The 123,802-nt window shown below is 49.7% G+C and overlaps 2 protein-coding genes and 1 long non-coding RNA gene across 8 annotated transcripts; all 3 read right to left on the bottom strand.

Annotated features, from left to right (window-relative positions):
• Nucleotides 1-18,810: 18,810 nt before the first annotated feature.
• Nucleotides 18,811-80,473, bottom strand: NACC2 (NACC family member 2). Of its 4 annotated transcripts, none has more exons than XM_055720061.1 (6): nucleotides 80,364-80,473; nucleotides 38,740-39,666; nucleotides 29,741-29,908; nucleotides 26,699-26,804; nucleotides 26,313-26,410; nucleotides 18,811-23,843 (listed from the first exon to the last, which is right to left on the bottom strand). In XM_055720061.1, the coding sequence occupies exons 2-6, from the start codon at nucleotides 39,602-39,604 to the stop codon at nucleotides 23,344-23,346; spliced, it is 1,737 nt and encodes a 578-aa protein (XP_055576036.1). In that variant the 5' UTR covers nucleotides 39,605-39,666; nucleotides 80,364-80,473; the 3' UTR covers nucleotides 18,811-23,343. The 4 variants fall into 4 exon arrangements, with proteins under 4 accessions (XP_055576036.1, XP_027665306.2, XP_005442079.2 ...); XM_027809505.2 differs by lacking the exon at nucleotides 80,364-80,473 and adding an exon at nucleotides 46,495-46,549; XM_005442022.4 differs by lacking the exon at nucleotides 80,364-80,473 and adding an exon at nucleotides 41,084-41,279.
• Nucleotides 80,474-81,526: 1,053 nt separating this feature from the next.
• Nucleotides 81,527-101,674, bottom strand: LOC114016643 (uncharacterized). Of its 2 annotated transcripts, XR_003561234.2 has the most exons (5): nucleotides 92,346-101,674; nucleotides 85,200-85,289; nucleotides 84,651-84,778; nucleotides 84,279-84,553; nucleotides 81,527-82,724 (listed from the first exon to the last, which is right to left on the bottom strand). It is a non-coding gene; the product is annotated as an uncharacterized LOC114016643 (long non-coding RNA). The 2 variants fall into 2 exon arrangements; XR_008733815.1 differs by lacking the exon at nucleotides 81,527-82,724 and having other exon boundaries at nucleotides 83,600-84,778.
• Nucleotides 101,675-101,972: 298 nt separating this feature from the next.
• On the bottom strand, nucleotides 101,973-106,431 carry TMEM250 (transmembrane protein 250). Of its 2 annotated transcripts, XM_055720058.1 has the most exons (3): nucleotides 106,246-106,431; nucleotides 104,693-104,872; nucleotides 101,973-102,552 (listed from the first exon to the last, which is right to left on the bottom strand). In XM_055720058.1, the coding sequence occupies exon 3, from the start codon at nucleotides 102,417-102,419 to the stop codon at nucleotides 102,000-102,002; it is 420 nt and encodes a 139-aa protein (XP_055576033.1). In that variant the 5' UTR covers nucleotides 102,420-102,552; nucleotides 104,693-104,872; nucleotides 106,246-106,431; the 3' UTR covers nucleotides 101,973-101,999. The 2 variants fall into 2 exon arrangements, with proteins under 2 accessions (XP_055576033.1, XP_055576035.1); XM_055720060.1 differs by lacking the exon at nucleotides 104,693-104,872.
• Nucleotides 106,432-123,802: the final 17,371 nt, after the last annotated feature.

Raw genomic sequence — 123,802 nt, 5'->3', positions numbered from 1 at the left:
CCCAGTGCATTGTGGGAATCGCGGCCTCTGTCTGAGCCGTGGAGCACTGTGGGAGGTGCAGCCCCCGTCCCGGTGCATGCCGGGAGCTGTAGTGCGCGGCACTTAGGCGGCACCCGCCGGCTTGGGCCAAGCCGCTGCTGCCGGCCCGAACAGCGCTCCGGCAGCGGCCGCCCACCGGGAGGCACCGGCGGGGCCCGATGGGAACCTGCCCGCCGCGCCCGAGAGGGACGGAGCGGCTGGGGGGACGCGGCGTTCTCCCTTCTGCCGCTAGAGGGGGCCCGCGAGCTGGCTGCGGGGCTGCCGAGGCGCATCGCGGCTGGCGGGCGGGGGCTGCTTCCCCGCCGCGGGGGCCGCGGGCCCGGGGGGCAGGCGGGTGGCGGGCCCTGGGGACAGAAAGAGGCTAAATCCGCCCTCGGGATCGTACTGAGCAGGGCGGCCCCACGGTCACGGAAATGCGGCCGGTGGGTGCTGCACCGGGGCCAGGGCTGGTTGTCCGGCGCCTGGCTTGGCTGTTCAGAGCTCCCTGGCTGGGCCTGGCGTGGCCTGGCGGAGTCTGGAGTTAGCTGCCCGCCTCCCACCCTTCTCACGTGCCTGTGGGTGCTGCAGGGTGCGGTGCTTCATTTCCCAGAGAACATAGGATATTTAAGACTAATCTGTGGTAAAACGCAGGGTCACATGGTTTCTACACACTCCATAATGCTTTGGCTTGTTCTCCCTTCCCAGGTTACTGTCTGCAGCCTGCCAGGCTGTGGGATGTTTTGGTGTTAAATACATCGGTAAAGGAGCTTGAAATGAAAAAAGGGGCACTGCAGCTGTAGCTGCTGGATTTTTATGTATGCGTCAAATAGAGCTGTACTTGTCTAGAAAATGGGAGGAATATGTCATTGTTTCATCTCTGAGAGTGAATGCTATAATATTCATGTTACCCACTCAGTCTGGAGCTGGTTGAACGGCAACTCTGCAAGAAATAAATCCAGACAGAATTAGCAGACCCAGAGACAATAAAGGCAATGGAGTGTTACGCGAGAAGGAGCTGAGGGCTCTGGAGAGCCAAAATTTGATCCCATCAAAAGGCAGATTTGCTTTCAGGTTATCAAAAGCAGTAGGGACTGCTGAAGCCTGCAGCCCAAAGTGCATCTCTGGGGGTCTTTATACTTACACTGTGCCGGGCCAGCAGCTCCCAGGGGTCAGACAAGAGAATTCTTTCCTGTTTTCCAGGATGCAAAGGAATTCCATCCCTTTCTGTAACCGTTGCTGGCATGCTGGGCTCAGACAGCAGCTCCCAGAGCCCACGAGAGGGAGCAAACTCGCCCTCAGCAAACTCCCTGCCAGCAGCGGCTCCATTTGGGGACTGTCTGCGCGAGTTTCGTCCCCACAAGCGTGGCCCTGGAGCTGTGGGGTGTCTGCCGGGGCTGACACGAGGGGAAGCTGCGGGTCCCGAGGGCGGCAGTGGGGTGACCCCAAGTCCAGTCCTTGCGAAGGACCAAGTGGGAAGCCCTGACCCCAGCCAGCTGCTGCTTGAGGGGGCTAAGCACCGGCTGCTGGACATGTCCTGGCCACTAGAACCACCCTGCATGGACCTGGGTGCTGGTGCAGTGCTGGGCACCCTGCCCATGGAGAACCACACTTCTTTTCTGATTATCTGAGTTATTTGCTCGCTGCAACATTTCCTGCTTCATGGAGGGAGCTGAAAGTCTGGGCACCAACTCGGGAAGGTGACACTCAGTGACCCCAGTGGTCACTCTGTCTGTGAGGGAGAACAATAACATTTTGCTAGGAGACATTTTAAAACAGCAAAGAAATACCGGGTGATTTCCCAGCAAAATAAATTCAGTTGTGAGCTCTTGGGGGGGCGGGGGGGAGAGGGGGAATGCGTGGATGCTACACAGCCATAAAGGAGGCTCTTCGCAGTTGCTACTGCAAATAAAAGCAATATTTGGTGATGAATCTGGAACTGAGGCAGAAAAAAGGAGATTTCTTCTTGCTGACCATATCTTGCATTGAAACAGTGCTTGCCTAACACAAGTGGAATACTTTATTTTCATCCTTTGAATGCAGCTCCTGTGTGCTTGATAAAATGTACCCATAAAATTGCAAATACAAGGCAATTTGACTACTGATGGCTAATGCATCATAACGGCTAAGGAAATGTGAGCATTTAAAAATACCCCATTTAAACATTGGGCGCTACCTCCTTTACTTGCACTACAGCCAAATAAATAAACAATATGTGTGTATTATGTTAATATTGTCCAAAGCCAAAAGAATGAGTGCACAATGTGTTGCTTTTTATGACTGATCCATTATGCCCAGAGTCCAACTTGAGAATGGGAAAAGGGGGAAATTCAACAGCTCTTTCCCTTTGAGAAATGGCTCCTTTTGTTTTAGTCTCCAGGTGAATTACTTTCCGTGATTGCATCCAGCAGCAGGAACCTCCTATGTTACAGAGAGGGATACAGCGTTGGCATGAGGGCTGCCCCATGTTACTGAGGGGGGGAAGGCAGAGCAGGGAAGGGGGGACAAAGCCCCCCTACAGCCAAACACCATGCACAGCATGGGGTAGTACCTGGGGAAGCAGCACGGTGTTACTGGTGACTCCTGCAGGAACTGAAGAGGGATGTGGGAGCAGGTGCTGCTGCCTGGGGACTCCTTTGGTGCAAATTGGAGCAGTCTGGGGACTGTTCCGTCTGCAGGTTGTCTGTGGTCCTCCACGGAGGACGTGGGTCTGAGGATGACTCAGGACACACAGGGCACTGGCTGTGCCTCTCCTAAGCTGATTTCTTCTCTTGCAAGGACTCCAAGAAACTCGTTCCAGACCAGCCGGTGCTGGTGGAGCAGGGACATCTAGCTCAGGGAAATCCACACCAGCAAACCCGTAATCTCTTTTAAATTGTCTGAGAGTGGGAGGAATAAAAAAAAAAAAAAATAAAAAAAAAAAAAGGAGTAAAAATTACACACACCCCTGCCAGCTTTTCCTGGGCAATCTCAGAATTTATTGAGACAACTCCTGTGGGATGCTACATCATGTCATCCAAGACTTGTGTATCGACTCTCTTTCCCTGCTGCTGCTGAGTGAAGAAATATGATAGCGGGAGGGATAATGAAGCAGACATGTTTTCTTCAAATCAAGCCGATTCTCTCTTAAGATGGGATAAAAGGGTAAAGAACTTTCCCTTCACGATATTTTTCTCAGTAATATGTTTTGACAATTTAATTTAGAAGTCATAGAGTAGCGAAGACAAAGTCACCCGGTGGGTGGACATCGGAGAGTTCAGTTGCCTTTGTGATGAATTGGTGATAGTACAGAGATGACAAAACAACACAGGGGGACAAGAAGGAGGCTGGCAGCACTGTCTGCAACATGCACAGGATAAATTGAACACTACACTTCATCCAGGATCTTCAGCAGTCCCAGGCATCCCAATATAATTTATGAATTGCAATTAGCATTTTATTATGGCTTGTGCTCAAGGCGTGTACCTATCACTTGGGTTCAGGTTTTGCGAGAGTTGCAGAGTGAAGTTTTCGTAAGTTTGAAGTACCTATTTATTTAAATTAAAGCGATAAATATGCCCAAGGGGTTGCTTTCCTGTTTTTAAGCTGCAGAGGTTGAAAGCGTGGATTTCTTGTGGGTTCTTGAGGCACTGGCTCACCTGGCTCTCCTTGCCTGGGCATCCTGCCTGTGGCTGACAGCTTGTCACAGGAGTGCTGCAGGACCCAGAGCAGGATCACCGGCAAAGCAGCCACGGGAGGCACCAGGATCTGGCTGCGCCCACCAGCCCCACTATGGGATCTTGGCTTGTTCACCATGGCCAAGCCAGCGCTTCGGCAGACCACAGAGGAGCCCTCGCTGTCACCCTGTCTCTGAGCCCTGTGTGTGGCCCCAGCACCCCACGGGAGCCCTGTCCTGATGCTTCAAGGCCAACGGGTCCCAGATTTATGTCTCTTTTTCTGAGATATGGAAAATTCTGTCTCTTGCCCCTTAGCAGCTTCCCCAGGCAGACAGCAGAGGAGCAATCACTTCTCCTGCTCCCCTATCCATCCCAGCTAGGGGGGCAGCACCCTTCTTCCCCTTCTCTGCAAACCAGGGGATCATCTAAAAAAAAAAAAAAAAAACAACTTTCCAAAAAGAATTAAGTTGAGAGCTGGAAAAATTTGTGGGCGCTACCCACCAGGCTGTCATTGCTGGCACTGGTTCAGGACCCACAGCACCCAAGGCTGTGGAGGGTGCCCACCCAGGGCTGCCTGGCTCCCCCCTGCAGCACCCGGGACCCCCCTGCTCCAGGTAGCTTCGCCTGCAGCGGCTGTGGCTGGTAGCCCAGTGCAGAGACACGCAGATCTGTTGTACAATTTAACTCCGGAATTACTCCGAAAGACCCCTGACTGTGCTCCAAACGACTCTGTGGGTTGTTATAAATATACAAAGCTTTTTGTGGGGATATTCATGAAATTCTATCACCACTTACCCTGGCTGGTAATGGCCTTGTTTATGTATGGGCTCTATACCTGGCTTTGCAGCCTCTCCAAACACAATTCTATTACCGTGTTTAACTGCTCTATCAGTGTAGTACTTAGTGCTCTCTGCTTTCCAGCACAGCTCCATAATGGCCAGGGAAGGTATTAGGCACTGCAGTTTGTGAGTATTCAAAAGAAAGTTCAAATCTCACAATGTCTTTATTTTAAAATTCATAGAATTTCTAAGTACCAACTTCTAAGCCATGACCAAATAGTCATTTCTTTCTTAAACAGCCTTTTATTTTCCCCTCTTTCCCCCCACCAGTTAACTTGCTCTTGCCAGCTTTGCTGGACCTGCAGCTCTCCAGATGCCAGTCCCTGCTGTCCCACTGCAGGGGTCCCTGCCACCCCCCCCCACCCCCCCCCACCCCCCCCCCCGGTCCCCACCAGCCCCTTTCTGCTCAAGAACAGCCACAGCGCAGCTCTGCCCACCTTGGCCATGGGGACATTGCTATGGGGACACTGGGGGGGGGGTGTCACCTGGGGGGTTTGCAGGCAGCGTGGGGCAGGGGACCACCTGTGCCCTCCCCAAGGGGCACTGCAGTGGGCAGCAGCCAGGGGAGCAGAGATGAGGGGGAAAAGAGAATTAGAAATCAGAGGGGTATTTCAAAGGATGTGACAGTACCTGTGTGAGGTGGGCAGCAGAATCAGGCCACTGGCATTGCTGGGGGCCACCGGGGTGGAAATCATCCTTCGAGTACATCCTTATAATCAACAGGGGTGGGTTGACCCTGGCTGGACGAGAGATGCCCACCACAGCCGCTCTGTCACTCGCCTCCTCAACAGGGGAGGGGAAATATAATGAAAGGTTTATGAGATAAGGACAGGGAGATCACTCACCAGTTACTGTCACAGGCAAAACAAACTCAGGGAAATTAGTTCATTACCAATCAAATCAGGGTAGAATAATGAGAAATAAACCCAAATCTTAAAACACCTTCCTGCCACCCTCCCTTCTTCCTGGGTTCAACTTCACTCCCCATTTCTCTACCTCCTCCCACCAGCAGCATGGGGGGATGGGGAACAGGGCTGTGGTCAGTGCATCACACCTCATCTCTGCCACACCCTTCTCCGCAGGGGCAGGGCTCCCCCTCCATTGGGGGGTGCTCCCATGGGAGATGGTCCTCCATGAACTTCCCACGGGCTGCAGTTCCTCAGAAGCTTCTCCAGCGTGGGTCCCTCCCACAGGGTGCAATCCTGCAGGAACAGACTGCTCTAGCGTGGATCCCTGCAGGGTCTCCAGCCCTGCCAACAAAACTGCTCCAGCCTCGGTCCCTCTCCCCACAGGGCCACAGGTCCTGCCAGGAGCTGCTCCAGCACAGGGTCACAACCTTCTTCAGGCACTCACCTGCTCCAGCATGGGGTCTGACACAGGCTGCAGGTGGATATCTACTCCACTGTGAACCTCCATGGGCTGCAGGTGGATATCTGCTCCACCATGAACCTCCACGAGCTGCAGCTGGACAGCCTGCCTCACCATGGTCTTCACCACCTCTGCTCCAGTGCCTGGAGCACCTTCTTGCCTTCCTTCTTCACTGACCTTGGTGTCTGCAGAGTTGTTTCTCTCACATTTTCTCACTCCTCTCACCAGCTGAAGTTGTCATTACACAGATTTTCCCCTCTTAAATACTTTACCCCAAAGGTGCTACCACCAACACTGATGGGCTCAGCCTCGGCCAGCAGCCAGTCCATCTTGGAGCCAGCTGGCATTGGCTCCATCAGACATGGGGGAAGCTTCTGGCACCTTCTCATAGAAACCACCCCCGTAGTTCCCCCTGCTACCCAAACCTTGCCAGGCAAACTCAATATATCAGCATTTTCCTTTTTGGTACTGCATGGATCCAGTTCACAGATTTCTTTCCTAACTGGAGAAGAAAAACCTTTCCCACTTCCTATTTAAAGCCCCGCTTCCCACACACGCCGGCCGCTGCCTCATCCATCGGGTGATGCTTACCTGCAGCCGTCCCCACTGTGGCTGGGTGGCAGGAGGCAGCCAGGTGGATTTGCCTTCTCTTTCCAGCTGATCGAGAGCATTTTCTAGTTTCCTCGTACGTTTTGGCAGGATGTCACAATTTAATTGTTGGAAACAAGAGCAGGAAATATTAGCAGCACCAGCACAATAGGATTTTAATTTAGCTTCAGGATAGAAATGGGTCTCTAGCAGAGTGCCAGGCTTCGGGATTGCCTGAGAGTATGAGGAGCCTGGAGTTTGCCTAATAGTTTGCACAACTGGGGTAATTCTGTAGGGATGCGAAGGACTTAATTGGGCTCATGCTTAAACATCCTCGTAATGCGAGGCACACTGCATGCTCCGAGCATTATTATTAAACAGCCCATTTCACTTTTTAATGATCATCTTGGATCACCGTAACAGTGATCAGCAAATAATCCTGGACAAATAAACATCTGTCTTCAGCGTTTCCACAGCCGGGGCTGGCGCTGGGCTCCAAGCCCAGCCGGGGCAGGGCGATGCTGTGCCCCCAGCCCCATGGGAGCCCCACGTGCACTCTGCCCAGTGCCCTTCATCAGGCCGGGGAAGCTCAGAGGTCGGGGTTAGTCCTCAGCATCATGTGCCCCTGGGGACCTCAGTGTCTGCCCCAAATGCCACTGGGCTGCGCACACAGGAGGCGTGTCGCTGCCCGCCTTGACATTGAGGTAAAATATGGGGCATCACTAAATTATTCAGTTGGTGAGAGGGGCTCTCAGGATGGTGTGTTGCTCTTCTGCAGTGTAATTAATAGTCTTTAGATTAAATATGAAATCATTCCTAGTCATTAATAATTTAGCCGCAGCGTGGCGATCTTTAGAGAGCAGCAGCACTTCATATTCTTCTCAAGTATGTTGCCTGAAACGCTTTGGGGGAAGCCGGCCGCCCTTTCATCCATCTCAATTACAATTGCTGGCTGCTCATTTCCTTCTTGAACATTGTTTTGTGAAGGTGTAAAACTCTTCCGCTCCCACTTTTCCTAAGTCGGTGCTTAATAGCCTCGGCGTGTCCTGGAAACGAGGATGCTCTCCACAGCGATCTGCCGTAGGGTGGAGGTGCAGAGCTCCAGCACTTCCCAAGGTGTCTGTGCTCCAGCCCTGGCAGGTGCTGGAGGAGTTTCTGGGCTGGATTTAGCTCAAACGCATATTCCACCATCCTTACCGTGGGATGGACCCGCTGCGGGCCCCGAGAGGGTCTGAGGTGGCTGGTCCTTGCTGACATGGCAGAGGGAGCTGGAGGGATGGAGAAAAGCTTCCCGTGGCCGAGGTGCCAGCACTGCCACCCTGCCATGGCTTCTGCCGTGGTGCCGGTGACCCCTTGGCCATGGCCAAGCTGCCAGCACCAGTCCCAGCTCTGCAGCACAATAATGTGGTCCATATAATTTCCAGAAAATGGGAGCTGGCCCACCTCTCCTCCATCTCTCCCAGCCCCCAGGCCCCACTGCTGCGCTTTTTACAGGCAGGACAGAGATGACGGTTTTTGCTAATGCTGACAACTACCATAATTTAGCTTTACACCAGCACTAAAACTGGAGAAAAAATTCATGTCCTGGGACATCTGTGAAACAGTTGCAGCTGATGGTGGATTTATGTGTGGCCCCAGCGGCTCCCAGCAAGGAAAGCACCCTGGCGCATACAGAGAGTGTAACAGCCCCGCTCCTCTGCCCCTGAACTGGCTCTGACGCTGTGGGTGAAATGCATGAAAGCAGCAGTTCCCTGTGGGGACAAACCCCTGCTTCACCTTAGCCCAACGCAATCAATGGGAAAAGCCCCATCCTCATCCATCCGTGATGCTGGTGGGCTCCCACTGGTGTGCTGGACCAGGTGGGAATGCACGGCCGGGGCAGGGCTGTGAGGCTGCCCTGGAGAAAGCAGGGGTGCTCAAAAGCAGGAAAAAGCAGCAGTCTGGGCAGAAGCACGGCTAAACGCCCCTGCAGCCAGGCTGCCACCCCCTGACATGCAACCACAGCTCGGCTGCACAAGGAGGAATGTTTTGGAGCGCCAGAGCCCCAGGGTGCTGGGCTGGGGCTGTGCTGGCTGCCAGCAATGGTACCGGGAGGGACGCCGCCTTTTGCCGAGCGCCGTAATCCCTGTTTCCAAACAGCAAACAAATGTTAGACAGCTGGTGCAGTAAAATGTGAAATCAAAGCCAAGTCCCTCAGGGGTGCCAGCAGCAGCCGGGGCAAGGAGGGGCGGCGGGGCAGGATGAGACCCACCTGGGTGCAGGGCAGGGCAATGCAGCCCTGGGCTCTGGGCGCCCCAGTGAGTCCCATGACCCCGGCAAATGCAGGCTCTAAATGTCACGTCTCCCAAGGAGCCCTAAATAACCCCGCGGCTGCTGTAACCTTTACGGAGCCCTCCTGATTCACGCCTTAGCTGTTACAATAGGATAAACTTGTTTGCACACCTGGCTGTGTTTTAAATAGGTTTAATTCCTTTGTGCCTCTCTGCGGCTTCCTCCGATGACTAAATGACTTGACAGCTGTCGAATGCAGAATGCTGCTGCCTCCGACTTGCCCCCGCGCCAGGTCCCCCCACCCCACCCCCCCGGCTGGCAGCATCCCCCGGGACAGCCTGGAGCTGCTTGGGTGGGGAGGGGCTTGGCCAAAAGCGTGGTGCTGGCCCCAAAGTGCTGCTTTCCATGGGGTGGGAGGATGTAGGGTGATGGGAGCGAAGGGGCAGCAAGAGGCCAGAGACACTTGAGGGGGTCCAACAGGCTGCAGCAGAGCCCCACGGTGCTGAGCACCCTCCCAGGAGGGGCTGACCCTCAGGTCCCCCACTGGTCCCTCAGCAGAATAACGGCATCCCCACATCCTATGGGGAGAGCGGCTGGGCAGTGGGTGAAGGCGCTGCTCTGGTGCTGGCAAGGAGGGGATGATGCTGGGGCTGGATCCATCCCCAGATCCCCCTGAAGGTGCTGGTGCCCCCGCACTGCCCACCGGGGTGCGGAGTGGGGCTGGGGCTGGTGGGACCCTCGGCACCCTCCCCACCCGGCTGGTGGGTGGTAACCCAGCGGTGATTCCTAATTAAATCAGACACAAAACCAGGCAGGCGTCACAGAGCGGATTACCGAGACCTGTTTCATTTTGGGGACCAAGTTAGCGCTGGCTCTTCTTCATGGTACAGTGGGATATAAAAATAGGACCATAAGGGACCATATTAATGAATATAGAAACCTTCTTTTCTGGTATTGCGCACTCATAAATGAATCCACTTTATAGAGCCATAGCAGAGAGGAAATGACTATTCGGAGCCTGATTTATCTGCTCAAATGCTTTGTAGTACTTCAGATTAATAAAAATATTTAATAAAGAATCAAGATGGTTTATCTGTAATGCAAAGAGAATCACATCCCCTGTATTTTTATTACTGAAAAATTGGAAGCGGGAAGAAATAATGATATAAGCTACTGTATAAATGACAAAAATACCCATTCTAGTTATATGCATTGCTGTACAATCTTTTTCTATCCTATAAACATAATATATTCTTATGCCTATTTCAACTGATTCAGTAGTCATATGCTGCATTGTGCAGTTTAATACCATCCCGTCCTCAACAGCTCTGGCAAGTGATTAAATAAGAAATAAATTTTGCTGTCATTGCATTTAAAATCAAATCAAGGATCATTTGTTACCCCAAACGAACCAGTTATCCTTCTCTGCTCGTAAGTAGGCTGCTGTTTGCTGAAGCATTTAGAAATGTATATATAGTAAACTCTTTGCATAATGGCTTGTACTGTAATATGATCTTTATGAGCCTGCCGCTCCGGAGACACTCGGAAGAACCAATAAACAGTACATTGCTTTTTTAATTTAAAGTTATAGGTATGAGACATTTCATGTTCTCCTTCTATTCGTCTGAGCCTCGTTGGCCGTGCCATGGAGCTGGGGCCAAAACCTCGCTTCCCACCGGTGTTCCCTAGACCTGGCATTGCCACGGCACCATGGGGCATCACCGGGATATCCCCCTGCCCCGGTGCCAGCAGGTACCAGCCTCTTGACCATCGGGGGGCCTGGGGAGAAATACAGCAGCACTGAACCCCAACCGTCCACCAGGAGGGAGAGACAAACTGTCCCATTTGCCAAGTACATTAAATTTAATGTCACCGCCTCGTTAATGGCCCCTCACGTTATAATGTGTAATATAAACTTACAAATTAATTGCAATACCTTCTAAAGCTTCTTTAACTGCTGCTGAAATGAAACCTTGCTAATAACCATAATTTTCAAGTCCATTCTTGTTAGAAGATTGTGTCTGACCGGATTTCTTTTGTTGGCTCATTATTCTAATTTCTCTCCTCTCCCTGAGAGCTGCCATTTTTCGCCCACCTACACGCCGTCGTCGGGATTTAACGGGGAGCCGCTGGTATTTCTTATGGGCTTCCTCACTGAAGGATGAGCCTAGAAAACTCTGATGAACAAGCTGCCTCATGCTCCAGGTGTGAGAAAAAGCCTGTGATGGGAACCTCTTTTCATAGCAAGAAAAAAAATAAAATAGAATTTTAATTTTAAAAATGACCCTTGTAAGAAAAAGGAGTTACCCGGGTTGCCCCGCACAGGGTCAGGCATCGCCGCTGGCTCCCAGTTCCTTACCATCAGCCCCACGCCCACCACAGACCCCGCCAAATCCAGTGGGTAAATTATTTGTTGCAAATTATTTGCTCAGCTTTAATTATCAAGTTTTGGCACCCATTAGTTAAACCGGTTAATTTTATTACAGAGAAAACAACAAATCACAAGGCTGACAATAATGAGGATGAACAGGCATTTAATTATCCTTGTTCTAGACAGAACAATTATTAATTTTAAATTGCAAAAACTCATTTGAAAAGTTTGGAGTCTGGAGAATTATCGCGGGGAGCGTAACATTGCTGCGGGAGATCTACGGTCAGCTGTTTCATTAATACCAGTAAATCAAGCAAATCAATTCCTTCACCAGCCTCTTCCTCCCTGTTGTAAAATGCAGGAGTAAAACTAATAAACTTTGTTAAAAGGGGGCTGGTGGCCCCAGAACAGGCTGGTCTAGAGCCCCTCTCCCAGCCGCCATGCTTGGGGCTGACCCGGGGACATTTGCAGCCCCCTCTGCAAAGGCGTTTGATCCTAAATCAGGGGGAGGGACCCCCCGGCTGGGCAGTCTGGCCTCAACACATACCCATGTGTGTCCTTTGGGGTGAGCACCGGCCCCCAGCTGCAGAAATTGCTGCTCACACAGAGCACGGCATCCCCGGGTGAGGATGAGGAAGGTGCGATGCCCCTGGGTATGATGTCCCCAGGTGAGGATGAGGAAGGTGTGATGCCCCTGGGTATGTTGTCCCCCAGTGAGGATGAGGAAGGTGCAATGCCCCTGCGTATGATACCCCTGGGTGAGGATGAGGAAGGTGTGATGCCCCTAGATATGATGTCCCCAGGTGAGGATGACAAAGGTGTGATATCCCCAGATGGGATGGGAGCAGAGGGATGGTACTTGCACTCACCGGGGCATAGCACGGAGAATCCCCACAACGCTGGGACAATGCGACTTCCTCCAGGTCCTGCCCTGAGCAGCTCAGCGTTGAAGCAACTTATAGGCAAAAGGAAAAAAAAATCCCAACAAAAAAAGTTTGGAAAAAGAATCTAAAGCTTGGAGAAACAAATGAAATCTCATCATTTATCCCCAGTGGTCAGTGGCACAGATAACATTTTTCAAAGTGTAATTGCAGTCAATTGTACTTTCCCCCCAGTGCCTGTCAGCTCATCTTAGCTGGCGTGATAAATGTTAGCTTTTAAGCAAGAATGGATTGATTATTAATAGCTTAGATACCAGTTACAGGAACTGCAATAAAACTAGATTTTAATTTCCCTCTCTATTAAGGAATCTCATGTTTCATTCAGTGTAGAAAGAAAATAGGGGGTTTTGCAACGATATTGGATTTACTGCCACTATAAAAGATCATTGATGCACCGAACTCTGGGTTATATTTGACCGGTTTTTCAACAAAAGGCAGCCGGCTAGGTCGCCAAGCCTCCCCCGTGCCTGGCTCAGCCCTTGCCGTTAGAAAGGGGCTGGGAGGGGATGCTCTGACCCCTGTTAAGGTGTTAACTTTAAATACCCCAGCGCTTCAGGTGAGCAGCCCTCTCCCGTGCCGGGGCAGCTCGCTGGTGGGGTGGGGGGATGCAGCACCCTGGGGTGCCACCTGCCCATCACCTCTTCCCACCCCAGGCAGCGCTGGGGGGCCCCAAAGCTCCCCAGTACCAGTGAGCAGAGGTTCCCAGCTCTGGTGTCTTTGATGGCTCCTGATCAGCTCCAACCTCCCTCCTGTGTGCTCCTGCTCACCATTAAAAGAAAAATCCCTGCAGAAAATCACTTAATCAGGGTAGGGATGTTTTGGCTGTGATTTGTGTCTAAATCAGGAGAAAAAGCATAAAAGCTGCCTTGACTGAAGAACATAGTTGTGCATTTTAATCTCTTATAACTTACTTTTATGATGTAATTCTGAATTATGTTATTGCATTTGTATTTAGAGAGCACACCAGATGGTGCATGCAGTAACACTTTAAATTAGGGTTTCCCAAATACACATTAAATTTAGATTTAATAAGACAGTTATCACATGGGAATTAAATACCAATTGATTATTTATAAAATATCACAGCTCAGCAAAGTGTGCAACACAGCCGTCTTCTCGTACCGCAGCTGACGCAGGGGAAACGCACCTTTAGGGAGCAACTGGGGGTACTGCCCCAGCTCCTGCTGGGCACCAATGGCCACTGGCCTCCCTGGCTCCTTGCCGACCTTTTTCTGCAGTGGAGGATGGACACGGAGGGAGAGGCACTTCCATCCTCCCCATGGCCAGGCCAGCGCCCTGGCGTGCTGTTTGTCCCCAGCATCACCCACATCGGAGCAGTGACTCCCAGTCCTGTGGCCGGAGGAGGGCTGTGGCTCAGCTGGTGGTCGCCAGCATCACCCCTGGGTACACAAAATCATGCCCCTGAAGACACTTCCAGCCACATGAACCCATGCACGTCCCATCGGCCCTGCACAGCCATGCCCACCGCCTGCAGCCCCGCACCCTGCACACATCACTCTCGGGCAGGGAGATCCCCTGCAGAGGGTCCCGTTGGCACAAGGGTCTCTGGGGACATGGGGCAGCTCTGTTGGGGGTGCTGTGATGCAGGGACCCAGCCCTATCTTGTGCGGGTCAGCAACCACAGATCACTTACTGCTCAAGTGTCTCCGTTCCGTGAAAACATTTAAGATCCTTTGTTGCCACTGATTTATTTTTTTATTATTATTATTATTATTCAGAACCGCAATATGCTGCTCATATACTCTGAGTAATTTACTTTTCTAATCAAATTGATTTCCATTCAAATGAATTCTCTTGTCCATCTCTATTCCAGTAATGTTATTTTAAGCATAAGCTGTGTCTTGGTACAAATGTATAATCAAACGGGTAGATGCAGAGGGCATTGTGGTACTTTATGGTGAATCAAATAGAAGTGAAATTATAGAAGCTTTTACGTGCAATAATTTATGTATTGTAACTTCTGGTTGGGCCCAGTGAGTGAGATTACATTCCCCTCCTGGATTTATCTGTCCTCTTGGTTTGTGGCTCGGCATTTCTTCTTTTTTCTTTTTTTTTTTTCCTTTTGTCCTTGCATTGAATTAGACCAATCTAATTCCTCTCCTAGAGGGAGCACAGCCCCAGGGGGATGAGAGCTGGGTGAGGGCTGCCAGTCCCATGGGATTCTGCCCAAACCCGGCAAGGACCAGACCCCATCACCAAGGATTTGGGGTACGACTCTGCTGTCATTGCCCCCACCCCAGCCACAGCGCAGACAGCATCAGCCGGGGCCAAAAATCAAGTGCCTGGCTCACTTGGCTGCCTTCCTGCAATGCATCCCTCTGTTCGCTGCTCAGGGAGCGGCCACGCGTTAATTACCTCCATGCTGGTGGCAGCTTTCCTGCAGGAACATGTTAATTGCCGCCGCGCTGCTGCCACCGTCACTGGCTGTTGCCATCCCACCACAACCCCAAGGACGTGGCCAGCTGCCACGCATGAGCTGGCCAACCCATCCCCGCCACCTCCCACCATCCCTTCGCCACACACGGGGCGTTATCATTACTATTTTTATTCTTACTCTTTAGCTACCCTACAAGAACACTCCAAAGACCCCGCCTGCAGCCCTGCGTGGCGGGTGGTGATTTATGTGCCGGTGGCAATCTTAATTCAGCGCCGGCGTGCCCAAGTCAGCACCGCAGAGCAAGGCGGGCATGGCAGTGTGCGTCGGGAATGATGCAGTTCCTACCCTTCACCCTTTATTTGTATTTTCTGTCCTGCACGATATATATCAGCCATCGCCAGTGCTGGAGTGCTGCTCCACAGTCTATTATAAAATGGCTTGGTGCAAAAGATGCATATAAATAAGAGAAGCCGTGAAGTGTTGCTCAGCCGCTGGTGCAGGCAGCGCTTGCTGTGGTGATTTATAGCATCTGCTCGATGGGCCTCTCTGACATCAACCTCACACTTCATTCACATGTACGGAGTTAGGGAGAGGGAGCGCCCGGGGGCACGCACCCTCCCTGCTATTCCCCCCGCACCGCCCTCTGGGCTGGCAGTCTCGGGGAAAGGGAGGTGAGCCGGGATCGATCCAGCCATGCCCAGCGTTTTGGCTCTGGCCAACTGCAGCTCATGCTCTCTCCTCTTCCCCACGGGGCTGAGAGCGGAGCCGGTGCTGGGCTCACACGGGAGCTCAGTGTTGGGAGAGCAGCACGGAGCTGCAGTACTGCAGCCTCCAGTGTCTGCTGGCTGCCCTCAGGCATCCCCCGGCTGCAAAGGCAAGGGTCAACACCACCTGCAATGACCAACACCTTCTGCAATGACCAACACCTTCTGCAATGACCAAACACCTTCTGCAATGACCAACACCTTCTACAATAACCAAACACCTTCTGCAATGACCAATGCCTTCTGCAGTGGCCAATGCCTTCTGCAGTAGCCAATGCCATCTGCAATGGCCAAGGCCTTCTGCAATGGCCAGTGTCTTCCGCAATGGCCAATGCCTTCCACAACGACCAATGCCTTCTGCAATGACCGACACCTTTGTAATGGCCAATGCCTTCTGTAATGGCCAACACCATCTGCAATGACCAGTGCCATCTGCAACCGCCAACACCTTCTGCAATGGCCAATGCCATCTGCAATGTTCAACACCTTCTTGCAATGGCCAACGCCTTCTCTAATGGCCAACACGATCTGCAATGACCATCGCTGCCTTCAATGGCCAACACCTTTTGCACCAGCCAACACAGGTGTGTCTGCCTGGGGCCATGATGCTCCCTGACCCTCCTAGACATGGTCCTCGCCAGCTGCCTTCCAAGGCTTCCTGCTTTCCCCTACCTACATCTCATGTTTTGGGACTCTTCCAGGCACCTGGGAACAAATTCCTGGTCCTTTCATGTTTGCAGCCAGGCAGCCTCACCTTCTCTGCCACGGTGGGTGACGAGCTCCCCTTCACTCTCCTGGGTACATCATCAGGAGCCAGTGCAGAGCAGTGCTGGAAAAGATAAACTATAAAAAAATCAAAAAGCAGCCTAAATCTGCAGCCCAGTAGGGACTGCAGCAAGTGGAACAGCTTTCACTCAATTTGGGCTTTTTTTCCTGGAGAAGGAGGGAGCTGCTGGATGTGTTTTCCCCCTGGCCACGCAGGACAGGGTGGTATCCCTGCTGTACGCAGGCTGGTGGTCCCTGACCCCAACACCCACCTGGCTATGTCCCTGGAGGCCTATGGTGGGGACAACCTGCACCCAGGGCAGCCCTGTAACACCCCAGGGGCCAAAAATCAGCGGGGTGGAGGTGAAAAGCCAAATTCAGGGAGCCTGAGTGGGTGCAGCGCTCCGGCATCTCTCCCTCTGGAGCAGATCCTGAGAAAATCAAGACAGGTCGAGTCTTTGAAACTTTGAAAAAAAGCTGCCTCCCCGAAATCAGCTGTGAGTCAATACAGCATCAACAAATCGTCATTTTTTAACGCCCGGGGGAAGAGTGCACCCATGGGTACACCTATCACTGTGCACCCACCACCCTGCGGCTCAGCCTCCTGCCTCTCCTGCCGGACCCACCACCTCGTGCTGGGCAGAGGGAGCCCAGCTGTTTTATAATAATAGCAATAAAAATAATAACATTAATGTGAAGAGGAAACCTTTCTCCATCTGTCCCGTGTTTGCTCCACTCCCCGTGCCAGCCCTTCCCGGCTGCCGCAGTGCGAGGCACGTTACAGCGCGGTCCTGCCCCCCCTGCCCCCCTGCACACTTTCCCTCTGCACATTTCTACAGCAACGTCGTTTACTTGGTTAAATAACTCATTTATCTTTTTATACTCTCTGCAGATCATAATACACCCACTCTGACAATACCGCACACCAAAGACCTAATTTTAGAAATGGTGTTTATAAGTAATCAGTTTGAAATACTGGAGCGGTCGTATGATGGTGGTTGTTGGTTTTTTTTTTTTCTGAAATACTGACGTTTGCAAGAAAGCTGCTCATAAGGAAAATTCTGATTATAACAACTCATTTAGAATAAATCAGTTTGAAATGGTTTATATAACACAGCGGTATGTGCCGTACATGAGCATCCAAGTTTCTGTGTTTTTCCTTTCAGTAAGATGAGATTAAATGAAACCCCAAATGCAAGTGGTTTTGGGCACTTTTCTTTTTTCTTTTTTTTTTTTTTTTTTGCTAGGCAGAGGAAATGCAGCTTCTCAGCAATTTTATGGCCAATTGGGTTGGGAGAAAAAAAAAAAGACCAAAATTACGGAAAACAGAATTACCACCCTTGTAGCCCACCCTGCTCCTGCCCGCCCCAGCACCCTCAGCCCACCCATCCTGCTGGGGGGTCCCCTACCCCACCCGCCCTGCAAGGGCATCTCAGGCTCCTGGGCTTTGCAACCTTTTCGCTCCTCCTCATCCTAAAACATCAAACCCTGCAACACCCCCATCCCTGGGCACAGCCTGAGCCAGGAGGTCTAGGATAGGGCTTGGACTTGCTGGTGCTCTCCCACAGCCTCACCACCGCAGCGTCTCTCCAGCCATGCCGGTACCTCACCCACCGGTGGCAGGGATGGTGGGCGCAGCCACCAATGCTGCATCTCATGGAGCGTCCTCACCCTGCTCCAGGGCTGCTCTCCAGCCACCTACGGACCTGGCAAACCTGTCCCACGTGCCATGGGCTGGTGCTGGCTCCCCCCCAGGCAGCAGGGCACCGTCAGCAGTGCTCATCCACCAGCCCCTACGTTTGGATGTTCTCCCTTGGCGAAGAGGCAGAAAGCGCTCGGTGGAGCAGGGACACAGTGGGTTTTGGCTGATGCTGCATCCTCCGGCCTCGGCTGTGCGCTCCCCGCGTGATTCGGGGGGCTGCGAATTCACATTTCAAACATCATCATAAATAAAGCGAGAGTGGGAGGGTTGAAGCCTGTGATGTCTCCAGGAAATAAAGCTGAAAGATGCCCAAGGCAGCTCAGGAGAGGTGGGGGGAGAGCCCAGGGCAAGGCAGGGAAGCCCCAAACCCCTTGAATTTGAGCAAACCCCCTTCAGCTGGCCAAGGCTGGGGTTTGGTTCACAGCTCCAGGTGGAGCCGGGTCCCTCGGAGCAGCCCCAGGATGGGGAGCCCCTCCAGATCCTATTGAACACCACTTGTGATTAACAACAGCCACAACCCAGAAAGAAAGAAAACTGAGCAAGTGAAAGCTTTTAATTGTAATTTACTTTATTATTTTGTAAATGTGAATTTTACAAAGCGTTTTACAATTAATGATCACATTGGGTTTTTGTTTTTTTTTTTTTTTAATATGTATTTTTTTCTTCATATGAAAACAGCTATGAGCACAGTTCCAACTCGGGGGTCTTAATCTTTTCTCTTTTTTCTTAGCTACTGATATATTGTGTCAGCCATGGCTACAAAATAACAGTCTTAACTATACAGAGTAAGAGCACATAAATACTAGTGAATAATGCACGGTAAAAAAAAAAAAAAAAAAAAGAAAAAAAAAAAGAAGCTAGCATCGTTCGTGGCTGAGACAGTTGAGGAACATAATTCAGTGGTACTGTGAGATTTCCTTACAGCACAGAAAGTATTTTTAACAGTCATGAATTACAGTACTACTTAATACCCTATGAAGACGCTTTAAAAACAACCTTGTACTTTAAGTCCTTTTTTTTCCCAAACATTCTGTCCAAAGGATTAATGTTCTATTTGAATCAAGTGCCATCCAAATTTTCAAGTCAAAAATATTTATACATTTATACTCAGTTGTTTTTTATTTATTTATAATTTCTTTTTTTTTTTTTTCTTTTTTTTTTTTCTTTTTTTTCTGTCTGCTAAAAATAGTATTGCAAGTTTTGGCTTTTACCTTGACGTAAAAATCACAATTTTGTGTGCAAAATGCTTAACAGTGGAAGAAACTCATAGGAGGAGTTGAGGGGTTTCCAATGTGAGTGCGTTAGACGTCAGCCCCCCCGTGGGCCAGCGGGGCTGGGGGGACCCCCGCTCGCCTCCCACCCCCCCTCCCTGTGCTCGGGGCTCGCTTGCTCACAGCACGACCGATTCAGGGAGCAGGAGCAACATGAACAGCAGTTGAAGCCCGAGATGGCTGGGGACTGGGAATGTGGCAGTGGGGATCTACTGTCAGGCAGGGGGCCGGGGTTTGGCCCCGTTGCCCAGTGGCCCTTCCCTACTGGTGGCGAGCTATTTCCAGAAAAACAAGCGATCTGAGCAAAACCCTGGTGGCGAAGGGCTCGGTTTTTTAGGATGCTCTGCTCCCTCAAACACCGGTTCAGCCCTGGGCAATTCCAGTTTTGGGGGGCCGGGGCGGGTTGAACCCCTCGCCCAGCCAGAGGAGGGGAGCCCCAGTGTGTGCCACCCGCGGCCAGGCTCCCCACCACCGACCCTGCACCCCCCAGTCCCCCCGGGTGGGCTCTCTAGGGTGAAACCACAGTTAGAAGAATTAAACGATCAAGGTGGCAAAAAGGACCCCGCTCCCCATCTTCTGGCACCGCCGGCACCATCCCTCCTCCCAAACCCCCTCCGCGGGCAGCTCCCGCCCGCGCCGGCATCACCGCCACCGAACCAGCACGGGAACGTCACCGGGGCTTGGCTTTGGGGGGGGGCTCACCGCGACCCCTGGCCAAAGCTGGACCCGCGGCACTGGGGAGCGGCAGAAGGTCATGCAGCCCTTCTGCAAAGCAGCAGCTCTGGGGACAGCGGTGCTAATTGGTGCTAACGAGGAGGAGAGGGGCTGGCTTCTACACTATATGGCAGCTGCAGGTAACTTGTATGCTTACACTCCATTTTCTTTAAAGGTGCTTGGTATAATTTTAGATATATAATATACATGTAATATTGCTAATAGTCAAGCATAAGAATAAAGGTGCAGACATACCATAAATACTGATGCTTTGATTTTACACTGTCAGACCTAGATGAATGCAGTTTCCTATTCACATTATAAAGCAGCCCCAAATTCTATAATTTAAAATAGTGTCGTAAACAAAGAGGAGGAAGGAGTCGGTTATGATCTGATCTTCTTAATCTGTTTTCCTTGGAAAAAATGATCAAAAAATTCTAAGGCACTCAGGAAAGCCGCATACAATCGATGGACTGCTCTGTTCTCACCTTACATTCAGTATTTGAAAGGGGTTACTTTTTTTGTTGGTTTTTTTTTTTTTTTTTCCCCGGAAGAATACAATCATCACCATATAACATTTTCAAACATATCATTAATCCTCCACACACAGGAAACATTAGTGCAAAATGCTTGCCCTCATCTACCAGATAAGGAAAAACCCAACGCCCTTCACATTTTAGAAGTTTGCCTTCCTAGTAATAATAATTAATTAAACAAACAAACCCAAATAAAAAAAAAAAAAGGAAAGAAAAAAAAAAGAAAGAAAAAACCCCCAAAATATACAGGAAGTTGTGCTAGGTATAAAAATATATATTTTCACTGTGCAACTTGACTCTCTCCAGACTCTCTGTCCTAAGCCATTCAAGTACTGCTGCTGCTGCCCCCCCCGGCCTGGCAGGGCCGTCTGTCTGGGTGCGGGTTTGGTCCAAATTCATCCCTACAGCCAACATCAAATCCCGGCGGGAGGGCTCGGCACGCTCACCAAACCCCAGCAAGCGCCAAAAAGGAGGAGGAATCCTTTGTGATATCTTTTATTATATATATATACACACATACATATATATATATATAATATGCGCACAGACACACACAGAAGGGACAACTTTTGATCTCCGACACCCAGATCCGCTCCCAGCTTGCCTCAAAGTTTGGGCAACCCCAAAGTTTTGGGGAGGCAACAGGGGGCTGGGGGGGTCCTCAGCCAAAACTGACCCCCTGAGCCCCACCAATCCAGCCAAGCTGCCCAAGAGCTGGTCCCCCAGCAGCTGCTCCCAGGGGGATGGGGACAGCCCCAGGGCCAAGGAACCGGACTGCTCCTTCTCCTTGGGGGTGGCTGGGGAAGAAGCCCACCCCAAGCTCAGCCCTGTGGTCCCTGGTACATCCCCTGCTCACACTTCTCCTCTGGCCATATGCCCCCCAGCACAGCAAGCACTGCCGGGCATCACCGCACAGAAGGAGCATTCTCCCGCGGTGCTGCCGGGCTGGGAAGAAGCGGCACCAGCTCCAGGCTTCACCAAGAGCATGAGTTTTGTTTGCTGATCTGGGTAAAGTGCAAATAGAGCCGCCGGCTGCGCTCGTCCCCACTACTCCAAAGCATCGCACACCTCCGCACCAGCTCATCATGCCACCACCCACGCCAGCCCCATGCCACCGCTGCCAGCAGTGCACCCGTTCCGGGGCACCGTAGTCCGCCCAAGACAAGCTGTGCAAGATGTGAGGCAGAAACCACCCCATCATCAATTTTATTTTTTTTTCTCAGGGCAAGGAGCAGTGGAACAGGTGAAGTGCCAGGCAGCTTTGTTACTCCAATGCGAAAAACTGCTTCAAGTATCAAAGAAAACAAAACAGCCAAAAGTTGGGTTATCCTCTCCCCGCTCTCCCTTTCCCAGTGGAAATACAAAGAAGGAAGAAAACCCTGAGCAAAAAGCACTGTCTGGATTCAGGAACCAAAGCAGGAAAGAAGAGCACAGCCACAGTAGCCTTCAAAAGTGACTCTGTGCACCTTGCACTTGTTCATAGTCCCAAACGTGTTAAAGAACAAGCTGCAAATATTAAAGCAGGCCCTTCAGTCACAGTAAAATCAATAATTAAAAAAGAAAAGGAAAGAAAAAAGCCATACGCGGCTTTCACGCACTGTCCCCATCCCTTGGGGACACCCCGGCCTCAGCATCCCGGTGGGTGCCCAGCATCCCCCTGCAGCCAGGGCGAAGCTGCAGCCCAGCGCCCTGTGAGGGCCTGGTCAGCGGGAAGGATCACGGTTACGGCGGGGGATCCCTGAAAGCCAACACAGCCTGGGGACATCAGCTTTCAACAACAACAACAGACAAATAACTCAACATTGGGCTTTTCCCCAAAAGGGCCTGTCTGGAGGATGAGCAAGGGGAGAAATGCTTCCTCCTCCCCAAAACCTCTTCACAGAAGGGCACAAAACTAATATTTTTTTTTTCCTTAGTTTTTTTGCATCCAATAGACTCCAAATTAATAAAAAGTGAGAGGCTGGTTGGCCGGGGGAGGAGGGGAGGGTGCAGCAGGTGAGCCCCACGCGCTGGTGGTTGCCCCACGCTCCAGTGCGGATGCTGCTGGGAGCCACCACCAAGAGCTCCCAGTTCCATGCCCTTTGGAGCAGGAACAATGTGCTTTCCATGCTCAGATTCCTCTGCAAAGCCCTTCGCCGGCGGCTGAGGGGGGGAGGTGGCCCCAGGACTTGGCCCGCCTGCCCGCACACCCTGCTGCCGTGGGGTGCAGTGGGGTGCACGAGCCCGTTCACCCAACAAGCGGGTGACATGAAGGTGCAAGCAAGGAGAAACAAATGAAAAGGAGGAGCTGGGAGGGAGAGAGAGAGAAACCAAACCCCAAACCCAGCCGTATTGGGAAAAAACCCGACAACAACCACAACACCGGCCAGGGTCTCCACCTGCATCCCACGCAGTCCTTCCAACACGTGCAAGCCTGAACTCCCGCGGAACCATCCCTGCTCCCAGGAACTGGATAAAACTCCCCGAGACAACGGCACCAAGTCCCCGCCAGCCTCCGGCCGTGGCTGGGCACCGCAGCACCCTGCCCTGCAGCACCCTGCCCGCCAGCACCCACGGCGAGGGGCTCCCTCCGACACCAGAAGCCTTTAACGATTTCCCCCACCCTGTCCCACTTGGCTAGAGCCCTCCTGCTAGAGACAAACATCACCAGTCACAGCACTTGTACCCTAACACACCTTGCTTTCCTGTTAAGTGACGGTAAAACTTTCTTTAGAGGACAAGGTTAACGATGGCTTTAGTTCTGAGCTGAGTAATGGATGGGGTGGTGATGACGGGGGGGTGGTGGTGGTTGGGGGGGTGGCTAGCTTTTCTCCTCCCCTTCTTAAAATAAAATAAAATAAAAAAAAAGGAAAAAAGAAAGAAAAAGCTACAATCTTATAGACTAACCTCAGGAATATCAAAAAAGGAGCCCAATATTTTTTTTTAAGTAGGTCACCACAGACCTAGTCGTTTACAGTATAACGAATGCGATTATTTCCTTCATAAATTTTAAATACAAGCAGAATAAAAATCACATTTTTTTCAGGCAACAGTAGCAGTTCAGTAGGTAAGTGGCTTGATCACATTTTTTGTTTTGTATTAGTAATGCATGCAAGCAGCTTTAGTATTACAGATCCCTTATAGGTCATGAAATGTTTGCTCTCTTTATAAAGTCCCTCCGTAAGTACCATCTTGTCTTCTCACGGGAGTTTCAGGCCGGCTGGAGGAACCCGAACCTTGTTCAAAAGGTTGCGGAGTGCTTTGGGTATCCGATGCCATAGCATCTGTGGCAGCTGCCTCCTGTATCACAGAGCCAGCCCCTTCGGCATCCTCGCTCTGTTCAAAGGACTGGTTGGATCCATTGCTTAGCTCTACGTTCACCGTGTTAGTTCTCAAGGCTACTATAGTTCCTGAATCGCTCCTCCTTTCTGCATAGATTCGCTGCTCAAAGACCTGAGCAGTGTTGGGCTGGAATTCAGGATCCAGGGGGACACTGTTTGTGGTGGAGCCCATGACTGTGCGGTACATCTCCATCCCTTCTGGCAGCATGGACTTAATCTTCGGCAGCCAGCGTTTGCGGACCCGGCGGGCGTTGGTGCACATATCGGCTGCTATAACATTCATCTCGCTTTCCTTAAAGCTCGGGGCAAAATTCTGACAATACACTGCAAAGACAGGGATACACAGAGCTGAGGATTCAGAGAAAGCAATACGAAAGCAGCACAAGGTGATCAGAGCCGCTGCCCCATCCTAGAGACCTGCCACGAGGCTTACGGTGGGCAAGTGCCACGGAGCGCACGCTCACCCACGGACCAGCGCTCTCGCAAGGAGAGACTTACAGGCAAGGACTCCTCGGCTTGAAATAGAGACAATCAAGAAGGGATAAAAGCAGAAGGCATAAAAATCCGGAGTGGTGTGGGGAAGGGGGCTGGAGAAGGACCACTTGCTCCCCGGGGACCTGGTGAGTCCCAGAGGACCAGGCTCCTGCCTGCAGGATGCAGCCTCCAGCCGGAGCATGGCACCCCCGGCCGCAACATGCTGGGATGGCCAAAAGCAGAGATGGACACAGAAAAGGTCAACACAAACTCCTCAACAGTAGATCCATCAAGGGCTCTTAAAACCACGGTGGTGCAGGCACAGCTGCGGGGCTGGAAAATGTCAGAGCGGCTCCTGACCGAGCAGAGGAGACCACCCAAAGGACTGTCCCTCTGCCTGTCCCCCACCTCCTGCCGGCCACTGCAGAGCCACCCGGCGCTGCATGGACCGCTCCAGCATCCCTCCACCAGCCCAGCAGCTGGCACGTACCCTGCCGGAGCCCAGCAACACCTCGGCTGCAGCCCTGCTCCTCCGTGGGGGCCAAGCACCTGATGGTACAGAGCAACGTTCGAGGAACTGCCACGGTGAATAATGATCAACTAAAGCTTGTGGGCAGGGGGAAGGTCAGGCAGTGAGAAGTCATCTTACGCCCTGACACACGGCACCACATCGTAGGCACTGTCCCGAAACAGCGATGCCTTTCTGACCTCTGAAGGTATCTGCAAACCTTAGCAAGGACCACGGCTGGAAGGTCCAGAGCCAGGGCTCTCCAGGGCAAAGCTGCTAACAGGAAGGCTGTTTCAGGAGAGCACAGGCTATGGGTAAGCACCACCAGCACACTTCAGTGGTTTTGTCTTTCTGTATTGGACATCTGGCATCTTAGCCTTTCTCTCCACGTGCTACAGATCTCAGAGGGTGGCTGGAAGGCCCCCAGAGTTCAGCAGCGCAGCAACAATTAGGGAGAGGAAAGGTTTATCTTCCCAATCTTCAAAATAAAATAAAAATGCTTAGAGTTTCATTTCCAGCACGGTAATATTTACATAAAGATTTACTATCCCGAATCCAGTGGGGGTGAGAGAGCACATATTGCTTTTCCACTGTACATCAAGCCAATGGTAAATGGGCTTCGCTGCACTAACCCGTCAGGGTTTCCTCCACCACCCAGGTCCTCACTCTCCACCTTTTGTCTCACAACAGCTCTTCGTATTCAGGGGTGACTGCAAGAGCCAACTATTTAACTGTTTGTTTCTGCTGCCTGCTGTCAATAATTAAACTACCTTGATGGAAGTAACAACCCCCTCCTTTTCTTGCATTAACACCAGGCACCGGGTACAAAGACGCACAGTGAAGCAGGCAGCCCTGCGCATCCCAGCCCTGGCTAAAGTTAGGGCACCGTGTAACCATGCAGACACCGGGGATCTTACCTGCAGCACAGCAGAAGGGGTGTTAAACAGCTGAACCTTTCGTACCCCCAGCTCTGAGACAGAGCTCAGCAGCTCTACAGAAAGACAGACCGACTAGCCGAGCCACCTGGCACGACACAGAACTTCGCAGTTCAGATGTTGAAGCCAAAAGCTCCTGTTGCTTCATGCAACCTTTTTAAAAGGCAATTATTTGCAGCAGGACTCTCATGTGATGTATTTTTTTAAAAAGATAAGTTTACAAAATATATTCCAAGGAAGTAAGACTGTAAAACTAACCAGTGAGCCACCAGTGAGACGGAGAGCAGATAAGCCCATGCTGAGGCAGGCAGCGGTTCCCCTGATTCCTGGGGACCCCCTTATTGCTGAAGACCCAAAAATCCAGGGCACCACAAGGCACCTCCCAGCACAGTGCGGGGAGCACCCCTGCAAGATGCGTGGAGGATGCTCTGCCCCAGTAAACCCGGGGGCTGGGCAGAGCCCTGCACTCGGATGATCCGAATGCCAGCCAGGGCCTGGGGGCATAAGAGCCAACACACAGACATGACCCGTTTCAGTGGTTTCAAGCTCTGGGCATTGCCAAAAACATAATTTCAATTTCCTTCTTAGAGAACCTACCAGTAAAATAATTAACTGCAAAATCAGGGCTTTAAAATATAGCAAACCAGTCAAGTAGCAATAATGTTTTATATTAAAGATACTGTCAAAACCCACCGAAAATTAACTTGAGCCCCACAAAACGGTGCAAAATAAAAAAATAAATAGATTTTCCTATAACCTAATTTCACCATATATAGCTCCCATTATTATGCAACAGAGATGGCCTTCCCTGCTTAGGTTTCGGCTTTGCTCTCGGCATGCTGTTCCAACAGAGCAGCAGTAAATCTCTCTCCTTACATTTGACTGCATTAAGAACCCTGCTGTCCAGGGGCTTCCTGCTGGGATCGCTCGTGGAGGACCGGATTCCAGTTCCGCAGCTGTTGGCAAGTGTGTTCCTGCAAGAAAGGCAAAGGAAGATCCTTACACCAGGGACTCCAGGGCACAGCTGCTGCCTTGTCCTCTTCCCTTTAGGTTCTTACGGAGGGATCACCCCATCACGCGATTTTAAGGTATGGAATTGGAAAACCTCCTGCTCAGGTTCAAGCATCATTAAGAAAAAGCACAGAAATCATTACAGCACATACAGAGGATGAAGCACCCGTGACACTTTATCTATTCACATGGTTAAACCACCAGAAAACAACCCCAATCCCCTCGGGGGCACACAGAGCAAGGGGACATACCGATCAAAGAAGGTGGCCAGAAGACGTCTCAGAAGGACCTTGTGTTTGACACCGGCACAGAGGTGGCAATTCATCAGCTGCCCCCGGGTGATGTAAACACCTGAGCCTGGAAGGGTTGGAGAGGGAGAATTCCGAATTAAACCCTTGCCTCGCTGCCAGTATCACCTCCGAGCCACCACCAAACTGCTCCTCTGGGGCCGCTCCTGCTCGGTCCTGAGGCTGGGGCGCTGGGGTGCTACAGGAGCTCTGCGTTCCTCATATGCCGCTGCAAAAACCCGACGAGGACGGCAGGATTTTTGGAAAAGCCTAGCAAGGACTGTTACTGCACTCCCTTGGGGTCTTGGCAAGTCCCGGGTAATAATAATTCCTAATTTTATCTGTACAGAAAGGAAGCTGATGGAAATTCAGTGAAAGGACTCTCTTTCTCTTGCAAATACACACAGCGCAAGGCTTTATACTGTGGTTTTATATGTGCAGATCAGATTATTTATTCTTTCTGAAGGAAGAAAAACCCCAATCCAATTGGCCTTTTCTTTTCTCAAGTGAAAGATCGTAGAACATACAGCTAGAAAGGAAAGAAAAAACCCCGTCTAGCACAGAAAAGGTACTTGGTTACACTACAGATCTAACAGTTTCCAAAAACCTCAGCCCATCACCTCTGGATACTTCCGGCGAGCAGGGAATTTTCCTTCTAATGCTCAGGAGCTGCTGACTTTGAAACACGCTGCCTTCAAGGATGTTCTCTGGGAAAAAAAAAAAACGGAGCCCCTGCCAAAGCAGCTTTAGACGTCCAGGGGTTTGGCAGTGCTTTACAGCAGGTTACTTATCAAAAACCCTTCTACATTGCACGTAGCTCCCACAGACCAAACCGCTCCTGCCTCAGCACTGGCTTGCAGGGAGACCTCATCCTATTTTTCAAGTGTACTGTTATATGAGAGGGTTATGGGATTTCCTTTTAATTAAGATTAAATAATGGGTCGTATCTAGATCCAGAACATACTCTGTTCTCAAGATATAAAAACATCTACCGGAGAAATAAAATTACCTCCTGGATTCCCAGGGAAGCCTACAGGTGATTGTCCCTGATCTTCCAGATGAAGGCAGAGCTTCAGGGCAGCCCACGCCGGAGGGTCTGCGCCAGGGCAGGCACCCAGCAGCAACCCCAGCCCAACCCTCTGCCCAGGGATGGCTGCCTGCGCCCCCCTGGCATCGCGGGCAGCCCAGGCCACCCCTCCTGCCTGGAAAATAGCCAGCATTGCTCTGGATCCCTGAGCCACCCGGATCCCCGAGCCACCTGGATCCCCGAGCCATCCCGCTTATGCCAGGGCTTTTCCACATTCTCTTCCACGCACGGCATCCATCCATCAGACACACCACCAGGGCTGCAAGGCTGGCTGAGGACCTTCTTGTAGGCAGCTGCTGAAGTTTGCGGAATCGAATCATGGCATGAAAAACCATCAGAGGGGAAAGGAAAACACCCTGAATGGAGAGCTGGGAAAAACTGCTGCCGCGGGATCCTCCCGCGTGCTCCGGGGTCATCCCCGCTCCTGGGTCTCACCAGGTTTGAGCCAGGAATTAGCTTCCTTCAGCAGCGGTATTTTAAGAGGTAAGCCATCACGGGGAACGCCAGATGCTACCGAGGGTAACTTCACTTTAATAAATAAAAAATCACCCAGGCAGCCACGACCGGTTAGTGATATTAATCTACTTTTTTCCCCAGATTGAAAAATGTAAATCAAGCAGAGCTGCCTCAAGCCAATTTGCAGCTCTCACTGTGAAAATAACCTGCACCACTCGATGGTTTTAAGAAGTCTCACATAAAATGGAAATGGGTACAAAATGAATATTCCAGATACAAAATAAATACTTGTGGTTATACACTGTGTTGCGGCGTGTGCATTTTACTTCTGACTTCCATCAAAGCCCCATCCTCCGTCAGATGGAAACCGTTCTGGGCATCCCCTGAAATCCTGATTCCTTCTACAGACAAAAATAAAATTATGCTACCTACCAAGAGATAAAGGACCAGAAAGGACAACTGATTTGCGCTGATGGCACTGCCACACATCCTTTTTGTACCAAGGGCTTGATAGATATTAATTAAACCTCCCTGCCCAGGCTGCCGCTACGGGCTGTCGTGCAAAGATCGCTCCATCCCAACAGTGCTGCATCCCAGGGAAAACACAACAGCATGGCTGTGAGCTGAGAGACCACTGCAGCAAAGTGAAGCTGGGGGAAACTTAAAAAAGCAGAATATAATTATTGAAACTAGAATTTAACCTGGACTCTCCGGTCAAACATGCGCCTCCCGTGCAGCTCTCAGGCTACCAGGCTGCAGGCTGGCACGGCCACTGTTTCACGGCTACCAGACTGCACTCTTTATCCAGCTCTGGCACCACCAGTATCATTAAGAGCTAAACAGCACCATCTTCCCCCTCAAGTTGGCCATAAATCCTTGATAGAGAAGGAGTGAATTCTCCCATTATTATAAATTCCCCCCCCTCAAAATGGAAATGGAGATAGAAGAAAGGACCAAACCCAATTCCTTCTCTTCCTTCCCACTGCAGTGTTTGACCATTTAGTAACGCACCCAGGTTTTAAAAATCTTCTGCAGGCTTTTCAAAGCTTCTTCACTGACACAAATTTTATCTCCATTGCTTTATAAATCTTATAATGCGATAGGGTGGGGTTTTTTCCCCATTGGCTTTTTTTTTTTAGATCTGTGCATCTAAATCAAAACACAATTGCGATGCAGCCCACACCAGTCAGGAAGAACACAAGCTGGAGAATTCAATTAAAATGCTAAATTAATTCAATTGAATAAATCCTGTTAATGACACATTTTTCTATCAGCAAATTAAAGGAAACTTAGAACTTTTAAAAAGATGATTGGTGAATGAATAATCCAGAAAGGCATGGCAAGGGCACACCAGATGCATGACTCCAGCAATGGTGCAAGCAAGATGAAGAACATGTTTCAGGAAGGGAAATATCAGCGATCCCCAGGCGCTCTCAAGCAAAGCAAAGTTACCCCCTCGTTACCTGCAACAAGCTCAAGTTTCTCTCCAGGATCTCCCTCCGAGTAGAGTTTTGGGTGGCAACGGTATCCGATTTGACTGATAAGACTGGCTGGGAGAGCAACTAGATCCCGTCGTATGAGGACACAGGAACGGTTCTCCAGTGGGATCTGCTCTGGCTTCTCTTGAGCAACTTCAAAATTAAAAGGGAAAACCATTAAAACAGGTTATTATGCAGGCACAACATTAACAGAAGGTCAGATTTTGACTTTTTCACATAGATGCTGGAAATATTCCTCCCTCCAGAAGCACAACCCTTCGCTAGGGCTACGGGAATGCAGGGCAGATGCCACCTGAAAGCACGGAAAGATCCCCTGGTCTCCCCCATCATCTACCACAGCGGTCTCATATGCACATTCAGGTTCTGTGAGAGGGATTCTTAGAATCTAATTATGCTTTAACTTTTCCTAAGTTAATCATTTATGAAAATGGGCAACTCTGCACAGCTGGCATTGTTGTGCAAGTGCAGCATACGGAGCTGGCTTCCCCAAATGCTCCCAGAAGAACGGCAGGTTACTTCACCGGGGGTTTCCAAAACAGGCACTAGACTGACAAATACCTGCATCAGCACTGTAACTGCTCCCCCTGATTTTTTTCTTCCCTGCTGAAGTGAAAAACCAGACTCTGCAGAGACCCACTGCACCGAGAAAGGTCATCATAGCCTTCCCCAGGGATGGCACCCACCAGCCACCTGCTGCAAGCTCAACTCACTCTCCCAAGCGCCTTGTCCTTACTCTGCCTCTTGCAGGCTAACATGTCCTCTCTACAACGAGAGAAAGCCCAACCAACCAGTCAAAAAAATATTAGTAAGCTGCGGCTTCAAACCCAAATCACCATGTTTTGCCAGGGTGCAGCTGGGACTCGCCCCAGCGTGCCACCCCCGGAGTCCACCACTGCCCATCAGCAACCGGTAACACTGAAAAGCTGGAAGAACTCAGCTGTCCTGCCAGCACCCAGCACTTCCTAAAGCACATTTACAGTTGCAAGTCCAGAGGCTTGCTTAAAATGATGATTTTTGACAGCAAAAGAGGACTGACATGGGTGTACATCAACTCCAGCTGCACGGGGACGTAGTGGGAGCAGTTACAGTTCTGAATTGTAGCCCAGCGCTACAACGCTCCATCTTTTTTCCCCCCAAGCTTTCTGATAATGTGGCAAGTGCCACACATAAAATCAAAGCCAGCTCCGTGCTTCAATATCTGTGAATACGGAGAGAAGAAAAACCCCCAGCAATTAGTGTTTCTGAACTCAAAATGTCTCCTACTCAAGAGATGTCTTTTCCTGCAATTATTTCGGTGTTCTGGGGGGCACTTTTCCTCTCTCTAGATAAAATAACAAGTTTTGCAGACTTGTTGCTGCAGTAACCAAAGGGCGATGGCTCCCGTACAATGGGAGCAGTGTTCTAACTAGGACATGCCCCACGACGCCGTGCTGTGCCGTGGCATCCTATCGCAGGCACGGGGCTGGGAGCATCCCCACCCTCATTGCTCCCTCCTTCCCTAAAAAGTCGGCATGCCAGGAGGATGCCCCTTGCTCGTGGAGCCGCACCGCAGCAGAGGAGCCTTTCCTTCAGCGCTTAAGGACCAAACAGCAGCAGAACCGTTCACGCAATGGTTTTAAACCAACTTCTCTTGGCCGATTCTTCACGCAAAGTGGCAGGGCTCTGTAGGGCTGATGTGCAGTCCCCCTGACATACCAATTTTTCACCAGCTGCAGTATTTCCCTGTTGAATAGCGCTCCCAAGCATCCTGGCACCCTCTCCTTGGAGACAGGAGTAATCTTCTGCTCAGGCAGAGGAAGCATCTCGAAGACCTGCTGTATTTCTGATGCTTTCAAAGAGCAATAAACAGAGTATATCCAATTTAATACTAGTATTTTCCAGCTTACAGAAATCAAAAGCAGAGGGGCACCGGGTTTGGGGGCACCAAGACCCAGGGGGCCCCACTCTGCTGTCCTTCCCAGGATTTTCGGCTCTGGCAAGGCACGGTCACCAAGGCAGGCTGCAGCACGAGGGCCATGGCAAAATAAATGCAGATCTCAAGGGGAGAGGAAACAGGAGGTGGGACACCACAGCCGGCTCCCCCCCCAGAGTCCTCTGCAGGTTACACCCAAGCTGAACTAAAAGGTAAAATTATATATACACCACACACGAGCCTGGGGCATCCAAGGTCCTCAGTAGCAGCAACAGAAGGTAGGTGAATGATGCTATTAGGGGTAAAACAGAATTTGACAACAGTTTTTTGTGCTAAATGCACATCCCTGAGCCGTCAGACAACAGGGCAGGTGAGGATGAGGCCGTGCCCGTGCACGGGGCTCCTACTAATTGCAGGCAGCTCGTCAGGGTGAGCATTCAGCAGCACTGGGCTCTCCACGGAGTCACCGCTTCAGCTGCCCGGCGGGAGCAGGGAAACCATCCCAGCCCTTCCCGAGCACGACGCTCCACCCAGGCTGTGCAAAACTGCATTTTTAATATTTCATTTTTACCCTTAACTAATGACTCAGGTCAAAAGCGCCCACGATATTCATCACCACCTAAAAACCAGCAGATGTCAAGCTGCTGAAGGGAAGCTGGGCAGATTCTCAGTTTCTTATTTTTTAAGCGATATAAAGGCTGTGGGTCTCCAGTGAAAGCAGTTGCAATCAATACCCGAAATGAGACAGAGTTCAGAGCAGGAGAGGCAGGAGAAGGTCCTCACAGCTTGTGACCTGATATTGCTGTAAAGGGAACAGGAGAGAACTCAGACTTGAACGGCCATCAGCCGTGCCCTCCTGCCTGCTTCTCCATCAGGGCTGCTGTCACCGGAGAAATTAAACACCTCCAAGTAGCAAACAGCTACAGCGGACAAGGACAAACCTACCTGCTCCACCACTTTCCATAGGCAAACATTCAGTAAGGAACAATATTTGGGCAAAGAAACCCTAAGGTAGCAGTAATGAGGCAGGCAAGAGAAAGATCGGCACAAGCATCGTGTTCATGCTGCCCTCCTGGAAAAATTGTTGAAGGATTTGGTGTCAAACCTCTTCCCTGAAAGAAAAGCAGCTTTTCAGGAAGACAATGCTGCTGCGCTGGTTGGTGACAATCCTGCCTTGCAGAAACTCTTTGCTTTGGAAGACATTTCGCTTCCTACACACAGAGCCATCAAGAAGTTTACATTTCTTCCTGTGAAATCAAATACTTCATAAAACAAGCTAAAATTCAGGCTAAAAAGACCAAGGGTAACTCAATCCCACTATTCTATTTTGGTTACATCTGTCCCTCTGGCTCGCTGTCTGTAAAACTCTTATTAAACACAGGCATGAATCATTTTTTGGACTTTGTTGCCGTTAAAGCACTAGCACAAATTCAACGATACTAAACAAAAACGACCAAAGATTTCGGCCTTTCAGTGCCACCTCAATTCAACAGATAGCCATCGGTTATGTAAAGAAGCAGGATACAAGAGACACTTTGGTCCCATGTTTTCAAAGAAAGCCCGTCTGTTTGGCCTTTATGCTCTGAAGAACAGGATAGTATTCGCTTCTAATTAATTTGTATCTTCAGAGAGCAGCGGCTCCTTCCCTTTGAATGAAAGGGCAAACAATGTGAAGTATTGTTTAATACAGTTTTGTTCTCGACCAAGAAAGGAGCCTACCAGCTAGCGGAGAGGGGCAGGAAATCATTACAGAGGAAGCAACGGGAGCTGCCAGCCAAACACTGGTATGTTTTATTTATTCAGATATGTGTTTTCATCCCAAACTTACATGGATGCTGCAGCTGGCAACAAGTGGTCCATAACGGGAAATATCCCAGGTTTTCTGGCTGAAGCAGCAGCCTCAAACCAACTCACCGGTCCCCACTCTGAGGAAAACTGGAGTTGTGGGAATTAATCCATGGCTCCGGGTTTTGCGTGACACTAGGGGCACATGTCTTCGTTGTCCCTAAAACATACCATCCGGCTCAGAGGTACCATCCGGCCCAGGGGTCCGTTACATGTGCTGAGCCCACCATGGTTTTGGTGATGCCAAGACAGCTGCACATCTGCACATCCCACCCGAGGTGCCTGGGACCAGAGGTGCTGAGCCCTGCACAGCTCCCACTGACCCTCATCGGTGATGGGCAACAAGGTGCTCCGGCAGGTGCTGAGGGGCTGGCAGCGCTGGGATTTTCTGGCCGCACACCTGGCACCAGTCTTCACTTATTTCCTTAGTTCCCAACAATTCAAACACCAGGGCTTCAAAATTACTCGTGAACCCCCAGTTCTCACCAGTCTGGGTTCTCTGCTTCACCATTTACCACATATAAACTTCAACATACTCCCGTGGGTAAGAAACAACTTTTTTCCATTTTAGGAATGAGATACAGAAAGATCAGAGGGATGGTCCCTCACCCAAAAGTTAACATTTACAGAGCTCCAGCATGAAACTGCAAGTCACGAGCCCTGGTCCACCCTAAGGGTTGCAAAACCAGTTCCACCTGCTCCACCACCAGCCACCACGTATGCAAACGCATGGATAATTCTCCCCTTCGTTCTCTACATTGAAAAGAAGTCTCTTTTCAAACAGCAATATTTTACAAACATTTTTATCCCATTAGCCTATTTTCCACTGGCAGTGGGATTACCCCAAAAATAGCATCCCTGCCCCAGCCCTGGCATCACCAGCATCCGCCTGTGTGTGTAAACCTGTACCACAGGGGACACACACACACACCACGGGACAGATATATGACATAGTCCCAATCAGGATAGTTTATGTTTTACAAATAGTACATTTATAACAACGTACTGGGATGCAGAGATTTGATTTGTGACCTATTTATACAGGGAGGTAATCTGGAATTAGTATAGTAAAAATATTACTGGTTTATAAATACCCCTATCTTGCCTTTGCTTCAGATCTCAGCCAGGAGTGAAACATCTGCCAGCCTAAAATTAAACATCTGTGTTTTATGGTGAGAAAACCGGGACTGGAAATTTAATGCCAAAAAAGGCCAGAGGCTGAGCACCCCTGGCGTGGGTTCTGCCTTCCTCCCGCTGCTCAGCACCACTGGTCCCCACGCAGGATGGGTGATGCTGGCGCCGGCCGTCTCCCGTCGGCACACTGGTTCTTCCAGCAGTAGGGCTGTTTGAAACCCTCAGCAAAAAGCCCAAGGAAAAGTGCTCTGGGGAATAAACAGGGCATCCTTGCTCGACCATATTATTTCCTACAAAAACGCCAGCTCTTTGCTGGCCAGCATCCCTCCGTGTGCAGCACTGTCGGACTGGCACCGCACGGCACTCGTCCTCGCAGGATCACATCGCTATTCCCGCGGTTAGAACAGCTACTTTATTACAGCTGCAATTATCAGGTGTCGCAAGCTGTGATTTACATCGTTGCAGCGTGTCATTCCCAGGCTCAGTTCGGGATGCTGCACGGAGTTGCTCATTATGGATTCTGGGTTGTTTCTTGCCCTCTTTCCTTACTGTCAGGAATCAGAGGCCAGGAGAGAAAACTATTCTCTCAGCTAATTACCACAACTATTCTATAATGGCTATTTTAGATGAATTTTTAATGAAGTGTGCTCTTGTCAGTTCAGGATTTCGTAACTTTAAAGTCCAGCCTTTACATTCCAGCCATTTGCTGCATAAAGATTTTTCCTCTCCCCTGCAAACTAGTGCAGCAGGAGCAGGGGAGGAGGACGGACCCTCGTGCAACTTCGCTTGCGCCTGTCAAAATTAAATTAACTGCATCTGCTAAGCAGCAAGCTGACTGACAAGAACGCGGTTCAGTGCAGAAAAACGCCGAGCATCTGCAAGTCCTGCTGAAACCCACTTCAGATCAGGCCCACGACGCTGTAATTAACAAGGATAAAAATACTTTGCTTTTGTTTAATATTTTCTGGAGTTGTGCGTTCTTCAGATCAGATGCTAGAAACCTCATTAAGTCTCACTCATGTCCTCAAGGCCCACATGTTCTCCACAACCAGACCCAGTTATAAAATAAGGAGCCATTTTCCATGCTCGCAGCCTGCCGCAGCAGCAGGCGGAGACAGGGATGGCGGCGGTGACACCGCAGCCACCAAGCATGGCCAGCGGCTGGTGGGAGCTGAGGCACCTTTTCCTACATCCCTCTGCAAGCCGGTGCCCTGTCTACCGACACCTAAACCTCACCCTCCCATCAGCCCACATTTGAGACTGGGTTTATAATTTCATTTATCTGCTGCTCCTTTTGCAGGTCTGACATTTGTGGTGGTCCATCACCCCAGTGCCACCACTGCAGGAGGCACATCGTGCAACCAGACCCCCTCTGCACCCCTCTTCCACCAGCAAACCCTTGGCCAAGGTGGTGATGTGCTCCTTGCCTCTCTGATCCCGGCTTTGCAGATGCATCCCTGATCCCGACTTTGGAGATTCACCACAGTACTGACTATTAAAAAGGGGTGAACAAAAATAAATTTTAAAAAGTCTTGGGGCAAGAAGAGGCTTTGTGACCCCCACCCCCAGGCCTGGCAGGGTCCTGCTGAGCACCTTTCCCCTGCCCCGGCCTTGGGAGTGGTGGGTGATGCTCAAGGGAAGCAAAGAGCATCAGCCACCAGTGCCCTACCACATGCTCGCCAGCATTAGCTCAGTCAACACTTCATCTGGGAAATGAAAGAACAGAGAAAAAAGGAAGGAGGAAGGAAAAAAAAAACCAACCCTCTGAAATTCAGGGCTTCACTGCTGCGCTCTTCTTTGGCTTTGTTTTTGTTTTTATAAACGGGGCTCTTGGAAACGTTGGCAATCACTATTTTAAAGGGCTCCCCCCTCCCCCAGGCCTTTGTAAGGCTGTCGGGATCTACATGCCAGGAGCAGGATTAGCTGGCTTCTCTCTTCCATCTTATGGTTTTATTATTCTGCACCTTTTGAGGGTACAGTTTATCCCGAGTAATTAAAACACAGTTAGCTGTACAAGTCCAAACCATAATGGAATAGCTTAGGTTTTATTTTTTTTAATCTCTTTTTTGTGTGCCTTCTTTTGCAGGAAGCCTGATACTATAGCTGGCTTATTTAAAACAGGAAACTCCCTTGAAATGTGCTGGTGCGGACAAGGTATTTTAGCAGAAATGTGGTATATTACAGCCTTACAGCGGGGCTGGTGCTCCTGACCTGCCTCCTCCCTGCCTGGCCCCTGCCTCAGCATCACGACGCGGTTCAAGTCTTCCCCCTACAGAAACCAAGCAGGAAAACTTCACTGCGGGATGCCCGGCTCCGGTGCGAGGGCTGGACGGCTGCAGCATCTCCAGTGACATCCCAGAAAGCTGCTTGTATTTTCACTTTTCCCACCGGGATGACTCCTGCACCACAAGAATTAGGTACAGCCTAATAGCTGCTGCCTGCACCGTCCCGGGGCTGGCCCTGCCCTTGCCTCTTGAATTAATTTTGTTTTGTTACTGCCTGAACTGGTCCCGTGGCAGGGAAGGAAAACACCATGTCCAAGGGTATAATCCCATTGCTCTGAGGAATAACGCCGCGAGCCCTGGCGCCGACGGCAAACCCACATTACTCACAGCATGCTCTACAGCGGGGAAGCGCAAAGCAATATAAACCCAAAAGCGGTGTGCGGGAAAGCAGCCTGATTTCTGATCCGTCCAACCCCTCCCAGCTCCTGCTGGGTGGGCAGCCGTGGAGCACACCCTGACCTTGTCCCCATCCCCTGATCCCACTCCTCCTTGCCCACCCAGTATGGACCACTGGGACCTGAAGCGCGGCAGACAGAGGAGAGAGGCTCTTCAGGCTCATTTTCAACAACTGGCTCATGCGCTTTTCTCAGCAAATATTTCTAATATTAAAATAGTAACACTGGTTAGTATGCTTTCCCCCTTTTGCAAACAGCTTGGTAAAAATGCTTGGAAAATATTGCTTGTCTGCTTTTGACCTGGCAGAGGGACACACCAAGGGGACACCAGGCTCAATGGGATGGGATGGGATAGGATGGGATGGGATGGGATGGGATGGTGTGTGGGGATGAGCTCGTTCTCAGTATTAGGGAAAGCCTGGCTTTAAGTAACAGAAATGGTTGTATTTGTCAAATCGTCTCCCTCATTTAAGAATAAAATCAAACGGCTTTGAGGAAAGCATGCCAGCTCTTCAACAATTGAGAGTTAAATATTTGCAAAATTAGTCCAGCAATTTCAGCGCGGAACCATAGCAGGGAAAGTGGCTCCAGGCAGGAGGATGCTCCGTGCAGCCAGAGCAGGCGGGAAGATGTCCCTCCCTGGGGAGCGCCCGTGGATCAAAGCTGCCACCACAGACACCTGCAGCTCTGACGGGGCAGCCGCTGTGCCAAAGCCGAGCCTCTGCACGCGATGCTGCGAGCTTCATCTGCGCGGGATGCAGGCACACCCGCAACCCAGCCGGGCACCTCCCCCTAGGGGGACCATATTTGTGATTTACATCATAAATAATGATTTATGTGATGTCTTTCTCCCTTCCTCCAAATGTCAGATGTTCATGACACTTACAAAATTTTTATTCTAAAAAGCCAGGACAGAAGGAATGTGCCTTGCACCTCGCTGAAGACTAACTCACAGACCGACCACCTAAGCGCCGCTGGGCCGGCAAGGGCTGACGCTTCCCTCCCCACAGGGGACTGTCCCTCCTGGACAACCCATGGCAGGGGAGCTCAGCCACCACCACGGGATGGGTGTCACCACCCCACGGCTCCCATAACCACCAGGCTCCTCACGGCAGCCTCAGCCAAAAAGCGAAGGGCTAAGCCAGCCCTGGCGGCTGACACAGCCTCTCGCCTGAAGACTGGGGACACAGCCCAACACGGAGGACCTGCCCCTGCCACACCTGGACACCAGCACAAGCTCACCACGTGCATCACTTTCCGCACCATGCTACATAAATAAACTAAACGAAGCCCCCGAAGACAAAAACTAGACGCACAAGCCCCAAACTACCCGTGTCGGCTGGAGAAGGACCAAGGAGAGCAGAAAACCCAAGATGAGAGACCATCCATTACCAGAGTAGCCTCCGGAGGATTTGATGTACATCTGCCCATACTGCTCCTCCACCATGGTGTCATATGCCTCGTCGTCCTCCTCGTCCTCCTCATTGTGGTAGGAGGTGGGGCTGTCAGTGGTGGGAATGCTGCTGGCGCTGGGGCTCGTCCGCTCCCCCTGTGAGTACTGGACCTGCTGGACGTTGGGGATGAGAGTGGCCAGGTTGGGCATCCCATAGTAGGAGACGCGGGAGAGCTTCAGGGGTCCCGTGTTGGGGCCGCCGCCGCCAGCCCCCTCGCGGGTGCCGGGCTCGAGGGGCCGCTTGCCGGGCAGGCCGGAGAGGGCAGCCGCCTGCAGCTCCAGGTTCTCGTGTTTGACACGTGTGAGGAGCGGGATGGGCATGGAGGGGGACATGACATAGGGCGCCGAGGCCGACTGCAGCTGGTTGCAGGGGCTCTGCGGCTCCGAGCTGGGGTCTTCGATCATGGTGGTCTGAGAGTCACAGTGGGGAGAGCTGACCTTGAACATCAAGTCCGTCCCTTTCTCCACGATGTGCTGGATCTGCAGGAAGCCCGCCGTGTACATCACCACCAGCTGCTCGCTCGCCGCCATGGTCAGCTTCCCGGTGTAGCAGAAGGAGAGGATCTGCTGGAAGCAAGCGGGGGGGACGGTACCCGGCAGCTCAAAGGCGTTTTTGCTGTTCCCACTGAACAAGTCTCGGAAGTAGAGGCTGCTGGCGGCCAGGACCGCCCGGTGTGCCTTGAAGGCTTGGCCCTTCACCACGATGGAGACATCGCAGTACAGCCCCAGCAGCCGCTGCTCGTTCAGGCAGCCCAGAACGGTGTTCCCGAAGTTGGGAATCTCTATGTGCAACATCTGCGACATGGCTCAGGATCGGCTGGAGCTCCTCAGACATTCAATGCAGGAATATCCAAAGTAGGGCACATCTGAAAAACGGAGAAGGCAGGGAGAAAGGCACAGCGTTTTTAGACAGTTCACCAAAGCAGGCAGAAGCAGAGGAACCCACCTCACCCGACATCAAAGGCTCAACGCTAAGCTCGCAGAGCCGTGCGGAAAAGTGATCACTTATAAAAATTACTTATCGATGTTTTCAAACGACGTAGGAAACGCGACTGGCGGATGGCAAAGGATATTCCAAAAACGCGAGTATTTTCTTCAAGTTGCGGTCTGTTTAAATAAGCACCGCTGATTTATTCCCCCGAGGGTTTTACTTTATGCAGGAAAACCTGAACGGTAATGGGAGAGGAGTGAACAGTAAAGCAAACGTAAGATAGTCAGACAGATCTCGGGTGGCATTATATAAGAAACACAACAACCAGCAGCTATGTTGAAACTACAGAAAAGATATTTATAAAACAATGTGCCGTTCTGCCTGAAATAAATACAGGATTCTGCTCAAGTGACAGCTCCCAGGAAAAAAGCACTTTGAAAAGCAATCTTCCCATTTGCACCAGAAAGAGGGAGCATTTCAACAGTTAAACCCCTTCTCAACAGATTTATCCTCCAACAAAACGAGGCTTATCTCCAAATTAAGCCAGATATTTGAGCCCCAATAAAACAAACCAACGTGCCGCAGCAGCCGCCTACCAAGTTGGCTTCTTCATTTCTCCCCTAGACCCAAAGCGGGGCAGGGGGAGCCTCAGCCCAGCCCACTGCCCCCCCCCCCAGCCCACCACCCCCGGTTGGGGGGTACCATCCCAGCGGTACCCAGGACCCTCCGGGCAACCTCCCAGGGAAAGGGCTCAAGGCGACGGCTCCGGCTGCGCATCCCCGTGGTACCTTTGGGCCATGGGGATAATTCTGCCCTTCACCCAGCCGGTGATGCCTTGTGTTCAGAGGGACCTGGCGTGCAGACCCCCTGTGCCGGCGGAGCAGGGAGCGTCAGTGCAGCCCGTGCACCGAAACTCCAGCGAAGCAAATCACTGCGGATTCACCGGGAGCCCAAACCCCCCCAGCCCCCCTCCCCAAGCTCCACGCAAGACTCCAGGAGATTTCCAAATCCCGTTTGCCTTCAATACCACTGAAGAAAAACTATGGTTAACTAGTCGTGAAAGCTGGTAAGAACAATATTAAATAAATTAAAAAAAAAGTTTATCTGCGAAAGATTTAAAAAAAAAAAATCACTGAAAAGAAAATAATAACCCACAAAGAGCGGCTCTGTTCCCATTGCTGGGGAAAAAAAAAAAAAAAAAAAAAAAAAAAAGTCCTATCTGCAAGGCCACGGGGTAACAGGAAGAAAAGGGAACACACTCGGAGCCAATTTAATTGTATCTGCATGGTCAAAAAAAATTCTTCCGAGCAAGGAAGTTCCCGGTCCCCTCGCTTGGCAGGGAGCGAACGTACCTTCAGCAGCCCCTGTCCCCAGCCGCTCGCCGGAGGGGCTCTGCGTCCCCCGTAGCGCCCCGCTATACGCAGCGAGGAGGGAAAAAAAAAAAATATAGTATCAAACCCTGGGTTTGTATCTGCTGTAGCTCAAGCTTTTACCAAGTCAAATCTCCCCGGCAGCGCACAGCATCTAAATGAATAGGCCGGATGCAGATTAACATTCAGGCTGCTCTCTGCAATGAATAGAGCCCTTTGATTAGGGACCTGAAGTAAATGCCAGTTTCAAACCGAAGCTTTAAAAACAGAGAAATATCAGTGCCAGAGGAATGCTCTCAGTGTTGGTACAAGACAGACTTTTGATGAGTCACTGCAATGCAAACAAAGATGGCAGAAATACTGTACTGTATGCTGATGAAATGCTTAGTGGTGCCACGGCAACTGAGACAGGTTTTAAATTTATAGTGCAGTTTTGCATATGAATTACGCTGTAAACTGCCTCCCCTGCCATCTAGTACATCCAGAGTGTCAAAGCATTTAAACTATTCCAAACAGTCTGCAGAGCTGGCACTGCTGCTGGTTAACTCCTGCGGCTGGGAGGAAGGCGCAGGGCGGGGGCGGCCAGCATACCCCAGCATCCTCCAGTAGCCCCCCAGCATCCCCCCAGAATCCGCATCACCCCGCATCCCACCCCAGGGGCTCCCCAAAAACCACCCGCCCAAAAGGACAGCTTCGGGAATGCCCAAATCTGCCCCAAATAAAGGTGCTCCTTGGGCAGCCACAGTCCTGACTGCTGCCCCCCCCAGCCCCCTCACCCCACCCCTACAAGAAAGCCTTTCAAAAGCAGGAAAAATGTTTACCCCTTGGGGAAAGCTTCTTTCAGTCTGTGGCTGAATCCACTAAAAGCAAATCCATTTGCTTAAGTAATGAAATCCTAGTCACATTGTCTCCTGGATTCAGATTTTAAATTACCTTCGCATTTATTGAGCATGTTTGGTGCTTTTTTCTGGGAAAGAGGGTGGGGCCTCACTTTGCTTACTTCTCTCTTGCCCAGAGCATTTTTTATTTCTCCTCTTGGTCTCGGATTTGTTTCAATAGCTCTGCTTGGATGGTCACACACAGTTAAAATTTAGGAGATTAGAGGTGAAGCCATCCTTAGAGGAGGATAACAGTAGGGAGTGCAGACAGATGGGGCTGGTGATGCTCCATCATGCTCCTCCGCTTCCACCGCCCAAAGAGATGTTTGGTGCAGTAAGTTCAACTCCACAGCAGCAAACTGCTGTCACCCCGAGCGCCCGGAGCTGGCTGTCTTCCCCTGCTTGTCCAGCACCCAGCACTAACACCTCTGCTCTGCACCCCACAGGACCCGCAGCACCCTGGTGCCTGGATGCTCCCAGCCAAGGACCGCTGGGAGCTCCACGCGTTGGAAGCGCTCAACGGGTTCATCCAAACCCCGCGTCAGGTCAATGGGATCTCTGCCTGGTGTCGAGGAGGAGGTTAAGGCACCGAGAGGAGACCAAGGTGACATCCTGCGAGGAGGTCAGCGGTGACACCAAGACAGCCAAGCCCAAGAACTCTTCCACCCATGACACCGCTAATCTCTGCTGGGGAAGGAAAGGAGTCAGCCCTGGCAAATGCAGATCCACTCTGGGTCTGTGAAAATTACTGAAAAAAATCTTATTTTACAGAAATAAAACTTCACCGCTCAGGCACCTGAAGGAAGCCTCATCCACGGTGATGGCAGACCATGGGTGGAGGGGGATCTCCTCCTCTTTTCTTCCAGCTCTCTTAGACCTAGAGGAGAGACCAGGGGGGCACTGGAGGGGGTCTCCTTGGACCCGCTCCCAACGCTCTGCCTTGGAGAAAGCCGGCAGGGCAGGATGCGTGGGACCAGCCAAGGACAGCTTGGGAGTGCAGAACAAACCAACTTAAAACAGATATCAATTATTAATGTTGCTTAGAATTTGCTCTATAAACAAGCCAGGCGTGCCAGGAGGAACCCATGTCTCTCTCTAAAACCACCAAAATTGTGCCGGTTCAGGGTATGCTTAAGCCAGAGAGAAGCAGCAGAGTGCCCCAGCCTAGCAAATTATCCGCAGATTTCATGTAAAACCTCCATGAGACACCAGAAATGCTCCCCACAACTCATCCTGCCCGAGGTACGCCTGCCACGGGACTGCAGCCTGGCCTGACCGCCCCAAAGGGACCCCACCCCCAACATCACATCACCCCAGCTCCTGTGGCCTCTCCGCCAATTCCAGCAGATTTTGTAGCTGCTGGTCACAACATGGCCGAGCTTGCCGGTGGCACTTGCTGATGGTCTAAACCTCCAGTTCTCCTGGAGAAAAAAGGTCCTGAAATGTGCTCACAGGGAAATGGTGGGGGAAAAAAAAAAACCCAAACCCAAAACCAAACCACGTTTGGTCTAGAAAGAGCATCAAGGAACAGGAACAGAGCTGTACCACCAAGCGGCAAAGTCCAAAGCACTTCAGTAAACCATAGCCCAGGACTGCTGGATTTTTGCTACTTCCTCCTGCCTCTGCCTTTTTATGACCAGAATATAGGTCATAACCCGAACTCATCAACAAGCCAAATCCCCTCAAAAATCCCAGAAATAAAAGCAGGCAGTCTTGATAGCAAGGAGAACCCACTCACCATCAGACCCGCACAGCCCCTAAAAACAACAGCACCAAAACATTACCGTGACTAAACAGCAAATGCAACAACACTTGATAATGTCTAACTTAAAAATCTCCTCTATGAAATACGATTTTATTATTTTTTTAAAAAAATACAACACCAAGCGACTTTTGAATGGTTTAGAATGGCTTCAGCCCATCTGACGCGGGAAGAGCCTCGCTGCAGGAAAAATGACCTTAGCAATTACAGATGTAAACTGTATTTTGCAATCTCGTCCCCCAAGCTGAGCTGCATCCCAGGGTGCAGGAGGAGCCCTCAGCACCATTGCCACCCAAAAAAACCCCAGTCCCCTTCGGGCTGCCATGTCCTACAGGTGACAGATCATCAGATGGACACCTCCTGCCAAAGGAGAAAACTTGAACAAGACCAGATTAATACCAGCCACCACCCCCACCCTGATTATTTAAGATACGTGACCATTCCAGCAAAACATCATTTTCTTTTCTAATGGCATCCTCTTTCCCCAGCTCCTGGATGTAGCAGGACCATTTGTACATGCCTACGTGATTTTTGTAAAGTCATAGCCTTTGTCCCAAGATGTTCACAAAAAAAGCAGCCGTTATTTGACACGACTTCCACGGGAGTTTGAGAATTCTCAGTTTCTGCCTTCACGTGCTTTGGGGAAGAAAAAGCAGGTTTGCTCTTTCCCAAACTATTTTCCTGCTCTGAGGCCTCAAAGGTCGGGGCGAGGCAACAACAACAAAGGGAAAAAGCATCGACCTCGAAAAAGATGCTGGCATCAGAGCTCCCCTGGGAGTAATCAAAAATAATTAGATAATGTATTTAAACTGTTGGGTTTTTTTCTTAGCCAACGTATAATGAGACTTGGAGGCTTCACCCCCTCACTCCCCCCAAAAATAACACACAAAGCCAAGCCCCCAAAGCCGCAGGTTTCCGGCTGGAAGGTGCGCGGGGCAGCAGCTGGGGCTGGGACAAAGGCTGCGGGACCCTCCGGGGGTGGGAGACAAAAGTAGCCGAGGGCTGTCACCCCCACCCAGCCAAAGCCCCTCAAAAGAAAAGAGCTGAAAAGTCCTGCCCTTGAAGGCCCCAAAGGGTCAAAGGAAACTTCCCTTTCTTCTGTAAATGAGGAGAGAGGGGGAAAATCCCACCCCTGGATTTGAGGCTGGCAGGGGGGTGTCACCTAGCCAGCTAGGGGCTCCCCAAAACCCCCTGGCCACCCCGGGGAACAGGGCTGCCACCCGCCTAGCTCTTGCTACAGCTTTTTGTCAGGGTGCCCCCACCTTTGAATGACAAGCAAATGCAATTTTTACATAAGCCCAAAGGAAAAAAAGCAACAGCTAACTGCAAAACTCGCCGGCGAAGTACCATTCCCCGAGCACGGAGCTGCTGTGACGCCTTAAATAAAATAAAAGAGTAAAATAAAGTCAAAATAAAGTCAAATAAAAGGCGCTTCAGGTCTAGGCTGTGCATACCCCCTCCATGCACCACAGGTCAAGGTGTTCAGGGAACCGAGGAGCAAAACCAGACAAGTCTTTGCACCCCCCCACCCCAAAAAGGAGCATCCCCTCGCCCGTGCCGGGGAAGGGAGAGGGGCTGGGGCAGTGTGTGGAATGCTGCGATCGCCCCACGGTTTAATGCCGGTCTTCGGCAGGGCAAAGAAAACAAGGTTAAGTTCGGTAATCAAATGACAAGTCACAGCGAGACTCCTCTTCTCTCCTGCAGCATTTATTTCTGCGGCTCCGAAGTATTTATTTTTGAAATGCTGCAAGTGGCAAGCAGCGAGCGGTGCTAGCGTACCCTATTTTTAGCGTGGCAGTCAGTGGCAATGGGTGAAAGAAGATTATTTCTGCCTTATTAAGACAGCAGAAACTGAATTTGCAAATATTACTAAGTAACACAAGCAAGGCACACGCAGCAGACATGCAGCACGCAGCTCCGTTTGCTTTATAATCCAAAAAATTTGCACGGAAAGTAAAGACCTGGAGGCTCGTGCAGGGAGCGGGGTTGGAGGGGAAAGATGGAAAAGTGAATTAAATTAATGCTGATGATGCAGCCCAGCCGGCACGTGCAGGCAGGGGAGCCCGGGGATGGGGTGCCGGCAGCAATGCTGGGGGGGACCCCGGCACTGGTGGCAGCTCTGTCCTGCTGCAAGGTGAGTCACCAGCAGACTGGGCGCACCACCGCCGCTCGAGGTCACCCACCCGGCAGGCTGCTGCCTCCAAAAAGTGCCGTCATTCAGCCAAGGCGAAGTGTGTTATTGCCATTATTATTTAATTAGGTCCGTGTCGTCCCCCCCCCCCCCGCCTTATCTATCACTGATTTTAAGAGCTCTCAAAGCAAAGAGAAGCAAAAATAGAAATTGCAACATTTTAGATTCTTTTTTTTTTTTCAGCTTGCTGCAAGGAAAAGGGGAAGGGAGAGACATGGATAAAAAAAATTACAATTATTCTGCAGAATTTCATTTTTTGCAACCTACTAAAAAAACTCCAGACCCCAACTTAAGTTACATCCATCAGAAAGCACACAGCACCCCATCACCATGCCTTCTGCAACGCATGCATTGCCTGCATCCCATCGCAAATGTTAATTCACATCCGTAACACATCAAAAAGACAAGTGCCATGCTGAATTGTATTCTCCTCGCTCCTAGTACACAACAGCAGAGCTAGCAATATATAACATGCATGACTCAGTTCTACCAGCGTGCCACTACGGAACAGAAAGCCTTAAAATAAAGTAAATATCTTAAAAGGTCAATTAAAAAAGCTTACAAAACATCAGACGCTGCTTCTTGCTAGAGCTCATTACCTAGTATGGTGGAGCTGCCTGTGTGTTTTTTTTCTTGTTGAAGTTAGTCTGTGAGTCAGCATTAACACACATGAGAACATCAGGAATACTGCCTAGTTCTGATGCAATGGAGGTTGTTAAAAAAAAAAAAAAAAAAAAAAAAAAGAAGAAATCACGCTCCGTTTGGACAGGAGCCTGTAATTCAATTGCCTTTACTTTTCAATTACTGCATAGCCTACCCTGACCAACCTGCAGAGGGGAAGGAAACTTTGCTTACATCTCTGTCTTAAAATTAATGACTTTTACTTTTGGCTACAGCTTATTCTCCCTGCTTTAAGAAAAAAAAAAAAAGTAGGCATAATATAATTAACCCTTCAAGGGCAGCTGAGCCCTTGCAGCAACCCGGATCTTCATGTTTTTGTAGAAATTTCAAGACTGGAAAACGCTACTGCCAAAAAGTTCTGGCGAAGGAAGACATTTATACATTAAACTTTTAATACTCTATAAAGTGAAGCTACAATTGCATCTGAGCTTGATCCTTAATGGAAATATAAGCTTGCAGAAAGGGAAAGTTACAGACTGCAGAAATTTAACTCTGTAGTTCTAGAAGCAAATACTAGATTGCACAGGATGTTTTGCAAAACTGAGCTTTCTGATCTTTGACCAAAAAACCTGAGAAACCGAGAATCTGTGACATGAGGTGGTCACCTCAGCCGGCTGCCCACTCTCCCCAGGCTGACAGGGCAAAGCAAATAACCTGCATTTTTCCAACATGGCATTAATTGCCTGCACTTCAGCAAACAAGCCTATCTCTCCCCTCTTCCCGGGGTGGGGTGGTGGTGGGGAAACCCCTGCAGACTCATCCCCGACTCCCAGCATCAAGGCGGGAAGTTCAGGAGACCCGACCCTGACTTTTCATTTCTGCCTTCTCTGCTCCTGCAACAAAACCCTTCACTGGTCCGACAAATCCTGCCCAAAGCTTCAGGATGGGACTATTTCTGTAACATGCCATAAAACGCCCACAGACAATGCTGCAGCCCTGAGTATTTATATATATATGATAGCAGAATATAGAATAATAGGTTAATCTATTATATATATTTTTAAATATATATATATAAAAGATATATGCTCAAGTACATCTTCGGAGCCAACACCAACACCTTACAGGTTCTGTGCTGCTGTGCCACAGCTGACCAGCCACGTCCCCAGGATTGCCCCGCTGATGCACAGCCCCAGCTAAAGCACATATGTGGCTCGGATTTGGGGGTTTTACGGAGGTGCAAGCCTCATGCAGCAGAGGACGGGCAGAGGTTGAAAGTAAGAAAGTCTCCCCAGCGTTCAGGACATGCTTCAGACACGTGCTGCAAACACCGAGCTGATCCCATGCCAATGAACACCAACTGACACCCCCCACCCCCACCCCCCCAAAAAAAAGTATAGCTAATGCCTATGGATTAATAATCCAGTGGATCACAAGCATACTCTAAATCCCTGTTTAGTTTGCTGGTTCTTTCTATGAGGTAGGCACAAGCACTATAAAATTATTATATTTTTTAAATACACAAGTACAAATAGTTATTAATGCTCATTAACCAACAAGGCAACCCCCTGAAATTAGAGATCAATCACTTCTGCTGCCTCCCTCGCATGCAAGGGTCTGTCTCAAACCAGTATGAGCCTGGTGGGGCTTTTTTTTCTTAAGCATGTGGGATACTTGAATACAGATGAATTGAGTTTTAAAGGAAAAAAAACCCCAAGCAGCAACTTCTGGGCCAAGTTCTTGTGTGCCAAACTTTTCAACTGCCACAGCACAGCTCGACAGTGTTTCAAAAGAATTTAAGCACTGTTTTGAATACTGCTGACAATCTTCCTCATCAAAATTTGTAATTTAAATACCTCAAATCTGAAAAGCACGCTCCCTGGGGCAGGCTCCATTCTCCCTCCCCACCGCCCACCCTCCCCAAGCCCCATTCGGCACAAAACCCGTGGCTTTCCATATCTGCCTGGCTTTCCCCCCACCTCCCGCAGCCCCCCAGCATCGCCCCCCAGGGGCCCCCGTGCTTGGGCAGAACCTTGTTCCTCGGATTACCCGTGGATGAAACCTCTGCGTGTGCTGCAGCGCCCCAAAACACCGTTATTTTCCTCTTTTACAACCACAATGCTACTTTGGGGACAAAACTATTCACTGGTTTAGAGATAAACCCGTGCTAACCAGGCTGCCCTATGGCAAGAAGGGGTTAATCCCAGGAGCCCCACTTCCCAACCCTCTGCTACCCAGCAGCTAAGACATTCCCCTTCGGATGTGTCAATAAACCCCAAAATAATTTTCTGTCAATAAGGCTAATTGGAGAGGAAGGGCAAAATTAATTTCTGGGGGCTGTATGTGATGTTCCAGGCAGCAGCTCCATTTTGGCAGGAGCGTGTTTAAGATTCCCTCCCAGTGCTGCAAAGCACCTTGAAAGGTCGACGAGCGCTTTCATATTCTCAGATCCATCTACAACGCTGCAGCAGATGAAACGGATTGACCTAGACGAGAACTGAAACACTCTCTGTGAAATAATCCATCAACACCCTTCGCCAGCCGCAGCCGCCTTTGTCATGGGCACGCTTGGAAATCGCACCTACCTATTGCAGCCGATCCGGGGCTCGATGGGTTTTAAATCACGGCCCCATTCTCCTGGGATGTAACCGAACACGGCATCGATAGCTGCAGAGCCGCGGAGACGGCACACAACATAAAATACCTCCATATTAAAGTGTGTGCAAAGCCTGTGCCCATTACCGAACTCATTAAAGACAGTGATACTTTGTAACATACTCTAATCTTTAATATTCATAGCTTGCTTCATTTGCATATCATGCCATAAATAGTTGAAGCAGAGGTAAAACACAAAGCGCTCTACTTGCATTTCTAATTATGCCTAAAATCAAATGTAAATCACAACACATCCAAGACACTGAAAATATTAAATTTGCTGTCTCTCCGTTAAGATTTTTTTTTAAAAAAAAACCACAACAAAAAACAAAACACACACGCACAAACCCAATTATTTTTAAAAAGAAAAATCAAAGGGGCTTATAGGTGTGTGTAGCAGGGAGGATGCTGTTTTAAGTGGGGGGTTCGCACATGCGAGCCCCAGCGACGGACCCCAGCCGTAGCCCCTGGGGCCAGCGCTGGCACCGGCTCATCTCCCAAACTCCTAAAAAACCTGCATTTCCCACCATGCTGTGCTGCAGCTGCTCATTTAACCTTGGTCTTTGAAGAAACAACAGGAGCCTGTTCCTCGGGGGCAGCTGGGAAAGCTGATCTCCAGCGAAGGAGGTAAATTTGAAGCATCAGCTTGAATGTGAACTCCTGCCACGGTGCTGGGCTGGCTGGAGCGCGGTGCTTCGGCATCGCGAGCTGGCGCAGCAGGGGAAGCGGTCCCGGGGCTGGGAGCTGCCAAATCCCCAGGTTTCATGAGAAAAGAGGTGTCCTGGGGTGCCCGCACTCAGCAGCTCCCTGTTCCAGAGGGAAACAGGTGATTTCTGCTCACAAAGTACCCAAACTGTGCCCAGGTGGCATGGGGCATTTTTTTCTGCTCTGCTTTTTCCTGAAACATGGAAGAGCCCTCTGAACCGGTAGCTGCCCCGCGGCACCCACTGACATCAATCCCATGGAAAAGGCTCGAGGTGCCACCCAACTGCCAGCAATGCTATCTGATGTTTCCATCCTTTCGGCTGGGCTTTCCAGAGCCGGGTGCCCTCCAGACACATCCCTGACATTATCCCTTACAATAAAGAGCCACAGCAAATCTACCTGCCTCCTCCAGAGAATGTACTGGGGAACTGGGTGGTGTCATTAACAGCTCGTGGGATTGCAGCCCCCGTGACCCCGGAGGAATGGCTCCACAACAACTCCCATTCCAGGAAAAGCGCGGTTCTGGTGCGGCACAGGATGAGGAGCCAGGCTGCACTGGAGCGGGTTGGCAGCAGAGATGAGACCTGGTGTCCTCCCCTGTACAAGTGAATTAACCACACTTCCCCCACTTCACAGAGGCATCCCAGAACCCAATATCTGTAAAGCTACTTGGTATCCTCGGGTGAAAAGTGTTATTAGTACATTACGGCCAATGGCATAAATAACTCCCCTTTAACAAGCTTGCTTCTGCATCAGGCACCGGGGTCCTCTTGATTTCATGAAACTCAATCACCACCACGTGAAAATGCCCATTTTTAGTTCAAGAGCACTGGCAGGGGCACAGTGTGAGCTCGCACCCACACGCTGCTCCCCACAGGGTGGGTTCCTCAGCCCATGACCCACAGGACCTGCTACAACCCCAACTCAACCCTGGCCCTGCTGCCACATGCCTGCCCTTCCCCATGCCAAGACATCACTCCTTGCCCATTGCACCGATCCAACACACTGCTGCTGCTGAACCTTCCTCCTCTTCATCCATCTCCCCGCTCCTCCTCTTCATGTCCCAACAAGCTACTAGCAACAGAGGGGCACAACTTTCACGGTACTCAAAATAAAATAAAGTTTAATGGATTTCTGTCCAAAGATTTAATTAAAATTATCTAAATTTTGCAAAAGTAGGACACAAATTGCACATCTGGGGAAGCCGTAAGGCGCCCGTGCCCAGCAGAGGAACGCGGAGCGAGGCAGGCTCGCTGCCACACGGCGCGGCCAGCATCCTTTCCCACTTACCTTCCCTTTACCGCTGGGATTCCAGCTGCATAAACCCACTACATCTTAATGAAAGGCTTTTGTGGGTGGCTGTCCCCAGAGAAAAATACATTTTTAAGTCACTTGAACTGAGACTGATTTTGAAGAAAGAGCCAGCTAAGTATCACCAAAGGGAGCCGGGCACCCGCCAGTCACCCCGGCTGGGAGTGCGGCTCCAAGCCATCGCCTCTCCCTTATTAGATTTTTCCCATTTTACAAAAAGCTTAAAGAGACTTCTGAGAATGCAAAGCTGAAAGGAAAAAAAAAACAAAAACAACTGTTTATCATCACCATGTTCTGCTCCTACTTGTACACCAGGTTTCCAGTGTCCTCAAATCCCATCAGTAAGTGGGTCCAGGGATTTATGTGAGGGTCCCCCCATGCTCTTGTCCTCCCCTGGTGCTACAGCTCATCCTGCCCCTTTCCAGATCTGTGTCCAGCTCAACAACAATATCGCATTGGTTCTATTAAAGAGCTGAAAAATCTTTCTTGCAATATCAACTTCCAAAGAATTCCAAGACATCCTTAAATTTAACCCCAAAAGGTGAGTGTTTGCTCCGTCCCCCAGCCCGTGCTGAGGGAGAAGTGAAAGCGAGCTGCTCACAGCCTGCAAAGCTTTTCTGCTGTTCGTATGTACCCTGGCATCTTGCCCGGACCTATTTTTAAGCCCATTTACTAGAAATCCCACAAATTAAAGGAAATACGGATAATGTTGTAAGAATCCTTTGGGCCAAATAAAAGCTACACATAATTTTCCTTGTGCATCAGAGTAAGATCCTTAACCACAAAAACCAGATTTCCCCAAAGCTCTTTTGCAACAGCAAGAGAATCTTGTTTTGTAAAAAGTTGCTTTGATTCACTCCTGGATTACAGGGAGCGCAGCAGACACCACTGCCTCCCGGCCAAACCAGGAGAGGTGATTACTGTTATGAAACAGAAAGGTGTTAGGAGAACACAAATAAATTAAACATCTCTAGCTCTGGAATGGTGACTATTAATGACAGCAAAGCGTGCAGAAAGCGCTCATGGAGAGAGGCTGCAGGATGTAGGTTATTGGGTTTTTTTCCTTTTTCCTCTGCAGAGTAGACTGTGGCATGTTTTTAATTTCTAGCTTCTTTCAAACGGTGTGTTCACAGTGCTCATGAAGGGCCAACGTGCTGAAAAGCCTCCTCCAGCACCCTGCTGTCCTGGGCAAATTCCTGCTTGGTGCACCCCAATCCCACCTTCTCCCAGCTCCGAGAAACCCTGATAATCTGGCTTTGACAAACCATCAAATCAGAAGACCACCAAACTCATGTCACTTGTCCTCATGCCAAATCCTGACCTGTTCCAGGCAGGACAGTCACCGCAGACTCCCTTCTCCATCCTCTCCAGTCCCCATCCCTAACTGCATCCCAGTACCACAGCGGGGCTGGGGGTCCTGCCCCCCCAGGACAGGGACAGGATGATGCCAACACAAACTGTGCATCACGCCAGCCATGGTGATGGGCCTCCACACCATCTCCTCGGGGATTTTATATAAAACAGTGATTTCATGCAAAAATAAATCTGAGTTCTGTATCTCTGTATTTATATAGTTACAGTGGGGTCTCGTGAGGTGAGCACAAGGGAGGGGCAGTGCAGGAAAGAACTGATGGGTCCTTCTGCAGGGAGCTCACCCACCACCCTGGAAATCTCCATCCTGGGTGAGTGGTACCCGTGGCTGGAGACAGAAGCCCCCCATTGGGTGTCAGCCCCCCGTTTCCCACGGGCACCCCTCACCTGCTGCCACAGGGAATGGGGAAGGGGCAATCGGCTCCGACGGCCCTTCCCCTCCACGCACTCCCCAGCTGGAGGGGGCTGTCCCTTCCCTTTCACCCCTTCCCCACATCGCCTGAAGGAGCATCCCACTGCAGCATCTTCTGCTGTTGGGAAGGACAGAGAGAGCTGCTGGTTTATACAGCATCCGCAATTTTAACTATGCAAAAGACTCCATTGTGCTAAATAAACTCCAGTAACAGCTCTCATATTTCGGTAGGATTGAAAAGACACTAGCAACCAGACACAGGTTTCAATAAAATTCAGAAGACAAGCAGAAACAGCCCCAAAACACAACAGTAAAAGGCTGCATTTGTGGTTAGTCCTTGCAGGGAGGGGATGAAGGGAAGGTGCGTCCTTCCCAACAGCAATAAAGTGAAGCAAAGCAATCATCATCAAACCCGGCTCCCCCTTCGCTCTCATGCATCCCCAGCAGTCACTTAAAATGTCTTCCTCGCAAACATTTCAGCTTCCTTTTAAAAAGAAAAATAATTGTACCAGGGTATAATCACTTCTCTCCTACAAATGCACAGATCCAAACAGTTAAACACGCAACTTCGGGAACTTTCCCAAGATATATTTGTTTTGCATGGAAAACAAATGTTTGGGGTTTTTTTCCTGCCTGGGAAAAATATTTAAGCACTAAGTTTGTGAAGCCAAGTTCATTTATTCCTGTTTTACGTTGCTGCTCATGGGGATGTGGTGCTGGCTGATGTCGCGAGCCCCCGGCCCACGGCTGCACTGGCACGTGGCCCCAGGAACACTGGCCTGGAAAATGGTTTTCTCCATGGCACGGGATGGCAGGACATGTCGAGGGATGGCAGGACATGTCGAAGGATGACACTGCGGCCACCCTTCCCTGAAAGCCGGAGGTTTCCCTCCCAGCCCCGCCGGCTGCAGTTCATTGCCATCACACTCCTCAAAACGGTAAGTCTTTTCACAGCGATGCTCTTAGAAATAGCAATACTTGATTTGCATTTCCCTGCGCACCTGCCTTTCTTACGGAATTCCTGGCCTCACTGTGTGCAGACAAACTCCTCCTTGTCCCCGCAGCTCCAAGCATCTTCCACCTCCGCCGGCCCTGGGTGGGACCAGAAAGCTGAGGCAGCAGTGGGGAGCAGTCCTGCAGCTGGGATGCCGGCGGGGAGATGGGGGACAGGCAGCTGTCCCCACCGAGGTGGCAGTGTGGCAGTGAGGTACACGGTGCTGCCGTCGCCGTACAGAGCAGCAGGACTCATTGCACAGATATTACTGAACACAAACCAGCCCCGTTTCTCAGGCCAGGTTCTGCTTTCACCTGCACCAGTACCTTTGGCAGATGCATTTCAGAAGCGCGTGAATACACCTCCCCTGCATCCCTCGCCGCCTGCCGTGCAGTGCCCTGCTCCCGGGGAGCCGGTGGGGATGCAGAGCGGGAGGCAGCAGTGGCAGCACGGGGCGCTGACAGCCACCTCGCTTGCCCCCAAATTGGGGAACCCGGAGAACAAGCCTTGGTCCTTCACTGGGGACCGACGTAGGAGCAGGCATGGAAAAAAGCCCCCCCTGGGGCCAAGTACCACGTGCACGTGAGAACATGGGGGGCACCAAAGGGTACCCCTGCAGCAGCATCCCCGAAGCACAGCTGGGTGGCAGCTGCCCCAGGCAGCCCCTCAGCACCCAGACACCGACCTTCCCAGGACAAAACAAGGGAATATGGCCTGTAAGGGCTTTCCATGCTGAGAAAGAGCTTCCACATGCCAGCTGGGACCCCCCAAGGTCCCTGCCCTGGGAGCAGAGATTGGTTTGCATGCCGGCAGCCCTCCCCTTCCTGCGCAACAGCCCTTTTCCCAATTCCTATGAACTGGGAATGACAGACAATCCTGTTCTCCCAGGGAGCTCTCTGCCAGGGAATTCCTGCTTATTTCTAAGAAGGGCTCGTTCTGGCCTGCCCCTGAGCAACACCAGCCTTTCATCAATTAAAAGACGATAAGAGAGATCTGTTCAGCCCCGGATCTCAATTACTTGCTCAGACACCTGGAGACTTTTCACACCAGCCGCCAGGTCCTTCAGCTTTTTGCAGCAACACAGCAAGTGATTTGCCTCTATTTTTTCCATTTCTCCGTGTATTTTTGAAAAATCTTTCTGGCCAGTTAAACCAGAACCATCACGATTGCGAAATCCAGGAAATTTGCTGCAACGCTCTGTAACACTTGCAAGGCAATTAGCCAAAACCTCACACAAGTAAGCTTTTTTTGCCACACCATTCTAACCACCGAGCATTAACCCATTTTCTTAGGAAACAACATCTGCTGAAATAACTTCCTAATCTAGGAGCAGGCATGGAAAAGAAGCCGCTGCAGTCTCTCCAGCCCACAGTAAACTGAATTTTCAAGAAGAGTTGTCCCACTCAGAGGGTACCGACTCGCCCCAGCTGAGCAAATGGCTCCTTACACAGACCCTCTCCCCAGAATATTTATTACCTGGTCAGGAACAGTAGCATCGAAGGTTTCCCTGCAGCACCGATACGCTTAAGAGACGGTGCTTCCCCATAGGAGCCCACGGCAGAGGCGATGGTGGAGCAGCCTGGGGCTTTGGTGCAGGAATTTCCACCCCTGAACCCAACTGTCGTGGGGTCTCTTGGAGCTACACCCTATAGCTGTAGGAATAAATCAAGGCACAGGCAGGAGAGCTCCTGGGTAATCATTGGTAAGAATAAAGAAACCACTGGGCAATAAAGCAACCATTTCCACTCCCTACCCCTGCATTTACACAGCTTTTCTTCCTGGGAAGATGTCAACATACAGCAAAAATTAAGCTTCATGATTTGCCCTAGGAAACAGTTCTCACAGATAAACTGAGGCAGAGCATGATAACGTAACCAACGTTACACAGTGAACCAGCGCTGGCAGGCAGAAGACAAAAATCACACTCGATACTTTTCCCTATTTCAGATTAAAACAGCAGCTCTGCTTCTGTGCTATTTGTTATAACTCATTCTCTCCCTTATTCTCTATCCCTGCTTTCTCCCCCATCCTGAAAAACCAATAAAATAAAATAAAAAGCTTCCTTTTGGGAATGCAGCATTAATAATACTGCTACCATCTGTTGATAAGTCCAACGACCTGCACAGGGAGGGAAGAGGCTGCAAAGCTGAAAGGGAGTCAAGTGTTTGCATGGTTTTATTGAGAAATGAAATCCAGCTTTAAACACAGTAAATCGGAGACTATTCTGAATCACCTCTTGAATTTTTTAATGCTACTCCTGGGAGCACTGAAGGTAAATATGTTAATTTGACTTCAATCATGGTGCAGGAAAAAAAAAAAGCACAGTGTATTAGTTTAGGGTACCAAGTCTTAAAACTATTCATGCATTTCTGCATATTTTATACTCAGCAAATAAAGTTCCAAGGTTCTATAAGGAGGCTGCAAAATTATTCTGAGTAAGCAATAATGAGGTGTGCATTATATAAGGCTGATACTAATGGTAATCTATTATTAAAATTTAAGAGTTATAGCAGCTACATTGCAAACAGTCCTACAGCACTTTTCCTTCCCTAGGAAGGGAAAGCAGCAGCTGGAGAGGGAGGCTGGCGAGACAGTGGGTTTTGTACGTGGTGCACGGGGTAATGCTCCCCGACCGGGTGTTGCACCCCAGGTCCTTGGGGTCATCGCTCTGATGTCTCTAGTGAGCTCCCCCGCAGTGTAGCACCACCGCCCGCTCAGGCACGGTCACGAGCCACGGCAGGTTCATATTCCCAGCGTGTTTAATTCTCTGCCTGATGTTTCAGCGTAAAGGATCTCCTAAAATGCACCGGGCATTAAAAAATTAACAGGGTTTCAAGTTTGTATGCTGCAGCGATCCTCAGGGCTATCTTGATGCTTGATTTCTGCTGCGATACCCCACTTAGGCTGCAAGGAGGCCAGGAATGTGGCCCAGTAAAACCCAACCTGCTTCTCCTACCTGCCAAATCCCCTCCAGAAGTCCAAGAAAAGCAGCATCACGACATCCCGGTTGGATACATGACCCACGTCAGTATTCAAACACATCAAGGGAAGAGCGCGGCACTGCATCGCATCCTAGTGATGCCCACCAAGCTCAAGCACTTTGCTTGGTGCTGGTGTGAGCTAGACCTGCTGTGTTCCGCTCGGATGTTGTCCTGGGAACCGGCCACTCTCCCCAAGGGGGAACCACTGGGTGCTGTGGGACCCGTCCCCGGCACCTCTCAGCACTGCTGTGAGAGAAACAAATGGCAAACCCGCCGCCCCCCCCGCCCCAACCCCCCAAGTTTGGCTTATCTTCCTCCTTCCTACATCTTTTGGTGAGAATCAAAAGGAGTCTCTGGGGGCTGTAAATCTGTATCTGACAAACCCGTACAGAAATAGGCACATCGGCGAGGGCCCAGGCGCTGCAGCAGCGCTGGGCATCTCCACATTTTAACCTGTTATAACTCTGTCTCGCGGGGTTCACAGACCCCAAACACATGCTGGGAACTGGGTGGTCTTGCTGCCATCACCTGTCCCTTGGAGGACCCCCCCCCGCTTCGGTTTGCATGAAATGCAAAATTCAATTTTAGCTACATTTCAGAGTGTATTGCTAGTGTACAGCCAAGTTCTTTTTTTCAAATGAAATTTTTCAGTGAATTTAGATCCCAAAGGCAGTGTTCTGCCCAAACCAAAGGATAATAAAGCATAATAATTTCAGGAGAAACAAACTTACTCTGAGACCTTTCTGCACAGAAAAGGATCTCAAATAGTGACGAGCTCTTTGCTCTCCAGGCTGGATGGGACACTGGGGAGCAAACCAAAGCAGAAAGGATGGAGGGGGCACAGAGCAAGTCGGCATTTGCTGGGTGCTTACAGCATCCACCTGCTCTGTCGGCCCATTCCCTGCTGTATCACCACCTACCTGGGCTGAAGGAGTTAACAACCCTTCTGGGATGGCGTAACAGGAGACCAGAGTTAGTCATCTAGGCATGTCCTGATCGGTATGAACGGGAGCTGGCGTGTGAATGAAGTTGCCTTGGAGATGCAGCCAAAACCAATGACCAGATATTAACTTTTCACAACGGGGCTGCCAAGGGAGGCAGAACATGCAAAACCAGCAGGACGACAGTTTCCAGCCAAAGGCGGGCGCATCCGGATACAATAGGAAGGACCCCCAAGCCCACCCCCACCCCACCCCCCGAGAAGTTAAACCCCACATGTCTTTGCTCAGGAGGCAGGAGAAATTTCCCCTTGCAAAGCCAAGCGGGCCAAGAAGGGCTAGCAACAGAACCCTGGTCTTGGACGTTATGGGGGTGGGTAAGTGACCCCTGGATGCAAGATGCTGTCTGCCCTTGGTCTAATTTTAAAGTTGATATTAAAGACACCGGCACCCATCTCCTTACTTTTTTCTGGAAGCAGCTTCATAAGCAGAAAAAAACAGCTATGGGCACCTTACACAATGAGATGTCATTAAACAAAACCAGTAACAAGTCATTCAAAGGCTGGGCTGGCGAAGGATTAACATGTCAGCAGACATCCCCTGCCCAGCCCCCCATGCTTTACCTCCGCTTCCCAAGGCAGTTTTGGAGGTGGATGAGCAGGATGGGGCGGCTGCTCCAGCCGCCTGCTGGGCTCCTCCGCTGGCACCCGGCATGGTCACTCGCCAGGAGGAAACTCTGCTTCAGGCAGAGGTTTCTCCATCTCAGCTCAGAGCCAGGCAGCTTCCTACGGGGCGTCTCTCCCACCCTGCTTCCCAAGGGAACTGGGCGAGGTGGACAGCGGCGACCACCCAGGCTGCACCAGCAAGAGCATCCACAGAAGCCCATGGATGAAGAGCATGATCAAAGCTCTGCTCCCCTGGACCTCACCTCCCTCCAGCCTCACCGCAGCACTGACCCAGGCAAAGAAGCTGCTTTTCAGCCACAAGAAGGCTTGCAGTGCCTGAGATGAATCGGTGCATCGCCCACCCCTCCCTGGGCAAACACTGCCTGCCGCTGGAGGACACACACCACCAGGGGGGCACCCCCCACACCACACCACTTTCCAACCCAAAGCCTGACCCCGAAGAGGAAGGTGCTTTTCAGGCTCTACCTCACCCCGGCTCACCCAGGGAATGACTTACGGGGGGACAGGATGCGGGAGAGCCGTGATCCCCCCATCACTGCTGCGCTGGCCATGGAACCCAGCCCCCCCGCCCCCCCCCCCCATGGACGGGCTGTAACACTGCTCCACAGGCTGCCTGGGCCACCACGGAGCCCAGCAGCGCCCGCCACCTCTCTCGAGAGGAACGTGAGATGAAATGGACACATTTGTATTAAAGCCTGAAATGCAGAAAGCTCCCCGTTCCCATCCGCATGCCAGCCCCTTGATATTTTTTCCCAGAAGGAAAAACAGAAGATGCTTTCCATAAGCAGACGATTTCAGCAGCTAATTTTACCATCACTTATGGTCGACTTTATGACTAAGATTTCATGCTGACTATATTAATCCTGTCAAATTTCAGAGTGAGAGAGAAATGATACTGTATATTTTATGGCTGCAATAACTTCTAAGCCATTAGACATGCATGCTGACATGAAAGTAATCAAATTGATTTTTTTCCTATTACAACGAAGAACTTTGTATGAGCAAATAGTCTTTCTGGCACAGGAACGAAACCCCAAGAAGCCTGCACTTGCTCAGGAAATTAGGAAATCGCCACGAGCCATCGTTCAGAAATTTGGCTATTCTGCTTACTCACACGCTCTTGTCACCAAAGCTGGAAGGAACACGCTACAGTCATCCAAACGATTGACAAGAGCCAACACCAGGGATAACTGGAGGTTCCTGAAGCAATGTTAAATATTGCAGACGTTGCCGTTAAGTGCTTTTCCAGCATTAAAGGCTGCACCGAGCCTTTGCTAACCCACCCAGCCCCTCGCACGGGACAGCAGCTTGCTGGCCACTTCTCCAGGCGTTGGGTGTACAAGCCAGAAGAGGTCAGAAAAAGTTGTTTAGAGGGCTTCTCAGCAAGTCCTGAAGACCTCGAAGCACTAACAGATACACTAGAGGTGCCAAGCTGATGGGCTTAAGCCCTTTGTGCACATTGAGGCAGCAGGACATGAGAAAGCCCAATGCCAGGAGGCCAGCTGAGAAAACCAGCTTCATTGTCAGCCCAGCCTCTCCTCCATCCCTCCGCAGAAAGCAGAGAGAAAGATAATTTAAAATAATTCTTTACATGTAAATAGGCTTTTAATCCTAAGTTCCACTTGCTTAGCGTCTTGGCGGTTTTTTTGAAACCCAACTCATACCTGCACTCAAAACTGGGAAGCCCTTCTCTGATTTACAGCAATTACCCAAAATACTAATTTAAAATCCTTTAGCATAACGTGCTTGTAAAGTTCTAGAGAAAGTCAGGTCAAAAGAGACCCCGTGATGGCAGAGGTGATGGTCGGGGTGTCCCTGGCGTGCCAGGGCAGCCCGTGGTGGAGGGCACGGCTGCTGCCCAGAGCTGGGGCTCTGCACGGTGAGGGGGAACCGCTCCCTGCACCTGCACGGGGCAACAACGCGTGCAAACCTGTTCTCCTCCTCTGACGCGTGAGGGCACGTTGGGTGTGAAAGGACAAGGCGGGCTAGGCTCAAAATCTTGAAAGACGTGGCAACCAGAAACAATTAAGTGTAGATAACGAATATAATGTAACAGGCTTACATGTCACCCTGACAGGCGTAGCCACGTCTCTGCCATAGCCACTAAAACTTCAGATTTTCTTTGAATTTTAAACACAGATCTCACACCTTATTGAGAATACTGCTACCAATCATGAAATCAAATTAGATCTTTCAAACCAAGTAACCTGCATGGTGTGCTAAACCTGTCTAAAGGCTCAAACGATGACGGGTGTGTGTAGGTACGTGTGTATGTGTAACTCCTCCAGGCTAGCAAAAGAACTGCAGATTTAACATGCGTTCAGTTGCAAATCAAAATGTTTTAATGGCTCTCTATCACTAAGACCTATTTTTCGTTTTCTTTTGTGTGGTGTTTGTTTAAAAAAAAAACCAACACAAAACAAAAAGAACTCAGAAAGACAAAAGCATAACCCCACAACTACAGGGATCGCCTAAACCAAGATTTGCTAAATGACAATTTTCGTGAACTCATTTTTCTTACTACACAAGATATTTGTAAAGTCATCGGTGTTGCTGCTGCAATCCAAACATGCAAAAGGTTTCCACACATTTCATTAAGCAGAATGAACTAACTGTGGGGGTCACTTTGACTTTTTTTTTTTTTTTTAATTTAGCCTTAATTCTGATTTAAGATTTAGCTCCTTTCCCAAACAGAAGTTCACAAAAGCAAAGACTCACACTTGCAGCCGTAAAGCCTCTTGCTGTGCACCCACGTAGACGCAGTTTGTTATCCATTTTTTTTTACCTTGCAGAACCCAAATAAAACCGCCCTGTGACTCTGCCACGATTTCTTTTCGGGGAGCTCTCCCCAAGCCAGGCTGAGCAAACAGCCCCTCGCTGCTTTTTCCACTTCTTCCAGCGTTTACTGTTCACCTACTTGGTCCATGAGTGCCCTCCCAACCAGCACAGCAGCACCTGCGGTTCATCGCCCACACTCCTTTGCAGTGACCGCAGCGCTCCGCACTGCTGCTACAGGCACGGAGGGAAGGGACGGGCTTGGTGTGACAACCCCAGCCACACTGGGGGACAGGGCCAGCGTTGAGGGCTTCCTATTGCTACAGCCCCAGCTCGCATCACCTCCAAGCAGAGCTGGGTTTGGGGTTTTTTTGGTTTGGGGGTTTGGTGGGGATTTTTTTGTTGGTTTTTTTTGGGTTGGGGTGTTTTTTAATTGCATCTAAGCAAGCCCTATCCCAACAAAACCCAAGCCTCAGCACCATTAACCAGAACCCACCAAATGGGTCCCTTCCACTGCCATGGTCTGTAAGGATCCAGCCTCCTGAAGCCAGCCTGGTCCACGTACCGGGATCTGCAGCTGCAGCTCCCGGAGGAAGATGACTAGTCAGCACATGAGGCATGAGCCACAGCCCATAATCACCTTCACCTGAACCGCGGCGCCTTCGGCTACCCAGTAGGAAACAGAGAACCCTTTTAGCCAAATCATTACAAAATCATGCTTTAAAGTTATTACCCAAACCTCCCAAATCCATAGTTTTGCAAAGGTAAGAGGGGTCTCCTGGGAGAGGAGGCGAACAGTATCCATGAGTTTCTCATGACCTTACGGAGATTGCCATGACAACACCGCTTCGATCCTCCAAACATGGATATATTCATTTGCACTAGTGTGATTGAGAATAATTAGAGCGAGATTCCCCGAGCCGGGGAGTCACAATCGTACAGCGGTTCATGGCAGCGGAGCCCAAGTTTTGAGGGAAGCAGCCTCAAATTTAAATGTAAAAAAGAAAACCGACAACACTCTTTAGAGCCGCGTGACCTAATTCATTATAAAGAATGTCAGTTAGCAAACCTTTTAAATAAAACATTAAGCTAGAGGTAATTTGAAGCCTTGTGGATTTTGTTTTACTCAATTATTTTCTAATGCTTCAACTTCAAGAATAAATATGCAGAAATAAAAAAAAATACTAAGGGTTTCATTTAATTCTTTTTCAAAAGAAATGAAGACATTCATACTAAACCCAAATACCCTCAACCGAGCCAGATTTTTAATTAAAACTTTTCTGTCCTACAAGATTCTTCAAGGTTGTACTATCTGCTTCCACATCCACGAGCCAGCATCACACCTGCAGATGGGCAAGCACCTAATTCACGTTGGCATAACCTCTACCATGCACTAAATTTATTTTTTTTTAATTCCTTGCCCGTAATTTACATAACCAGTTGCCATTCTCATGCTGTTTGTTGGGAAGAGTGTCCCTCCAGCAGAGACAGCAGCAGATCACATTGGCCCCCGCTTTGGTTCTATCAATGCGTGATGGTGACGGCGTGGCTGGAGCGAGGCAGGCAGGGATGAACAACTCGGCAAAGAGCAGTGGCGGATAAAAGCCACTGTTGATCTGCACAGTGTAACATGAGGTTAATTGGGAAAAGGGAGAAAACAAAGGGAAGGAGCTTGATGATTAGTGCTGCAAATGCTCTTTAAGAAATACTATAAACCCCAAAGAAATTCATGCTGCAGCCCATCTCAGAGGCTGGGCTTACCTACAGAAAGAAGAATTTGAGTCTAGAAAATTTCACTGTATTTTAAAAGACTCTAAGGTCTTCCTTCAACCTGGACAAGCTTTTCTGAGTGTTTTGACCCATCACTGGGCAGGTTCCCAATGGGAAATAGGTGACTGATGTGAACAGGCACCCAGCCTCTCCAGGAGGTCCAGGTGCTGCTCTGGACACAACCCAGCTCCATGCTGGGCTCACACCTGAGTCCACCACCATACAGCAACCCTGATCTTTGCATTTACAGTCTTTTTCAAAAGATAAAGGAAAAAACAGCCACTTATATGCAGTCCTGGTGGGGTTTTTTAATTTCCTAACCATTACAGCAGTCCAAGGGAAAAAAAATTCACCCTACTCCCTTGACATGGAATACTCCCGGATATATTTCCAACTGGAAATACAAGAGGAACATGGGAAAAGAGAAATCAGTTGTCCAGCATGAGCAATAACTCTGCTGTCCCAGTTGAAGCCAGCACTGGGCACGCACACAGGCAGATTCGACACCAGCAAGCCCAGCAGCGCAGCCCACCTCTGAGGACAGAGCCCACCCAGGACAGGAAAAAAAAAAAAAAAAAAAGAGGAAAAAAAAAAAAGAAGTTTAGAGCTAAATATTTTATTTCCATTTGGCAGCATCACTGTTTTCAAGAGGATACCAGGAAGAAATTTGCAGAAAAGTGCTCAACACCGCTCCGCCAGCAAGTCCGCACCACAAAACACTCAGGAGACAAAGAATGCCAGAAGATAAAAAGATTCCTTTCTGCCACTGTGTTTAGAGTAAAACACCACGCTACTTTGATTTATCCTTCCATGTAATCTTGGAAAAAAAGTAAAATAAGTCACCCCTTCCCAGGAATTCATTAAGTGGGTTCCAGCGTGCACCTCCACGCTCCAGCTCGCCGTGGGGGGCAAGCAGGGTACCAGGAGATGCCCGGGGCAGGCCATGGAAAGCACAGGGCAGAGCTGACTCTTGTAATCGCTCACTGCTGTAATTATCACATCGCAACCACACCCTGGGGCCACTTTCAGGGTATTAAAAGTTCTCCTCCGTGCCACCGAAGTACAGTATCTCGCACTGGGAGCCGGTACAAACAGTGGTACCCAGCTGAGCAGCATCATGTGCGTGGCACTGCTGCATCCCCCCGCCCTGGGCGCTCCGACCCCGCTCTCACCAAGGGCCTCTTTTCAAGATCGAAAACTACTGATGAATCCATTTCTCTGCAGCAGAGAATAAACAAGGATTAGTATTCACCCGTTCATAACAGGGAAACCCTGCAGCTAGAGGTGGAGTCAGTCAATGCCTGAACATCCAGCCTAAGTTGCTTGACGAATGCTAACTACAACTCCCAGCTTATTTATCTAATTTGGTTTGATTTTAAAATATTGAGTTATCTAACCAGACACACACAAAAAAAAAATCTGAAAATTTCCCATGCTATGAAAACTCCCTGTGCCATTTTATGGTGCTACAATTCAATATATATTTCTGAATTTTACTGAGTTTTATCAATCACATTTGTATTGAGAAATGCCTAAAAAAAATTCAGGGCAAAGGCTACCATTTTTCAAAATGATCTTAAGTGCCTGAAAAATAGGGTCCTACAGTGAATGAGCCTTTCCAATTCTGACTGTGATCCGTAGCCTGTAAATATTTCAGTCATTTAAACCCGTTACAATATTTACTAGGGTCTATTTTTGTCAATCAATCTATAATAAGAGCAGAACATCCCTTTACATACCTATAAAATAATACTCTCTACTTGAGTAGGGTCTGGTTTCTGTATTAGAAAAGGGCAGCTCTGAACTGATACAACCAGTTTGTCACACAAAAAAAAAAAAAAAAAAAAAAAAAGAATATGGAGGAGGGATAGAGTCAGTGGCACAATCCACAATGACTTCAGCCAGGCCAGGATCTCCTCCAAGAACAGGCTGATGATGCTCAGAGAAATGCGAAGAAAAACGGCAGGACCACCCGTCCCACTGCGGGCATCTGTGGTCCCACCTCCCATCACCCAGGCAGTGCCTTTTATTCAGGATGGTCTTACTGGTCCCAGTGATACAGAACCTTAACAGTGCCATAAATGTGGAATATTGAACATCTGGGGAACCTGTCACTGCAAAATAAGTCGGGCAGCTACAAGCACTGCTCATGGTGAAGGCGATGCTCCGCACCCCTGCCCGCTGGAAAGACGAGACACACCACCAAATAATTCCAGAGAGCAATGAATAGCTGAACGCTGTCAGAGCCTGTACTGACTATCAGTACAGATTTAAAACAACGATCTAAATGCGAAAAGCCTGTCTATTCCTGAGCCCATGAGGTACAATACTCTCCCCCCCAGCCCCAGCCCTCATTTTAAAATTCATCCTTTATCAGCTTGAGTTGAGAAAATCCAGTAGAAAGGCACAAATGGATTGTGCTAGTAAGCAGAAAAACTGTTACATCTTCTGAATGTAATTTTGCCAAAAGCCTCTGCACAATTTTTTTTGTCACGCTTTGCATTATGAAGGAAATTTCTTTTTAGAAGAACAGGAGAATGATTTGCATAATATTCTTTGCAAGTTAATATCAGCCTCTGATAATGATCTCTGCATAATGCAAAAACGTTTGAGAAGACTGTTACAACACTAAGTAATCATATTTTAAATTATGTTTCCCTTTATAGAAAGGTGTTGCAAAAACACACAGACATGAAATCTGTCTGTTGAAGTCCCAAGAACCACCTGACCATCTTCCCACTATTCTACTGTTACAGATTGCAACACTGCCTTTCAAAATCTTACAAAACAAATTACACTGCAACAGTCTGGCTTCACAGAAGGCAGAGCTTTTTCCTGTGCTGATGCTCCAGCACATTACATTTCACAAGAGCTTCTGATGTACTGCACAAGTTAAGCAAGGACCTAGAAATTAAGATGGAACACAATTAGACGTACCGCAGTAATTAAGGCAGAATCTCCTGGCCGCGCCGTCACTAAGCTGTGCCACGCCACGACGGAACACCGAGTGGAGGTGGCAGCACCGGGGCATACCCCAACTGCCACCAGGTACTGGGGACACTGGTTTATCTGGGTCACTCCTGCTCGGTGGGCTGCAGAGCCACGCACAGAGCACCAGAAGCGATGACTGTGCCACCACTGCCACGTCCCCACGGCACAAAAAGGTGTCCCCTCCGGCAGCCAGCGATCTTCCCAAAATCTCTCCGAGGGATTAGGTGTTGTGTGATGCAGTCACAAGATCTCTGCTAACGCCATCATTCATGCCTAATTAGGTCAGGAACTAAACATAAAAAGAAGAGGTCCAGGAGGAAGCCATTTATACAAGCCTGCCGAGCAGCAACCTATTAGATGTGGGCACTGGCTATTTCCCTCAGCCCATCTCAAACAGGGGATGTGGGTGGGAAGCTAATGCACTGGGATATTAAATGCTTAATAAGTCACTAAGACTTAACCACAACCAAGTGGTTTAAACCTGAGCTAACCTTCCCCAAACTAAAATAAAACTGCGAAAGGAACAGAGAGAGGTTCCTGGGACAACCGCTGCGCAAGGCAATAAAATGCAGGAGTCGTACGCTTCGATGAAGCAAAGGCAGAGAACGCTTTCAGCCCAATCTATTTCTCATCATAGCAATGATGTAACAGTCTCGGAGGAAAGCATGAGGCAGGATCCACGGCGTAGGCTGCGCTCCCGAGAGTATGGTATGTACCCCAGAGAGCCACTGTCCCCAGCCCCTGCCCATAGCATCCTCAGGACCACAGAAGAGAGCACATATAGTCCAGCTCGTGCTACCCACGTCTCTGACATATACAACAGGGCATCATTCAGCCTTGAGGGTGGGTGGTGTTTTTCCCCACCTACAAAACTAAGTCTAAAATTCAAATACCAGATCTGGGCAGCCAAGGCACGGAGAAAACAGCCTCCTGCCCGTCAGAGTGCGCTCGGCAAGGCAGCTGTGTGTGCAACAGCTGCACTTGGTGCAGAAAGCGTAACAGAGCCTGTGGTCACTCCTCTCCCCTACACGTTTTGGTAACCTGCAGTTTGTCCAGCCGCGTTCAGCAACAGGCAGGAGAAGAACAACCAGAGTAAGTTCTCAGGCCACAGACCAGCTAGAAAGTGTTTGGGGAGCATTTCTGCAGACGCTTTTGGTGGCACTGGCTGTCACAGTGCCATCAACCCATGTACATGCTCCGAGGTTTTTGCAGGGCCTTCAGCACCTCGAGTCGCCACACACCAGGCTGTACCCACAGATGCTCCAGCACTGCGGACACAACCCCCTCCATCCCCACCAGGCTGTGGGGCACAGTGTGGGGCCAGACACTTTTGCAGTGTATTGCCAGGTGCCAGCACACCCTGCCTGGGAGCAGCTCAGGCTGATCCCCCCCCAGTGCTCCAACCCCATCCTACCACAGAACCATGGAACCACAGAATGGTTTGGGTTGGAAGGGACCTTAAAGATCACCCAGTTCCACCCCCCTGCCATGGGCAGGGTCACCTGCCACTAGACCAGGTTGCTCCCAGCCCCGTCCAGCCTGGCCTGGAGCACTTCCAGGGATGGAGCATCCCCAGCTGCTCTGGGCAGCCCGTGCCAGCACCTCAGCACCCTCATGGTGGAGAATTTCTTCCTAACATCTAATCTAAATCTGACCTCTTCCAGCTTAAAGCCATTGCCCCTTGTCCTATGACTACATGCCCTTGTAAAAAGGCCCCTCCCCAGCTTTCCTGTTGGCCCCTTTAGGTACTGGAAGGTGCTCTAAGGTCTCCTGGAGCTTTCTCTTCTCCAGGCTGAACAACCCCAGCTCTCTCAGCCTGTCCTCACAGGAGAGGTGCTCCAGCCCTCTGATCATCTTCGTGGCCTCCTCTGGACTCGCTCCAACAAGTCCATGTCCTTCTTATCTTGGGGGGGTACCAGAGCTGGACGCAGTCCTGCGGTTGGGGTCTAATGACGGAGCAGAGGGGGAGAAGCACCTCCCTTGACCTGCTGGCCACTCTTCTCATACCTTTTAACGAGCTTCAAGCAGTTCCTTGCTATACCTCACCATGGGCTTCCTCGAATGGGTTTGCAAACTCCTTGCCCTCCCATCACCAGAAACACCGATGCTGAACCCACTAGCAGCGGTGTCCTCATCTCTGTGCTGGAGACAGGTCATCAGGTTCCTCTGCAGCTCCCAGACTCGTGCAACGGTGACCGAAATGAAACCCAGCGATGGATGCAACGCTGGCAGAAGGGGAAATCAGTGGCTGCCCCAGGCTGCTGTGCTCCAGTGCAGACCATGCCTGCGGCCACGGCACACACTGAACGGCAGTACGGGCTCAGGGCGCACAGCAGCTGCTGGAGCCACCGATCTGGTGCTGGGCAGAGCACTCATTACAACTCTCTAATAAGCAGATTTAAAATCAGCTGACTTGGTTTGCAGAGATGCGAGCTGTGACTGCAGCAGGGAAGCCCAGCTACTGGCTCGCAGGGGATGCAGTCACACAGAAAGCCCACACAGAGGTGGCCACTCTGCCCACGGAGCCACCAGCACCTCTGGCCGCATCCAGCTGCGTCTCCAGCAAACCTGCAGAAGAGTCTCCATGAACAGTAGTGTGGGCAATGAATTTGCCCACTCTCTGAGTTCCAGATCACAACTGGTCCTTCTTCATGATGCTACAGCACGGTGGGGCCCGGGGTGAAGCCCCTAATGCCCTGACTCTGCAGGGACACCCAGCAACACGAGCAGCACTGGGAACTTGGGGTGGTTTTTGTCGTTTTGTTTTTTCAAAAACTTGCAAGCAAATCTCTCCTTCCCTTCCCCCAGCTGACATGTCCATCCACACCGGTGCATGGTACCACCAAACACAGCTCATATGCCACACACACACACCCCTACATGCCTCATCACCTGGATGCCAAGAGGGAAAGCTTCTCCAACGTCCAGCAACCACCGCAGCTGTCAGCACGTGCACCTGGGAGATGACAAGGGTGTAGGAACTGCCTCATGAACTGCCTGAACCAAATACATCTATCGTTAATGCTAGATGTTGTGTTTTACACACCCCTGAGGCACAGAGGAAGAGGTCAGGAGCAGGCTGGAGGGTGGCGAGCCTGTGAGACACTCCAACGATTTCTACAGCGCGTATCCGTGCTGCACAGCCAAGGGAGGCTGCGAGAGCATGGCTCCTGTGGGGCTGGCACTCGGCATTAACTTGTGTTGCTTTATATTGCAATATTGCAATTGAACCGTATAATAAACTGCTTTAAGAATCAGCGGGGGGGAAATACCACTGTGGAGGTGTGAGAGCTGCATTTGTTCCTCCAGGTGGTATAAACACATCATGACTTTCACTATATGAAACCTTATAAAGCAGTAAAGGCTACCTGGAACATTTTTGTTGTTTAAAAATCACTTAAAAAGTGACACGATGCACCATGGACATCACCCGGGGACACGAACCACTGTACTGGTCCTCTGTATTTTGCTGGTGGCCATACAGAAAAAAAGTAACGCCCGATGCTCTGCCGAGCTGTGGTGGGGCGCATGGCCTGGACCAGACACAGTGCAGGTTCTGCTCTGGATGCAGACCATGGGTGAGGTTTGTCCAGAGCTCACCACGGTGTCAGGCAGGTGGTACTCACAAGCCTGCAGATCTTTGCTCATCTCTCAGGCAGGAGCTGCCAGGAGGCAGCAGCTCCCTGCCGTCAAGACCTTCTGCAGGGGCTGGCAGCACTCAGGCGAGCACAGACTGGATCTTTCTCAAAGCATCCATTGGACTTGAGTTAAAAAATATAACTAGCAGTGTCAGTAAGCCTCAGTAAAAAACCAAGAGATCTGGTCTACCTGCAGAAAACAACCTCTCCGTGCAGCGCGACCGCTGCCAGGACAGCTCAGCTCCAAGCCCTGCTGCGCACACGACGGCTGCCTCCAAGGACATGCTGTGATTTCATCACTCAGTTCTTCCACCCGCTCCAAGCTGCACTGCCCTCCTATCCCACCCGCAGCAGCCACAGCTCCCTTCCAAAGAGCAAAAAGTTAAGTTCTCCCTCCTGTGTCGTTTCCTGTGCCGAATCCAGAGCAGTCAGCAAGTACTGCAGGATACACCTCCCCTAAGGCCACTCTCAAACAAGACAACAGCCAGTTTGGGATCTTAAGGGGAAGGTAAATGAGGAAACTTGCTAAATTTGATTGTAAAAATATTCATGAAGATACCAAGCAGCTCGGGTACCTCCAGCTCTCTGCAGAAGTGCCCACCAACTCGCAGGGAAATGCACAGGCGCTTGTCCAAGCCTTTGAAGGGTCTCGAGCGGGGACCACCAGGCAGCCATGTAAGCCCGTGGAGAGGGATGGACACTACCAGGGTATCACTGACAGCAGGACAGCAACTGACCTTACAACTGTGATGGGCTCTGACAAGGCAACGGCTTGAGATGCACCGGCTCCTGTGCTCCTCTCCAGGCTGGTGCCCACTGGGAGGCAGAATGGGACAGCACATTACGGTCTCTTCCCCAAACTGGTTCATGAATCTTCAAGGATACAGGACGAGAAATCTTAACAATGCCATGCAAGGATATAAAAGCTGCTTTATGCTGAAATCAGCACTGCAATCTGAAAGCAGAAGTGTTGTCACCATTAGTGGACCTGAAAACCATGCAGAGCCAAGCCACCCCAGCTGGCAACACAGGGTCTCCAGCCCTCATTGCCCCGCTCTGTGGTAAAGCACCCTCAGGCTCCACACCTGCACTGCACGCACCTTGGGCTCAATCTACATTTTTAGAGACGCACAATAAAAAACACCAATGAAAAAAACCCAAACAACCCAAAAACAAACCACCCAAGAGTCATCTGAAAGACCAGTTATTAGATTGCTTGAAATGACTTGAAATGAAATTCCCACAGATTTTATTGGACTGCTCAAATATTGATCCTGGTGTCCTTCTCGCTCGCTTTGCAACGCAGAAATACACCTTGCTAGAAATCCCACCTGTGTGCTGAGCCAGGAACACGCACGGGGAACGTCTGGGGTTGCTTTGGTTTGTTCCCTCTTCCTTGGCCTCCAACCACCAGCGCACATCAATACAAGAAGCCAGGAGCTTCACACAGTAATTCCTTTGTTCCCTGCCTGCGCGCCTGCAGCACGCCGAGCGATGGCAGAGCACGGGAAGCCTCCGTGCCCACGCAGGAACAGGAGCGTGCAACACGTGCCGCAGCTCCCATCCCGGGTGGTTGCCTCTCTGGTGGTCATCACCTGGCTGTATCTCGGAGGGCTTCTGGACCAGGTAACCCTCAGGAGCCTTCCAGATCCCCTGCCCTCAGGAATTCCCTCCCCATGCAGAATCCCCATGGGACTGTAGGAGAGGAGGGCAGAGAGAGCCTGAGCACACCGGGATATTCTGCTGGGCTCTGTGTCGCTCTGGTGAGGCTTCCCGTCCCCTCCCAGCCCCTGAGATTGTTTAACCTGACTGGCACAAACGCTGTTGGTTTCACCCACAGGTACAAAGCAGCACCCTGGGGTGCACCTGTGCCAGTGCACCCCCAGTTCATCTGCCCAGCACAGCTGGGACACAGATGGGTCATGCTCCGGCGAGGTCTCCCCCATTCCTGTCAAATAAGATGGTGTTTGGATCCTCATCCCAAATTCTCAGGTTACAAAACCACGCAGTGCCTCAACACTTGACAAATAACACCAACAGTATACATTATTTTTTTACCTACATAAAAAGAAAATAAAACAATGAAACCCCAGCCTCTGCTGCGTGTCAATAGCTACTTCAGAGCTCCAAGCAAGCGCCTCCATCACCCCGGCCATCCAGTATCCCAGTCCCTGTGGTGAGGTGCCAGCAGCACGCTCTGTGCTTCATGGCTCACTTCACAAGGCATGTGCCCAGCCCCAAGAAGCTCCATCATTCTCTCCCAAGCCCTGCAGATGTTTCAGCTCAAGCCGGCCTCCTGGCCAGCACCCCAACATCCCCTCCCTCACTTGACTGCCTGCGCAGTAAAGCACCACGCAACGGCACTGCGAGCTCAGAGGAGAGTGGAGCAGCTGGAAGGCAACAGCTCTGCAACTTCCAAATTCCTATTTAGCTTCTTTTAAAAAAAAAATAAATAAATAAAAAAATCACACTCGCAGCATAAATGCAAGCTGGGCTGGTACTTCGCTCCTCCCTCATTGGGATGCGCTCATCCTTAACTTACAGCTCATCCTTAACTTACAGCTCATCCACTCACGAGGTGCATCACAGCCTCCTTAGCAGCTCACACCCCCTGTTAACACGCCAGTGCCCCATCCCGATGGTGAGGACAGCTGCCTGCTTCTCCAAAGGACCTGCCCTTCCCAAGTTCTCCAGCATCTCGCGGGAGGTGAGGGAGATGTGCAGCTCTTGGCCAGCACAGGGCAAAGCTCTGGAGAAGGTGTCCAGAAGCCTTGGATGGGGCAGCTCAGAGTGTCCTGGATGGGCTGGAGCCTTGGCAAGGCTGGAGCGGCCGAGTGCAGCCCCTGGCCCGGACGGAGCCGTGGCATGGATCCTGGGAGCTGTCTGATGAGTCAAGAAGTCCCACTGTTCAATTCACAGCCTGGGAATTAGTCAATCCTCCTCTTTCGCCTGGGGTGGGGAGTGGGGCCTGGCCCCCATCCAAATATTGTGTAAACTGGAAAAAAAACCAACCAACCCTATTTAAAATAACCAAAACAAACCCCAAAACAGTTAAGCTGTAGAATTACTGTTTTGGAGGAATGGGGGAAAGCTGAAGCTGTAACAGCAAGTTCTCCCATTCCCTTCCTCTGAGAGCCTTAAAAAGGCTTCCCACCATCCCGCTACGGCCCTTCTCACATTACACTTGGACAAACCAAAGGGAAGCCTGGTGCTCAAGGTCAGGGTGACAGCCAGCCACCCAGGAGCCCAGCCCGGGGGTGCCCAGGGGTGCCCAGGGGTCTGCTCCAGCCACCGGCTGCTGCTCCGGCTGATGGGCAAGCCCTGCCCCGGTGGGGATTCCGGCAGGGGAGGGATGGAGGAATGGAGCGATGAGGCTGTTCTCTGTCGGCTTCAATTCCATGGATGCCCACGCAGAAAGCTAACACAACCTTCCCAACTTCTACTTTTTTAAAAGGCTTTTCTCTCTCTCTCCTTCCCCCCCAGTTTTTAAAATCCAATTATAGCACGACTCTCTCAGCAGGGGTCAGTGTAGAATAAGAATCGCCAGAGTTAATGGACATAAGACCAAGAAAGATTAATGCCTAAATGGTTTCAAAAGTTGTATGATGCTGATTTCATTAACATTTTAATTGTAATGTATCTTTTTAATCTTCTTTCACACTAATGGTTTTATATGCTTCAAAAAAAAAGAAAAAAACTGCTGACAACAAAAATATCAACATACCAAAATTAACAGACGGAACTGAGTGCTATAATGGGAACTGAATGAAATGCAGAAAACCGTGTTAATGATGCATTAAGAGTAGGAATTGTGCTCAGACAAGAGTCAAAAATTCAGCACTACAGTTGCATGCCCTGTCTTTGCCTCCCCCAGATATTCAGCACAACCCCAGATACGTGCCTTTCAGCTGTGCTGTGCTGAAGCAATAACCCAGGCAACATTACCGAATGCATGCACAGATTTAGCCAAAAGAGAAAAAAAAAAAGCGTGCTTTAAACTTGCAATTAATCTAATTTAATCAGGGTGATAGACCAGAGCAGAAGATTCAGAGGAGGCTTCTGCTGCTGCTGCTGACCATGACCCTTTATTGAACGGCACCGACGCTGCTGTCACCGCTCTGCAGGCTCAGGTACCACGGCCACAGCAGAATTCAGACGTGAAAGATGCAGTTACAACCACCGTGCAAAATTTTATTTTCCTTAATTAGAAGACAATTAAACCTAAGCAGTAATGTTTCATTAAGCATGGGCATGTATTGATGATGTTAGCACGTATAAACGAAGGGAGGCACAAAAGAAGGTAATTGCAGAGCAGACAGATGAAATTTCAAACAACTTTTCTTTGTAGAAACGAGCGACTGAGCGATACAGATGCCTTGACCTGCCTGTGAGGCTGGGCTGCAGCTACAGGAGCCATGCAAAACCCGCAGCGTTTCACTTCGCAGTCCATCTCCCTGCTAACGAGTTCTGATGATCTAGTCGGAGTGATACAAACCCTCCACACCAGCACCTGGCAAACTGCAAAACCCTAGAGTTCGCAACAAGAGCGTGACTCCAGCCATATTTGTAACAGAACGTAACCAAAAAGCAGATTCTCATACCCAGGTTGAGTCCTACGAAGGACTGGCCACAGCCAGCGCAGCACTTTGCAGGTTTCCAGCGAAGGGGCACCTATCCAGAGGGGCTGCCCCTGCCTGGGGGCATCTCCTGCCAGCAGGATCTGAGCTGTGAGCTCTGCACCCAAGAGCCACACTGCAGGAGGGGTCTGTGGCCCACCAGGGTGGCCCAGCCCAGCCCACTGGACGTCTCCCACCCGACACTGGCCATCCCCATCCCTTGGAAATCAAGGCATTTTAACCACCTTCAAATAGATCAGACCTCACTCCCCATGTGTTTCGGGCACACGGCCGTCGCCTTCTGCCTTGAAACACCAACCCTTCCCACACCCACCCGTTACACCTCTACCCAGCATAATCCCTCCAGAGCTTAGCGCCCTGCAAAGCACCGAGCACCAAAACATTATCACTCCTTTGCCGTGTCATCACTAAACAGCGTCTTCTACAGCATCTCTGCGAGGAAGTATGTTATTTCCAAACCTAACCCTCCTCTTCCTAATGCCTCATATAATCGGAGCGTAAATGTTTGTCCTATGACAGAGAGAACTGGCATGTTAAACACGTCCCCCCACACAAAATACATATATATATAACCGAGGCTGCCATATGCTTCCCCAGTGGATATCATGATAGGAACGCGCGCATGGAGCCGAGCCAGCGCTGGCACTCGAACACAGGACCCTTTCCACACAACTGCTCTGCCACCGAGCCCACGAGCCTGAGTAAGCACAAGCTCCGTCGTATTTAACTTGCGATCCTTCGCACACGCTATTCTTCACTGTGCTGCCGAAATTCAGTCTCCAGACACCCGGGGATGAAAAACATCTGGCTCCTCTCCCCGAATCGATAGATCCAGAAGAGCCCTGATTGCCACAAATGAGATGCTGCAAAGAAAAGGAGGATTTTTCTTCTCCTGTTTTTTTGCAAATGATTAATAGATCCTGATACTGGCTTTATTGCTGTGAGGATGACACCGGGAGGTGAAGTATTTAATCTCATCCCAGTGACTATATATGGTCACTCTGATGGAGTCACCTCCCTCCCCTTACGCTCGGCTGCCCTTCGCTCCTGGCACTAGCCTCCGCAGCAAACTGGCAGTGCTTGGGCACAGCGCCGGTGAGCCAGCAGTCAGCAGACTCCCCACATTAGTACGCTCTCTTCCCCCCTTTCCTATTTTTGGGGGCTTATAATCCCCCCCAAAAACACCTTAAATTGGGAGAAAACCAGAGAGAATACACAAATAATCAGAAAAAACCCCAAACATTTTAAGAGTACTTTATAGAGAACTGTTACATGGGGGGGGGGGGGGACACGACGACACACGAACGAACCCTGTCAAGTTATTTATAGTTATTTATGTTTAAATGCACAATTCATAACTGCTTAGAACTTTTTTTAAAAAAAAATCTTTTTGTGAAAAGTATATCAATTTATTCAGCCCCCACACACTGGTTTGTTATTGGAGGGGAGTTCGTGGCTGCTGAAGCAGGAGCAGTGATTTCTGCACACCCCCCATCCACCCACCTAGGGGGAAAAAATGTGCTGAAATATTTGTCTTCATAGGAAATGCAACACAAAAATGTACTTGACATGCAAATATTTTTTTTTGAAGTCTGACGTGAGGACCTCTAACAAGACTGAAGCCAAACTGCGACGTCTGTGAACAACCCAGGAACACGCAGAGCACAAATCCTGTGCCAAGGGCTATTTATCTTCATTTTATCCCATTGAGCCGTGAGCTTTCGGGGGTCTCGGTCACCATACCAAATAATTGCTCTTGTCACCACTGGCCCCAACGCCTCCTCCAGCAAGGAGCTCAGAGGAGGAGCTGGTGCTGTGCACAGGCTGTGGATACCAGCAACCTCCCCCCCATCCATCAGTCCACCCACAGGGCAGCCTCCACTCCAGCTGAATCCGGAGATGAGGAAGAGTGTGGTACCTTCAGTGGGTTGAAACCCCACTGGCCAAGGAAAAGGAGGAAGCTCCACACACTTCTTCCATCACCCAGGACTCTACGTGGCAGGCTCAGTCCCAGCAGTTTGATTTTTATTACCTCCGTCCCCATTTAGGAGTAAGCACATGACAAAAATGAGTGCAATCCTGCACAGTGGAGCTCGCCTGGGGATTGCCTCTCCCTCCCTGGAATCACGGCATTTTAGCAAGTTTTCCTTTAGCAGCAGTATTTGTGGATACAAAGACTGTAGGATTTAGGGGTTTTTTCAAAATTCCTGTTCTGCCTCCAAACATTTGCTTAAAAACAAGTTGAACTTAAAAAAAACCAAAAAAACAAAAAAACAAACCGCTAATGAATCACAGTTCCTAGCAAATGAGCAATTGCAGTTGACACAATGAATTATGCCTGAAGCAAGCTGGGAAACATATTTTGCAAATGATCTCATCCACAGGCAAACCTGGCATGACACTTGATTTGCTAAAAAAGACACAAAGCCTGTCAAAATTCCTGTCACTTCACAAATAAAGTCAGGTAGAGAAAACCAACAGCCTCACCCTCCTTTAAGCATGCTTCACCTATCTCCCAATTGCTCTGCAGGCTTGGTTTAAAAAAAAACAAAACGCCACACACCACCTCCTTTAGGTGTGCCCGATCCAGCCGGGTGCTGAAGGCTGTCGGGTCTTGCTCCCACTTCCCTGGATGAAGAAGGGATGGGATGGGATGGATGAAGACGGGATGGGCTGGACTGGGAGGCTGCTCTCCGGATGGCAACCACGGGCTCAGGCTCAATTGGAGGGCTAATTGCAGCAAGACACAATGCTCCCTCTGGCCATTAGGTATGGCAGGGAGCTGACAATTCAGTTTAATTTCCTCCAGCTGAATGCCTGTATTTTATCTCTTTCATTGCATTCAACTAAACTCAAAGAAATGGGGAGGGGGGGGAGGGGGGGGAGAGAGAAATTAAAAAAAATAGAAGTGTAGTAGGTTTGCATGGCAAGGTTTGGGTAGTGGGGGGGCAGCCCCCCTGCTCTTCAGCATCCCTGGAGCCCTCTAGGACCGGTTCCTTTCAGCCCAGCCCACCCCGTTTCCCCACCTAAAAAGCTGGCTGACTCAGAAAGCCGGGGAGAAAATTCCAACCCATGGCGGGAGCCTCCTCCTAACCCCATTTTGTCAGGCCTGGGTATTTTTAAACACAGGCATCGTACAGAGCAAGAGCAGTCACATCACCCTTCCGCAGGCTGTTTGGCTCTTGATCGCCCATCTCCGCCACCCTTCACTGACCAGTTTAAGTACAGGTGTGTCAATCAAGGTACTGCGCATCCCTGCGGAGCTCCACAGGCCCAGCACCAGCCCCCCAGAAGGCCTGGCAGGGAAATCGGACTTTATAAGACAATCTAAAATAAATATTTCCATCCCAAGGTGAGATGGTTTCGCCCCCGCTGTCGGCTAAGTGCACGCCAGTCCGGAGGTTTCCCTGAAGCCACCCCAGAGTCCAACAGGCTCTGGCAGATTTCTTGGCGCGTCTTCCCCAAGTGCCAACCAGCAACACAGCCTCACACCTGACACCTCCACGTGGGATTTGAACCAAAACCTAATCCAGAAAGGACTTACCCAGACTTTACAGGCAGGCTCCTTCAAGTTCAAGGAGAAAGGATTTCTCTTTTCCGGGCTCACCAGTGATAACCATGCTCTATGGCCCCCGGACCCGCAGCACAACTGCCCCGCAGGGATGCCCATGGGGATGCTGACCTGTCACTAGCACCTGCTGCAAGGGATTGAAATCTGTGAGGGACCAAAATCTGCCCCCCCTGCCCCAAACCCAAGGGGGCTCCCTCAGGGAGGCACAGAGTTACAGCCGGGGAGCAAAAAGCCTTTGCTATTGCAAAAGGGCCGCGAGAACATCACTTCCAAAACCATCCAGCATCGACACACACGTGTCTTACCTAAAGGTGTCCATCATCTCCTAGGAACAGAGGAGGGCTCTGGGAAAAGCCTGGGGAGCCCTCAACAGCCAACCCCCCCAGTGCCAGCACCGAGCACCCTGAGCATCCTGAGCACAGGCACGAGGGGCAGGAAGGGAAAATCTCCCCAGGGGCCTGTTCCCGGCCAGCAGAGGAAGGGTGGTCCAGCCCAACAGCCGAGCCCCTGGGTAAGGGGGTCTGAGCACGGGACCCTGAGGTGTTCCAGGGCAGCACGCTGCCAGGGCAGCGCAGGAACCGCATGTCTCGCCCCCACAGGCTCCTTCCAAGGATGCGCAGGGCTCCGGCGTACGCGCTCACCGACGCCTGACTTTCAGCCAAGTCCTCGTCTTGCCCAGCAATCCCTGGAAGTTTTCTTTGACAAATTTTAAGTTCTAGAAATCCATCCCCACCCTTCGGCATCCAAATACTACAACTCGTCCCCCATGAAGCTGTATTTATAAGGCCTCTACAGGAGGAAAAGCCCCAAAACCACAACAGTTGCAGCCACGGAAGGCCATTTATCCTCAGGAGGAGGAGGAGAAAACCCTAATTATTTTATATTTGCCACTTACTTCAGATCAAACCATTATTACCTCCATTACCCACACCTGGAGGTCACAGGCTTATTGTCCTAGGCTGGGTAAACAACATCAATTCAGCTAATGAGGAAAGGCTTTATGATTTTTAGTTGAAGGGGTTTATTTAATAGCATGTTGTAAGGCAGGTAATTGTGCTTGAACGTCGCACTTTTAGGCGGGACTGGCTCTCCCGTCCACCCCCGGAGGGCACTGGGGACCCCACCGGGTTTGCGCTGCCGCTGCCAGGGCCACCCCAGCAGCCACCGCCGAGAAGCCACCACGAAGGCAGCAATCATTCCCGTTTGTTTACCGATTCCAACTTCTCCTCCTGTTTAATATTTCAGCGGGAGATGCTAAACCCGCCCGCCAGGCCCTCAATTACGCAGGGCGCGAGGCAAGCACTTGGCAGGCACCGAGCCCATCAAGCCGCCTGCAAGCTCGCAAATGCCTCCTGAAAGGAGGGGGGGAAAAAATAGGGAATATTCAAATTAACGAGCCAGCGGGTAATGGAGACTTGACTGGAAGGGATCCTATGCTTTGCCTCGGTGGGTACGAGCGAGCTGGCGGAGCAGGCGATGGACGCCGTCGGGTTATTTTCCGACAGCCGGGAAGATGTTTGGAGAAGTCCTTGAGCGCAGCAGCCGCACTTTAAGGAGAGCAGCCCGCAGCCTGCAGCAGGCAGGGCAAGGCGCCAGCGCTCGCTCCATAAATTCCCAATTTTTCCTATCAAAGCAGGTGAGGACCCTGCCCCTCACCGGCTGGGAGGCACAGCACCCGTCCCACAGGGAGCCCCCCCAGCCATGCCACCGGGAGCCCCCAGCTGCCAGGGGGGCACCGGGCACCGCGGCCAGCATCACTCCCAAGCGCCAGATTTAGGCGTTCGGCTGGGTTCTGGGTGCTTTGCTTTTTTTAATATCTCCCTTTTCCCAGCGTTTTCCTCCCTGGGAAAGTCCAAGCCTGCTCCTGCCTTTTGCCATTAACCCCACCCCCCCCCCCCCCGCCCCAGCCGGCCCCGCAGCCCCTTCCAGGGTATCCCTAAAATCCCATTTTCCACCTTCGTGCAAGACTTGAAAACACCGCAGGAACTAACCCAGTTCACCCCAAACCAGCTCCCCAGGTGGGGTCCCCCACCCCCCAAAATCCTGCACCCCCCTGGGCTGCGCCGGGCTGAGCCCCCCCCGGGAGTGCCCGAGCCCCCCAGGGGGTGAGCGCAGGGGGGATGCAGGGGGGTGCCCGCAGGGGGGTGACTGCAAGGGGGATGCGGGGGGTGCCCGCGGGTAGACGCGCTATGTGCCCCCCCCCCCAAAAAAAAAGAATAATAACGGGGGGGGGGGGACGGGGGGGGGAATAAGGGGGGGCAGGCGCGTGGGTGTGTTGCAGCGCTCCCCCCGGGTTCGGGGGGGGGATTAAAGCGCGACGGGGGGTGGCGGTGCCCGGGGGCCCCCCGCCGCCCCGGCCCGGCCGCGGCGCTCACCTGCGGGGCGCCGCCGGAGCCTGCCCAGGCCTAGGCGGGCGGCGCGGTCCCGGCGGCAGCAGGAAGTGGTTCCGGCCGCTCTCACATGGACTCTCCCTGACCTCGCCCAGCAGCGCCGGCAGCCGCCGCCGCCGCGCAGTGCCGGCCCCGCCGGCCGGGCCGCCCCGCCGCGGGGGGGGAGCGCCGGGGGGGGCGGGGGGAGCGGCGCGGGGCGGACACCGGCCCCACCTCCCGCCACCGCCCGCCGCCCCCGGCCCGGCGGGGGGAGGGACCGCGGGGGGCGGGACCCGAGCGGGCACCCCCGGGCCGGCGGCGGGGCCGGGCACGGCACGGCAGGGCGCGCTTCGCTCCTTCATTCCACCTTATTTTAATCTATTTTAATCTGTTTTATTCTGTTTAAATTTATTTTAATTTATTTTATTCTATTCTGGTTTATTCTATTCTATTCTGGTTTATTCTATTCTATTTTGTTTTATGATTTTAATCTATTCTAGTCTAGTTCATTTAATTTTATTCCATTCTATTCTATCCTATTCTATTCTGGTTCATTTTATTTCATTCTATTATATTATTTCACTCTATTATTTTATTCTATTCTATTCTAGCCTATTCTAGCCTAGTTAATTTTATTTTATTCTATTCTATTCTATTCTATTATTCTATTCTATTCTATCTTATTCTAGTCTAGTTCATTTTATTATATTCTACTATTTTATTCTACTCTGTTCTATTCTATTATGTTCTATTTAATTTTATTTTATTCTATTCTATTATTTTATTCTATTCTATTCTATCCTATTCCAGTCTAGTTCATTTTATTTTATTCTATTCTATTATTTTATTCTATTCTATTCTATCCTGTTCTATTTTAGTTCATTTTATTTTATTCTATCCTATTGTATTTATTTCACTCTGTCCTATTCTATTTCATGTTATTTGATTTTTTAATTCTATTTTATTTTATTTTATTCTATTCTATTTTATTTAACTTGATTTTATTTCGTTGTTGTTTTATTGGTTTATGTTTTGTCTCATTTGATTATTTCATCTTTTCATTCCTATTTTTATTTATTTTTTGCTTTCTAATCTTTTATTTTTATTTCATTGTATCATTTTTCATTTTATCTTTTTTTTTTACCTTTATTATATTTTATCGGTTTAATTTTTTCATTGCATCATTTCTTTTTTTTTATTCATTTCTTATTTCTTTCTTACATTTCCTCCATTCAAATTTTTATTTCATTATTTTTAAGTAGCACAGCCCACTTGGAAGGGCCCTACAATGACCACCTAGGCCAGCTGCCAACCGCCTGCTTATTTTATTCTTTATTTCACTTTTTTTCATTTTGTTTTATTTAATTTCCCATAGGACACCCCATTCCTATAGGACGACCCCCAGGGGCCTGTGGGGGCTGCTGGCCCCCCTGGGCTGCACCCCCCCGGGGGTGCTGCTCCCTCCTCCTGCCCCCCCCTCCCCTCCCGTGGGACCTGGCGGAGGGTCCCTCCTGGGGCTGCTGCCCTGTGCAAAGGGAATCCTGTGGGATCTGCTGGGAGATGCTGGTGTGTCCCTGGCTGTGTCCCCAGCCGTGTCCCAGGCCACCCCGCTGAGCCACCTCCCGCTCCTGCAGCTCTTCCTTGAAGCCAACCCAGTGGTTTCTCAGCCCGTTATCTCATTTATTCCCCTAATTAATGAGCTCTGGCCACCCACACCCGTCCCGTTGCCGTCTCCCACCGCCTGTGCCATCGCAGACGCCAGCCCTGCCACCCTTTGCTCATTTCCACCCTGATTTTAGAAACATCGGTGCACGTGTTGAGCCCTGCACGTGGGTGAGGGTTCGGCTCTGTGGGGCCAGGGCATCCCTGCATCCCACTGGCTGCATCCCAAGGGATTCTGCATCCCAAGGGATGCTCCTTGCAGCCACCACGTGCAGGAGCTGCCGTGCTCAGGGAGGGGGTGGGCGAGGGGCCAGGGTGACGGGTGCTGTTCGGGAGGTGTAACCGCTCCAAGTGGACAAGGAGACAGGCCAGCAGCGATGCTGCACACCCACGGCCCATGGCGAGCTCAAGGGGAAGCCCACAGGGGCACAGAGCTCCCACCCCCAGCAAAACCTGGCCTGCGGGGGGTTGGTTTGCGGGGGTCTCGCAGCCCGGATTTTAGTGGCAGAGGAAGATGAACCCAGCAAATCCAGCAAAAGTGCAGAGCCCGAGATTCCCGGGCTGCTCCAGCTCCACTCCCGCCTTCCCTACCTTCCTCCTGCAGGCAAAAGCCTTTTTTCAGTGTCACAGACAAAAGCGGAGTTATCTGAGGTGGAACTGCTCGAGACTTGCAGGCAAATTTCCATTCCAAATTTCATCTTCCAGCTTCAAAAAAAAAAAAAAAAAAAAAAGTCATTTCGCTTTGTTGCTTCTTTAAGCCCAAAATATTAAAATCAGCAAACCTATTTGCATGATTAAAATGCGCAGTGTTAGCCCTACGTCTTCTAAATAAATTTCAAAGGAATAACAAAAAACCTCTTTAAAGCATGAGCCTCTTTCTGTCTGTTTTGCATGCAAGATTGTGTCAGAACTTCTTTGAATCTGGAAGTTTCTCTCACACTCCCAAACATTTATCATTTCGAGGCTGCCTTAAAATCTGCAGCAAAATATCCCCATATTTTAAAAATCAACATTGGATGCCTAGATCTGCTCAAGGCTGAGGAATTTCATTAGCACTTGACACTTTAAAAAACAGTGTCAGGTCAGGACAAACACATTTTCTTTGCTGCACAAGATAAAATCGGCTGGGGTTTGTTTTTTTTTTTAGAAATGATGCATAAGAAATATGTCCCAAAATTCTGAGGGAACGGGATCACACTGCCCGCAACACGCGCTGTTCCCAGCTCCCCTCCCTCGTTTATCATTGAAGCATCTCAACGCGATGCTACAAACGCCTCAGCACCCACGTGGACACCCGCCCAGGAGTGGGGCACTGGGGGCCCATTTAGCCACTTTCTGGGCAGAGTGGAGCCGCTGAGCTCCCTTCCGGCACAAAAACGTGGAATATTTCCTGCAGGAGTTCCCCCTCTCATTGGGGGTGCCCCGTGTGTCCCCGGCTGGACCATTGCATCCAGCTCATAGGGCTGCAGCGCTGCTCCTCAGGGCGAGCATCCCCATGGGGATGGCCAGCGCTCTCCCCTTGTCCCTCCTTGAGGGACCACAGCCCACACTGGAGCATCCCCATCTCACAGAGGATGCGGGGACATGACCCCAGTGACGCTCCACTGGCTGCCCAGGTTTTCCAGCAGAGCTCGGGCTCGGTGCAGGGATGGGAGTCGGTGGCGTGGATTTGGGAAGCCACCGGCACCTCTCCGAGCTCCAGGGGAAACCCAGCTGCATCCACAGGCAGCTGGGAGATGCTGCACAGTTGGGAAACTCCTGTTCTTCCCAAGTGCTTCAGTGGGACAGAAAATCCGAGCTCTGCCCAGGGCCTCCCCCCACTCACGGAGAGCAGAAAGGCGGCTAATGCTTCAGCCGGGAGAGCCTCTTCCCTCCCTTCAGCCATGGACATTGTAAAAATGTTCTGTGATGGAGAAAGAAACATTTCTTAAGTACCATTTGATGTCTCAGAATGGCTCCAGGGCTAGAGAAAACATGTTTATTTACTACTATGCTGATTTTAATGCAAAAGATTGGTTCACTGACTAGAGGAAACAAAATAGGCAACATTTTCCATAATGTCTGCAAAGTGTTCTTAGGCTGATGAAAATATTTTCTTTCTTTCTCTCTCTTCCCTGCATTTTTTTTAAACTAGCATTTCAAATTGAAGAATGGCTTGAGGGCTGAAGAAATCACTTGATAAAATACCCAACATTTACATTCTTGCAGGAGAAAAGCTAACTTTTTCTTTTTTTTTTTTCCAGCAGAACAGTAGTTTACCCAGGCAGAAGAAACAATCCCGCAGTATCCCACGTCCGTTTAACCCTTCCTGGCTGCAGCTTTTCAGTTATACGTTAGCTGTTGCCTGCAAAGCGTTAGAGGTTTTGTTCCTTCTGCAAATTCTGGGTTTTGAGGACGCTGAAGATGGTTCAAATACGCTTTGCATCTTGCTTTCCAGTCGTATTTCTGAATGCCTGTGCAAGGGAGCCGGCCTGGCTGGGTACCAGCGTCCCAGCTGTCAGGGAGCCCACGGCAAAGCACTGCTGCACCAAGCTCTGCAGAAACCAGAGGACAAATTTATTTTGTGCAGACGCGACTTTCCAGCAAACTAAGTCATGAACAAGACCTGCAAGGTCTTCCTCATCTTCCTACCTCCAGAGGCGCCGCTGCCGGGGTGGCCGGTGCTAGGGCCGAGGTTGCCACCAGCCAGGCTGGCCTGCTCCCCGGCACTCTGCGGCTGCGGGAATCACCACGTCCCAGCTCCGGGCTGGAAAAGGATGCTGGAAAAAATGCAAAAATTAAAGTCTGCCTTGAAAGACTCATTTTTCGGCAGCAATCCTTCAGAGGACTTTGCAAAGCAGATCAGCTGTCATATTAAGATGAATTTTTGTAACTGGGACAAAAGTTTCCTTTGTAGGTAGAAGCAGTATTATCTACCCAGCCTAACACATGCAACTACTATTTGTGCTGTGCTGTGAACTACAAGGCAAGCTGGTAAAATTACTCGCTACCAGAAACCTTTACTTTGATGGTACATTTAGCTAACACTTCAGTGTAATTGGTATTCATAGGAGAGAGGAGATGACACAGCAGCTATATTACAGCCATATAAAGTTTATTGGGATTAACATACCATCATGAATAGCAGCAAATGACCAAAAAAAAAAAAAATAAAGGTATCACAAACCCTCATTTACATACTTATGGCAAAGGGATTTGCCTTTTCCTCTCCTCATCGTACCCACCAAGTGGACTTCACCACATGATGAGTTTTGCTTGTTGTGCTCCAGCCTGCAAGAATAGAGACAATCTTTAATGTCCTTGTAGACAATTAAAACACCGTAAGTGAGGAAAGGGTTGGTTCCTTGGGGGATTTGCTGCAATCAGCGTAGCAGAGCCCAGTGGTGTGGGAGGATACATGGGTTCTGGCCATACAGAGCAGGAACTGCCTAGAAACACACCTCTCAGCCATGAAGCTCAAAACGGGTCTGAAGGCAGATATTCCACCTGCCTTTCCCTTTGGAAAATGGAGATAAAGAGGTTAAATGACAACCTGTGACCATCCCGGGAATTTATCTGCTGGCTCTGCCTCGTTAGTCTCTTGCTCCCTCTGCTCCTTGACCGCTTTGTGGTGTCTTCATTTCACTTCCCACTCCAGAATTACACTCTGCTCCCATTAGGGAGCCTTGCCGGCATGTATTTCACTGGGAAAGCTTTAACCCTGCTGCAGTAAATCTCTCCTGGGTCACGGAGGGTCTCATTCCAGCCCAGCAATGTTTTCATGTCAGCCCCGCAGAGATCTCCTGGGAGGCCCAGGGCTCAGAATTGGCATTTTGACGGTGTCTGAGCTCTCTGAACCAGACCATGACCCTGGCAGATAACTGCCATCGCAGCCCACTTGTAACATTAGTAATTGCAATTGCCAGGCGTGATGGGACATGATGGGATGACAAGTGGCGTGTTCGCTGCGCCCTCCAGTCACCCATCATACTGGAGGAGGGACGGGGTGCCAACACTGCATATTGGGACCAGTCCCTGAAATCTTTGCTCAGCCAAAGCTGCAGGACCCAGGAAGACAATTTTTTGGCCAAGGAAGCCTTTCACTTGTTGTCCTTGGTGCCTGTTCAGCCCAGTTATTTTTTCTCTGCCAGCTATTCTCCTTTCCAGCTTTGAGCGTGGGGTGACAGCCCCAGTTATCCCAACCCTCTGTCGGCTCCAGCTCACGTCATGCCAACCAGAAAATGGGAAACACCGCTACAGCCTCTGCCACCTCACTCCTCTGGGCAGGGCTTTCCCACATCAGCATCCCCAGCAACACGACGAAGCCGCTCATGGGATATGACATTGCTCTGAGCGAGCCCATGTGATGGAATCGGATGTTAGCGTTGTTATTTTGTATAAATAAATAAAGTTCTGAGATCTTTACATTCTTTACGCAAGGCTCGGGCATCACCCTATGCCACACAGTTGTCACGGTGCAAACGGTGCTACTTCAACTACAACCAGGCTTATTCGGTTTACGTTAAAATGATTAGGAATATGTTAAAACAAACAGAAATGAGAGTGTCTCCAAGGTGGTCGTGTTGTCCTAACTAAACTGGGACAAGGTTGCATGTAAAATGGCTTTACTCGTTTGTAAACAGAGAAGTCCTTCAGATCCTGCCATGAGAATTGCTCCAGAAGGGATGGCACCGCTTGTTTCCAGCTGGGTCCCACGAGGTGAGAGTGGGACAGCAACAAAAATAACACAGTGTTGGCCTGTTTGAATAGCTATTTATCATGGAAAGGTGTGGTGAGTGTGCAAGCAGAAGGGAAAACCCAGTCCCAGGAGGCATTTTTGCTCTGGCTGGGTTAATCCATGGGCAGGTACTAAATGCCCTGGCGTAGCTGAAGTTGCCAGTTCTGCTGCAGGAAGGTTCCCCACCTCCCCAGACACAGGCTGCAGAATGTTTTCTCAGGAGCAGCATTAAAATAATTTTTTCAGAAAAATATCTACATTCATCTGCAAGACTCAACGTGTTGGAGGATAGAACCTCTTTTTGTAAATAATCTTGATATTTAATTGCCTTTACTGCTCAGAAATTGTATTGAACTTGAACTGGCACAGTTCACGGGACTGTACAAGCCCTTCTCTGGCTGACTGCTTTCCCTTTCTGGTGTGCCCATGGTTTCTGCTCCCCAGATGCATCACCTTTCACTTGGCTGTGTGAGTACACACTCTGCCAGCACAGGACTGACTGGGACGTATCTCAAACCAAAACTCCCTGTAGACTATCTCAGGCTTCTCACATAGTATGGCTCATTTCTTTGATACAACCATCGCTTTTTCAAAGCCCTTCTTGGATAATCATTTGAATTAATTTAAAGTTGACCACTCAGTTGACAGCTAAGCAGATAAATGTGTTCAGCCTCTCCCTAGAGATGCTCTTACAGCCCACACCATGTTGGGATTTAGATGCACAGAAACACAAGCAAGATGCCTTACATCAAGGAGCTCGGTCACCCTTGGAGGGGCAAATAACTCTCGCCAGGTGGAAAGGGGACGAGGTGGCTGCATTTCTGCTCTGCAGGAGATGATGACGCCCTCAATAAGAGTGTGAAACTGCTCGAGACCAAGTCAGGCATTTAATTTTTCTAAGCTAGGTGCGTAAATGAGACTGGCATAATCGCTCTGGGTTTCCCCTTCCTTTCCGTAGCAGAACATCTTGGGTTGAAGCATCTGTGACGGGGCTGATGCAGCAAGTTTCTGCGGTCAGAGCCAGGATCCATGCATTGGTGCTGGAGGTGGAGGTGGGCATCTCTGGCTCTCAGGGCAGCAAGCCCCGCTCCTGCTATGCCGGGAGCCCTGGGACTGGTGTCACCGGCAGGTACCACTGGGAAGCGGCTCCTTCACCACTGGAAATAGGCTAACAGCCACACTGACACCCACTGAAAATTTTGCCTATTAATGTTAGCATATGGACAGCTAAACCAGTCTTCTCCAGTGAGGGCCAGTGAGGATAGAGTGGGAAGAGGGGCTGGAGCAGCCCTGCCTCCCCGCAGCTCTGGGTTCTCTCCTGAAACAGTGCTGCTGGACATGGGATAGTCTGGATTTTTATTCTGAGTGATCAAGGTGATCTTCTGAACGATCAAGTGATAACTCAGAGTAAGAATCTGAATGTCTTATGACTGTGAAATTTCCTAAAAATTTAGCTCCAACATGCTGTGAGAATGTCCTGAGAGAAGAGCGCCCAACTGTCAGCTCCTTTGCCACCTCCTCTGCCCGCTCAGCCCAGCCTCTCCCAGGAGAGGAGAGCGTGGGAACTGGGAAGTGCCCAGCAAATTATAGGATCAAACATCTGCCTTTCAGCTGCAAGACACACAGGGCAGGGAAATGACGAATGGGAAAGATGCCCTGCACCACGAGGTGCCTTTCACACATAACAATATAGGTAGAGGATGCTCTGCAGGGGCTGGCTGGGTGTAAATTACAATCAAACGTGGCACACACCCCCCCAAATACTCAGGAAAACAAGAGGAGCCAGCTATTTGCCTGCTGGGCTCATCCGATGGCAGCTCGCCGAGCCCACCACTGCACTCCAGAGCTGCTGGTGGCACGGTGGCCACACTGGCATTCCTCCCAGGCGTTCCTCCCGGGCAGCCGTGCTGTACCTGACCTCTGCACTGCCAAATCAGGAGCATCCAGCATAACACAGAGAGATTTTGAGGAGACAATTGTGTCTAGATTTTCTGCTCTTTGGAAATGTGGCATCTCATCACCTAGCAAGAATGACTCCAGCACCCCCGAGTCCCATCAGAAAATACATTTTAATTCTCCTTGGTGCTCTGGAGGAGCCTCTTAGTGCTCTGGTCACTCCCAGGGCTGAACTCCTGCGAGGAATAAGCTGAGCACACGCAGCAGCCCCTGAAGCACTGTGGATGCAGCCAGGAGCGCATGCTGCTCCCGGCAGAACAGAACTGATGGTGGGCTGTCAGTGCCAAGCAAGGTTTTGCTCATTTTTTAAACTCAGGCTATTTTAGTATCTCTTTTGGCAGAAATCAGGAGGAGGAAAAAATAAAAGAAGAAAAATTTGTTGCACTTCGATGCCTCCTTCTCCTACCTCAGTGAAATACAAAGGAAAAATGTAGATTTCTTTGGGTGAAAATCTCATCTAACAATCTTTGAAAATACATTTAGTTACAATTAAACCAACTTCCTCCCAGGACAAATGCTCCATGGAATTTTTTCTGCAGACCTGATGGAGGATTTTAAAATGGCAGCTATGGCAAAAAGCAGCTCCTGACAGTGACCTCTCTTAGAAGGTTGGTGCATCGCACACAAAAGATTTCCAGAGCGACTCTTGCTGCTTAAGTCAAGCCAAAACTCTTAATGTTTCCCACACCACCAGAGCGTGATCTTATCACGGGAGCCACACTCAGAGCCTGTGCACTGGTGTGGCTCCTTTGCTATCGGTGAGAAAGTCTTGATTCGAGGAAACAGAATGATCCCTCCAAAAGTGCATCGTTAATCTTTATTCTGTATTTGCCCAGGTAGCTCCACTGTTAGAAACAGAGGACAACCCAAGAAAAGCCATCCCTTCAACTCCCTCAGGACAATGCTCTAAGTGATGAGAAAGAGCTTCACCAGCCCAAGATCTATTGGAAAGAAGACTTCAGCCTATTAATTTTCCAGTTTTCCCACAACAGTTTTGAGAGCTTTTGTTTCCCATTGTGATAAGACAAATCTCTAATCCGCTCTTCATTAGGAGCTCTGCAGCAATGTGACGGCCCGCCCGGCCCCCAGACTCATCCATTGCCGTGGGATGTCTCGTACCTGCTCTGAGGTGCTTCCCGCTCCTGGCCGGGCTGGGCTGGGCTCACTGGCACCAGGCAGGAGGAACTGGAGCACCAGTTAATGCACACAACAGCATGGAAAAAAACCTACTGTGATTTACCCACACGGAGTTCAATAAACATTAGATCTGATGGCATTCATCGTTTTTTCATAGCATGCTCGATTACTGCTTCAGTTATTGCTCAAATGACATCATTCCTGGCACAGGAATTGATTGATTTTTTAATGAATATTCATATGGCATTTCAGCCAGGAGTAGGCATTAATATTCTAAGAAAGAAGAATGAAACGTACATCCTAATTTAATGAATGATTGTAAATATGTATCTGATGGATAATGTGACGATGAGCATTTAAAAAGGCATCCATAGTCACCTCGGATGCTTTTCTTAGGAACAAAGGGGCAATGGGATGCAGGCAGGGCAAAGGGGTGAGGGAAGAGGTGGGACTGGGCCACCCCATCACGGTGCTTCTGGCCAGCTTTTCATGACACAGGTCTCCTTGGGTTGGGCTTCTGCACCCAGCCCAGCCCGCACGTTAAATGTTTGGAGATAAAGCATTTAATTATTATTATTAAATTAATAACGGTTACTGACCCCAGGTGATACTGGGGCTGCGATGCGGTCAGCGCTGGAAAACACTGACGAAAGTGAGCTGTGAAGCTCTCCATGAAGAGGCAGGAGATGACCAAGGGGGACAGGAGAGAGCACCCATCCCCCCTGTGCCCACTGGGTGCTGAGCACCCATCCTGCCCCCCGCTAGCAGCTGCCATCCCCCCCCGGAGATGCCAGGAGCTTGTTCGAGCCCGTCCTGCTGAGGCAGGCAGGTATAGCACCGGCTTTATCCTCTGCGGAGCTCTGTCATGTTCAATACCTTTCACCGTATTATGAATTCAAGGCTCGCGGTCCCCGAATGTACATATATTTGTCAGACACTCTTAAGATGTCTCCCTGTTCTGAGCACTGATCCTTTGTGAAGGCAACAGTTGTAGTGCTTCAACAGCAACAACAGCCTTGGTTCTCCCCTCCCCGCACCGGTCTCAGCCCTGGAAAGCACTAAACCATGGGCTTAGCATGTCGCTGCTTACGGACTCTTAAACAGGCGTTTAATTTCAATGCGTGCTCGGTCCCGTGGGGAGAGCACACACCTGAAGCATCTTCTGGAAGCAGGGCTTAAATCAGGGCATCGCCATTAAAGTCACCGAGGTGACAGGCTTGAAAGGCTATTTATACCCGGCGGCTTTCTATTGTGCGAGGGAGAGAAGGGCCCTTCTGCTGACAAAGCAGAAACGTGCCTCTTCCCCACGTGAAGTGTAAAAAGTAATACCCTAAATCCACTGCGACCTTTGCAGAATTGCAGGCAGGACCATGCTGAAATGTCCCCTGGACTGAGACCGGGGAGCAGGGACGCCAACGGGTGCAGAACTTGTTTTCCTTTCCCTCTCCAATGAAAACAACCCCTTGCTATTCCTCTTAGCAGCTGGCAGGGAAAAAAAAAAGCTACCTTTGCAGGCCAGCTCCTGAAACTCTCGCTTAAGATACCAGCCAAGGAAAAGGGCTCTGATCCCTCCAGCACCCTGGAAGAGCAGCCCTGCAGCCAGGGCTCTTGTTTGCGCATCAAGATGCGTGGGACCGAGTTTGACGATAAAAATATATACAAAGTTATGCTTGGTATGGAACAAGCAGGCAGTAGCTGCTGAAGACTTCACAACATCCTGCTTTTGGCTTGCCTCCAAAATACCAAAACAAAACAAAATTCAGTTGGCATCTTTGCAGATTGAAGCAAGTTTTCTTTTTTTTTTTTTTTGCAACAATTGCTGAACAAACGTTTCGATGCTGTGCCCCCGCCCCCGCCCCTTGCTTTCTCCCCCAAATCATGCGCTGGAAGGATGTAAATGATGTTCAAGGTCACAGGCAGGCTGCAAACAAACCTGGCCACGGCCCACCTCTGTCCTCGGTGGTTTCACTGCACCGTGTCCACTGCCGTGAAGCACAAGCTGAGGGTGATGAGTGCATTCGCCCACCGGCAGCAGTGGGGTGGCTTCTTCAAAAGGGCTGAGCCACAGGGCTTGGCCCCGCACACTTATGCTGGGGGATTCTGGACACCCCCCCTCAAAGAGGTGCAGCTTGCACTCCCGGCTCAATGCAACCCCTTGTGCTTGCCATTCACATAGGAAAAGCAAAACCATCTTCCTCCTGATGGCCCCGTCCACGCGCTGCTCCCAAAGGCAGCAGGGTGTTTCTGTGCAAGCCGGGAAGCAAGGCAGCAACGCCAGAGCTACAGCAGCGGCAGCAAAGTCAGCCTCAGAAAAAACCCACAGCAGTGACCTGAAATGAGGGACTTCAGGATTTGGCCTCATATTTCTTGTGCTACACGCTGACACAAAGCAATGTACATCTTCTGTACGTATGCACATTGCAACTTGACCTTATGAGCATCGCTTTCAAATGTTTTATTTATTTCCCCAAGAACAGGCAGTTTTGTTTGAGAAGAACACAAGGTGAAATCCTGACCTCGTTGAAAGCACTGAGAATTTGCCATTGACTCCAGCAGAACTAGACGTTTCTCCCGAGCTATAACCAGGTTTCAGGTCTTGGTTCTTGCTTCTGTTCTTTGTTGGTGCTTGATGCTTTAAAGGAAGAGACAAAAAATCCTATAGCCCTTTCATGCATGCCCACCATTCCCTAAGAATGGAAAAAGCAGCATCAGTCCCCTCCTGCCCTCCCTGGCAAGCAGTTACAGTCCTCGAAGCGTGAAATTTGCTTGCCTGTATTGTAGCTCATTGCTATCATGTCGTTACTGATCATAAAAATTATCCTGTGTTTCTCCAAACCAGGCACCGCATTCATCCCGTTCTGAAGGCATTCGCAGTGTGTGAATATAGGCATAATTTAAACAAACAATCTCTGTGGAAACCACCCCCCTGCTATCGTAAAGAGGAATGCACTCCCCTGGCTTTCAACAGCCAGATTGCAGAAATATGTGTATTTATGTGGTTTTTTTGACCTGGCTAGCGCTGCAAAGCCCTAAGAGCAGCCCCTCTAAGCACTGCAATAGCTACTTTGCAATCAAGCCTTGCCGTGTACCCAGAGGAGCTCTCTTCGTATAGTGTCTTAATCAGTACATAAAATGCTTTCAGTGAAATGCTGCCTTCTTCTGTTTATTTGTCACAACTGATGCTCTGGTGAACAGTAAATAGGAAATCTGTTGGCAAATCAGCACTACCAGCTTGGTTCATTAGGAAAGGCTGGAGGACAGGAGAACTGCGTGCAAGTCCCCGTTGTGCCTCGTGATGGACCCTCAGTCCTTGAAGCTCAGCAAGTTGTACAGATCCTGAAGGCACATAAATCTCTCCTAAACCAAACCCTGCAAAACCGAAGCACACGTTTATGTAATTCTTAGCAATAAGGATGAAGTTATTAAAAAGATACGGGCTGATCACATCAATGTACGCAAGAATTCACCATCAGTTTGGCTAAGAAAACTTTATGTTTCGAGTTCAGCCCGTTTTAGCTGCGCGTGCTGCTCCTCACTCGCCTGCCTCGGCCCCAGCCCCGCTGCATTGCACAACGGCAGGTTTCATGTTTGCCACCAGACCGTTTGCAGTCAGCGTCACATGGAAAAGAAGGAAGTAACAGTGCCTACATTGCACGTAACTGCAAAGCAACTGTGTTTCCAAGAAACTATTAAGCAGTGTGTATTTGAAGTTTAAATTAAAAAGAAACTTGGAAGAATTTTTCTTGGCTTAGGGCTTTTTATGAAATTCAGATTCTAAGTGCAATGTGTCCAGGCAACATCAGTAATGCAGCAAAGCCAGGCTGCATGCAGTGAAGTGGTGTCTCGGGCTCTGACAGGTGAAGCAGGGATCCAAGTGGTCCCCAATGCCATCCACCCACTGGTCCCCTCCCCAGGCAACGTCCCCTTCCAGCGAGGCTGGCAGGAAGGAACAGCAGCCCACAGCCCCCCGGGCACAGCCTGGCACCTCACCGCACTCCCACTCCGCACAGCGATTGCCAAGGGGCTGGCAGGCACGTGTGTTCCCTTCTGCTGAGCCTGCAACGAGGCGGCCCCGTCCATCCCAGGGACCTGCCTGGGATCGCTGCCGGGCTCTACCAACGCCTGCCCCAGCCCAGATGCCTTTCGCCAGCCAAAGGCTGCTCCATTGCACCCCCAAGCCCCCTCCCCGACTGGGGTTGGCTTTGGCCCCAACTCACAGACAGTGTTAGGGTCAGCCCTGCACTCACCCAGTAGGGTGGACCGGGGTCCTGGGGCTGCGTGGGTCCCCATGCCCCGGGATGCTGGCAGGAGACTCGCCGGGACACGGCGGCTCTGTGTGAAACAGCTCCTTTGTGCAGGGCGGGTACACAAAGCCGGGCGTACACACAGCTGCAATTGTTCCTTGGGAGCTTTGCATGGATGAGGCCACTGTCCCCCGGCAGCTTCAGACACCCTTGATGTCAGAATAAATGAACAGGCATCATTAAAGCAACCGCATCAGGCTTTTAAAATATACATTGCTGTAATTTATTTTTGAAATCATTGCTCATTTTTAGCAGCTGGGAGGTAAGACTCCTCTGAAAGAAAGCTCTTTGCCCATCTAAATTCTCCCCATTACTGAGCAAATGGTTTGCAACAACAAATTTATTCCGTGGTGTCTCCTGTGCTCTTTTTTGTTTGAAAAAGCCACAAACAGATTGTGATTTTCTCTAACAGATTCACCATCTGGGAAATTTTTCATGCAACTCCTTTCCTCACTGGGAGCAAGTTACTCAGAGGGGAATTCCCAGCAGAGAGCAGACTCTGAAGGGATGGGTCGTTCATTTAATTAGCGTGCATAATCTCGATGTCCTTACTCAGGCAAAACTCTCACCCGGGCCAATGGGAGATTTTTATTTTTTTTTTAAAGAACCAGCTAAGGACTTTGGTATTTGTCTCTTGGTGTTACATACAGTATTTTCCATGCAGGGGAAAGTTGGCTCTCGGATGCATTAGAGACTGTGATTTACTACAGCCTTCTGCATCCAAGGTCAGGATGCAGCCCTTCCAGCCCCTGTCACAAGGCTGAGCGCTGGCAGGAGCAGAGCTAGCGGCAGAGGAGCAGCTCCCTTTTGCACACTTACCCAGTTGCGGGAACATCACACATTTTTGGAGCACAGTCTCTGCAGACAGTGGAGTGTGGGGTGGAGGTCAGTGGGGCAAGAGGCTCTCCAAAACCCGACATGCATCAGCTCAGCAAAGCATCGTGTTCGTACAGCCCTTGGCAAGCTACACCGTCTTTTCCCGCTCCCCTAGTAGATGAATTTATCGCTTGAGAAAGATGCGGGAGATGCAGGGATGCTCCTTTCATCTACATTAACTTAAAGCTACTCCTATGGTAAACCAGCATGGAGCCTAGCCTTGAAGCGCAACACACATGCAGTCTTGATTTCAAGCCACCCAACTGGAGAGCTCAGAGCAGACCCTGACAGCCCAGCTCTGCTCTCACCTAAGCACAGTTCTGAGAGCTGTACAAGAAGATCTTACGCTAAACAATTTTCACTGGCTCATTACTGGACAAAACTTCGCTTTGAACTGACATTTTCTGGGCACGATGACTGCTTTGAAGCAGGAAGACAAAATTAGTGCCGGGAGTTGGCAGGTGAAGAAATGCGAGTTGGTTGGGTGTTTGGTTTTTTTTTTCCCCAGCAGCAGAGCTGTCCAGGAGCTATGGAAACCTTGTTTGGCTAAATAAAAATGGAGAAAGATAACAAGGCTTCATATTTTCCAGCAATGTCTTCACTGGAACAGTATGCTATCTGTGCATGCTAGAGGCTCCAGAATAGCCAAAGCTGTTCCTGAAAGCAAATGTGCTGTGTTGTTTTCCACAACTGGTAGTAAACGCTGTTTCCTATCTTCCCAGGAAGGAAAGGAACAAACCCAATGATTTATGAGAACCCTGGGAAGAATTGCAGCGAGCTTTCAGCCAGGTAGGGCCCTTTAAGGTAAGGGACTTGTCTCTCCTCCTTCTCCAGTCTGGTTCCAGTGCCTTTCTGCCACTGACACCTGCAGACTGGGCCACAAGCCACCCCCAGCTGGCTTGTTATGGAAAATGGAAATCCCAATCCTAAAGCTGTACAGATGGAAGCAAAAAGCTCAGCCCTTGGAGCTGGCTCTGGGAGTGAGCTGAGTGTCTGGCAGGGCACAGAGCCTGCCTTCGAGGAACCCCGAGGCTGCTCCCCTGGCTGGGGCACCAGGTCATCCAGCATCCCAGCCTGGGTCAGTGGCACTGGCATGGTGAGGTCCTGGGGTAAAAGCTCACTCCAGGAACTGGGAAAAACGGTTCTTCCCTAGGAGATAGCAAAGGCTCAAGAGACATATTTAGAAAGAACAATAATAGCAAATGCACATTTATATAGGCCATTCCTGAGCCTTTAGTTGTCATTGAGTCCAATACTCCACAGCACTCACAGAATCATAGAACCATTTAGGCTGGAAAGGACCTTTAAGTTCATCAGGTCCCACTGTTTAACCCGGGACTGCCCAGCCCACCACTAAACTATGTCGCCAAGCACCGCAGCTGCGCTTTTTTTAAACATTTCCAGGAATGGTGAATCCACCTTGTCCCTGGGCAGCCCATTCCAGTGCTTGACAACCCTTTCAGGGAAGAAATTTTTCTAATACCCAATCTAAACCTCCCCTGGCACAACTTGAGGCCATTTCCTCTTGTCCTATTGACACTCAACCAACTTTGCCATCTGTGCCAGCCATATTTTTGAGCGTTGCTTATGGTTTCCTATGTAATACTGAAAGTGAAAAATATATCCACCCTTGCCCAAATAATTCTCTTGCAGAAACCTCCTTCCACTTTCTTTCAAGCCCTCCACTGTGAGTCTTCAGCTGTTATGTTGAGATTGCAGAAAGGAGCATCTCCTACATGCATGGGGACAGGGGCTGCTCTATCCACACAAATATTTCTCCAGGTCACCTCCAGCTAGGTCTCAGGGGTCCTCTCTGTGCTGGTTCTCTGAAGCCTGTGCCTCCACTGGCTCTGACCTTGCCACTCACTGGAGAACAAGTCCCATCCAGCATCTATTTTAGGGTTTTATGCTGCTGCACATCACTGTAGTACTTCCCACGTAAGAATAACAGTAATTACAAAGTCCATCACAGTAGGAATATTCCTGTTTATTCTCCTAGGAAGCATCATAACTGTGTCCTGAAGCGATACAGCTCTGCACTGCAAGCTCAGCTCCACATAAGGAAAGACAGCACCTTCTACTAATTCATCAAGGTGCACCTCAATGCGAAGTGACAGTTCCTTCCAGTCACTCAGATGCCCATGGTGGGCAATACAGTCCGCTTACCAGAGTTAAAGCCCTGGAGCTAGCAGCTGTGCTGTGCTCCTGGCTCCTCTCATAAGTTGTTGGTGAATGACCCTTCAAGGATGTAAAAAGAAGTGTTCCACCCAACTCTCGATGCTGCTTCTGAGGCACAACCACACAGAGCCTGATTCTCCTCGACCATGCCCTTGCTCTGACTATTTGCACCCGTGCAAACAGCAGAGGAGGATTTAGGACATCCCCACATCACACCACCAACAGCATCATAACACAAAAATCTTCCTTTTTCTTCTCAAGCAATCAATCTATCCATCAACATGTTAAAAAAATAAGTTTAATGTAGGAGGCATGTTTCATACAGAATTTCACAGGCACCCAAAACACCAGCTGGTGTCATGTTCTGAAGAGTTAACAAGGTGAAACTCCAGCGCTTCAGTCTCGTTCGCACATTCACAGGCTAAACAACAGGCCAAGGCAGCTTTGCCACCGCACATACCATCACTGTCATCCCTGGTCTTACATCTGCAGCACAGCCAGAGCCCCCATTGCTCAAACACCTGGAAAGTTCTGGAGTGAGCAGGACTCATGGGGGAAGTTCTAAAAAGGGGTTAGCATGGGTCCAGACCCACAGATACACTCCCCCAAATCAGTATTTCTAGTATTTTCTTAATTACCCTTGAGGCCATTTTTAACCCAGTAAGCATAACAGTAGCATTTAAAGCCCAAACATGGAAAGAAAAAAATTTTAAAATTACAGGGAACAAACCAGCTGCTCTTGCTGTTTGGGATGGAATCGGTGTGAAGGAATGAAATAGAAAATTTAAAAAATTCTAGTTATAGCCATCTAGACAGTAAGAAGGGAAGACTTAATGCATTTTGGAGCCTGATCCATCTCTCCCAGCACTGATGAATTTGGGAAGATTAAAAACTCCAGAAGAAAAACTTCCCCAATGGGAAGTTCACAAGTACCTGCTCAGCATGAAATATTTCTGGCAAATATCATTATAAGCCATTTGTTTGACTCTTGAAGCAGGAAGTTCACCGTCCCCTGTTACCACCCACCCCACCCCCCTTATTAAAAATGCCAGGATTTTCAATTAAACTAAATGGGGGGGAAAAACCAACCCAGTTTATTCTTTGCATATACTTAATACGATGTTTAGCCTGCCTCTTCCTCCCTCCCTCAGTTGTAACTTGGCTCCCCTTGAGCTTGTAAGAAAGTTTTAGAATCTCAGCTCCTTGAGAAAAAAATATTTTGGCAAAGTAATCCTAAAAGCTTTGAAAAAAATATCAGATTTAAAACCACTGAATTTAAATTCTGAACCATTACCAAGATCTTACTTATTCTGCAATCTCCCGAGAATGTCGTGAGGTTTAATTAGCTCCAGTTGGAAAATGCTTTGAGAAGTGCCGTAAAGGTGCCAAATGCTGCTCCACTCATGTAAATCTAAAATGTTCAAATTATTACATCATAAAACAAATCATTTGAAAATTAATTCCTCTTCCTTGCCAGCATGACTTTAAAGGGGGCTCACTTCCCCCACTGCGCTGGTAGGATCACACCACCCGAGCACCGCAAGGTGGCCAAGTGCTGGCAGTGACCAAGAATCAGAGTATTTTGAACTTCATAGCCCCTTTGAGGTCTCCTTCTCGACTATTTAACCTTGGGGTTGTCTACCTTCGTGTGCCATTGCAGACTGGAGCTTCAGGGCACTCTGACAGTAGGTACTTGGCTACCTTTGTGAAAGACGACTGGAGAATCACTTCCCACTGTCTTCTAAGCAACTCGGCCCCAAGGTCTCTCTCGAGGAATATTTGGGCATTTGGCAAACGTTACTTTTTTCGTGATTCAATAAGGACACGTACTTTTTCCTTGGTACGCACTATTGACCCTGGCTGCAGAGGGCTGATGGGAAGTCTGTGCAGTAAAGCAATGAACCACAACACAGAAGCCCTTGTTTGCTCAATTGTCCCTGCAGGAGTGTCACATAGCAGACTTGGACTGCTTAAAGAACCACCACCAAAGGTAGCCGCAAAAGTGGTTTTATTGAAGTAAGATGTTGTAAAAGTGAGGCTTAACAAAGTCCGGTGGCAAGGTTCAATCTATTACTTACTGCACAGAGGATATAATAATGATTCAAAGTTACCAATACAAAAATTTAATGCCCTGTGATACAAGGTTATGCGCAGTATCAGTCACTTACCACAGATGTGCAGTTGCTAAGGGGTCTCTCAGCCTCAAGGAGTAACCTTGAGAGGTGTCCCAACTCAAAGCGAGATCACCACCATTGCACCCAGCTGCTTAAGCAGGGAGGGCTCAAAAAAGCTCACTCAGGCTGTCATATTTATGGAATAAAGCAGTTGGCTCGCAGTCAAATTACGTGCAATGGAAAAGGTAAGTATGAGACTCCTTGTACCCACAACCTCCTTTGTTCCTTGACCAAATTAGTCTTGGAAGGACCACCTGCTATTCATGTGTTAATCGCATGATCAGTGTTCCGGTTTCCAAGCTCATATACATCAAAGCTCACCGTGTCACCCTGTTCCTGCGTGGGTTTTCAAAGAACAGGTTGCAACTAGAGAAGTTCATGACCCAGTCACAGCCTAGACCTTTACTTCCTTCATAGCCTGAACCAAACTACCACAAGTCTGGTCAAGCAGACAAGTGTATGGGTCACAAAGGGCACCCAGCAGCCGAGGCAGGCACGGGCGGGGAGCACAGCAGTGCCCACTCGTACCACAAACCACCCTTTTACTCATTGTTACAAGGAGTGCTGAAATACAGCCACTCCAAGGTGAAACAAGGTCCTACCACCCAACACGCCTGCCTGCTGCGCCTCCTGCGAAGGGAGAGGGAGAGCCACTCCGAGCTGGTTGCTCAGCTCACACCAGGGCTGATTGCTGGCCATCTGTAACGTGTTTCCTGCAGAAATTCTTGAGCATAGCCACCCCAAGAGTCCCACAGTCTGCACACCAGAGCTGCAATGCCCCAGGCTGACAGCTGTACCGGGTAGGAAAGCACTGGGCTGGGAATTACTGGGAATTCTCTCCACCCACAGAGCAAGCTGTAGCTTGGACCTGCAGGATACAGAGGACCTGCAGTCCAGAGAGCGACCCCCCCCCAAAAAAAGCTCTGGGGGGCTCAACAGTTAGGAGGAAACTTCCAGGCACCAGTTTGTGACATATGCTGATACTACATCTTCCCTGCAGAAACAGCCTTTGACTCTCAGGGGGCTAATCTAAAGTTCACACCAGCATGGTCCATTATTTATTCAGCTCCACACATTCAGTCTGCATTATCTGTAACACCTGATAATGAGATAATTTCTCGGTTTGCTTTAGCTTTGGGCTTTAGACAGAAGTGTGTCTATTTTGCATCCATAAGCCTACAAATCAAAGTATGTCAGCAAGAGACTAAAGAGACATACTCACAAACTGAAATATGAAGCATCCTTCCCTGTGTGCAAACTCGCTTTTTTCTCAACCACATTCATATCACAGACCAAAGAGATCACAAAAGAACAGTCACGTATTTCCAGTCTTGCTTATTCCACTATGATTGACTCCAATGATTTCAGGGAGTGGAGGGTGGGAGGGAAAGGGTTTCTGTCATTTTTAACAGTGTTTTTACCAACAGTTCTTTAAAGAACACCAGAAAAGGAGCAATATTCCATTATAACAAAAAAACAAACAAACAAAACCAGAATAAAAATAAGCTTTAGGCCAGCTTCTGGGCTCCATAAATAAAGTTACTTGACTGACTGCATGTGAACAATCTTGACACCTTAGATCAAGACCTGTAAAACTGAGCTTTAAGGCTTAACTCCCTTCTTGAGCTGTTAGTAAAGCTCTCCAGTGACCCCACTCGTACCGCTGGGGAGGCAGAAGAATGTTTCCTGTAATTGCAGAGAACAATTATCACCATTTCAAATTGTACTCTGCTTTCAGTCTCTCCTAGGTAAGACAGTCTCATCTTGCCATCCTCCATCTGACAGAGATACCTCTGTGAGAAAACTGGAACTAATCAGTTCAGGAAAAAGTAGAACCAAACGCCACAATCTGAACTCTAAGGACCATTGCAACGGGTTCTCCCTCAGTCATTGCAAAATGATAGCATATTTGCCATGACTGGGAATATCAAGAGCACATCCCAAACTCTGCTCCCAGTCACTCCTGTGGATTCGTTCTTTTACAGTAAAACTCAATTACTCAGCACTAACTGCCTGCAAAGGACAAAGCCATTCAAACCTATGTAATTATGTTAAAGTGAACAGAACAGTATAGTGGGTCAAATGTATGTCCTGCACAAATCTAAAAACAAAAGAGGAAAAAACCCTCCCAAACCCCTGCACTCTGCTGAATTTGGCCCCATAATCTTAGTAGGGAATATGCAAAATGCAAACTACATAGAGAAAGGATAACATTGGTCAAGTAGGATACATGTTACACACCTGAGACATTAAGGAACATTTTTAGGAAAAAGGTGAAGATGGATTAAGAGCATGGGGTGCAAAGTTATCTGGCTTCTGTCCTCCAGATAAATCACTGCCCTTTTCATGCCCACAGGAATACAGGAACAGCAGCAAGATAAGCTTCTATGGATTAGAAGAAACTTCTATTAACTTGCGCTGTGCAAAGAAAAAAACCACGCAATCAAGTGTTGCACTTTGATAATCCATATGGCACCTCAACCCTCCAAAAAATACAAATTCCAGAGACAAGTACGTTAATTTATCAATAAAAAGTAGCACTGAAATAAATTAATTTATATAAAAAAAGAAAAGAGGATATTGACACATTTTGGGTAGAAGAAAAGTCACCTTCTCAGCCCACATGCGCTTGTTTTATTTACATATCCACAAATACCATGAAACACCATCCCAGCCCCCCCACTAGCAGCATGGTCACATGAATCCCATAGATGAGCAGTTCATTCATGAGGCTGAAGTCTACACGCCTTCGCCCCAGTAAGAGGAGGATGATGGAGAGTTTGTACTGGAAACGCAGAAAGATCCGGATGCCAAGGTACTGAAGGCAAAACAAGATAGAGAGTGCCACCCAGAGGATGGAGGTAAATAGGCTGCAGCTGAAGTACAGCAGGAAACGAATGAATCCATACATCCATCGGGATTTGAGATAGATGTCGAAATTGTTGTACTTGGTACGCACCAAGTGAGTGGTCCTTACCGGGCCACAGGCCGAATGCAGGCAGGTCGTGTGGGGGCCGTGGAACGAACGGACCCGGCGGGGAATGGGGATTACAGGCATCAGGCACCCCACCGGTCACGGAGTCCCAGGGCAGGATTTACAGGGCACATATCAAATATTATCCATTAACATGGAAGAGATCCAACAGCCTGGGAATGCTAACTCTTTGCTGAGTTTCCAGGAAGGAAGAGACCTGCAGGAAGGCAGAGAAGGGAAACACATTTAAGTAGCCTCAGCAGGAGGAGAGGCAGCACGGCAGATACTCTCTGGCTGGGTGGTTACTTACAACTGCTTTGCAAAACTCAACTTCTTTGCTTAAAACAACTTTGCTTTGCTGCTTTGGTCATTGTTTACGAGGCAGACATACAGAAATACAATTCTGTTTCCATCGTCACCAAACCAGATTCCAAATGGCTCCCTGGTAGCATGCAATGTCAGTGCTAGCCACAACCTGTTATAAGCTTTACAGCGTTAATGCAGGAAAGACAAGAACTTTATTCTGGAATTATCCTAGCTACTTCACAGATCCTTCTTAATTGAAAAGCAATCCTGCAACAGTCCACCCATCTGAGCAGCAGCAGTAACATGTGTGGTTTGCATTGGATTATATTTCTTTTAAAAGGAAAAAAAAAAAAAGAAAGTTCTCTAAGTACTTTTGCAAGTGAATTCCACAGCCCAGACACAGCAGTGATTCTAGATTTCTGCTCATTGCAAAACTTGGCAAAACTTCACCAAATAAACAAACTGAAAATAATGGAAGGTCTTGCAAGAACAATGAGGCAATCATGTTTTTCACACTCTACAGGATGTACCTCCCCTTGCTCAGACGAGCCTTGCAGTCTCACTGTCATTGCACCCAATGGCAAGGGCAGCCTTTCAAAGACATCTACTAGCTTATTTCTCCCTTTGGGACCTGCAGAGATAAGTGAAATATCTTGATCTCTGGAGTGTTTAGGATTTATAATCCTAACATCCTTCCACACACCCATTGTTGTTATGTGAGTGATGAGCAGTAGCCTGTTAGCTGCTCTGTGCTTCACCCCAGGCTTATGATGTGCCAAATTCCGGGAATTATGAAATGACAATACATTCATCAGATAATGCTAGAAAACAACAGGGACTTCCCCAGCCTCCTCACACACCCAGGCGCTCTGAATGCCTGGGTCTGATCTGGCCAGATCTTTCCTCTGTTGAACCAGAAATCCTATTACTCTTAAAATAAAAACTAAAGTAATTTAAAAGTTACTTCAGGATTTTTTTAATTTGTTACTAACAAAACTAATCACAAATTATAAGGCTGCAGGAAATTGTGCTTTGATATCAAACCCCTCTGATATAATGTGCATCACTGGGTAAGTCTGTTCACTGCTTCCTGCCTCAGATTACATGTAAATGGAAATTGCAGTTCTGATCTCTTCTGCTTGGCCCCAGGTTCTAATTCCTTTTTGCCATTACAGAAATTTACAGGCAACCTGCTGGCTCTACATGAACCAGGGACTAATAAAAAGGAGAACAGGTTGACTTATGATTAAGGAATTTTGGAAATTGAAGTCTGTTCTCGATTACCAAAGACACCCTCATAATTTTAGGTGCCTCTTTGCCATAATTTCCTGTCTGTAAGGAAATACTAAGCAGCTCAGAAGTGTGTTACAAGAATGTATTTTGCAAGACACACAAATTGGTCAAATACCAAACCAACCCTTCTGAAAAACAACATAGTTTTGTGACTGGAGCATGCAACCAAACATGCTTCCCACATGCTGCATGTATACTGCTAAGTGTTTCCAGAGATACTTTCTGAGAACTAAATTCACAAGACAGGTTTAAACCCACATACTCTGGATTCAGAGCATTCAATTTCTGATGATGCAGCCTCTCCTTACAACCACTTTCACCAGGACACAAAAGACAGCTCATCATTTTCCAGCAAACTCTTACGTAGCTACTTAATCTGAGTCCCTCAGCAGCCAGAGGAAATCAGTGGGCAATTATTAGAGTGCTCAGCAAGACCATGCCTGAGTGACAGAGCACAAACTCCGCTTCCACGAGCTGCAGTTTGCGTGGCAAACAACACACCAGCTTCATACCTGAGCCCTGTTTTAGAACAGGGGTTTTCATTTTGACAAAACCTTCTACAGATAAATCCAAGAGAACCACTCCAGCGGCTCAGCTGCAGAGAGTTACTCTTCATGAGCAGCAGCAGCTTGTTCCCATTTACTGTGCCCACCACATAAACAAATAACCTTTGGTAGAGATAAACTCAAATATCAACACTGAAACAGCCATGAGAGCGGAGGAACATTGTGAGAATAAAAAACTTCCTGAAATATTACATTTTTAATGGTGCTGCCATCCACTCAGCAGAAGGTCGGTAATCCGCTGCCGTTTCTGGATGCCACTTAATTCTTGTAACAAAAAAGTGAAGTTTTTCTGTGATACCTGGCCTTCTAGGAAGAGTGAAAGAAACTGCTAAGGTGCTTCATAGACTCACAACACTCTACATGTGAGTTGATCTAAAAGATAAAATGAGAGAGTAAGTTTCAATTTGCTCGTCTTGTGTGTTAAAAAGTTGAGAACTCCAAGCCCCACCTCCCCAAGCATGAATTTTTAATCCCACAAAGACTCTGACAAGAATCATGCACTCCTGAATACACATATTACAGCTCACTGATACATGCTGGAAACAATCAGCTAGCTTGTATTCACAATGCTATACACAAAGACAGGAAACAGAGAAAAATCACAGAATCATCACGGCCATCACCGTTCATCCAGGGCACGTGAAACACAATGCAGAGAGCACACACAGCCAGCGTTTTCCAAACAGAATACAGAAGGGCAGGCCCCCAGCCTGTGTGTTGGCACACAATGCCTAGAAACAGATTTGGACACCCATTCCTCAAGACCATTTTTTCGGGCCTTTCTATTTTAAAGAACATTGCTGTGAGGCTGGAAAGCCGAGTTGGTCTCTTCTGGGTATCATCCTACAGCTCAAAGGATTTCAGCTCTAAGGCCCTGGCAACTTGATGTCAGCCACGCTGCCGTTTACCCCATGCATCACATTAACGGTGGCCTCAGCAAGAAGTTAAAACTCTGAGTAACTATTCACTTAGATGAGTTTTCACTCCCTCTCCTTTAAAATTAGAGCGTATGATGAGAAAGCTACCAAAATGGAGTGCTACTTCTCTTCATCTCACACACTGCAGGCAAGGTCTGCTGGTGCTCAGGGTGCTCATAATTCTTGGAGGAGAAAAGATGACAGAAAGACCCCAACGTTTGCAGATGACAGCACCATCAGTCAGGACCAGTGAGCCCAAAGTGTTCCAGAAGGAGCCAAAGAAGGTTAGGGACAATGACAAATAAAGGTTAACGCTGATAAATCAAAGCGGGAGTAGCGGAAGGAGGGGAAATTCGAACTCCTCCTACATCCTACCAGACCCTCAATTAAACCGAATCCACTTGGGAAGGGACCTGAGGGCAGGGAGCTCCGCCAGGCCTTCCCCACGGCCTGCGAGGTCCCAGCCCAGCCAACGTGGAGCCCTGCCAGCCGGGCGGCCGTGACAGGCGGGCACGGCCACCGGGCCACGGCTGCCACGCACCTCAGGGGGGCAGAGCTCCGCCGGCGTGGCCAGGGCGGGGGGCGCGGGGGCCCCGGGGCCGGCCCGCACCCGCAGGCCGCGCCGACAGGCCAGGCCCGGAGACCCCGCGGCCCACGGCCCCCCGCGGCCGGTGACCGAGCGCTGCCGCACCCACCAGGCCCGGCGCCCGCGCCGCCCCTCGCCGCGGGACCCATCGCGGAGGCGGCCGCCGCAGGAGAGCGAGGCCCGGGCAACCGCCGCCGCCGCCTCCCCCCGGCCTCAGCCCCGGGGCGTCGCCCCGCACTCACCGTCCTGCCCATGGCCCCGTGTCGGGCGGCGGCCACCGAGGCCAGGCGCCCCGGGCCCGGGCTGATGGAAGGCCCGGGCCTACGGACGAGCGCCGCAATGCGCATGTGCGGGGGGCAGCGGCGCTCCGGTTCCGGCCGGTGGCGGCGACGGCGGCAGCGGGCGGGGAGCGGGCGGGGAGGCGCGCGGCGATGGCGTCATCGCGCCGCGCCGCCCCCGCCGGCCGGAAGCGGGAGGCAGCGGCGTTGCCCGGGCAACGGGGAGGCGGTGGGGGCGAGGGGAGCGGCCTGCGCCCGCGGCCGTGCCGGGGGGGGCGCCGCCGGCTGTGGGGCGGGCAGGGGTGGCACACCGCCGGGCCGAGGCAGCCCAGGCCTGGGAGGGTCGTTTCGAACGTTAACCCGACCGCTGAGGGGATCGAGGGCCCGACTCAGCCCGGCATCACATGGCGGGGTTTCAGCTGCCCGTGGCCTAGGGCAGGGCCCTGTCCTGAGGGTGCTGGAGCACCCCCTGCAGCAGGATCCCCTGCAGCAGGATCCCTTGCAGCAGGATCCCCTGCAGCACGTACACCGTTGCTTGAAACAACAGCATGGCAAAGATTTCTCCAAGTCGCTCACCGCTCAGGCCTTTTCTGCCCGAGTGTGGTTTCGTGGCGAGGTGGATGCCGCCAGAACCCTTGAGCCAGGATGGCTGGGGCAGCGCTGGCAGTTACGTAGTAGGGGTCCGTGTCCCAGGAGAGCCCATCCTGCCTGTGCTCCCGGAGGGGCCATGCTTCACTCAGGGCCTTGCCCCACTGAAGGCACTCAAGCACTTTTAGAAAAGCAAGGTGCTAAAATTGCAAACGGAGGACCCCCAGATGTCTGTGGAGGTCAAAAAGATCCACAAAGTTCTTAAAAAACAAACAGGTGGAGGAAAATTCAAAAGCGATATATAGAGAAGGAACATAAAACTTCCTCCCTGCTGTTTTTCCCTTAGAATTAATCACAAATTACTTTCCATAATGGAAAGAATACAGAACTTTTTCACTGGCTCCCTGCCCCACTTGCCGTCTAGGCACTACCACAGTGGAAAAACATTAAATAGCAATAACTCAAGCCATCTGCCAACGCTAAGACCTGCTGCATTGCACAGGCAGCTGAGGCACCAAGCCAAATACCTCCCAGCGTCCCAACTGCCTCGCTGCTGCTCACGCTCGGTTCCAGTTCCGCCCCATCCACATGCCCCACGGAGCAGTTTTATTCTGCAAATACAGTGAAGGGCCTGAGGTGCAGGATGTACATCATGGGGAAATTATAGGCAAGGTAATAAGCGGCGGTGTACTCCTAGCAAATTGCCATTTCTTGTGTCTCCCACACAGCTTTGGGTGGGAGGGAGAAAGGGAGGTGCAAAGCCGATGCATTTTCCCAATAGCATGAAACTGGGAACATCTGTTTGGTGACTAAGATAACAGGAGAGCCGTGTTCCACTTATTTCCCTCCGCCATTGCCTGGGACTGGTGCCACAGCCCAGAGGTGGGATTTCCAGCCCAAGCAACAAAATTATAAAAGGTGCTTTGGCTTTGCAGCTTCCCCTTGGAGAATTACAGGGATGCTGCTGAATGCAAGTGCTGCAAAGGGGCGCTCCTGGCATCCTGAAGGAACCCCTCAGAGTGGGAAAGGTCTTTCCTATCCTCCAGAATAAAAAAACCAGGCAGCTCCACTGAGCAACCCCACAACCTAAATGCCTGTGTGCAAGGGGGCGGCGCAGCAGCATCTGTGCCAAAACTGACCCTTTTAATTTCTTGGGTCAGTATGACAAAAGAGCAAGATGGCCCTATTCAGTTTTCTGCCTGAAATGCTTTGACCCCTTTGCTGCTTCAATGCATGTGTATCTTCATAAAAAAATAAACTGTTTTCAGGTCAGGCGTGAATTGAAGCTTTGACATTCAAAGAGGTAAGATCCTGAAGCAGGGCTTGTAGTTCAGCCTGGAGGGAACCCGCCCACAACACTCCAGCAGCGCTCTGGGTTGTATTTCTTTCCTGTGCTAATTTTACTAAAGACACAACTCATATTCCTGTTGATTGAACAGTTTTGTGTTGACAGCGTTGAAGATTTGTGATGAAACTTATCATCAGCCCAGAGAGCGGGCCATTAGTACTAGTCACAGCGGCCAGCTAGTGCTGATATATTTTATGGCACGCTTCGAAGACAAACATACACATTTATATGTCACTTGTTGCAATATAAATGCTAACTTGTACTTCTTTCAGAACTTTTAATGAATTGTATATATTTCACAAGATTTATAGCGTGAACCGAATGGCTCAAAATATTACTTTAAACATATTTGTCACTTTGGCAACAGAACAAAAAAATCTGGAAGATATTGCGTTTAGAAATAAATCATAAATATATGCATCTTAAAAGAGTTTATTTTGGTCATTAATAGTTGATGGCCCCCCCCAGTGCAGGATTTAAAGTTAAATTATGCAAAATCAAAAACAAACCTTATAATACTTAATCAAACATGCATAAAACTGTCAGGGCCAAATAAATTCTCTCAATTAACTTGCATCAGATTGTGATTGCATTTACTAATTTAATCAACACTAGAATAATTTGGAGACTGGGTAATGATAAATTACTATGGTGCTGCACATGAAGGGCTGCTAAGGTAGTGTGCTGAGACAAGAATGCAAGAAATGCTTTCTAGGCTGAGGGCAAAAAAGTAACAGCTGAGTTGTCACAATCATTTTATAATGGAAACTTCTTCTTATTCCCATTTTGGGGAGGAATTTTTTCCAGTAAAGGCTTTAAATGCCTGTCATGGATAGACCTTGTCTGGATGAATGACTTCAATGTTAGCCCACGGAGTCAATCTCAATTCAATCTGAGACGAATGAAGATGTCAAACCTACGTAGACTTGCCCACCACATTTTTTACTCATTTTGTGAATGTCATCTTTTGCTCTGAAGGCCAGGCTAGGCACTGTGACTTCCAGCCCTGCTTTCTGGCACCAATTCATACTTTAGCCTCGGTCAAGTTGTTTAGTCTGGAGCTGCAGTAACAACCCTGTAATATTGAGATGTCCTTTAGCTCAGTCCTTTTGCACTTTGAATAGATGCGCACTTACAATAAAATGGGTCTGACCCCTGTCTGGAAAAAGCTTTCAATACTATTACTTGTGGAGAGCTAAACATCTCATTTTTGCAAGCGTAAGCAAGGTTTTATGGGGAGGTTCTCATTTACAGGTTCATGCGAAGGAGGCTGTAGGGTATTCAACCCTATAAAATACCTGGACCTCTGAAAACTAGACCTTTATTTGGTCTTTAACCTTTCAACGCCTGTTTTACGAAAAATCACAATGGCCATATAGCTGCTGTGGGAATGAACTCATCACCGCAAAACTCTCCCTCTCTTTTTCTCTCTGCAAAATATACTTTCCACAGTCTAACTGACCATTTTTGTCACCTTTTATTTGAAATGGGGATTGTGCTTTATAAATGTATAGCACCGAGCACTATTTGGTCACCAGAAGAAAGCAGTAAATAAAAACCTGTGTGATGAAAAGTATATCCAGATAGATAGCTAACAAGTTTCCTTTGGTGACCCAGAAACAACTAGTTCCACAGTAATTCTATAGCCATATAGATAGCCATAATTCTCAAGGTCCTAAAGATAATAAATGTGTTAACATGGTATTTTTCAAACTAGCATTCACTGCTGCCTTCCAGTCATATCCAAAACCACCATTCAAAACCAACGGCATCTTGTGCAAACTCCCTTGGGTTTTGCTGAGCCAGCCTGTAAAGCTGAAATATAACAAATTAGGGAATTAATTCTTTCCTTTTCCTTAAAGGAGATTTAGGACCAGATCTGGGCCTTAAATTTTAAATGTAATCGATCCTCCCTGCAAATCTAAAGTGCAAAAGCTTGTGAAATAATTTTTCCTTATTACTTCTTTCCAGATCTCATCTCTTAGCTGAAATGTCAGCTTTAATCAGTTTGAAGAGATTTGCATGTGGTAAATAATAATGCAGTATATTAGACTAATCAAATAAATATATGTGTAGCAGAAAGTGGAACTAATTCCCACTTCTGCAGCACTGCAATACTTGCGTTTAGCCCCCGAGCAGCCCACAGAGCCCCCGGCTCGCCGGCTCTCCCACCTCCCTGGGAAGTTGGCAGGGCTGCAAGGCGGTGGCCTGGGCTTGTGGTGTTATTTGGGGTTTTGGTAGCATTGGGAACCAAGGGAGTGAGTGATGTACAATGCATCATCACCCACCCCCCCACCCCCCAACTAAAATACACACTGCAAAGCTGGAAAGCAGCAGAGCCAGGTACAAATGCAAACCCCAGCACAGATGGTGAGGTTGCAGAGCACAAGGAGGGCAGGCTGCCATGTTCCTGCAGGAATCCTAGCTCCTGTCACGCTTTTATAGATATATATTTTACAGGTGACTTGCGAAATATAAAACTAGACCCGTCTGCAGTTTCTAAAGAAATAAATGATTCGTGTGAGGCATGGTGAGACAGTAATGTTTGATGTATTCAATATACGTGACACATCAGCATGCTTTCTGGCATAATAATCTGCCCAGTGGTGCCGCCAGCCCTTGCCAGACTAAAAAGCTGGCAAGCCAGGGGATGTTCGGTGGGGCTGGGGGCAGCCTGCCTCCCCTCTGCCCCTGCAGACTGCACCCACCCCACTGCACGAAACCAGACAGAAAGACGAAGACCAGCATCAGCATGAGTGGGATCCCAGTGAAGGCGCGAAAGGTTGATATAGATAAAAAATGTGTGTCATCCTATAGTGGGGACACTTAACTGCCCCGATAACATGGTGAAAGGCAGAGCTTTACTATCCCTACTATTCCTCCACCGCCGGAGGAACAGGCAGGTAGTTATTTTAGAGATGCTGGAGTCATGGAAAGATTCCTGCTGACCTCCAGGGGCTGGAGCAGGAGCCAGCTGCACACATATGGTGAGTGGAGAAACTGTCTCTAAAACAAATGAAAATAGAATCGGATGCTTTGCCAGGGACAGGACTCCTGCCAAAGCTTGTTGCTGCATCATGTTGGCTAGTCCTGATCTGGCTGATGTTAGAAACTGCCTGTTATGCAGAAAACTCTCATGGAGAAGTGTCATTATTGCCTTCTGTTAATTTGTAGGCTAGGTCTAATGTAAGCACGAGGCGTTAAAACAGGCCTAATCCATATCTGCCTTGTGAGGCTGAGGTTTGGCGGGGAGGCTCAGGAAGCCTCCCAACTCCTCTGACTCTGCCAAGTACCTCTCAGAGGGTGATGTTTCAGGGCAAAGTAACACCTTTTCTCTGGGAATCTGGGTTCCCTGTTTTTCCATTCATTAATACTGAATGTATCTCAAATTGTATCGTGGTAGTAGCAGACGGGTCCTCTTAAACTCATTGCATAGGTCCGTCGGGTCTGTGCAGAGGAGATCGATCTGCTCTAGGGTGATTTTAGCAACAGCAGCCTGCCCCAGGTCAGCAGCAGAGCTGGGGCATGTCTTGTCTCTATCATTTCCAGTGCCCTGTCTCTATTTTCAGAGGTACTTTAACACCCTGGGAGGGTGCTCAGCACCACGCCGGCACTTAGAGCAGAAAGGCTTTGGGGCAGGGGGTTTGTACAGCTCTGCAGACAAATAGCAGCAGCACCAGCAGCTAAAGGCTGATACCCACCCAGGGAGCCCTGCACCGGGCAAAATGTGGGGACTGAGACCAAGCTCCTCAGTGAGGAAACAAACCTGATCTCATTCCATCGTTCCTCAACAATTTCCTGGAGAAAAAAAGACAATGAGGAAAAAATACAAACACCACCAAGATACTCAGGCAGACTTGAACTTTTACCCCAGACAGGTCTCCTTCTATCCGTTTTCTGATGCTTAAGCCTCAGTTATTCAACACCTGCATGCACGGAAAGGGCTGGCGCTTGGGGAAGATGGAGAGTGACAGGAGAGAGTGGAGACAAACCTTTCTCCCGGCAAAGGTGTATTTCCCTGAGCTCCCCCTGCCTGCCGCCCCCATCTCTCCGGTGTGAATCAATGAAGCCGTCTACTCTGGGCATTGGCTAAATGTCAAACTTAGAGACAGCATTCATTTTTCTGAGATCAATGGAAAGCAGGGTTTGCCTATATTTCTTAAGCATCATTATAGAGCATCAGTCAGTGCCCAAGCCCGCCACTTGCCAGGATTAGCTGTGATGGCATCATTTTCAGCACTAGAGGGTTCACTGGGCCAGAAATACTCCAGCGCTTCTCACTAGGGTGCACAAAATATATCCGTAATGTTTTAAGAGAAATTAAGAGTTCGTTGTTTTTTTTTTTAAACCACCTGGGGAGAGCAGGTGAGTAAGTCTCACACCGAAACCTGGGGTGCACCACCTCCCATTTCGGAAGCACATTGCAAGGATCAGACCCGAGTCCCTGCGACGTCTCCCCCCGGGCACGGGAAGGCCCGGAGGGGTCCCCACAACGTGTCCCCCGTGGGGTCCCCGTGGCGGGGCTGAGCAGGGCTGTGCCTGCGGCCGCATCCCACATGGCGGTGCTCCTGCCCCGGGGATGCTGCTGCGGCCCCGCAGCGCCAGCAGCAGAAAGGGAGAAGCAGGGAGCAGGGGAAAAAACAACTCCAAAAAATTCCGAGCTTTGAATTTAGCGCGTTACGCAGCGCGAAGCCTCTTCTCCAAGGCTTTGCAAAGCCTCTCTGCAGAGAAGAGGGGTTAACCAGGCTCCCCCGCTCCTCAGCCCCCGGGTGATGGCTGTCCCGTCCCTCCTGCTGTACCGAAGATGTGAGATGGGAAGAAGATGTGAGATGGGAACAGGGTGCGTGCAGGAAGAACCCACTGTGGGACCCCCCTGCATCGTCTGTGGCCCTGCAGGCCCCTGAGCCATCTCTGCCTCTGGTTCCTGGGGGATAAACCAAACTGGCATTTGTGTGGGGCAAACTTGTCCCTTTTGCACCCCTTGCCCCTTTTTGCTGAACTGAATTGTGCCCCCATGTTCACAGGGGAATCGGAACTGGCTGCCCAAGGTGTCTGAGGAAGAGTTTGGCCTCAGTTTAGAAAAACGCTTTGCTGGCAGTTTGAGAGAAACTTCTGATGCTTAATAGATTTCAGGAGTCCCTTGGACATTTCTAATGCTTACACTTCTGCTTATGCGCAGCCCAAAGCAGAAAATTACTTTTCAGCATCATAACAGCAGCAATATCCATATCAATAAAAATGATCACGAAAGAATGAACAAAGGATTGATAAGACAAAACTATCTTCAAATACATCAATATTTAATAGCATGTCTTTTCTAACTGGAGGAAAACTACTGCAATGGGATAACGCTGATTTTGCTGTAGATCAGAGCACTGCCCCTCTCCTTATAATTACTGGGAACTGGGGAAATGTGGATGTCCATGACAAAATTGCATCTCCATCAGTAAGGAATATAATTTTATCACTACAGGGAGCACAGGAATAAGAGCTGAGAACATTGCTTCCAAAAATACAGCCCTAAAATCCACTGAATGGACACATTTTGCTGGTGGGTGTCCCTGCAGCACCCTGCTCGGGCAGCGCAGCAGGGTGAATCATGCTCCTTTCTCCCTAACTTTCCTGAATTTGTTGCCAGCAGATCAGCCTGTAACTTAATGGTGCAACATTTTGCTAGCAAGAACACGGAGGAGACAAAAACCCAAAGCCCTCATCAATCACAGCCTGGATCCTCGTACAATTAGCAAGTTCTATTATCTTAAGAATGACACTTGTAGCACAGAGCAAAGCAAGGCGCACCTAATATTATAATACTGCATGTAAAAAAGGGAAGGCTTGAATTGCATTAGCATTGCATTAGATTCCCATGACTTTTTATATCAGCACTTGTGAGTTATTTATGAATTCATTTATTTACAAGGACAGCCCTTTCTGCATTCAGTTGCCATGGTTGCTTTAACTCCTGTATCCTATTAATTCTGGATGTTATGAAATAAATATAGATCAGACAATCATTGTGTGGTAGGGGTTTTTTTTATTATTATTCTTATTTTACAGTTTGATTCCCTGTGTCCTGGCCAGAAAGACTTTAACACCAGGCACCTCTCTGGGGAGCACCCACCGCCAGATGGATGGGGAGGTGGTGTTGGGGCAATTCACTGAGCTCTTTCCCCTGCCCAGTCTTTTCTGCCACAGAAATACAGCTTGGGCTGGGCAAAATGTGGCAGCTGATTCCCAGCACTGAGCCACCCACCTTAGTTTAAGGCAGTAAGTGGAGAGCAGAGCTGGGAGTGAAAAGGGAATTTAGCAAGGCCAAGAGTTCGTGTGCCAGCCCAGCTCGGCAGCACAATGAGGCATCAGGTACCCTTTGCCTTTGGGAATTGCTACAAAATCTTCTGTGATGCGGATTAGGTCTTCCTACCTTCACCCTGCAAATAGGCTGTTTGCGAAAAACATGGTTATCCAAGAGTGCCAAAGTATGCAAAGCCCTAGAGAGAATCCAGAGGGTTTCTTGGGTCACCTCAGAGAGATCAGAGCATGTTTGATTGCATGAGTCTTGCAAGCAGCTATTACCCCTACTCCTTTTTGAAGGAGGAGATCAGTTTGGCTGCCCTGTTAGCTGAGAGGCAGGGAGCAACTTAATTTTACAAGGATGAGAGCTTTGAGGCTGCTGCCTGTTTCAGCCAGGAACAGGCGTCAGACCCGTGCTGAGTGGGAATGCCCTGTGAGGGTTGGACATCTGGCTGGCCCAGAAGGAGCTTGTGTTTTGCCCCTTGGAGAGGGCAAAGATGCTGTTCGTGAAGGAGTACGATCCTGGAGCCAGGATCCCAAAGCCAGCGTGCTGGAAGTGTTTTGTAATAGAATTCCACAAGAAAATTAAATCAATTACTGAGTCTAATAAAGCTCTCAAGGTTTTTAATTAAACTAAGTTTTAATTAAAGCAGCACAAGCCCATGCTCTTTTGATATTCTGCCTCAGACCCCAGAGGATTGCAACTCCTTTTTGTAATTTACATGGGTTGGATCAATCACTGGAGTCATGAAAATGTGAGAACTTTGTCAATTTTACAGGATGAAATACTGTATGTCAACCTGGAAGCTCCGGCAGCTCAGGGCTGGGAGGGGAGCATAGCTTGGGGTGATCTTTCCTGCCCTCGGCATAGAGGAATGAGCATCAGCCTGAGCTGTTACTGTCCTGGGAAAAGTCCTCTCCCAAGCAAAACTCTTGCCGTCTAATCCAGGAGGATGCTGTTAGTGAGAAGTTCTAAGAGCTCAATAGTTCCCCTGTGCCATGTCAGAGCTGGTACTTTTGCCTCCTACAAAACCCTGCCCCACTCTTCCCCCCAGCAGTGCGTGCCCCAGGCTGCTGCTCTGCCACGGGGCATCCCGGCAGTGCTGATCCAAGAGACAGGCAGGAAAACTGCAGGCAGACCAGACCCCCATCCTCCAACCTGGACATCTGGTAAGTGGCCCCAGAATGTTCTGCCTCTATTTTAGTCTTGTTTCGTACACAATATGCCCAAAACATGCTTTATTTCTTAAGGAGATAAGGATCTTTATGTAACCCATTTTTCCTTAACGCTAAGTCCTTTGTCAGGATTAAAGAATCCTAAAACATCTGTACGGGCTTGGATGGCAGATGCATGGAGAAAGCAGCCTAAAATAACATGGAATATTAACCTACTAAATGAGGAATTACAAAAATAAAATAAAAGGACCCTCTTGCATTCTTAGCTACAGCCAATTGCTGACCTGGCTACCATGATGTAGGTGGATAACAACAGTGTGCCATCCGCAGGGATTTCCATCTGAATGGTCCAAGAATTTTTATCTGATGCCAGAACTCAACTTTGTCAGGAGTCTGGGCTGTGCTGGAGGAGCAGAGCTGCCCTGGCGGTGTGTGTCAGGTCCTCCCGAGCTGCCTGCCGCAGGGCTGAATCCATCCATCAGGAGAGTGGGAGCAGCCAGCTCAAGGCACACTGACTGCATAACGCCTCCAGACGGCGGCAACTTCATTTAAATTTATTCAATACTACTTAAAAATCGGTCCTTTGTATTAAGCAGATTGATGGGCAGACACTTCAGATGGAGGGGAGTTTTGTGTGAACAGGAGGAAGGAGAGACTCTTCCCTTGGCCGCTCCAAGGCACAGTGCTCCAGCCCCCAGGTCACCTTTGCTGGTACTGGGTGGCTGGTGAGAGCTTCCCTCCTGTCTGACTCCCAAACCATTTCCCCTCTTTATAGTAGTAACAGCATCACTTTTCCTGCCCAGACCTGCGACACCTCACTCAGGGAGGTCTCACAGGTCCTCAATTGGCACCCATGAAAATAAGGCATGTGGCGGAGTTTACCCGATGCTGCCTTCGCCACCTCCAGATCTGCTTGTGCCCAGCCAACACGCTCCCCCACACACGGGAGGACAGCCTGTGTAAAACCCCTTTAGCTGGGTGAAATGGCTGTTCTGTATCACCTCTCCCATCACCTCCTCCAAACACAGCAGTGCTGCTGCAGAGGCACCAATAAACACCAGCACCTGCCGGGATTTCCCGTGATGGCAGCGGCATTCGGAAGAGGTGAGAGCGGTTCTGCTCACCTCGCTGCCTGGCCCTGGAGGGTGACCAACTCCCGGTGCAGCCCATGATGGATCACAACTGATGCGTAATACATTTTAAAGTTTTCTAATTTTAAAACCCAAGGACAAGCTATAAAATGGAGCAGCTTCAGAGGGATGAGGCTTTTCCTATGGAATTGTCTCAGCCCCTGTGCCCCCTCCTCGCCCTGAAGTCTTTTGATTCGGGGCCAAGCGGTGGAAAGGCTGGCAGGCTCGGTGGGCAGGACCTTGGTGCCCGCTGCTGAGGCTTGCACTGGAGTTTTCTCTGTGTGTGTATGAGAGAGATGTTTACACGAGTTTTCTAAAATCAGCAATGAAAGAAAAACATAGCAGGGAGAAGACAAAACCCTCCCATGTTCCCAGTGAAAATACACTGGAAGTCTGAAAATAACCTAGAAAAAATGCCTGCAGGCCCTTGCAGGGAGGGAATTGCTAAGTGCTGAAAGATATAAATTCAACTTGTTCAGCCTGGAAGTTAACGTGACCCGGCTGGGGCTGCTCAGGGCTTGGTCAGTCAGGTTTATGGTCTTGACTCTGGTGTATTGTGTTTCTTCCCCCTTCATTTTTACAGATTACTGCAGGGAGCAACTCTTTTGACTAAACAATTTGTCCTTCCGTTAAGAGTTCATGAAAAGTGCATTTGCTTAAAGAAGTCAGCGAGGAGGAGAAGGGGGTACCTTTGCTCACCGTGTGTCTGTAGAAGGGTGGAAGGGGAACCTGCCTCCAGCTTCACCCTGGCAGAGGCTGCCCCTGTAATACCATGGCAGTGGGAACCGGCATCCTCATACTGCTCCCAGCCACCACCATGCACAGCCGGGCTGGGACCCTGGCACTGAGGGGGCTGGCAGGGAGCCCCTCTCCAGCCTCACCCAGGGTTGCTGGTCTTTGAGGAGCACCAGCAGCAGCCACGAAAGGCTGGGAGCCATGGTCTGCTCTCCAGTGAGTGCGGATCAGGAGCTGCCCCCAGCTAGCCCTGCTCCTGACACCGTTGTGGCTAATCAGACAGCTCTATGGGTGCTCGTTAGCTGGAACAGCTCAGCATGGATGGATGGACGCATGGGTGCGTGGATGGCTGGCTGAGAGCACTCAGTCACTGCCTTCCCAATGTCTTTGCCAATACCCATGGTCAAACCTGATGCAGCTGAAAGTCTCTAGAGCAGCTCAGAAATAACCTGCAGTGCCTCGGCTAGTTAGAGCCCACTGTTAGCAGCCTCTCCCGTCCTCATCTCCCAGCCCATTTCCAGCGATCCATACAGGTCCCATCAGTCCTGGCCACAGCCAGCTCCATCCCAGCCAGCCAGCTAAGACCATTAGTGTGATTACTGGAGGTCACAAAGTTCAAACCAAAATGTCAATTTTCATTTGGAAGAATGGTCCCATTTTAGGAGCAAAGGGAATTTTTTTTCTCTCTCAAAGAGACCCCGACTGTGAAATCATTGCTCCCCAAAGACTTGCAAATTTCTGGCCAACGAAAGGTGCCAATAGATGCTGGAGCCAATAAAAAGATTAACAAGGGTCACTGGTGCTTTCCTCTTTCCCTGCACTCAAAGGCTCTGGGGCCTATTTTGAAGATATTAACCATTGCCTTTACCTTCTGCACGTTCATCACCCGGTCTGGGGTCTTCATGGATTTATTGACAGGACATTGCCATTAATCTTACCCGCAGAATGCCAGCCTGGGAGTTACTTAGGTTACATCACCCCTTCAGACAGGAGCATTTAGCCAGAGAAGTTTTAAAAGGAAGATTGAAATAAGACAAAGTAGCTGGTGGGTGAAGCAGAGTGCTGCTCTGGGAGGCCCTGGGTCAGGGAGAGTGTCCACCGAGCAGCCTCTGTAAGTTTGTGAAGGCAAAGACCTGGCCTTGGGGAGGCCCCTGGGTTCTGCTCATCCATTCAGTGGGTCAGGGTGCCACCCCCACATCCCGGGGTTTATGATCCACATCTGGGAGCAACTTGGGAGAGCAGAGAGCTGGTGAGAAGATGGATGCTGACCCCGCTCGGAGTGTCCCAGGCAGGACTGGTATGGTGCAGTTGTTGAAAATTTTAGATGTCTCCTTTACTGGAGAAACTCAAAATAACTCCAAAAGGCTTTGCTCACACCAGGCTGCAGCTGGGCACGCTGGCTGGGCTGCTGGCACTGTGGGGTGGCACACGGCAAGGCTATGTGGGCTTCTGCCCACCTAGGCGGTGTCACGCTTTTAAAGTGGGTTTTTTCTTCTATGTCATTGTGTTAAATAATTAAGTCTATTCCATCTTTACCTACTGACAATGTGGCACTTAATTAAGTGGTTTAATTAGAAGCTGGCAGCTTTAATTAAGTTTAGGACTGTAGAGGTGACTGGGAGCCTCTAGCTGAGTTGCAGAGCCTTTCCCTGGGGGAGCAACGTGGGCTGCTGGTGAGGGAGAAACCTTTGCCCCCTTGTCCATCGTCCTTAGCTATGCCAGGGAGGGAACCACCATCCTGCTGTGTCCCCCAACCCTCTCCCCACTGCTGAGGGTATGGGTGGTTTGGGCACCCTTTGCTCAGACATTTGGGAGAGCTGAGGTCTTCCCTGGGACGATGGAGCAGGAGGGAGACACGAGGGGCATGGCCAAGCAGATGAGTGGGCTTAGCAGGAGGTGGGTGTCGGGAGCCACAGGCTCTCCCAGCAGGTGCCCATCTCTGGCTAAACCTGCTGAACACCCGGGGTGGATGGCTGTGAGCTGGACAGGTCTCATGGGATGAAGGCTGCGGTGGGCTTAGGAAGAGCATCTGCAATTCTAGACCATGCACAGGGCTGTCTAAAAGATATATTGCTTTTTAATAATGTAAATATGTAAATATTACCGAGGTGCCATTAATCCTCATTGCCTCAACATGATACCACTCTTAAGAACAAATGTAATAAGATATTATTAATATGCAAAGTAATAGTACATTAACCTGACTAACACCAATAAATTGCGGAGCTTAGCACAAAGGGAGAAGCTGCTCATGGAGCAGCCTGCACCCCGCTTGCCTTGGGGCCACCTCCAGCAGCACCCCAGGCTCTGCAGCGCAGAGGACCCTGGTTTGCCCTGGAGGACCCCTCGCCCTGGGGAATCCAAGCAGCTGGGAAGGAGCAAGGAGGACCTGGGAGAGGAGGTGGGTAGGAGCAGGCTGGGCTGGGCAGACCCTGCTTCTTATTTTGAAGCGAGAGCCCTAACTGCTGAGGCTCCTTTATCAAAGCCTCATGTGTTTTCCTGAGGGATTTCTTGACTCCATTTCATAACAGATTTGTTTTAAATCCTAAGTGTGTATTAGGAGGGAGAGTCTTGTTGGTCCCAGAAGTGTGGAAGTTCACACAGGCTTTATGCCAGATTTCCTGTCTGGACCTGCAGAGAGGTGGCCAAGCCTTCATCTCATCAGTGGTTGGATTCCTCTCCCAAGAAGCCGTGTCTTGATTCTCAGACCCAAAGTCCATCTCTGTTAAAAGCTTCAAGCCCTGCAGATGGATCCAGCACAGCCCTGCTCTCACTGCCTGCCCTTCATGGTGTATTTTCTCTTGAAATACAATGACATACAGGGATTACAAACTGGAACGAGTGTCCCAATTGACATTTGCCAGGCTGTGAGTGCAGGCTACTCCCACCTCTCCATGGTCCTGGCAGGCCAGCCTCCAGCTTCGAGCTATGTGAATGGCAAGTGGGAACAGAGGGAGAACACCCGGCAGACCAAAAGGAGCAGGGGAAGCCATAAAGTCTGAATTTAGGGCTTGAAAAGGAAATTATTCTGTGCAAATGGCTGAGTTCAGATCAGCCCTGCCTTGTAAATCTTGCTCATCCTTCTCACGAGGGAAACCTAGTGAAATAACCAATATTTCAGCAGCACACAGACTTCTGGAGACCTTCACCTCTCAGTGTCCTCTGAGCCCCACACCCGGGCATGGGACTGGAGAGCAATTCAGGCACAAGCATGGCCATGGTTTATGCAAAAATTAACCTGTTGCCCTTACTTGGGTCAAAGTAATTCCATTTCATTTGGTAATCTGGGTCCTTTATCATTAATGAGTCCTTGGGGAGTGGGGGTCAGAGCATCTCTTTTTTGGCTGAAGAGAGCAGCAGAGATTATTGTTAATATTCAGGCTGTTCAATACAGCAGAAAGACCTTTTGCTATTGACAGCACTGCTGGTTTTCACCTCATTGGTGAAGGGAAATTGCCAAATTAATCTGTCATTAGATCTGAAATTAATCCTTAATTTCATGATTAATGAACCTCAGAACCTCAGACCTACCTGGGTAGAGTGTATTGAGAAACTGTATACAGTAGATGTCTGTAATCAAGACTATCCAAGAAAAGGAGTAAAAAATAATTATTCTGGGTTTCTCTCTGTAGAAGAATTAAGTGGCACACAGTAAATTTATCAGACAGTAGGCTGATTTTTTTTTCCCCTAGAGCATTAATGAACTGTGGAACTCGCTGCTGGAGGATGTTGTGTCAGTTGTCACTATGAAGGAGCTAGAAGAAGACTGAATTTGTGCTTTATATGTCCATCTACTGCTTTCAACCCAGGAGGTCTCTAGAAGTGGGTTGCTGAAGGGGCAGCAACAAACTGCAGAAGGATGGCCCTTCTTCCAAACTCTTCCCCAACGCATTTGCTGCTGCCTCGTTTGAATGGCTCCTGCACCTGGGGGACCTCAGGGCCATATTACAGGGGTATCAGTTAAACCACTCCGAGCTCATGTAGATAAGGCTTTAGGCCAGCCAAAAGATCCCCAGTTTATTTGCTGGAGCTGTTTCTCTGTCTCTCACCGCTGCACTCCTTGCACGCTCCGCCAGAGCCCCCAGTGCTGCCTTCTCTCTTGCTCAGCTAATTGGAGCAGCCAGTTGGAGCTCGCTGTGGACAAACTGTGTTTCCCTTTCCAGAACGTGAACCTTCCCTTTCCTTCCAGGGTTTCTTTTATGCATCATCATTTTAGTAGGCCCTATTGTACTGGAAATCTGTTTGCCACATGTTAGCTGGAGCTCATCTGCTAAGATCCTTGGTTAAATATTCATGGAGAGGTAGCTATTAAACTAGGGGCGAGAACTCAGGTTACACAGCAGAGATGAGAAGGGTGCACTGGGAGAGGAGACTGACTCAATATCAAGTTAAAAACCCTCGTGGAAATGACTTACCCCACGTAAGGCCTGGGCATGGAGAGGGAGGAGAAAATCCCAATCACATTGTGCTGCCAAAGCACATTTATTACCTGAATGTCATCAGTAAAGTGGTGTATTGGGCAGCCTGGAGCCCTAAAGCACGCCTCTGGCAGCCGGTGGAGTCCTGCGTGAGCTTGTGGCCATTAAAGAAGCAAGAGGGAATTTCCAAATGGGCTGAGCTTTTAACGGGGAAAGAAAAATGAAATGTCCTTGCATGGCACGTGTCCATGCTCACACACACAGGGCAAGGAGATGGGTTGGATAGGGAATAGCATCAAAGCTGCTATTCCAGTCCAAACGAGGGACTCAAGGGCTGTAGCCTGCAATGCTGGAGGAAGGCGGGGTGGGGAGCGGCACCGGCTGGGGACCCCACAGTGCCCTGTGCCTTTGCAGGAGGCGGCTGGGGGCAGACCACCCAGCCAGCCCCTCTCCACCGCCTCCTCCCTGGCTATTAACTCCCACAACCTGGGGCCAGGAACAATAAGGGCAAAAGGACAAGAGAGCAGAAGTCAGTCTGGGGTGTCAGGTAACCGGTTACCTGAGCTCTGCCTAAAGGTAACTTCCTCATGAATAGCCCACGAGCGCTCATCCGAACACGACATGCGAAGCTGGTGAATTATGCAGGGCAGCCGGCCATGCTCAGCAGATGGCATCGCTGCTGTAACGTGAGCAGCCACACTACACAAAATGCAAAGCCCAGCAATTAACCTTTTTGAAGGTTTCCTCTTGTCTCGGGGATTAAACCTCCCCCAACCCCCCTGCACTCCACTCCTACCCGAGAGAAAAGAGTAATCCCCCAAATAAATAAGGAAAAATAGATTTCAATACCTCCAGCAGCCCTGTGAGATTGTCACATGGGCTCCAGGCACTCTGCCTGAATACCAGCAGGTCTGAAGAGAGAGCAGGAGGAGTGACAGCTCTGCACCGCATGTGGCACTTGTCCATCCCAGCTGTGGCAGCCTCTGGTTTCGTACCAGCCGAGGGATTGCTCCCCATTCCCACACTTCCCTGCATCTCAGGCACATGCAGCTCTTACCAAATCAGCAAGTCCTGGGACTTCTGTTGCGCAGCTGGTGCCTGTGAATTCTGCATGCAGAGCTGCCCAAGCAAATGGACCTCCCTAGGTGAAGCCAGGCTTGCCCTGGCTCGGCAGAGCGGTGTCTGCAGAGCAGCTGCAGTCTGGGGTGCAGTGGGATCCGCAGTGCTGCTCTCTCACACCAAGAGTCATTTTCTGTCTCTCTCATACCTGCTGGCTGGGGACAGCGGGGTCACTCCAGAGTGACTGGTAGCAGGATCAGTGCAGAGCTGCTGCAGCCTGCTTGTGCAAGTGATGCGACATCACAGCTCGGGAGGTTGTCACTGCCCTGCACCCGTGCCATCCTGTTATTTTTCTTTGAGATGAATCTTTGGCTCCAGAGGATGCCTGGAATCTGTTTGAGATTCAGTTTTTATTTACAACCCCAAGCTTCAGCATTTTATTCTTTCTAGAGCCTGTCCTCCTGGAGCCTGGGCCAGGGTTGATTTATGAGAAGAAAATAAAAGGAGAATAAATCATTTTTTAAATGAAGAGAGCAAATTGATCTTTTCCTCTTAGAGTGAAAAAGATCCCACTATCCCAAATAGAAAAAAAGGTCTATGGCCATGATTACTGGGTTAGGAGAAGGGTGGACAAAAGAGAAGGGGCCAGGGAAAGAGCAGCACTACGGTGCAGGTGAGGGGTTTTGTCCATGACCCTCTTCCCCCCTGGGCCCAGACTTACAGCCACCTCACTGGAACAGGCAACACACCCAGAAAACTTGGAGCTTTCAGCCTGC

This window comes from Falco cherrug, chromosome 9 (assembly GCF_023634085.1).
Source record: "Falco cherrug isolate bFalChe1 chromosome 9, bFalChe1.pri, whole genome shotgun sequence".
Lineage (NCBI taxonomy): Eukaryota > Metazoa > Chordata > Aves > Falconiformes > Falconidae > Falco > Falco cherrug.
The sequence above is the reverse complement of the archived record's forward strand: the minus strand, read 5'-3'. Positions and strand labels throughout refer to the sequence as shown.

Bases quoted from the DNA above. Each gene is read 5' to 3' on its own strand.
- NACC2 (XM_055720061.1), bottom strand. From the start codon at position 39,604: ATGTCGCAGATGTTGCACATAGAGATTCCCAACTTCGGGAACACCGTT. The intron at 29,909-38,739 runs GTAATGGATGGT...TTAATTTTGAAG, and splicing joins ATCCTCCGGAGGCTACTCTG to TTGCTCAAGAGAAGCCAGAG. The intron at 23,844-26,312 runs GTAAGGAGAGAG...CTGTCTTTGCAG, and splicing joins GGTTCTTAATGCAGTCAAAT to TGTATTGTCAGAATTTTGCC.
- TMEM250 (XM_055720058.1), bottom strand. From the start codon at position 102,419: ATGCCTGTAATCCCCATTCCCCGCCGGGTCCGTTCGTTCCACGGCCCC.